At 58.7% G+C, this 135,886-nt stretch overlaps 5 protein-coding genes across 13 annotated transcripts; 1 reads left to right on the top strand and 4 right to left on the bottom strand.

Annotated features, from left to right (window-relative positions):
- Positions 1-8,916: 8,916 nt before the first annotated feature.
- Positions 8,917-19,554, top strand: STX1B (syntaxin 1B). Of its 3 annotated transcripts, none has more exons than XM_077819758.1 (9): positions 8,917-8,985; positions 10,324-10,423; positions 11,109-11,183; positions 11,323-11,396; positions 12,779-12,887; positions 14,634-14,707; positions 15,055-15,192; positions 17,606-17,716; positions 19,477-19,554. In XM_077819758.1, exons 1-9 carry the CDS (start codon positions 8,965-8,967, stop codon positions 19,552-19,554), a joined length of 780 nt encoding a protein of 259 aa, XP_077675884.1. In that variant the 5' UTR covers positions 8,917-8,964. The 3 variants fall into 3 exon arrangements, with proteins under 3 accessions (XP_077675884.1, XP_077675883.1, XP_077675882.1); XM_077819757.1 differs by having other exon boundaries at positions 8,928-8,985; positions 19,474-19,554; XM_077819756.1 differs by lacking the exon at positions 19,477-19,554 and having other exon boundaries at positions 8,928-8,985; positions 17,606-17,802.
- A 21,388-nt stretch (positions 19,555-40,942) lies between these two features.
- On the bottom strand, positions 40,943-59,101 carry HSD3B7 (hydroxy-delta-5-steroid dehydrogenase, 3 beta- and steroid delta-isomerase 7). The gene is made up of 7 exons (XM_077819755.1): positions 59,030-59,101; positions 52,931-53,096; positions 46,172-46,327; positions 45,340-45,448; positions 42,360-42,459; positions 41,754-41,916; positions 40,943-41,367 (listed from the first exon to the last, which is right to left on the bottom strand). The coding sequence occupies exons 1-7, from the start codon at positions 59,099-59,101 to the stop codon at positions 40,943-40,945; spliced, it is 1,191 nt and encodes a 396-aa protein (XP_077675881.1).
- A 2,774-nt stretch (positions 59,102-61,875) lies between these two features.
- Positions 61,876-102,211, bottom strand: SETD1A (SET domain containing 1A, histone lysine methyltransferase). Of its 4 annotated transcripts, XR_013346509.1 has the most exons (22): positions 102,119-102,211; positions 93,348-93,478; positions 89,333-89,485; positions 81,567-81,665; positions 80,751-81,021; positions 79,390-79,511; positions 77,575-77,798; positions 75,916-76,999; positions 74,731-75,597; positions 73,920-74,096; positions 73,439-73,529; positions 72,830-72,963; positions 72,457-72,562; positions 71,296-71,535; positions 69,486-70,799; positions 68,790-68,959; positions 68,428-68,538; positions 68,007-68,126; positions 67,565-67,702; positions 66,502-66,737; positions 65,317-65,384; positions 61,876-64,643 (listed from the first exon to the last, which is right to left on the bottom strand). XR_013346509.1 is itself a non-coding variant. In XM_077820505.1 (20 exons), exons 3-20 carry the CDS (start codon positions 89,468-89,470, stop codon positions 66,564-66,566), a joined length of 5,580 nt encoding a protein of 1,859 aa, XP_077676631.1. In that variant the 5' UTR covers positions 89,471-89,485; positions 93,348-93,478; positions 102,119-102,211; the 3' UTR covers positions 61,876-66,563. The 4 variants fall into 4 exon arrangements, 1 of the variants encoding a protein (XP_077676631.1); XR_013346508.1 differs by having other exon boundaries at positions 65,317-66,737; XR_013346507.1 differs by having other exon boundaries at positions 61,876-65,384.
- Positions 102,212-106,744: 4,533 nt separating this feature from the next.
- Positions 106,745-113,276, bottom strand: ORAI3 (ORAI calcium release-activated calcium modulator 3). 2 transcript variants are annotated; one of them, XM_077820504.1, is made up of 2 exons: positions 113,237-113,276; positions 106,745-108,896 (listed from the first exon to the last, which is right to left on the bottom strand). In XM_077820504.1, the coding sequence occupies exon 2, from the start codon at positions 108,888-108,890 to the stop codon at positions 108,399-108,401; it is 492 nt and encodes a 163-aa protein (XP_077676630.1). In that variant the 5' UTR covers positions 108,891-108,896; positions 113,237-113,276; the 3' UTR covers positions 106,745-108,398. The 2 variants fall into 2 exon arrangements, with proteins under 2 accessions (XP_077676630.1, XP_077676629.1); XM_077820503.1 differs by lacking the exon at positions 113,237-113,276 and adding an exon at positions 111,800-112,374.
- Positions 113,277-118,070: 4,794 nt separating this feature from the next.
- FBXL19 (F-box and leucine rich repeat protein 19) lies at positions 118,071-133,458 on the bottom strand. 3 transcript variants are annotated; one of them, XM_077820497.1, is made up of 12 exons: positions 133,405-133,458; positions 129,517-129,721; positions 127,981-128,124; positions 126,833-126,919; positions 125,966-126,166; positions 125,482-125,514; positions 124,903-125,043; positions 123,935-124,647; positions 121,863-122,026; positions 121,550-121,711; positions 121,225-121,443; positions 118,071-120,899 (listed from the first exon to the last, which is right to left on the bottom strand). In XM_077820497.1, the coding sequence occupies exons 2-12, from the start codon at positions 129,688-129,690 to the stop codon at positions 120,700-120,702; spliced, it is 2,238 nt and encodes a 745-aa protein (XP_077676623.1). In that variant the 5' UTR covers positions 129,691-129,721; positions 133,405-133,458; the 3' UTR covers positions 118,071-120,699. The 3 variants fall into 3 exon arrangements, with proteins under 3 accessions (XP_077676623.1, XP_077676625.1, XP_077676624.1); XM_077820499.1 differs by lacking the exon at positions 133,405-133,458 and adding an exon at positions 132,620-132,736; XM_077820498.1 differs by lacking the exon at positions 133,405-133,458 and having other exon boundaries at positions 129,517-129,986.
- Positions 133,459-135,886: the final 2,428 nt, after the last annotated feature.

Genomic DNA, 135,886 nt, shown 5'->3' with positions numbered 1-135,886 from the left:
CACAGGCCGTGTGTGTCTGTGTGTGTCTAACCGTAGCTCCACGTTCCTGCCCACCAGTCCCGCCCCGCCAGACAGCTGCAATGCAGGTGCCCGGGGTGGGGGGAGAGGGCAGCCGCGACGGGGCGCCTCTGTCTCTCCCCATCGGTCGCCCCAGCTCAGGGTGCCTGGCAGGGGGCAGATACTTGGCTGGGGTCTGGGCCTTTAGCGCTGGGTTTTATTGGCTCCTCTGGAAGGTTTCACTGCAAGGGGGCGGGGGGGGGGGGTACCAGCCCAGCAGACAGAGACATGCGGACACAGCCAGACAGCCAGACTCTCTCTCCCCGCAGCACACCCCCCCCCAATACACACACACAGTCTCTCTGTGAAACACACACGCTCACGCTCTCCAGCGTACACCCTCTCTCCAATACACACACCCACTCACTCGGAGACACACACCTGCACTTTCTCTCACACACACACAGACACACACAACATCTCTGTTCCCCCACACAGTCACACTCTCAGTGTCTCTGTCACACAAGCCACTGTCACACACACACACGTTCGCTCTCACACACACAATGTCAAAGATGCAGAGCCACACCCCCGCACACAAGTCTCACGGATGCTCACAATCTGTCTCATACACCCTCAGACACACAGTCACACACACACAACCGCTCCCACACAAACATAGCCTCTTTTACACATACAGACATAGCGACACACACAGAGATACACGCAAGCTCTCCTGAACACACACAGAAAGACACAGCCTCTCTCACACACACACACAGTCACATAGACACATGCTGTCTCTCTCCAACACACGCACACCCTGTCCCCTCCCGACCCTTTCAGCCCTGAGACCCCAGAGCAGTGGCTGGAGCCCCACAGTTGGTGGGGACCCGGACTCCAGCCTGGTTGCTATTACTGTCAAGGTGAAGTGCCAGGGCGTAATTTGTGCCAGGGCCCCGGCAGGTCAGAGCCCCGGCACCCCTGGGCTCGGCAGGTCAGAGCCCCGGCACCCCTGGGCTCGGCAGGTCAGAGCCCCGGCACCCTTGGGCTCGGCAGGTCACGGCCCCGGCACTTCTGGGCTCGGCAGGTCACGGCCCCGGCAGATCTGGGCTCGGCAGGTCACGGCCCTGGCAGCTTTGGGCTCGGCAGGTCAGAGCCCCGGCACCTCTGGGCTCGGCAGGTCAGAGCCCCGGCAGGTTTGGGCTCGCTGCGTCAGGTATGAATGTAAAAAAATTGCTTGTGCCCCGGCACCTCTTTCATTACAGATTAAGCATCGGCCCACATCTGGTGCCAGAGGCAGTTGGGTCCTACCAGCCCCGCAGTGTGGGGCTGGGACCCCCAGGGTAACGGAGGGACAGACTGGACAGGAGCAGGGAATGAATCTGGGTCACCCAGCACGGGGGGAGCAGGGGCTCTGGGTCCCTTCTAGGATGGGGGCAGAGAGGGGAGATTAGAAAGTTTGGAAGATCCATCCATCCATCCATCTCCATATATCCTCTCCATCCACCCATCCACATATACCTCCCCATCTATCCATCCATCCATCCATCCACATATACCCCCCCATCTATCCATCCATCCATCCATCCATCCACATATACCCCCCCATCTATCCATCCATCCATCCATCCACATATACCCCCCCATCTATCCATCCATCCATCCACATATACCCCCCCATCTATCCATCCATCCATCCATCCACATATACCCCCCATCTATCCATCCATCCGTCCATCCATCCACATATACCCCCTCTATCTATCCATCCATCCATCCATCCATCCACATATACCCCCCCATCTATCCATCCATCCATCCACATATACCCCCCCATCTATCCATCCATCCATCCATCCATCCACATATACCCCCTCTGTCTATCCATCCATCCATCTCCATATATCCCATCCATCCGTCCATCCATCCCCATATACCCCCTTTGTCTGTCTATCTGTCCATCCATCTCTGTATATCCCCCTCCATCCATCTACCCATCTATCCACCCATCCACATATACCCCCCCATCTATCCATCCATCCATCCATCCACATATACCCCCCCATCTATCCATCCATCCATCCATCCATCCATCCATCTATCCATCCACATATACCCCCCCATCTATCCATCCATCCATCCATCCACATATACCCCCTCTATCTATCCATCCATCCATCTCCATATATCCCATCCATCCGTCCATCCATCCCCATATGCCCCCTTTGTCTGTCCATCTGTCCATCCATCTCTGTATATCCCCCTCCATCCATCTACCCATCCATCCCCATATACCCTCTCCAACTATCTATCTACCAAGACAGCCAGCCCCATACACTCCCTCCATCTATCTACCAATCCTTCTATGCATCTATCCCCTTATGTCCCCTCTATATATCTACCCATCCATCCCCTTTTTCCCCTCCATCTACCTACCTATCCATCCATCCCCATATACTCCCTCCATCTACCAGCCTACCCATCCATCCTCCTACACCCCATCTATCTTTCTGTCTGTCTAGCCATCCATCCCTATAAGCGTCCTTTCTCTCTCTCTCTCTTCCCATAACCCCCCGACTCTCTGTCCCTTCCAAACACAACCCTTTGGGAAGAAAGTGGGGTCTAATGGGTTAGAGCAGGTTGGGAGCCAGGACTCCTGGGTTCTGTGCCAGCTCTGGAAGGGGAGTGGGGTCTAGTGGTCAGAGCAGGGGGGTGGAAGCCAGGACACCTGGGTTCTGCCCCGGCTCTGGGAGGGGAGTGGGGTGTAGTGGTTAGAGCAGGGAGGTGGGAGCCAGGACACCTGGGTTCTGTGCCGGCTATGGGAAGGGAGTAGGGTCTAGTAGTCAGAGCGGAGGCGGTACGGGGGAGAATCCACGGATGGGGGGGCAGCAGTCGTGGGCCGAGCAGCCATGAAGCTGTTTAAGTGGATCCATATTTGGGCAGCTGAGTCTTTTTTTAGCCCAGTGCTGTGACGCTGGTGCCCTGGGTTTTCCTCAGCCAGCGAGGGGGGGGCCGTGCTGCTAAATACGCTGCGCGCCTCTCGGGGGCCGGGAGCGAACGGGAGCCATAGCACTAATTATGATCAAGGATTACTCCGCAGGAGCAACCCAGCGCTTTGGGGGCCTGTCAGCGTCGCTCCCCCGGCACTGAGATGCAGCTGCCCCTGGGGTGGGGTGTGGCAGCTGTTTAACGGCCATGGGTGGGGGGACACCCCTGCTTATACAGCTTGACCCTATGCCCCTGCTAGAGAACCCAGGAGTCCTGGCTCCCCCTGCTCTAACCCACTAGACCCCACTCCCCTCCCAGAGTCGGGGAGAGAACCCAGGAGTCCTGGCTCCCAGCCCCTGCCCCCGCTCTAACCCACTAGACCCCACTCCCCTCCCAGAGCTGGGGAGAGAACCCAGGAGTCCTGGCTCCCAGCCCCGCCTGCTATAACCCACTAGACCCCACTCCCCCCCCCCCCCCCAGAGTCAGGGATAGAACCCAGGAGTCCTGACTCCCAGCCCCCCTGCTCTGACCCATTAGACCCCACTCCCCTCCCAGAGCTGAGGAGAGAACCCAGGAGTCCTGGCTCCCAGCCCCACCCCCCCCCACACACACACACTCTAACCCACTAGACCCCACTCCCCTCTCAGAGCTCTGGATTTCCATCACTTTCCCTACAATTTGAACATCCCCCCACAGTGCTTCTTACGTCATCCATCTCCCCCCCTGCTCCCATCCCGAACCCAGCCTAGACTTTCCCCTGGTTGCGGGGCTTGAATCCCTTGGTTCCCCCCAGGACTCCCCTCTTCCCTGCCTGTCCATGCTGCAGGCTGCCCGTGATGGAGATCCCTGCATGATGCTGCAGCAGAAAGCCGGCCCGAGAAAAGAGCTGCAGGGGAAGGGAACTGGCGACTGACAGGCTGTGCAGACAGACACCGGGAGGGCAGGAAACAGGCACAGAGAGACACACATCCACAAACACCCACAGAGACACACCAGCACAAAGACCACACCCGCCCAGCAGGGCACCCAGCGGCACCGAACAACACACACGCGCCCACACAGCCGCCAGGCTAGAGGTGCGCAGTCAAAGGTCGAGAGATGCCTTGACACAAACACACGCTGGGATACGTCAGTGGTGTGTGGCTCTGTTCCACTCACAGCCCCAAACCCGCAGGTGTGCACGAAAGCACACAACCAGGCAAACACGCCGGCCTGCAGACACACACACACACACCCCCCCAGCCACAAAACCCCAGGCACAAATACACACACACACAGCCTGTGTGTCGTATGGCCGGGCAGGCTGGTGAAAGGGTGTGGACGGCTTGTCTCTGGGGAGGGGTCAGGAGGAGAGATGGGGCGCAGGAGGGCCAGAGAACAAGGAGTGGGGAGCAGTCTAGCTACGTTTTGGGGGGGACCCCTCCTCCCTGTATGACAACAGAGGCTATAGGGAGGACACCTGAATCTTGAACGCCCCACTCCCCGCAACACAGCACCCCCTAGCGCCGCACTGGGGCAATGCGGCCAGCCCTGACTGCCAGGGGAGAGCGCCCCCTATTGAGCCCCCGCCGGGCTCCCTGCAGCACAGCGCCCCCTAGTGACGCACTGGGGCATTGGGTCAGCGCTGACGCCACTCCGGAGGCGGGTTATTTTGGGGATGACAGGTTCCTGGAAGGACAATGGGAAGGTGAGAGCCCCCCAAGAGGAGGATGGGCTGCCCTCCACCCCCTTTCCCCCCCAGCCACCGAAGCGTGTGCGTTATGTCACCGCTCCAACACACCAAGCAGTGACCTTGAAGCGAAGGAGACGCATGAGAGATGCCAGCCAGAATGCCCTCCAGGAGAGGCACACAGACACAGCCTCGGCCACAGCCCCTCCCCAACCCATCTTCACCCCTCCCTGTCTCGATCCCAGACCCCTCCCCTCCTGGAGCGCCTTTGGGACACCCCATCTCTCTCCAGCTTCGGGGGATGGGTCTTTCTCCCCCCCAGCTCTGGGGTGGGACCCCCTGGCCCATGCCGATACACTCCCTGCAGTGCTGGGGCTCTGTGCAGGGAGCATAGCCCACCCAGGGGGGATGTTTCCACACCGGCAGTCCAGACCATGTCGCCTGGGGTTAGATCAAGTTTGGAAAGCGTCTTATGTAAGTGGAGTATAGTCGTGGCATAGACAGGGCTGCACGTAGGGCTGTGGAATGGAGGAGCATGAGATAGATAGATAGATAGATAGATAGATTAGATAGATGGGTGTATGGGCAAAGATAGATAGATAGATAGATAGATGGGTGGGTGTATGGGCATAGATAGATAGATAGATAGATTAGATAGATAGATGGGGTGTAGTGGGAAGAGATGGGGGTGTATAGGGATGGATAAATAAAGGTAGAGTTGGAAGAATTTGACTTTTTAAAATTAATTTTGATGTTTATTTTTAAGCATTTTTTTCCGATTTTTGTCAATTTAAATTTTCATTGGTGCACAAAATTATGGGGTTCACGCAATTTTTTGTGTTTGTATTGATTTCAATTTTCAGAGTTGTGGGAAATTCCCTGGGGGCATGAGGCCATAATTATTTAATGGCAGGAAATGCTGAGATTCAAAAAGCGTTGTAACCATTACAACACCAATTGTCCACATCACATGTCAACGCATAAGCGTACACTTAAATCAAACTCTCCTCTCAGGCAAAATCTTCCTTACTTTGCCCAGTTGTCAGTTTCAGTTGTTATGGATGGAAATATTTTGTTTCATTGCTCTGTGTGTGTGTACGGTGAAATCGATGTTTAACAATAAAAATTAAATCCCTCAAAGCCTAGATCAGTGGTTCTCAACCTTTCCAGATGACTGTACCCCTTTCAGGAGTCTGATTTGTCTTGCGTACCCCCCCAGTTGCACCGCACTTAAAAACTACTTGCTTACAAAATCAGACATAAAAATACAAATCGTGTCACAGCACATTACTACTGACGAATTGCTGACTTTCTCCTTTTTACCATATAATTATGAAGTAAATCAACTGGAATATAAATATTGTACTCGCATTTCAGTATGTAGTATACAGAGCACTATAAACCAATCAGTGTATGAAATTTTAGTTTGGACTGACTTGGCTGGTGCTTTTCATGTAGCCTGCTGTAAAACTAGGCAAATATCTAACTGAGGTGATGTCCTCTCTGGAAGATCTGTGTGTACCCCCAGGAGTACACATACCCCAGGTTGAGAACCACTGGCCGAGGTAAAGGAGTCTGTAGCTAGCTGAGCTAAGTATCAGAGGGGTAGCCGTGTTAGTCTGTATCCACAAAAACAACGAGGAGTCACCTTAAAGACGAACAGATTTATTTGGAGTGGGTTTTTTACCCACGAAAGCTTAGGCCCCAATAAATCTGTTCATCTTTAAAGTGCCACCGGACACCTCGTGGTTTTTTTAGCTGAGATAGATCTTAGCTGCAGAGAGAGCCATATCTCAGTAGAGACAGAGAGAGAACTAGATACATAAGTACAAAACTGGTTGGAAAACCATTCCTAGAGAGGCATTATCAGTGGTTCACACTCATGCTGGAAGGGCGTAATGAGTGGGGTTCCGCAGGGATCAGTTCTGGATCCAGTTCCATAAGCGCGGGAACTAGGGGTGCGAGGGGTGCTGCAGCACTCCCGGGTTCCTGACTGCCAGCCCCGTGCCTGGGGTCCCAGCTGGCACCCCGGGTTTCGGCTGCCGTCCCCACACGCCCGGGGTCCCAGCCTCCGCTCTCGGGGGTGGAGGAGTGGGTAGGGATAAGGGGGCTGGTTTTTAGCACCCCCACTCTTAAAAATATTCCAGCGCCACTGTCCGGTTCTGTTCAATATCTTCATCAATGATCTAGATAATGACATAGAGAGGACACTTATAAAGTTTGCGGACCATACCAAGCTGGGAGGTTGCAAGCGCTTTGGAGGATAGGATTAAAATTCAAAATGCTCTGGACGAACTGGAGAAATGGTGTGAAGCCAATAGGATGGAATTCAATAAGGACAAATGCAAAGTACTCCACTTAGGAAGGAACAATCAGTTGCACACATACAGAATGGGAAATGATGGCCTAGGAAGGAGGACTGCGGACAGGGATCTGGGGGTCAGAGCAGATCACAAGCTAAGTGTGAGTCAACAGTGTCACACTGTTGCAAAAAAAAGCAAACATCCTTCTGGGCTGTATCAGCAGGAGTGTTGTCAGCAAGACACGAGGAGTAATTCTTCCGCTCTAATTAGACCTCAAGTGGAGTATCAGGTCCAGTTCTGGGTGCCACATTTCAGGAAGGATGTGAACAAATTGGAGAGAGTCCGGCGAAGAGTGGCAAAAACGACTCAAGGTCTAGAACCCATGAGCTGTGAGGGAAGATTGAAAGAACTGGGTTTGTTTAGTCTGGAGAAGAGAAGACGGAAAGGGGACATGAGAACAGTTTTCTAGTATGTAAAAGGTTGTTACACGGAGGAGGGAGAAAAATTGTTCTTAACCTCTGAGGCTAGGACGAGAAGCAATGGGCTTAATTGCAGCAAGGGCGGTTTAGGCTGGACATCAGGAAAAGCTTCCTACCTGTCAGGGTGGTTAAGCCCTGGAAGAAATTGCCCAGGGTGGTTGTGGAGTCTCCATCATTGGAGATTTTTAAGAGCAGGTTGGACAAACACCTGTCAGGGGTGGCCTAGGTAATACTTAGCCCTGCCATGAGTGCAGGGGACTGGACTAGATGACCTCTTGAGGTCCCTTCCTGTCCTACGATTCTATAGATAGATCTCCCTATCCTCCAAAACAAATATCTGTCTGTCCATCTCCATACAGACACCCCTCTATCTGTGGGATGTAATGGGTTAGAATAGATGGGGCTAGGAGTCAGGATGCCTGGGTTCTATCCCTGGCTTGGTAGGGGAGTGGGTCTAGTGGGTTAGAGCAGGAAGGGAGGGATGGGGGTCAGGGTTGCTGGGTTCTAGTCTTAGCACTGCATGACCTTGTTCCACCCCCTTTGGCACTCAGTGCCTCAGTTTCCCCAGCTGTTGCAGTAGATCTGTTCCTTCTTTAGGCCAGGCTGACTTTAGTGTTTGGTGGGGAAGGATGGATGGGGAACCCCAGTGAAATTATTTAGGGGGACCCCTCCTCTTAATCTCTTGCCTCCACATCCCGCTTCCTGCCTCCTCTGCCAAAACCAGACACAGCATCGCCCATTGTTAACTGTGGGGTGGATGCAAGACCCCAGAGCCACCCCTGTCTTTAGTGGGGAGCACTGGGTCCTATTCCCTGAAGGCTTTTGGCCTAAAGAGGGTCAAAGCCAGGTTCTCAATTTTTCCCCTCTCCCAAGATTCAGCCTCCCTGTCCAGCCAACAAACTACTCCAGGCCCAGGCTCTGTTGGCCTTTGTAGGCCTTGCAGGCCACCATGGGCAATGTGGTGTATAGGACAGCACCCCAAAGTAGGTTTGCCAACTTTGGTTGGATGAATTCCTGGAGGTTTCCTCACATGACATTATCTTTAATGAAAGATTACTCATTAAATCCTGGTGCTCCAGGCCAATCCTGGAGGGTTGGCAACCCAAATGGGGATAGATAGCTAGCTAATGGGTGTTTCAACAGAGTTGTGGGTGGGGGAGCTCATGGCTTGAATAGCACGGGGGAACTGCAGATTGGTGTCGAAGGGCATTTTATGTCCTAAATTGCAGGACAACTGCTGTGCTCCACCCCAGAAATGGCCGCATTTCAGGGCTGGGTGAGCCATCCCTACGTGGTGTTGCTGTGTGGCTGTTCCCCAGCTGTCCCACCCTAGAGGTGGCTGCATCTCAGGGCTGGGTTGTGTGATACATGCCTGCCCACCCTGGAAATTGTTCGAAGGTGGCCGCTGGGATCCGTGTGCATCTGGGGGAGACAGCGCAGGATCTAACGTCTTCTCTTCTCTCCTCTCCAGGCCAAAGACAGCGACGATGAAGAAGAGGTGGTTCATGTGGACCGGGATCATTTTATGGACGAATTCTTCGAACAGGTGAGAGATGAAAGGCTGCTCTTCATATGAGTTGGTCCCGGTTTCACTGGGAGTCTCCCGGAATCGGGCTCTGTCTGCCGGAGGCTACTGAAGCCAAACCGGGAGATTTTAGGCACTAAAAGTTCGTCGGCGCAGCGGGGCTAAGGCAGGCTCCTTGCCTGCCCTGGCCCTGCACCTCTCCCGGAAGTGTCCGACATGTCCCTGTGGCCTCTGGAAGGGGAGAGGGACTCCGCGCACTGCCCCTGCCCCGAGCGCCAACTCCACGGATCCCACTGGCCGAGAACTGCAGCCAATGGGAGCTGCGGGGGTGGTGCCTGCAGGCAGGGGCAGCTCGCGGAGTTCCCTGCCCCCCCCTCCAGGGGCAGGGCGCGGAGTCCCCTGCCATGAGCCCCCTCCTGGAGCCTTCACCCCACAGCCCCTCCTGCACCCCAACCCCCTGCCCCAGCCTGGAGCCCCCTCCAGCACCCAAACTCCCTCCCAGAGCTTGCACCCCAACTCCCTGTCCCAGGCTCAGCCCAGAGCCCCCTCCCACACTCCAAACCCTTCGGCCCCAGCCCAGAGCCCGCACCCCCTCTCACACCCCAGTCCCCTGCCCCAGCCTCGTGAAAGTGAGTGAGAGTGGGGGAGAGCGAGCGACAGAGGGAGAGGGAATGGAGGGAGCGGGACGGGGCCTCGGAGAAGGGGCAGGGCAGGGATGGGGCCTTGGGGAAGGGGGAGGCGGGGGTGGGGGGCGGAGCAAGGGTGTTTGGGTTTGTGTGACTAGGCAGTTGGCAACCCCAGTCCTACTCCTCACCCAGCTGCCATACCCCAGACCTGGCTGCATCTTAGCCCCTTAGCTCGCGACATGGGGTTTCTGTGTAACCTGAAATAACTCCTGCCAAGGCAGGTGGTTCTGAATTAGCGTGCAGCTGGCCTCATTAATATTCAGACAGGGTGATTAACAGGCAAAGGAGCTCACTAATGATGCAGTTTGTCCTTCGCACGCAGGTGGTGATGTCGTAAATTATACACCTGGCCTAGTTAATTCTGCAGCCATGGCGGGTAGGGTGCGGGGGGCAGGAGGAAGTTCATTTCCAACGCCACAGCATGGTGCTAGGGGGTGATATGGGACAAGACCCAGGGCCTTAGCCCAGCACCCCCTAGTGCTGCGCTGGGGCATTGGGGCCAGCATGGAATGCCAGGGGAGAGCGCCCCCTACCAAGCCCCCACCCCGCTCCCTGCAGCACGCTGCCCCCTACCGAGCCCCCCGCCCCGCTCCCTGCAGCACAGCGCCCCATCCTGATATGCCTGGAGACTGCGGTTCCCCCCGCATGTATCTGTCCGTCTGTCCACCCCCAGGTGGAGGAAATCCGCGGCTGCATAGAGAAGCTGTCGGAGGACGTGGAGCAGGTGAAGAAGCAGCACAGCGCCATCCTGGCTGCTCCCAACCCAGACGAGAGTGAGTTGGGGTGCCCCAGGCTGGGGGGGGGTGGTCTCTGAGCCCCATCGCCTCCCTGCTCTGCTGGGGGGAGAAGAGGACGGAACCTAGAGGAGTCCATCCACCCCTTCCTTCCTCCTTCCTTCATCTATCAACCCTTTCACCCCTTTACCTACCTACCGACCTACCGACCTATCCGCATACACCCCCCTCTGTCTGTCCAACCCTCTCCTTTCATTCATCCCTGTCCGCCCATACATCCCTCCCCCTTCCTCCTGCCATCCGTCTCTCTGTGCCTTCATCCCTCCCCACCTCCAGCTATCCATCCATCCCTCTCGCCTCCTCGTCCTCCATCTGTCCAGCCACCCATCCGTCTGTCTGTCCACCAGCCCTCTAGCCAGCCCTCCATCTGCCTACCCAACTGTCCGTCCCGCCCTCCATCTCTTCGTCACTCTGTCCCTCCATCCCTGCCTCCATCCTGTCATCCTGTGAATGCACCTACCTATCCGTAGCCACGCTTCTCTCCATTCACCCTTTATTCACCCCACTCTTCCAGGCCCCGCCCCCCGTGTGGAAGGGGGGCAGGGAGGGGACGTGCCCGCCATGGGGATCCCAGGGGGCCAGGAAGGTGGCCTCAGCCCCAGTGTGGGAGGCGGGCATGGTGGAGACTCTTCCACCTCATGCCCCTCTCTTCCCCCCCGTGCAGAGACCAAGCAGGAGCTGGAGGACCTCACGGCCGACATCAAGAAGACGGCCAACAAGGTGCGCTCCAAGTTGAAAGGTACGAGCCCGCGTGGCCATATTGGCTGGTCCCGCACCCCCTCCCCTCCAGGGCATGTCACTCCGCCCTGAGAAATAGTCCCCTTCTTCCATGCCAAGGGGTCCGCGGCTCTGACGCTGCTCCTCATGTCTCTCCGCAGCCATCGAGCAGAGCATTGAGCAGGAGGAGGGGCTGAACCGGTCCTCGGCTGACCTGCGGATCCGTAAAACACAGGTATCCCTCCGCCCCCCCGACACAGGTATCCCTCCGCCCTCCCCGACACAGGTATCCCTCCGCCCCCCCCGACACAGGTATCCCTCCGCCCCTCCGACACAGGTATCCCTCCGCCCCCCCGCCCCCGACACAGGTATCCCTCCGCCCCCCCCCGACACAGGTATCCGTCCCTCCTCGACGCCCCCAATTACAAGTATCCCTCTGCCCTCACTCCCCCAAACACAGGTATTCCTATCCCCTCCGCCTTCCTCTCCCCAGACACAGGTATCCCTCCGCCCTCACCCTCCACAACATAGGTATCCCTCCACCATCAGCCCCCCCCCACCCCGCAACCCAGGTATCCCTCCGCCATCACCCCCCTCCCCAACACAGGTATCCCTCGCCTTCTCCAAACACAGGTATCCCTCCGCCCTCACCCGCCACAACACAGGTATCCCTCCGCCCTCACCCGCCACAACACAGGTATCCCTCCGCCATCACCCCCCCCAAAACAGGTATCCCTCTGCCATCACCCCCCCCAAGACAGGTATCCCTCGCCTTCTCCAAACACAGGTATCCCTCCGCCCTCACCCGCCACAACACAGGTATCCCTCCGCCCTGACCCGCCACAACACAGGTATCCCTCGCCTTCTCCAAACACAGGTATCCCTCCGCCCTCACCCCCCCCAAAACAGATATCGCTCTCCTTCCCCAAACACAGGTATCCCTTCGCCCTCACCCTCCACAATACATGTATCCCTTCGCCATCACCCCCCCAACACAGGTATCCCTCGCCTTCCCCAAACACAGGTATCCCTTCGCCCTCACCCTCCACAACACAGGTATCCCTCCGCCATCACCCCCCCAACACAGGTATCCCTCCGCGATCACCCCCCAACACAGGTATCCCTTCGCCATCACCCCCCCAACACAGGTATCCCTCCTCCATCACCCCCGCCCAACACAGGTATCCCTCCGCCATCACCCTCCACAACACAGGTATCCCTCCGCCATCACCCCCCAACACAGGTATCCCTTCGCCATCACCCCCCCAACACAGGTATCCCTTCGCCATCACCCCCCCAACACAGGTATCCCTCCGCCATCACCCCCCAACACAGATATCCCTCCATCTTCCAGCCCCCAATATCCCTCCCTCCTGAAGCCCCAGCCTCAGCATCATCAACTTCTGGAGCCATCCTCTCTCTTCCATCCCTTCCTTCCCCACCTCTCCAGCTCTCTCCCATCACAGCTCCCCGCAACCCTCCCTCCACTAAGCCGAGGGCGGATCACTCACAAGCTCACTCAGCACCACACGCTTCCGCCACCGAAGGGAAACCAAAAAGAAATCGTCCCGCTCTGCGTCTCTCACGGTGTCTCCCTTCCCCGCCCCCTCCCCCCAGCACTCCACCCTGTCCCGTAAGTTCGTGGAGGTGATGACGGAGTACAACGCCACCCAGTCCAAATACCGGGACCGCTGCAAGGATCGGATCCAGAGGCAGCTGGAGATAAGTATGTGTGGATTCGGGGGGAGGCCGTTGCAGGGTGGGAAGCTGTGGTTGTGTGTGTGTGTAAGAGGGAGTGCGGCACTTCCCCTTGCCGGTGGGAATCAGGGCCCGAGGGGGGGTGTGTGTGTGTGTGTGTGTGTGTGCACACCCTCAAAGTGCTGAGTGACCCCAGTGCCCCAGTGCGGCGCTAGGGGGCGCTGTGCTGCTGGGAGCGGGGGATCAGCAGGGGGCGCTCTCCCCGGGCAGCCAGGGCCGGCCCCCACGCCCCAGTGCGGCGCTAGGGGGCGCTGTGCTGCAGGGAGCGGGGCCGGGGCTCAGCAGGGGGCGCTCTCCCCGGGCAGCCAGGGCCAGCCCCAATGCCCCAGTGCGGCGCTAGGGGGCGCTGTGCTGCAGGGAGCGGGGGATCAGCAGGGGGCGCTCTCCCCGGGCAGCCAGGGCCGGCCCCGATACCCCAGTGCGGCGCTAGGGGGCGCTGTGCTGCAGGGAGCGGGGGATCAGCAGGGGGCGCTCTCCCCGGGCAGCCAGGGCCGGCCCCGATACCCCAGTGCGGCGCTAGGGGGCGCTGTGCTGCAGGGAGCGGGGGATCAGCAGGGGGCGCTCTCCCCGGGCAGCCAGGGCCGGCCCCGATGCCCCAGTGCGGCGCTAGGGGGCGCTGTGCTGCAGGGAGCGGGGGGTCAGCAGGGGGCGCTCTCCCCGGGCAGCCAGGGCCGGCCCCCACGCCCCAGTGCGGCGCTAGGGGGCGCTGTGCTGCAGGGAGCGGGGGGTCAGCAGGGGGCGCTCTCCCCGGGCAGCCAGGGCCGGCCCCCACGCCCCAGTGCGGCGCTAGGGGGCGCTGTGCTGCAGGGAGCGGGGGCCGGGGCTCAGCAGGGGGCGCTCTCCCCGGGCAGCCAGGGCCGGCCCCCACGCCCCAGTGCGGCGCTAGGGGGCGCTGTGCTGCAGGGAGCGGGGGATCAGCAGGGGGCGCTCTCCCCGGGCAGCCAGGGCCGGCCCCGATGCCCCAGTGCGGCGCTAGGGGGCGCTGTGCTGCAGGGAGCGGGGGATCAGCAGGGGGCGCTCTCCCCGGGCAGTCAGGGCCGGCCCCCACGCCCCAGTGCGGCGCTAGGGGGCGCTGTGCTGCAGGGAACGGGGGCTCAGCAGGGGGCGCTCTCCCCGGGCAGCCAGGGCCGGCCCCGACGCCCCAGTGCGGCGCTAGGGGGCGCTGTGCTGCAGGGAGCGGGGGCTCAGCAGGGGGCGCTCTCCCCGGGCAGCCAGGGCCGGCCCCCACACCCCAGTGCGGCGCTAGGGGGCGCTGTGCTGCAGGGAGCGGGGGATCAGCAGGGGGCGCTCTCCCCGGGCAGCCAGGGCCAGCCCCGATGCCCCAGTGCGGCGCTAGGGGGCGCTGTGCTGCAGGGAGCGGGGGATCAGCAGGGGGCGCTCTCCCCGGGCAGCCAGGGCCAGCCCCGATGCCCCAGTGCGGCGCTAGGGGGCGCTGTGCTGCAGGGAGCGGGGGATCAGCAGGGGGCGCTCTCCCCGGGCAGCCAGGGCCAGCCCCGATGCCCCAGTGCGGTGCTAGGGGGCGCTGTGCTGCAGGGAGCAGAGCTCAGTAGAGGGCGCTGTCCCATTGTAGTCAGGACCGGCCCCGATGCCCCATGCGGCGCTAGGGGGCGCTGTGCTTCAGGGAGCGGGGGATCAGTGTGGGGGGGGGGGGATTTTGCTTCCATCAGCCCTGGAGCAATGGGCCAAGGCCACTGACCTTCTATCCCCTTCACAGCTGGCAGGACAACCACCAACGAAGAGCTCGAAGACATGCTGGAGAGCGGCAAACTGGCTATTTTCACTGATGATGTAAGTGTCAGGACTGGGATGTCACCCGAAACAGGGCTACCCGTGTTCCAGACTTGGATTGGAGACCAAGTCAGTAGCCCAGTGCAGCACTAGCGGGTGCTCCTCCCCCCCCCGGCAGTCAATGCTGAACCCAGTGCCCCAGCGCTGTGTTGGGGGCGCTGTGCCACTGGGGACAGTTGCATTTCAGCACAGGGCGAGCAATCCCCATGTAGCGTAGCAGTGTGTGCTGTTACCCTGCTGCCCCACCCCAGAGGTGGCTGCATTTCAGCAATGGGTGAGCACTAGAAGGCCCTGGGGGATGGTGGGACGCTCGTTTCTATAATCCAGACTCCCTTCTGCTTCCACAGATCAAAATGGACTCACAGATGACGAAACAGGCTCTGAATGAGATCGAGACCCGACACAATGAGATCATCAAACTGGAAACCAGTATCCGCGAGCTGCATGACATGTTTGTGGACATGGCTATGTTGGTGGAGAGCCAGGTTAGAACCTGCCGTGTTCTGGGTCTAGAGTGGGCTTCAGCCTAGAATCCGCAGCCTTCTCGATGGTGGGGCCCAGGAGCTGTGGTTAAGAACCTGCAGAGTTCTCGATCTTGGAGCCCAGGAACTATTTTCGACAGCCTACAGCCTTCTGCATCGTAGAAACTATGCACTGTGATCTAGAACCCCAAGAGTTCTAGATTGTGGAACCCATAAACAATGGTCTAGAATAGTGGTTCCCAACTTTTTCTCTGCTGTGGCACAACTTGAGCTCCAGGGGCTCTTCCCCTCCCCTCCCCCCAGCTGGCATCTGTAGGAGGGAAGGGGAGGGGCAGAGGAGCCAACCCGTTGCTCACACAGGAGGGGAAGGGGGGAAGAGAGGGATATTGAGCTCTGATTGGTTGCTCCACCCCTGGAGGAGGCAGGTCAGTGAGGCAGATGACCAATCAGAAGGCAGCTTTCCCCCCTTTGTAGTTTTTCAGAAAATTCCTTGGCACCCCTGTTCAGGCCTGACAGCACACCGTAGGGAAAACACTGGTCTAGAACCTGCAGGCCCTGGGGGATGGTGGCATGCTCGTTTCTATAATCCAGACTCCCTCTGCAGGGAGACTGCAGGGTTCTGAACCTTTGGCCCATATTATCCACAGCCTTCTGCATCATAAAACCATATACTGTAGGCTAGAACCTAGGGAGTTCTAGATTGTGGAACCCATGAGCTGTGGTCTACAACATACAGGGTTCTAGACCTTGGGACCCATGAGCTATTGTCTAAAGTCAGGGTCCTAGAACCCATGTACTCTAGAACCTGAAGAGTTCTGGATTGTGGAACCCATTAGCTGTGTTCCAGGGTTCTGAACCTTGGGGCCCATAAACTATTATCCACAGTCTTCTGCATCTTAGAACCCATGCGTTTTTCCTAGATCCAAGAGAGTTCTGGATCAATGAACCCATGTGATATGGTCTGGAATGTATAGGGTTCTATACTGTGGAACCCAGGAGATTATTACCTCAAGAGCATTCTGCATCTTAGCATTCAAGAGTTACAGTTTAGAACCTGCCGCTATCTGGAACATGGAACCCAGAAATAAATCTCCAACCAGCAGAATTCTAGATCATGGAGCCCATGAGCTATGCTCTAGAATGTACAGGGTTCTGTACCTTGAACCCATGAGATTATTGTCCAGTCGACATCTGCATCCAACAGCCTTCTGCACCTAAATGCAACAGTCTGTGCTCTGAATTATGGAATCCATGCATTATGGACCATTCTGGCATGATAAATCCGAGAATGAACTATTATCTAGAATCCACAGCCTTCTGCACCTTAGAACTTAGATGTTGCACTAGAAAACCCAGAAAGTTCTATATCATGGAACCCATGAAACATAGCCCATAATTTACAGGGGACTGTAACCTAGAACCCCTGAGATTATTACCTCAACCTGACAGCTTCATGAATCTAAGCCTCCATGATCCAGAACCTGCAATGGCAGTCTAGAACTGATAACGTTCTGGATTTCAGAGCCCATGGTTGGCTTCAGCATTTCAGGATTAGCCAAGTTCTCAGTCCTTTGAGCCACTAAAACCTCAGAGGTCTTTTGCATTACAGAACAGTGAGAGTTCTGGATCGTGAAAGACATGAGCAATGGTCGAGAACATAATGCATTCTGGAACGCAGGACACTTGACAGCCAGATGGGTTCCCCAGTCTAGAACCCAGAGAGATCTGGATGGTGATGCTTCTGAAGATACTTACAGCTGCATGTGTTCTGCCATCTAGAACCCATAGCATTCCAACACTCTGGGGCCAGGAAAAGTGCTAGAGAGTCTCCAGATGGTGGGTGCGCTATCTTACACCCTACCGTAAGGTGACGGTCCACTCTAGAACTCTTCTAGAACATCAGTGGATCGAGGGTGCACGTTCTTGGTTCCAGAATGTACAGCGTTACAAGTTCTGAAACAGACTCACCAATCTTTCAAAGGTTCTGGCACCCGGGAAGCACTAAATGGGGCTGCTTTGTAGAGTCCAGCAGGGGCTGCAAAGGTGTCCCATGGTGTGCGTTTTTAAGCTCACAACAAGATTTCCAATTCAGCCGTTGGCTTCTCTCCAAAGGGCTGCCAGCCAAGGCCCCATTGTGATGTTGTGACGGGGAACTCTTCTCCCACGAGAATCTGGACTGAGGCTCATGAAACTCATTGCACACAAGACTCAGAAAAGCTTTCAGATAAAATTCACTGCTGACTTACAGCACCTTCCTAGAGGGGAAAGGCCCAGTGTCCCATTCCCTGCCCCCTTGAGCAAGCCAATCCCATTTTGGAGCCAATGCCCCCTGCAGGGCAAAGAGCCTGGGTCCCATTCCCTGAGATGGCCAGTCTTTCTGTGCTGGTTTACCCCTCACCTGGGCTCTCTGTTTCAGGGGGAGATGATTGACCGCATTGAATATAACGTGGAGCACTCTGTTGACTACGTGGAAAGAGCTGTGTCCGACACCAAGAAAGCTGTAAAATACCAGAGCAAGGCTCGGAGGGTGAGTGCGGGGATGGGGCTGGGTGGGGGTGGAACCAACCTGCTCTGCAATGAACCCCCTTTAGCTGGGGAGAGAGGCTGAGTCCCCACAGAAACCCATACACATATCTTGTCCGTCACCACCCAAGGCAGGTCATCCCCGAGAGCCTCCTCCCACAGCAGAGAGGGAGACACCCCACCGGAGCCCCTCTAGTCAGTCTCCTCCCTTCTCCTGTCTCCCTCTCTCCATCACTCCATCCCCAAGACCTCTCCACACCACAAACTTTGTTAATTTTGTGTTTGGCAGTCTCTGTCTATCCACTCCCTTCTGTCTTGGCCCCCACTTCCCCCGGCTGTCGAAACACTGCTATCCCATCCCTGGCCTGCCCCGCACCCACAGCTCTGCCGGTGCCCCTCACTCCCGACCCACAGCCCTCTCCTGTCCCAGCCCCTTGGCAGGGCAATGAGGGATCTCTGTCAGACTGCCACCTGGCAATGTGAATAAACAGATGTGATGAGTCCAAGAGCGGGAGAGGAATGACGCTCCGGGTGAACATGAGGGTCAGGGACACCCTTTGTTTCCATCAGGAGATGGAGAGATCTAAGGAACTGAGGACCCCTGGGTTCTAGTCCTGGTTCTAAGAGGGGAGTGGAGTCTAACAGGATGGAGCCAGGGGAAATAGGAGCCCAGACTCCTGGGTTCTGTTCCTTATTCTATAGATGGATGGTGATTTAATAAATCACCTTTTTGTGCAATGGAAATAAATAAGAACAGCTGGTGTCACTCGGCCGTCGCTCCATTGGGGTCAATGGGGCCAGATCCCCAGCTGGGGTCACTCGGCCATCGCTCCATTGGGGTCAATGGGGCCAGATCCCCAGCTGGGGTCACTCGGCCGTCGCTCCATTGGGGTCAATGGGGCCAGATCCCCAGCTGGGGTCACTCGGCCGTCGCTCCATTGGGGTCAATGGGGCCAGATCCCCAGCTGGGGTCACTCGGCCGTCGCTCCATTGGGGTCAATGGGGCCAGATCCCCAGCTGGGGTCACTCGGCCGTCGCTCCATTGGGGTCAATGGGGCCAGATCCCCAGCTGGGGTCACTCGGCCGTCGCTCCATTGGGGTCAATGGGGCCAGATCCCCAGCTGGGGTCACTCGGCCGTCACTCCATTGGGGTCAATGGGGCCAGATCCCCAGCTGGGGTCACTCGGCCGTCACTCCATTGGGGTCAACAGGATCAGATCCCCAGCTGGGGTCACTCGGCCATCGCTCCATTGGGGTCAATGGGGCCAGATCCCCAGCTGGGGTCACTCGGCCGTCTCTCCATTGGGGTCAATGGGGCCAGATCCCCAGCTGGGGTCACTCGGCCGTCACTCCACTGGGGTCAATGGGGCCAGATCCCCAGCTGGGGTCACTCGGCCGTCGCTCCATTGGGGTCAATGGGGCCAGATCCCCAGCTGGGGTCACTCGGCCGTCGCTCCATTGGGGTCAATGGGGCCAGATCCCCAGCTGGGGTCACTCGGCCGTCGCTCCATTGGGGTCAATGGGGCCAGATCCCCAGCTGGGGTCACTCGGCCGTCGCTCCATTGGGGTCAACAGGATCAGATCCCCAGCTGGTGGGAATCCATGTAGCTCCTGTGATTTCCGCCAGCTGAAGATTTCACTCACCTGCTCGTTGTCTTGCTGATGCCCAGTCCAGCCATGAAAGTATTAAAATAGCCATTAACATCTCTCCTTCCTTCTCTCTCTCTCTCGCTCGCTTCCTGGATCCCTGGGGTAATGTAGAAGAAAATTATGATTATAATTTGTTGCGTGGTCCTTGGTGTAGTTCTTGCTTCCTCAATTGGGGGGACTCTGGGGTTGTAAATTAAAGCAAAAAAATATATAATAATAATAATAATAATATAATAATAATTTAAAGAAAAATTGTACATGCAATGGATATAACAGCACATGTTCCAGCTACCTATACATACATTCCTTGGGGGTCAGCAAATCTAAGTTTCTTGTTCTCTGCCATCTTTCCATCCATCTCTCCATCCCCCAGAGGCCTGGGTTCTCCCCAGATCTTCTGACATCCTTGACCACTGGTAGAAGGGCGTCGATTTGTCTCATAACCAACCTTTGGGTTCACAGTGACCCAAAGCTCCGGTTCCTCTTCACATCAGGGCTTAGCCTGGAGGGACGGTGTGGTGATCTGTCCTTTGTTAACGCTATCTTGTTTTGGGTTCTGCTGGGGATGGTGTGGCCAATAGTAGAGGGGAAAAATACCAGTAAAATACATGGGAAACTAGCATAACAGGATATTATACTGTCAATACTAGACTGTTAAGGAATGCCAGAGTGGTTACCAATCAGTTGTTATGAAAAAAAATACCAGTTTATTCTAGGAAATACGACAGTACCTGACCCTTACACTGTCAATATTAGCCCACTGAGGAAAAGAGGGGTCGTTACCCATCAGTCATTATGGAAAAAATACCAGAGAATTATGTGAAACATTAGAGCAGCAAACTATTACAATATCAGTACTAAAATATTAAGGAATATCAGAATGATTACCAGTCAGTCACTGGCCGGGGTGTGGGGGGGATGACAGACTGTTACGTAAAATACTAGAGTAACAGGAAACAGTGTTCATACTAGAGCATTGAGGAATTCAAGAGCATCCAGTTATACCTGAGGATGAATGAAGCACGATCCCAAAATACTAATAGTAACATACTAGTCCTGCATTAACATATTAACATATAGAGGAATGCTACAGCAGACTCCAATGCTACAGTATCAATGCTACGGTATCAAAACCGCTAGAGTACAAATACTGTCATTCCAAAGAATGCTGTCATACCTCAGAATACTTCAATATAGATTCATAGATATCCAGGTCAGAAGGGACCACTACGATCACCCAGTCCGACCCCCCTGCACAACGCAGGCCACAGAACCTCACCCACCACTCCTACAAAAAAACCCCTCAGATATCAGTGTTACTGCAGCCAGGTGTATGAGAGCAATGTTGCTAAAGTACCCAAGAACCCAAACTGCTTCTACTGCAGTACCCAGGAATAGTGGAGTATTTATGCTACGCGAGCAAGAATGCAGTAGTCATGAAGACTGGAGTAGCAATACAACAGTATGTAAGAGTGTTCAAACTGTCCAGATGAAGTCATCCCTCATCAGAAGATATGAGAATACTACAAAATACTCCAGTTTCTAAAGATACTCCAGTATGCTTGACTTGGGGAAGCACATGGCTATTCCAGCTCACGCCTATTTCCAATAACACATGCCAGGAATGGTTGCCACTATGTCAGGTGTTATTGAAAAAGAAATGAGCATTACTACAGAAATGCTACAAAATCAAATAATACTCCAGTATTCTAGATGGGGAGATCCTAACGTTCAGCCCCTCCTTTGCATGAGAGCAGCTATGAACAAAAAATATTATTAAGTTATTAACGATCAGGAAATGTATTACACTATGCCAGAGTAACAATCCTGGGCCATTGTAAAATATACTAGAATAATGTACACTGACAAGGCAAATGACACAGTACTTGAGGGTAATAACAGTAATACATGATCGCAAATACAACAGCCTTAGGAAGGATATTACTGTGGTGTCCTCGTGCAATGTTGGCTCCTATAACCTAAGCCCTCACAAAATACTGGAATATAAGTACCAAACAGTACACCCTTATAAAACACTAGAATAATATTCTAAAGTAATAACAGGTCCCAAATACTAAACTCTTGTAAAATTCTAGAGTAATAATGGCACCCCAAAATGCTAACGCCATATAAGATACTAGAAAAATAAGGGCTCCCAAATACTACAACCTTATTATAATTCTGCAGCACTATAGAGTAATAATGGCTACCCAAATATTACACTCTTATAATACATTCAGGTAATATATAAATACTGGACATACAGGTTTCTGGGGAGGAAAATCCCACCGTATTTTAGACTAATAGTGGTGCCCAAATACGACACCTTTATAAAATTGCTTGGATACTATACGTAATGACTGGTAATTATTAGTAATAAATGCTAAATTGTATGTCTATGGAAAAATATCACGGTATTCTAGAGTAATGGGCTACACATTTATTTAAAAATACCAGAGTTATATAGAGTAATGTGGAATATGCAACATTATGCCTAAGAAAAGAAAAAATACAGTATTCTGGAGTGAGAGTAAGTGGCCAAGTAAATACGTCCTTGATAAATATATTAAAGGAATATGGAGTAAAAATGGATATCCAAATAGCATCTCTTTGAGAAAAATACTACGGTAGTCTTCAGTAACAATTGGCCTGCCAAGATCTACACCACTGTAAACATCTCAAATATTATACCCTCATTTTAAAAGAATCATAGAATAGGGCAATGGGGGTCCGGGCAGGTTTCAGGGGGGCCGCCAAGCAGACTTGCTGGGGCCCAGGGCAGAAAGCCGAATTCCCACTGCATGGGGCTGAAGCAGAAGCCTGAGCAACTTAGCTTCAGAGTGCCCCTTGTGGCATGGGGCCCTGGGCAACTGCCCTGCTTGCTACCCCCTAATGCCGGTCCTGGCTTTTATATGCAGAAAACCAGTTATTGTGGAACAGGTGAGACATGGAGTTTTTATAGCATGTTTGTGGGGCCTCAGAAAAAAAAAGGTTGACAACCCCTGGAATAGAATATAGTAACAATGAAACCCAAATACTACATTCATATAAAAATATTGCACCAGGGTATATTAGTAATAGCTCTGCGGGTAATACAATTATAGTACAGAATAATAAGGACCGTTCAAATATGCCCCTGAAACAATATTGCAGAAACCTAAAGTAATATTGGATAGCCAAGCAATACAGAGCTAAAAAATACTACAGTATTCCAGAGTAATGGTAGCTCTCCTAATACAACATTCTTATAAAAATGCTAAATCGCTATAAATTAATAATGGATGCCTAAATACTTTACCTTTCTATGTTATATTCGGAAAAATTACTACAGTATACTACGGTAATACCGACCCTCCAAATATTACACCCTTATAAAAGATACTGCAGTACTCTAGAATGTTACTGTTTTCCAAAGAATGCACCCTTAAGGAAAATACCGAGGCAATATAGAGTCATAGTGAATGCTGAAATATTGTTTCTCTGGAGAAAATAATACAATATTATAAAGCAATCATGGCTCCCCAAATACTATACCTTTTATAAAATGCTAGAGTAATAACAGATGTCCAAATACTGCACAGTTCTAGAAATGTAAAACTAATCTCGAGTAATGCTGGCTATATTTGATTGCTGCAGTAATCTAAAGCAATACTGGTCCCCAAATATTATAGCTCTGCAAAATACTGTGGTAGTCTTGAGTAATAATGATTATCCAAATATGGCACTCTTATAAAGACCCTGGAGTATATAGTGTAATAGTGGCACTTAAATATAGTCTTGTAAAAAGTACGATAGTAATCTAGAGTAATAATGGTTCTCAAACGCACTCTTGTAAGAATACTAGAGTAATTTTGAGTCATAATGGCTCCCTGAAAAAAACACTTATAAAAATATTTCAATGATATAAAGTACTCATGACTCCAAAACACACTTTTGTAAGAATACTAGAATAATCTAGAGTAACCATGGCTTGCAAATACAGTTTGGAAACAATTCTCACTCTAGATTATGCGAGCATTTGTATACACTAAACTTCTATAAATAGTGATCTAATTAACAGTGGCTCCTGAATACACTTCTAGACTAATTTAGAGTAATAATATCTTCCAAACACACTTTGGAAACAAATATTACTCTAGATTATTCTTGTTTTCTTTAAAAAAATACTTCTCTAAGAATAGTAACCGAGAACAATAATGGCTCCCAAATACATGTTTATAATAATACTATAGTAAGTTAAAGTAATAGTGTCTCCCTATCAGACCCTCAGAAAATCATGGAGTAATGTGGAGTAATAACCAGTCCCAAATACACCCTTGTAAAATACTAAAGAAGTTGGAGTATTTATGGCTCCCAAGTATGCCATGATAAAAATACTGGAATAATAATGTATCTCCAACGGCTAGTCCTCCCAAATTACACTGCAGCATTCTGGAGTAATAGCCCCAAACGCTGCCATGTCACTATGGTATTGGAGCTCATTACTCTAGTACAGTGGAGTATTCCTACAAGTATCTGGGGCAATTATTCTGGGATGCTGTAAGGAGAGTGGGTTTTTTTGTGGTGGGTAAGGTTATCCCAGAGCAATATCAGCCACACCTGGGTATTAACAGTCTCCAAGACACCCTACGGCGGAACTATCTTGTGGCCAAACGCTACTGAGAGCTTTGGCCTCAGGAGGGAATAGGCATAGAGGAAGGGACTAGATTGCTACAAACCACGTGGTGGGACTGTGGCTGGTCCCTCATCCCAGATGGAGGGGTGATCACCCGTCAGGCTATGAGGAGACACCCCATCAGGACCCATCTAGCCCGTACCCAAGTGGGGCACAATCATCCCTGACCATCTGCTGCCCCGGAATCCTGCTTTCCAATGTCCCAGCAATGGGGCGACATAATTCTGTCCCTGTACCTCGTCCTTACCCACTAGGTCGTCTTCCTGACTACTGTGTCACACTGTTGCGTTTTATAACATACGTGGGTGCACACACGCACACACACACACATATATATAGTGTGTGTGTGTGTATTTCTATTTCCTTACATATGTGTGTGTATTCACACACATGCTATACACAACACATTTCTGCATGCTGCATATTGTATACATTAACGTATGTGTATCTACCTATATGTATATGCGTAGGTGTGTATTTACTTATTTGTGATTTTGTGTGTCCATGTGTGTGTGTATATTTGTGATTGTGTGTGTGTGTGTATATACACTTACACAATATATATATATATATATAATTCTAGTTATGCTATATAAAACTATATCCTGTGACTAGGCAGATAGATTGAGATACAGACGGGTGTATACTACATATCTGTGTTTGAGTCTCCAGCTCAGTGGCTATAGACACAGCTGTCGGTGCAGCCGTAGCTAAATGCTGGTCACGGAGAGTCAATCTGCTGTATTTGAGGTGGGTCCCACCGGCCCGCTCTCTGACTGGGAGTGGGGGCATCCTGTCTAGATCAGGGAGAAGAGTGAGGAACATTGTTGTGTGCAGAGCAGACACAAACACACCAGATATACTATACAAGCAGGGTGGGCCCGGAATGGGGCCAGGTCCCAGCTGGTGTCATTCAGCTTTGCTTCACTGAAGGCAAAGAAGATGGTACTTTTCTACCAGCTGGGGATCTGGCCCAGTGGGTGTGAGAATATATTGGAGGCAATATGTATGTATATGTACCGGGATAGGTAGGTAGATAGATAGATATGCATATGTGTATATTTGTATCTTAAATATCCTACAGATGTGTGTATATATATATATATGTGTGTGTGTATATAAACAAATATTAAATATACTATAGATGTCTGTATATGTGTATGTATTAGATATATTATAGATGTGTGTATATAAACACGAATATTAAATATGGTATATTGAATTAAACCTCTATAATATATTTAATATTTCTAGTGTGTGTGTGTGTATATAAAGATACACACATATACAGCATATTTACTGCTTATGCGTGTATGAGTATAGATAGACAGACACATCTATAGTATATTTCCTATATATCTGTATGCCTGAGTCAATATATTTATATTTAAGATAAATACACACATCTATCGGGTATTTAATATTTATGTGTATATTCATATATATAAAGATACATAAAGGCACATCTACGGCATATTTATTATGTGTGTGTAGATAGTATATTTCTTATGTATCTGTATGAGTGCAGATATATTTCTATATAAATATAAGTACACATATATAATACATGTACAATATGTATATTTACCATACATATATCTATATCGCATATATATATAATATATATCTCATATATAGCTATATGTGTAAATATTTAGATTTATATACACACACACATACATATGTATAGGAAATATACCATACGCGTCTATATCTATCTTTATATAAAAATATATGCATAATATCTTTACTATGTGTATAATATTTATATATATATATGTTGTATATAAATAAATACACACATACATATATAGTACATTTACTATAGATGTTTATCTACCTTTATATATGCACCCACACACATATATAAATATATAAAATATCCTCCGTGTGTATCTTTATGTATAAGTATATAGCTACATTCCCATATACATAGTAGCTATACTATATATGTGTGTAACTATGTATACACACATATATCACAAATATACTATATACCTATGTATTCATACACACACAGTGTGTCAAAATGTACTAGACACACACACACACACACTCACATACAGAGCCAGAATCCCCGCTGGTACAAACGATGATCGTTCCATGGATTTAGAACCACTAACCATTTCTATCAGCTGCGGCTTGGCCCCAGGATCTAGCCGTTATATGTCGTATGTGATCTGTGTGTGCGCTCACAATCCCTGTACCCACCTACACAATCTCCATTCCTCCGTGTCTGCATTCCCAGCCCCACCCTTCCAGAAAAAAAAAAAAAAAAAGGAACAAACCAAACTTAGATTTTTTGATCTTTTTTAAACAAAACACAAAAGCGAACAAAAAAAAAAAAAGCCGTTAAAAAAAGACTAAACAAACAAAACAAATGCGGGAGAAAAATTCCTACCGAGTTGTCGATGTCCCTCGACTTCCCTTTTTTGGGTATTGAGCTGTGTATTGTTTCAGTGTGGGCTGTTTTCCTGTAATCTGTGGTGTGTTTGCTAAGAAACAAACAAACAAATAACATCTTCATTTTTTCTTACCTTCCTCCCTTTCCTGTTTCCACTTCCGTTCTCTTCCTCTGGCCCTCTTCGGTCTGTGTGGCACTAAAAACATTTTTAAAAAGACAAATGAACGGGAAAAAAAAACAAAAAACACTCACATTTTCCCCCCTTTTGCTGCTTGGAAACGTGTAAAAGAACAGCCAAAATAAATTAGTTTTCCAATCACCGCATGATCTGGGATCCTGTCTGGATTTATCGCTCCTCTATTTCCCCCACCCCCCCCACCCCCATTATTTGCTCCGCTTTGGATTGAGAGAGTTTTCCCCTCCTTCTCACTGAACCTGAGAGGAACCAATGTTTTGTTCCAGATGGGAGCTGTGAGATGGTTTTGGCCAGATAAATAGCAACACATCACACGCCTACACACGCACAAAGTGAACTGAGGATGTACGATAGTGAGTGGTGGTGCAAATGCACCCGCCCACCCATAGAGTGAACCGATTCGGGGGGGGGGTGTGTGTGCAAAACACAAGTGCATTCTCGCACACACAAGGCCTGATTTCCTCCAGCAGGAGGCAGCATTTCACACATACACACAGAGACACATAGACCCACCCCTTCATGGCCACTTTGATGCAAACCCCAACAAATAAAATCACCTCCCACGGCTGAGAAGGTGGGGAGCTGCTACCATTCCTCATAGACAGGGTATCTCCTGGGCAGATGTAATTCCACCTACTGAGTGAAGAACATATCACCCCTCTTCTCTACCCCCCAGCTCAGGCAGGCACCCTGGGAGCGCCCCAAAAACTAGCATCCTTCCCTCTGAGGATGCAGGGTGGAGGATTCCACTCCACAAAGCCCCATAACCTTCCCCCGTAGGTCAGGTTTTCCAAACCTCTTCTCGTTTTTGTTGCTCTCCTCTGGACTCTCTGCAATTTGTCCACGTCTGGCCTAAAGTCACAGGACTCCAGCTGAGGCCTGAGCAGAGCGGGACAATCACCGTCCGTGTCTTACCTACGACACGCCAGTTCATACACCCCAGAATGACATTCGTCATTAGCCTTTTTTCAGAACTACATCACATGGCTGATTCAGCTCCAATTTGTGACCCACTGTCACCCCCAGAGCCCTGCCAGCCATCTGACCCCCTACCCACCTTAGTCCCCATTTGGTAGCTGTGCGTTCAATTTTTTCCTTCCTAAGTGAAGTATGTTGAACGTGTCTGTATTGAACATCCTGGTGTTGGCTTCAGACCAATTCTCCAACCCGTCAAGGGCGTTTTGAGTTCGAATCCTGTCCTCCAAAGGGCTTGCCACCCCGCCCAGCTCGGGTCATCTGCAATTTGAATAGCGCACTCTCCTCTCCATTAGCCAAGTCATTCGCGAAAATGTCAGATGGGCTAATACCGGACCCAGGACTGACCCCTGCAGGAGACGCCCGCCTGACCCTGTCACCTCATCCGTGTGAGGCACGCCCATGAACGCCACCAGATCAATGTGCGGCCCTGGATTTAACAAAGCAGCCAGCGCAGGGTGACTGTGGTGGCCCTGTTAGGCCCTGATCATCAACGCAATGTAGGCTCCTAACTTCCTTGAAGTCCGTGGAAATGAGCTGAATGAAATACAGTCGAGGATCCGGATTTTATAAACGCACAACAGGCTTTGCTTTTGTGCCTGCAGGTGCCGATTCAGCCAAGCAGCTGGTCAGAGCACGAACGGGATGGATTTGCTGGCATCGCCTCTCCGGTCCTATGCGCCCAAATCCATCCCTGCTCACTGCGGCACGTAAACCTGCCTTTGAGATGCCGATCTGCCGACTAGTGGGAAGAGTCGATGGGCTTTTGAGTGTCTTGTCCGATCCCTGCCCGGAGCCTAAAACCCTGTGGCTAGCTCACGTGTCTTCCAGCAAGGCGGCCAATCGAGAGCTGATGTTTCGGGCCAATCCACCGCTTCCTTTCAGAGCGTCTCTGCCTTTGGATCAGACTCAATGTGCCCTTGGCTGCTTCGTGGAAATCTGGGCCACCCGTCGATCCCGTCGGGGTTCATGGACGGCTTGCTTAGGCGAAGGACTTAACGAGAACAATAAGTGGCTTCAGATTTAAGCACGCGCATAAAGTTAAAGGCGTTCACGGCCCCCGTCAGTTTCAGCCAGCGCGTCAGTTTCGGCAGGATCCCAGGCCCCATCCTGTTAACAGGGTCACCTCCCCCCCCGACTCCTCTCCTTCCTTTCCTCTGGGTCTATTTTGCCATCCGTTCCTTCCATCCCTTCTGCTGTGTGTAAATATTAACTGAGGAGCACGACGGGTCATTTCCTTTTGCCTGCTGAGTTGCTTTTTCCCCTCTGAATGCGCTTTTCCCCCCACCCCCAGCCTGGTCGCGGAGCATTCGAGTGTCACTTCTGGGCATTTGCTTCTGAGTTTTTAATCTATTTGTTTTAAGTCTTTCTTTCTTTTCTTTTCTTTTTTTCATTGGAAAGCAAATGAATTGTCCGATTCTTCCGGTTTTCAATGTCTGTCCTAATGTGCATCATTAAAGCCAGCGGCTAATTGCTCAACCTTGTCCCACTCAAGCAGGCGATCTAGTCTGTCCCTTGCATAGCACAAGCCAGAGAATTTCATCTGGCAACCCCTGAACTTCACCCAGTGATTTACATTTGTCTGAAGCACATTGTCTAGAAAGTAAATGATTTAAGACAACCCAGATCTTTTAACTCCAGGCTTTGCTTTGCTAACATAGACTCACCAGCCAGGCTTTTCAGAGAGTTTGATTATGTATATGCAGAATGCAGACATTTCATTTCATTAGACATTAAAGGCCCGAAGAGATCATCCAGTCTGATACAACCCAGAGAATTTTCCCCCACCCCACTCTGCCCGTGATTCCTGCATTACCTTGAGTTTGAGCAAGAGGGTAGCCCGTGGAGACACAGCCAATGTCAAGCTACACGGTGCCAAGCTATGGAGAATCTGTTGCATCTTTCATGTTGTTGACACTGAATCTTGAAAGCCCATGAGATCAGCTTTAAAATATACCAAATCTTAGGTTATCGGCCTTCCATTTTGTTAACACTGCATTTTGGAGCTTTTCTCTACAACCCTATTGACTAAAAACTTGGTTTTTAAAAAACAGTTTGACAGCTGAGATTCCCCCGTCATCACAGGACACTGGGGCTTTAGAGTGAGTGCCAGCTGTCGAGAGAGTTGCAACGAAAATCTCCAGAGTTGGCCACGCTGCCGTGAAAAAATTTGTCCCTTGTTTCTGGCCTGAATTTGTCTGGTTTCACCTCTCAGCCACTGGGGCTCCTTCTGGAGATAATGCACAATCAAATCTAGCACAATTTGTGGCTTAAAAATATCAAGTTGAACTTCCCTGTCCCCTATAAAAAGATGAAGATTCACCGGCAAGGGTTAGACTTCAGAATTTACCAAATCGGGAGAAGATCACAGCTATCCCTCCTTAAAATTAATGGTCAGATTCATCCCAATACAACTCTTCCACCAGCACAATAGATTAGGATTTAGTCCCATAGGACCAAACAATTTGTCTCAGTAAGAATAAATATTTTGGGGCTAAAATATTGGGGTGAAATAACACTAAAGCGAAAAAACAGTCAGTCTTCATCTCATTCATTGTGCCCATCAGCAAAGTGATCAAAGATTAGAATTTGATAGGAGCACACAGTTTGTCTCAGCAAGCATGAATATTTATCAGGTGAAATCCATGCTCAGAAAAAACCCAGGAAAGAGCCACAAGATATTTTCATCTCCTGCGGAAGGTTTAGGACTTAATCCCTGGCTTGACTGGAATTGTAATATTTTTTCTCTGCAAAACTTTTGTCTCACGGGTTTGAAAAAAGATGCTTGCATGTTTTAATGAAAAAAAAAACCTAAAACATAAAAAAAAGAACAAAAAAAAAACCCCCCCCACCAAACCTGGTTTGAGATTGTGGCGTGTACCCTTTATTCTTCTGCCTTGCGCTCTGCTCTCCTCTGGAACGAGAGAAAAAAACAAAGCAAAAACAATGAATGAATGAAAAAAATTTAAAGTCTGTGTGGGTTCAAAAAAACCAAAAAAAAAGGACTCAAAAAGCACCTGTCGTCTGTTGTCTGTTTTCCTTTGGTTCTCATGGTTTCTGGTGGTGCCTTTCGGTTGTGTCAGCTCTCCACAACTTTCTCTCTCGCCCGCTGCGCCTTTCTGTCTGACACACTGCAATCTCTGAACAATCTCCTTATGGGCGCTTGCCAACTTTCTAGCTGGTGCTCGTCGGTTCTTGGCAACTGTCCGGCTCTCTCCAATTCTCCAGTGCCTCTTCCTGTCCTCAGCTCGCTCCTGTCCCCTCTTCCTCTCCAGCTGTCCCTTCCAGGCCCTCATCCCCATCTTGGCCCACCCTGCGCCTCCATTCGGGCCGAGCGTGCGGACCCCCCGTCGGCCCGATTTCACACCTGCCTTGGCCGGGCATCACGAGATGGAATCAGGGCCGGTCTTTCGCCACCGTTCCCTTTATAGGTTTTCATAGAGGTGGGGGTATTGACTGGGGAGGGGGGGGGTCACACACAGGACTCATGGGGTGGGGGGGGAGTCAGACCCCCTGATCCCAGCTAAAGCCAAGAAAAGGGTTCTTGAGCTGAAAAGTGTTGACAACCCCCCCCCCCCATATAGCAACCATCAACAGTGTAACAAATGGTCCCCCACCCGAAAGAGAAGAGTGAGGGGGGATTTGAGAGCTGCTTTCAACTACCCGAAAGGGGGTTCCCAAGAGGATGGAGCTCGGCTGTTCTCAGTGGTAGCAGATGACAGAACAAGGAGCAACGATCTCAAGTTGCCGTGGGGGAGGTTTAGGTTGGATATTAGGAAAAACTTTTTCACTAGCAGGGTGGGGAAGCACTGGAATGCGTTACCTAGGGAGGTGGTGGAATCTCCTTCCTTAGAAGTTTTTAAGGTCTCCAAGAGGGGAGTGGGGTGGGACAGAGGGGGGCTGGGAGTCCGGACTCCTGGGATCTCTCCCCAGCTCTGGGAGATGTAATTCTTTTGTGTGTGTCTGGTGCTTTGAGATCCTCGAATGACAGAGGGGGCCCCCCTCCATCGGTCTATCCCCCTATGTGTGCTGTTGCTTTGCTGTGAGGCATTCACACGCCACCCCCCACCCCGGGGGGAGGACCTTCCTTCTGAGCCGCCTGTCTGTCTAGCTAACACTGGGGACGAGGGCAAATCTCTGGGCAGCAGCCACCGCCCCACTCCATCGCGGGCAGGAAAGAGGGCCCCGGGAATAAACAGGGCAGTGCGTCTCAAGGTGGAGATAGCCACAAACACGCAAGGCCCCGATCCCCTCCAGCAGGGGGCGCTCTCTCCCCTGGCCATCAGGCCTGGCCCCAGGGCTTGGGGGCGCTGTGCCGCAGGGGGCAGGGCAGGGGGCTCAGCAGGGGGCGCTCTCCCCTGGCCGTCAGGGCTGGTCTCGGGGCTAGGGGGCGCTGTGCCGCAGGGGGCAGGGCAGGGGGCTCAGCAGGGGGCGCTCTCCCCTGGCCGTCAGGGCTGGTCTCGGGGGCGCTGTGCTGCAGGGGGCAGGGCAGGGGGCTCAGCGGGGGGCGCTCTCCCCTGGCCGTCAGGGCTGGTCTCGGGGCTAGGGGGCGCTGTGCCGCAGGGGGCAGGGCAGGGGGCTCAGCAGGGGGCGCTCTCCCCTGGCCGTCAGGGCTGGTCTCGGGGGCGCTGTGCCGCAGGGGGCAGGGCAGGGGGCTCAGCAGGGGGTGCTCTCCCCTGGCCGTCAGGGCTGGTCTCGGGGCTAGGGGGCGCTGTGCTGCAGGGGGCAGGGCAGGGGGCTCAGCGGGGGGCTCTCCCCTGGGCGTCACGGCTGGTCTCGGGGCTAGGGGGCGCTGTGCCGCAGGGGGGCAGGGCAGGGGGCTCAGCGGGGGGCGCTCTCCCCTGGCCGTCAGGGCTGGTCTCGGGGCTAGGGGGCGCTGTGCTGCAGGGGGCAGGGCAGGGGGCTCAGCGGGGGGCGCTCTCCCCTGGCCGTCAGGGCTGGTCTTGGGGCTAGGGGGCGCTGTGCTGCAGGGGGCAGGGCAGGGGGCTCAGCGGGGGGCGCTCTCCCCTGGGCGTCAGGGCTGGTCTCGGGGGCGCTGTGCCGCAGGGGGCAGGGCAGGGGGCTCAGCAGGGGGCGCTCTCCCCTGGCCGTCAGGGCTGGTCTCGGGGCTAGGGGGCGCTGTGCCGCAGGGGGGCAGGGCAGGGGGCTCAGCGGGGGGCTCTCCCCTGGCCGTCAGGGCTGGTCTCGGGGCTAGGGGGCGCTGTGCCGCAGGGGGCAGGGCAGGGGGCTCAGCGGGGGGGCGCTCTCCCCTGGGCGTCAGGGCTGGTCTCGGGGCTAGGGGGCGCTGTGCCGCAGGGGGCAGGGCAGGGGGCTCAGCGGGGGGCGCTCTCCCCTGGGCGTCAGGGCTGGTCTCGGGGCTAGGGGGCGCTGTGCTGCAGGGGGCAGGGCAGGGGGGGGCGCTGTCCCCTGGCCGTCAGGGCTGGTCTCGGGGCTAGGGGGCCCTGTGCCGCAGGGGGCAGGGCAGGGGGCTCAGCCGGGGGGCTCTCCCCTGGGCGTCAGGGCTGGTCTCGGGGCTAGGGGGCGCTGTGCCGCAGGGGGCAGGGCAGGGGGCTCAGCGGGGGGCGCTCTCCCCTGGCCGTCAGGGCTGGTCTCAGGGGCGCTGTGCCGCAGGGGGCAGGGCAGGGGGCTCAGCGGGGGGCGCTCTCCCCTGGCCGTCAGGGCTGGTCTCGGGGCTAGGGGGCTCTGCGCCGCAGGGGGCAGGGCAGGGGGCTCAGCCGGGGCGCTCTCCCCTGGCCGTCAGGGCTGGTCTCGGGGCTAGGGGGCGCTGTGCCGCAGGGGGCAGGGCAGGGGGCTCAGCGGGGGGCGCTCTCCCCTGGCCGTCAGGGCTGGTCTCGGGGCTAGGGGGCTCTGCGCCGCAGGGGGCAGGGCAGGGGGCTCAGCCGGGGCGCTCTCCCCTGGCCGTCAGGGCTGGTCTCGGGGCTAGGGGGCGCTGTGCCGCAGGGGGCAGGGCAGGGGGCTCAGCCGGGGGGCTCTCCCCTGGCCGTCAGGGCTGGTCTCGGGGCTAGGGGGCTCTGCGCCGGAGGAGGCTTCACAGTTTGCATCCAGCGGATGGACAGGGCCCACACAACTGACACTGTTCGCAGCCAAGCAGCCGAGTGGCCTGTCTCTAAGCCGATTGGCGGCTCATCGCACAGGGCTGGGTAAGCCCCGCTCGTTACAGGCCAATCTCGTTAGGACAATCCCCTTGGGGTCAGAGTGACATATGCTGAGCCGGGGAGCACATCTGGCAGGGGCTGCATTAGCCTGTTTCTGCCTGGGAAATCCTGTTGTCTCCCAGAGCAGCCTGGTCCCCCCCTCCCCGAGCACCCCCCCTCCCCGCTCCATGCCACAGCCTGAGCCCCTAACGTTCATCCCCGCCTTGCTCCCCTGCCGGCAGCACTTGCCCATTGTGCAGACACAGCTGCCTCTGGGGTGGAGTAACCAGAACAGCCCAGACTGCTGGGGAGAGCGCCCCCTACCGATCTCTGCCCGCTCCCTGCAGCACAGCGCCCCCTAGCGCCGCACTGGGGCATCGGGGCCGGCCCTGGCTGCCCGGGGAGAGCGCCCCCTGCTGAGCCCCGGCCCCGCTCCCTGCAGCACAGCGCCCCCTAGCGCCGCACTGGGGCGTGGGGGCCGGCCCTGGCTGCCCGGGGAGAGCGCCCCCTGCTGAGCCCCGGCCCCGCTCCCTGCAGCACAGCGCCCCCTAGCGCCGCACTGGGGCGTGGGGGCCGGCCCTGGCTGCCCGGGGAGAGCGCCCCCTGCTGATCTCTGCCCGCTCCCTGCAGCACAGCGCCCCCTAGCGCCGCACTGGGGCATCGGGGCCGGCCCTGGCTGCCCGGGGAGAGCGCCCCCTGCTGATCTCTGCCCGCTCCCTGCAGCACAGCGCCCCCTAGCGCCGCACTGGGGCATCGGGGCCGGCCCTGGCTGCCCGGGGAGAGCGCCCCCTGCTGATCCCCCCGCCCCCTGCAGCACAGCGCCCCCTAGCGCCGCACTGGGGCGTGGGGGCCGGCCCTGGCTGCCCGGGGAGAGTGCCCCCTGCTGATCCCCCGCTCCCTGCAGCACAGCGCCCCCTAGCGCCACACTGGGGCGTGGGGGCCGGCCCTGGCTGCCCGGGGAGAGCGCCCCCTGCTGATCCCCCGCTCCCTGTAGCACAGCGCCCCCTAGCGCCGCACTGGGGCATTGGGGCCGGCCCTGGCTGCCCGGGGAGAGCGCCCCCTGCTGATCCCCCGCTCCCTGCAGCACAGCGCCCCCTAGCGCCGCACTGGGGCGTGGGGGCCGGCCCTGGCTGCCCGGGGAGAGCGCCCCCTGCTGAGCCCCGGCCCCGCTCCCTGCAGCACAGCGCCCCCTAGCGCCGCACTGGGGCATCGGGGCTGGCCCTGGCTGCCCGGGGAGAGCGCCCCCTGCTGAGCCCCGGCCCCGCTCCCTGCAGCACAGCCCAAAGCCCCGGTCTCTACCCCCAAAGCTCTACTGGTGCCCCGACTCGCAGCCCCCTGCTCTCCCGGCCCTGGGCTCCCCCCCATCTCTTCCACAGCTCAGCCCAGCGAGCCCCTCCCAGCCGGGGCAGGAAACGGGGGACCAGCTGTTCCTAGCTCGTGTGAACCCAGCCCAAGCAGCGACGCCCCCCCCAGCCCCCCGCCCTGTCCCTCGGGGGTCAAATGATGCCGCAATTTCATTCTTCCCTCCATGAGCTAGGTCCGCTCGGCCAAAGTGGCCAGCTGCTCCCGTCCGGGCCCACCCCACTGGCTGCAGCTTCCCCCGGAGAGACACAGCTTCGGAGGCTGGTCAGGCCCCCCGCCCACCTCGCCCCTGGCTGAGCAGCCGGTCGGTGAGCCGGTTTGCCCAAAGAGAGGTCATCCCCCCCACCCAATCCACCAGCCCGAAGCAGTGCTCGCCATCCGGCCAGGCCTAACGCGGGCGGGGAATGAACGCACAGCCTGCCCCCCCTGCCCCCCCCCGCAGCCACAGCGTCTGGGCTGCGACTTGCCCGGGGCCATCGTCCCTTGTCAGTGGGGAAACTGAGGCACGAGCACACCCAAGGCCCTTCTGCGCCTAACGCTCTTCAAAGCCAAGGGGCGTTAGACACCTGCCGTTGAGGGTCTAACCCTAAGGGATCCAGGGCATCAACCCCAGGTCTTCGCACCACCCTGCCATCCGTCTCCTCTGCACTGATGGACGCCTGCCCCCCCTACCCCCGAATACAGGATGGAGAAGTGCATTGTGGGAGTTTTCCTCCCCGACCAGCCCTCTACCTCGGTGGACTGGGGGCTCCCACAGCGACCGCGGCACTCACAGGAAACCCTGCTGTGTGGGATCAGATGCTGGGGCATCGGGGCCAGCCCAGACCACCGGGGGAGAGCGCCCCCGCCTGAGCCCCCCGCCCCGCTCCCTGCAGCACAGCGCCCCCTAGTGCCGCAGTGGGGCCAGCCCTGAGCTGGGGAGGTGCCCGGAGGGCAGGGCGAGGAGCGCCCCGTACCTCTCTGAGCTAAGCAGCACTGCATGAATACAGGCGTAGCCCTGCACCCCCGCCCCCCCCAGGCTCAGCCAGTTCCACCCCCACCACCCCACCCCCCAACACTGCCTCCCGACCGGTCACGCCCAAGCCCTTGGAAAGCGGGGCCTGCAGATGGGTGAACGTCTGCCATGGGGCCCTGGCCACCGCGAGAGGGTGGAGGGGCACCACCGCCGAGCTGGGCCGCTGGAGACCCGGCAGATGCTCGCTTGCGGGCCCCCCCCCCCGCCGCCCCCCTCCCGCATCCCTTGGTTGACTGGTGTGAAGGCCAGAGGGGGCCAAGAGGCGTCCAGGTGGGCTCCGAGCTCCTCTGTTCGACCCGCCGGGCGGGTCCCGCCCGCCCGGTTGAGCCCATCCCACGGGAGACAGATAGGGCGTGCGAGCCGGAGGGACTGAGGGGGGGGCCCCCCCCGGGCCCTGCAAGGGCAGTGGGGGGTGCTGCGCGGGTGGGACGATCCGCGCCCCTTACCACGGAGGAAGGCAAAAGGAAACAGCCCCCGGGGACCCCGGGAGACGTATTCCCTCCTGCCCCGAATCTGGCAGCCAGGCCCGCCCGCCCGGCCACGGGTTCGCTGCCCCTCCCCAGAGCCTTGGAGCCGGCGGTCGTGGCGGTGACTCTCCTCCCCCCGACGGTCGGCGCGGGCGTCCAGGTCCCAAACGGCCCGGCCTGGGCGAGACGCCGCTGGGGGGGGACAGAGACCCCCGGAGCCGCGGGCAGCTGCTGAGAAGCCCCAGTAGGTTCAGCCAGCTCTGGAAGCGGCTGTGGAGCAAAGACCCGGTTGAGGGCAGAAATTCACCCCGCCTCGCGTCAGGCCGGTCCCCTGCTCGGCGCTGCCCCCCGGGGGGGGGTGCCCAATGGCATGGGAGCCGCGGGCCCCTTGTAACGCCGATCCGCTTCCGCCTGGGGACCCCGGATCCGGGCAGGGAAACTTCAGGGCCCACCCAGCCTGTCCCTAGCCAGCGCAGGATTACACCCGATAGGCCCACGATGGGCTAAAGCTTGAGAGTCAGGACTCCTGGGTTCAGTCCCCAGCTCTGGGAGGGGACCGGGGTCTAGCAGTTAGAGCCAGGGGGTTGCAAACCAGGACTCCTGGGTTCAGTCCCCAGTTCTGGGAGGGGAGTGGGGTCTAGCGGTTAGAGCAGTGGGGGCTGGGAGCCAGGACTCCTGGGTTCAGTCCCCAGCTCTGGGAGGGGAGTGGGGTCTAGTGGTTAGAGCAGTGGGGGCTGGGAGCCAGGACTCCTGGGTTCAGTCCCCAGCTCTGGGAGGGGACTGGAGTCTAGCAGTTAGAGCCAGGGGGTTGCAAACCAGGACTCCTGGGTTCAGTCCCCAGTTCTGGGAGGGGACCGGGGTCTAGCAGAGCCAGGGGGTTGCAAACCAGGACTCCTGGGTTCAGTCCCCAGTTCTGGGAGGGGAGTGGGGTCTAGCGGTTAGAGCAGTGGGGGCTGGGAGCCAGGACTTCTGGGTTCAGTCCCCAGCTCTGGGAGGGGAGTGGGGTGAGGCAGGGTAGAACTCAGGGGCACAAGAGGGTGCCTGATCTCGCTCATACGCCCTCTTGGGCAGGGACAAGCTCTCACTGCTTGTCATTGTTGGGGATGGGGATGGGATGGGGGGCCCCACGCTGGCTTCCCCTCCTGCCACCCAGGGTGGTGCCCCAATCCAGATGTTCCTGCCAGGAGGCTGGCAGATGTTCTCCCTCCCCATTCCCATCTCAGCCCTGTCCCGGAATGTGGTTAATCCCCTTCTTTCAATATTTAAACCACCCCGGGCCTAGGAGATTCTCTCACTGCGGGGACACAGCGGGCCCTGTACAGAGCCCGGGTGAGCCCCACAAATCCCTGCACCAGGAAATGAGCCCAGCCCACCCCCTAGACCCCACTCCCCTCCCAGAGCTGGGGATAGAACCCAGGAGTCCTGGCTCCCAGCCCCCCCCCCCCAAACCCACCAGCCCCCACTCCTCTTCCAGAGCAGGGGAGAGAACCCAAGAGTCCTGGCTCCCAGCCCCCCTGCTCTAACCCACTAGATCCCAGCCCCTCCCAGAGCTAGGGAGAGAACTCAGGAGTCCTGGCTGCCCCCACCCCCGTGGTGTGTATTTACATGTGGCACCTAAGGTTACTGTGACCTTTACTGCACCGAGGACACTCAGGTCTCTGCCTATGGAAGGCGGCTGTGGGATTTCCACAGCCCCAGCCTTCGCCCCCGCCCAGGGATGCAGTGGTATGTAGGTCCTGACCTCCCCATTACTCACATAGCTGCATATCGCAGCAGGGTGGAATGAGAGACGAAACAGAAAGCAGGGAATCAGAGCCCCAGGCAGCTCCTCAGGTCCAGCAGCAATGCCAGGCAGATCGGGCATAGAACCCAGGAGTCCTGGCTCCCACCCCCTGCCGCTCTGACCTCCCAGACCCCACTCCCCTCCCAGGGCCAGGATAGAACCCAGGAGTCCTGGCTCCCACCCCCTGCCGCTCTGACCTCCCGGACCCCACTCCCCTCCCAGGGCCAGGATAGAACCCAGGAGTCCTGGCTCCCACCCCCTGCCGCTCTGACCTCCCAGACCCCACTCCCCTCCCAGGGCCAGGATAGAACCCAGGAGTCCTGGCTCCCACCCCCTGCCGCTCTGACCTCCCGGACCCCACTCCCCTCCCAGGGCCAGGATAGAACCCAGGAGTCCTGGCTCCCACCCCCTGCCGCTCTGACCTCCCGGACCCCACTCCCCTCCCAGGGCCAGGATAGAACCCAGGAGTCCTGGCTCCCACCCCCTGCCGCTCTGACCTCCCGGACCCCACTCCCCTCCCAGGGCCAGGATAGAACCCAGGAGTCCTGGCTCCCACCCCCTGCCGCTCTGACCTCCCGGACCCCACTCCCCTCCCAGGGCCAGGATAGAACCCAGGAGTCCTGGCTCCCACCCCCTGCCGCTCTGACCTCCCGGACCCCACTCCCCTCCCAGGGCCAGGATAGAACCCAGGAGTCCTGGCTCCCTGCCCACCAGGCTCTCTCAGCACAGGGGGATTATGGGTGGAAGAACAGAGGCAGTTCTCAGGGAGGCCGGCGCCTGTTTAAGCTCTGAGTTATAGCTCAGGCTGCCAGCGTCAAGTGCTCGCTTAATTCACTGCTCTGGACAGCAGTGGGGATACAGGGCAAAACTGAGGGTCAGCAATAGAGGGGGCGGGAGCCCAGGGCTGGGCTGGCAGGGGGCTGCGGGTCGGGAGCGAGGGGCCCCGGCAGAGCTGGCAGGGAGCCCAGGGCTGGGCTAGCAGGGGGGAGCGGAAGCCGGAAGAAATATGGACTAAAGTCAAAGATTTGCAAACAAACCCGGCGACCTTCGGCCGTGCCCACACTGTGCCGGTCGGGGGAGGCAGGCCGAAGGTCGCCTTCACGTTGCAGAGGGCCAGGGGTGAGCAAGCGTGGGGTCTGGCAGCCGGAGTGCAGCGTGGCGGCTGGGGATAATTAGAGCCAGGCTCGTTTAGCTGCCACAGGGGACGGGGAGGGATTGGCCGTGGCCCGGTCACTGCACCACAGCCAGGACCAGAGCCTGGCTCTCAAGGGGAAAGGCCCCGTGTCCCATTCCCCACCCCCTGAGCCAGCCCGCCCCCTGCCCTGGGGCCAGATGGGAGCCAGCGCCCCCTAGAGGGGAAAGGCCCCGTGTCCCATTCCCCACCCCCTGAGCCAGCCCGGCCCCTGCCCTGGGGCCAGATGGGAGCCAGCGCCCCCTAGAGGGGAAAGGCCCCGTGTCTCCTTCCCCACCCCCTGAACCAGCCAGTCCCCTTCCGACCCCACAAAAATAATCTTTTATCCATTATCAAGTGATCCTTTAACAGTTTAATTAACACATAAGTTACCAGACTTTGCTTGGTGCGTCTGCGTGTAATGGGCTGTAGGCTTTAGGCCTCTTATTAGAATTAGTCATAATAAAATATTATTAATTATTATTATTAACTACTGAGGAAATTAATGCTTGGACTAGAGGTATTAATGCGGGGAAGGAAAGCCTGGAGCTGGAGTCCCATGGGGCACGGACTCCAATCCAAGAGGTATAATACCCAGGTTGGTCTCCATGGAGCATGGAGTCCAGTCCGGCAGATAATACATAGGTGGGAAGGAAAGCCCAGAGCTGGATCTCCATGGAGAATGGAGTCCAGGACCCAGATTTCTTGAGTACGATCCGGGTCCAGCTGTTTGACCCTCCTCTGCGATGACATGGGGCTTGGGGGGGGGGGGACTCCAGGTCCAGAGCCCTTTACAGTAGAGCCGGTTCCTCGCCCAAAGTGCACTGGGGATCTGGACCAAAGCACTAGGATGGTAAAAAAATCCAGATTTGGCTCCATTTGCAAACAGAGTGGGCTGGTCTGCAGTCATGCACTAGGGGGGGGAAGCAGAAGCTGGACTCCGGGAGTCCAGATCCGAAGTCCAGATCCCAAGTTGCAACTGGATCCCAAGTCCCCTGTGTCCTGGGATGAGACAAGACCTGGACTGGTAAATTCCTCGGCACGGAGGGGCACAGGCTGGACGCAAAACCCAGATCCGGAATCCATCTCCATGGAGCCAGACTCACTGAAAGGATGTAGGCAGGATCAGAGCAAAACCCGATGCGGGCGTCCCCTGCTCAGACACCCATGGGCTGAATCAAAAGCTGGATCCGGATTAATACATCCCCTGCCCTGACACCCGCAGAAGTAAAACCCAGATCTGGATTTCCTGCTCCCCTGGCACTGACCCTGGTGGGTTGGAACAACACCTGGATCTGGATCCCTTTCTCCGGAGCTGGATTCATTGCAAAGATACGTGCAGGCTGGAATCAAGACCCGGCTGCCCGCTCCACCGCTCCGCTCTGGCTCCCACCCGCCCTACTTCCCCGCCTCTCTCTGGGCGTCGACCTCCTGGATCCAGGCCACAGTGCGGGCTCGGCTCTCCTCCCAGGTGTAGAGGGGCTGGTAGCCGAAGTGGCGCTGGGCCTTGTCCGTCTGCACCGTGAAGGTGGTGCTGGCCACGGCCAGGGTGTACGGGTTGAGCAGGGGGGCGTAGGAGAAGAAGGGCCGGAGAAGCCGCCGGATGAGGTTGTTGGCCAAGGCCAGGCAGCGCAGGAGCCAGAAGGGCACGACGGGCTGGGAGCCCACGAGGCGGAAGCCGCAGGAGGCCAGGATCTCCATGTTAAAGTCCTCGTAGCTCTTGTAGGGGGAGGCGTCGTAGCAGAAGTAGACCTGGCCCCCGATGGCCGCCGGGGCGTCCTGCATCTGCCGCGCCACCAGCACGTGCATCCAGGCCACGTTGCCTGCAGGGGAGACAAGGGGGGTGGGGGGTGTCAAATGCCCAGCCCTGATCCGCCCCAGGAGGAGACAGTGGGGCTCTCACATCCCCCCCTCCCAAAGATACATCTCCCCGTGGTCGGCCAGGAATTCAATCCTGCCTGTGGGCTGCAGCCACTAGATGGCGACATCGCTCAGACACGCACACACACGAGCCCAATCCCCTCCAGCAGGGGGCTGTGGGTCAGGCGTGAGGGGCACTGGCAGAGCTGGGGGGGGGGGAGGGATCTGGGCTAGCAGGGGGCTGCGGGTTGGGAGTGAGGGGCACTGGCAGAGCTGGGGGGGGGGGGGAGGGATCTGGGCTAGCCGGGGGCTGTGGGTCAGGCGTGAGGGGCACCACGCTGTCACTCACCCACGTAGACCCGGCCGTGCTCGGTGCTGACGGGAATGGCCCGGAGCAGCCTTCGTCCCGTCTGCAGCCCTTTCTCGTAGAATTCCTTCATTAGTGGGTGTTTCTCCCCATAGATCCCCGTGGGGCGCAGGGCGCAGGTCACCAGCCATCGACCACCCCCCAGCTGTGGGCAGACATGGGGGTGAGCACCCGGATGCCTGGGTTCCCAGTCCCTAACCCGGACGCCTGGGTCCCATCCCCTCACTCCCCAGAGGCTGGGTGCTCTGTGTGATGCCCTCCCGGACGCCTGGGTCCCATTCCCCATCCCAATCTCTTTCCCCCCCCCACCCCCCGATGGCTGCAGAGTCCTTAGTGGGCTAGTCCTGGATGTCCGGGTTCCATTTCTTTTCCCAGACACCTGAGTCCCATTTACTCCCTCCCTGGTGCTGGGGGGCTCCCTAGAGGTGCTGACCATTCCTTGACTCGGACACCTGGGTCCCATTTCCTTCCTCCTGTGGGGTTACGGGACAGAGGATGCAGAGGTCCATGGCGAGGGGGGTCTAACGTAGATGCGTAGGTCTCATTCCCCATCCCAGGGGCTGTGCCAGGGGGTTGGGGGCTACTTACAGGCATCCCATTGGCCTCAATGACCATGCGCTCGGCCCGCGCCTTGCTCAGAGGGTACGGCTGCTCGTGCAGGGCATCATAGGCCGAGTCCTCATTCCCCCTGCAACGGGCAAGACACAGACACTCAGGGGCAGTGCCGCTTCCTTCCTGCCCGTCCCCTTTCCAGGATCCCACGGCCCCCACCATCCCTCTGCTCTGAGCTCTGGCAGTCCCCGCACCCCTCCTCTTAAGCCCTTCCCCCTCTGCTGGGATCCCACTACCCCCACCATCACCTTGCTCTGAGCTCTGGCAGTCCCCGCCCCCCTCCCCTTAAGCCCTTCCCAGTCTGCTATGATCCCACCACCTGTCTTGCTCTGGACCATGGTGTGATGAAGTGGGACTGTTCTTAATGTTTCCTCTGAATACTGTAGGGGTGCCTCAGTTTCCCCTAGGCATTTCTTAAGTCTCTAGGTGGTGGGATAAGAGGATGTAATTGTTGCAGAGCAAAGGGCCACTGTACATAAATGGCCGACACTCTGTCTCCTGGCAACTGATGGCCTGGGCCCTTCCCCCCTGCAAGGTGAGAGCTAAAGGGTTGGAGACCAAAGGAATCAGGTGACGTCCTGGCCCGGGAAAGGGACAAAGCCCAGAGGAGTAGGGGCTGGAGGGTGAGTTAGTTGGGGGCTGGCTGGGGACGTGGAGTGAGGTGCAGACATGGTTGTCTGGCTCACTGCCCCCCAAAATGGACCCGGCTGAGGGGTCCTGTTCTCTTCACCTACAAGCTCTGTGTTAGACCATGTTCCTGTTGTCTAATAAACCTCTGTGTTACTGGCTGGCTGAGAGTCCCGTCTGACTGCGGAGTTGGGGGGCAGGACCCTCTGGCTTCCCCAGGACCCCGCCGGGGCGGACTGGCTGTGGGAAGCGCCCGGAGGGGCAGAGGAGGCTGAATGCTCCAAGGTCAGACCCAGGAAGGTGGAAGCCGGGTGAGCTGTGTGTCCTGCAGACAGGCTGCTCCCCGAGAGGAGACTTCCCCCGAGTCCTGCCTGGCTGCGTAGGGGGCAGCTCCAGAGCATCGCCCGGGGACCCCGTGACACATGGCCACCTGCCCAGCCTCTCCCCCTCCGCTATTCCCCACCACCCCACCCTGGAACCTCCCCAGCCGGCTCCAAGCAATGGAGGGACATTGAAACAACCCCCAGCCAGCGCTGGGTGGAAGCTGCTGTCCCCAGCCACCCACAGCTGGAGGGGCCGCGCTGGAACCGTGTGCAGCAAAAAACAGACAGAGCACAGCTGCTTGCCTCCTGAAAAGCTTCAGGATATGAGAACAGGACCCAGGCATCCGGGATGGCAGACAGGCGTAGCCCAGGGCGGGGAGAGACAAAGATGGGGAACGGGACCCAGGCACCTGGGAAGGGCGTCACGGCTCAACGTGCCCAGTGCCTGCAGTGTGTTTGTTTCATGTGGCGGTTGCCATGGGGCTGGGGTGGGACCCCTGAGGGAAGCCCTGGGTGGGGCTGGAAACAGCTGAGCCGGGGTGGGAGCCAGAGACCGCAGGCAGGGCGGGGCGGGGAGTCATGGAACCACAGAGTCACAGAACCGGAGGGGACCTCGAGAGATCCCATCCCCTGCACTCACGGCAGGACGAAGTATGATCTAGACCCGTGGTTCCCAAACTGGGGGGGTCATGAACCCTTGGAGGGTTTGTGAAATGCATCTCAGAAAAAATTCGGGAATGAGGGACAGAGCCATCCCTAGGGACCCCGGGCGTGGGGGCTGGCAGCCCACGACCACGACTTGCTGGCAAAACAACTTGAAGCTTTGCTATAGCCGGGTGTTTGTTTTCCTGGACTGCTCAGGACCCGAAGGCTTGGGGGAGGAACTCTTTAATTGCGTTGGCTTCTTAAATACCTTCCTGCTATTTCAGGTCTGATACTCCCTGATAAAACACGGAGGAGGCTTAATCGAAGAGATAGAAGCTACAGCCGTGAAGTCTTGGAAGAGCATTGCCGTTTTCATAATGTAATACAATTAATAATGTAACGATACGTAATAATGTAATACTAAATGGTGTGCAGTGAGGGTACCAAATCATTTCGAAGAACTCCACATCTGTAATTTATGCTCAGGCAAGGGAGAAAATCCCTGGAAATGTTCATTTTTCAGAGGGGGTTCGCGAGAGCTGATATTTTCGTGAAAGGGATTCGTGGGTTGTTTAAATTTGGGAACCACGGATCTAGACCATCCCTGACAGGGGTTTGTCCAACCGGCTCTTAAAAATCCGCAGTGATGGAGACTCCACCACTTCCCTGGGCAAGTTATTCCAGGCCTTAGCCACCCTGACAGTTACAAAGTTTTTCCTAATGTCCAACCTAAACCGCCCTTGCTGCAATTAAGCCCATTGCATCTTGTCCTATCCTCAGAGGTTAAGAACAATTTTTCTCCCTCCTCCTCGTAACAACCTTTTACAGACTTGAAAACTGTTCTCACGTCCCCTCTCCGTCTTCTCTTCTCCACACTAAACAAACCCAGTTCTTTCAATCTTCCCTCACAGCTCATGGCTTCTAGACCTTGAATCGTTTTTGTTGCTCTTCTCTGGACTCTCTCCAATTTGTCCACATCCTTCCTGAAATGTGGCGTCCAGAACCAGACCCGATACTCCAGCTAAGACCGTATCCGCGCGGAGTAGAGCGGAAGAATTACTGCTCGTGTCTTGCTGACAACACTCCTGCTGATACAGCCCAGAAGGATATTTGCTTTTTTTGCTACAACGTGACACTTCGAATTCATATTTAGCTTGTGATCCGCTCTGACCCCCAGATCCCTGTCCTCAGTCCTCCTTCCTAGGCCGTCATTTCCCATTCTGTGTGTGTGCAACTGGTTGTTCCTTCCTAAGGATGAGGGCCTTTAACCCCTAGGACGCCTGGGTTCTGTCCCTGGCTCTAGGAGGGGACTAGGGTCTAGTGGTTAGAGCGGGGGGGCTGGGAGCCAGGAGCCTAGGTACCTGTAGAAGGGATCCCCCTTGGTGTTGGGGCCCACAACCTCCATGCTGCTGGTGTAGATCAGATACTGGGTCCCATGCTCAATGCAGGCATCAATCACATTCTTGGTCCCTGGAGGTGGGGGTTGGGGGAAAGGAAAACATGAGGTTAATCAGGTATCTGAGCACCCCTAACTCTGCCTGGCATGAGAGCCTTCTCCTCCACAACCCAGCCCCTGCACCAGGTCCCGGAGCAGCCAGAGGGGTGGGGGCTGGGAGCCAGGACTCCACGGTACCTCAGTTTCCCTTCTGCACCTAAATTCTCCAGCTCGGGAATCATTCTCTGTTCCTCTGAAGAGGCGGATCAGGCTGCTGGGGCCGGGACCTTGGGCAGGGCTCGTGCGGGGGCTAGTGGGCCCCCCCGGATTCACTGGCCCACCCAGTAACGCTATTTGTGTTTGGTAAAGAGCTCGCAGAGGCGTCACCTGCTCTTCCCTCTTTAGTCACTGGGCTGCATGGGAGGGATTTTCCGAAGCTCAGGGTTTTCCGTGGAAACCTGGAGGCAAGACAGACGGCCCGAGCCAAGAGCAGCGGAGATCACTCCAAGGAGCGGGAAAGGAGAGGAGACGTTCAGGATTGCAGTCCCAGGCTCAGCCTCAAGGGGGTGCTGGCTGTTGGGGGTGGGGGTGGGGTGTTCCCGGCTACTCCAGAGCCAGCAGGGGGCGCTATCGAGCGCGAGGCAAGAAGGCTGGCTGCCAGGGGAGAGCACCCCCGCCGCGCTCCCCGCAGCAAAGCGCCCCCCCTCACCCCCACCCCCACCCCCAGCGACGTGAGCTGCCCCAGCCCCTTCCCATACCGTGAACGTTCACCTCTGTGATCTTCTCGGGCGGGACCCTGCCCCACACGTCCACCAAGCTGGCTGCGTGGATCACCACGTCCGCCCCCTTCACGGCAGCCCCAACGTCCGTGGGGCTACTGATGTCCCCCCGGATCAGGTTCACCTTCACCTTCTCTGAAACAGAGAGACAGAGCCCCGGTGAGATGGCTTGAAATGGGGCAGGGGGCTGGGAGCCCGGACTCCTGGGTTCTCTCCCTAGCTCTGGGAGGGGAGTGGGGTCTGGTGGTTAGAGCAGGGGAGCTGGGAGCCCGGACTCCTGGGTTCTCTCCCCAGCTCTGGGAGGGGAGTGGGGTCTGGTGGTTAGAGCAGGGGGGCTGGGAGGCCGGACTCCTGGGTTCTCTCCCTCGCTCTAGGAACAGAGTGGGGTCACTTCTTTTACTGGTGTCTTGACAGTCACCGATCCTCTTTCCTGCCAGCTGGGCCGGGTGTCATCCAGGATTCCTGGCTCCCATCCAGTGCCAGCCCCCCTCCGCATTCCTGTCCGGCCACCACCTGACCCCTTCGTGTCTCTCCATCCCTGCCTTCCAGCTGTTTCCTCGGCCTTCGGGGGAAGGAGACGTTCCTCCGGCCTTGAAACACATTTTCCGATATGAGCCACCAGAGAGAAACAGACAATGGGACATCCTCCCGCAGAGAGAGGATCACGCAAGCACGGGAGATTTGGGAAATGGGAAACAGGACAGGGCGCCTTTCGCCTCTAGGGGGCGCCGGCCCTGATCCAGCCCCAGGGTGGGGACTGGCTGGCGCCGGGGGGAGTGGGGTGGGATTTGAGGCCCAGATGAAAGGTGATTTCTCAACTCAATTTTCTCAGAAAAAACTTGATTCCCTGTTTAATTGGCTCCAGTCAGGAATCCAGTGGAAACTCTCCAGGCATTTAGAAACGGAGCCGTGATTAATTTATCTTATGGAGCAAAGCAAGTTTGAAAGCCAGTTTCTTCCAATGGAAGTTTCCTAACACATAGCTCTGCCGGTGCCCCTCGCTCCCAACCCACAGCCCCCTGCCAGCCCAGCCCTGCCCCCCAGCTCTGCCGGTGCCCCTCACTCCCGACCCGCAGCCCCCTGCCAGCCCAGCCCTGGGCTCCCCCCCCAGCCCTGCCGGTGCCCCTCGCTCCCGACCCACAGCCCCCTGCCAGCCCAGCCCTGCCCTCACCCCTCACTCCCAACCCGCAGCCCCCTGCCAGCCCAGCCCTGCCCTCACCCCTCACTCCCAACCCGCAGCCCCCTGCCAGCCCACCCCCAAGCCCTGCCGGTGCCCCTCGCTCCCGACCCGCAGCCCCCTGCCAGCCCAGCCCTGCCCCCCCAGCTCTGCCGGTGCCCCTCACACCCGACCCGCACCCTCCTGCCAGCCCAGCCCTGATCTGCACCCCTCTTTCTGCTGGCTCTCCCATTTCACCTCTCTCTCTTTGGGCAGGGGCTGGCGGGAGCAGGATTCCGGTTAAAGGCCTGCCTGGGTTATGCTGGGGTGTTGCCAAGGTGAACGAGTCCAGAGCCTGGCCCAAGACCATAAATATCAGGGCCCAGCCAGCTCAGGATCGAATCAATTCTGTTCCTGCCTCCAGCTCACTGACAGCTTCTGGTCCTGCCTGGGAGCAGCTCTCCGCTGCCTCCAGGGGGTCAGGCGCGAGGCAAACGCTGACCACACAGTGTGGGTGCTGCTGGAAACCAAATAGACGCTCCATCCGCCTGCTCTAACCCCCAGACCCCACTCCCCTCCTACAGCTGGGAGAGAACCCAGGAGTCCTGGCTCCAGCCACCCCCCCCACTCTAACCACTAGCCCACACTCCCCTCCCAGAGCTGGGATAGAACCCAGGAGTCCTGGCTCCAGCCACGCCCCCCCACTCTAACCACTAGCCCACACTCCCCTCCCAGAGCTGGGATAGAACTCAGGAGTCCTGGCTCCTGGCTCCAGCCACCACCCCCCCACTCTAACCACTAGCCCACACTCCCCTCCCAGAGCTGGGATAGAACTCAGGAGTCCTGGCTCCAGCCACCCCCCCCCCACTCTAACCACTAGCCCACACTCCCCTCCCAGAGCTGGGATAGAACCCAGGAGTCCTGGCTCCCAGCCCCTCCCTGTTCTAACCACCAGACCCCACTCCCCTTCCAGGGCCAGGTACAGAACCCAGGCATCCTAGGGACTAGTGATGAGCACTCTGGAGCTGGGAGTCCCTCCACCCCCACCCAACACGCACACACACTATGTGACTTAGCACACACAAAACACAGACACAAATGCTATTGTTCCGGGTTGACCCACAGAGGCAACAGCTGGAGATACAGCCCTCCCCCACGCAGCTGTCTGATCCCCCCCCCCACACACACACACTCACTCTGAGATCACCACCTGCATGCCGAGCCCTCAGACAGGAACCAGCAAAACATGTTACTTCCTTCAGTGTCCGTGCGTGTCTGTGTGTACTTCCCCCGGCTGGAGGGAATCGGGGCCAGGTGGGTTGGAGACAAAGTGGGAATGGTCTATACTATTTTTAGGACCTCCCCCATGTGTGCCTCAGTTTCCCTCTGTACTTTGCTTGGCTGCCTGGGGTGGGGGAACAAAAGGGTTAACGCTGGTCATGGAACAGCATAGGAGACGGGGTGGGGAGGGGTCGGACACCGGGCTGTCTCGGACACAGTAAGGGACGGGTTGAAAATGACCCAGATCAACAGGGATCCGCAGAGACAAGCTCAGCTCCCAGGATGCTCAACTGCGGGAAGCTCAGGCCGGGTGGCGGGGATGAACTCAGCCTGGCCCTGCCTGGAGAATGAGGCCCGAGCTGGGACCAGCAGAGGATAAAGCAGGGGGGTGCTCCTGGAGGAAGCTGGGCACTCACTCCCGGCTCTGGGCGAAGCTAAGGGGGGCCAGGGCCGGAGGCCAAGTGAGCAACAAACCTGGCGCTGCTTGGAAAAGGTGGCTGGATGTCCCTGCCAATGCTCGCTGGGTGCCGTGGGTCCTGCAGTGTGGACATGCCTGTACACCCAGGGGTCTGGACTCGCCAGGCAAGGCTAGAGGAGCAAAGCAGGGGGGGCTGGAGCCCAGACACTCCGTCTCAGAGGCAGGGAGGCTGCAGGGCCGCCCCTGAAGGAAGAGAGGGACCCCTCGGGGGTCCATCCCAGGTACGGGGGTCCCTCCAAGAGACTGTTTAAAACCTGGGGCGTAGCACCGGTCCTGTGGCTCCAGGACAGGTGGTGGCAGAGGTGGGATCCACAATCCACCAGGAGCATTTGCCGAGAAGTGACTTGTGGGCAGTAACAACAAAGTCAAAGGAAACAGCAGGAGAATGGTGCCTAAGCCCCGCTCTCGCTCGGACAGGGAGAGAGGGGTGAGCACTGGCAGATCCTGGATCTGGAGAAGGGGAGGGGCAAGAGGACCCACAGAGGGGTAACTGGGGAAAGGCCCTGGGGTGCCCATTCCGCAGGGAGCCAAGATACCAAATTGTTGCCTCAATTTACAGGGGTTGTGGGGGGGTATGGATGCCGACCTCATGGCCGGCAAGAAGTCCTGCACTTTGAACCTGATCAGCCCCGCGGCCCGGCCCCTCCCTCGCACCCCCTCCTCGGTCCCAGAGCGAGAGTGGTGGGTGGCCGGGGAAGTTCCCAAAGGCCCCATTGCTGCTGTCTGAATTCACACCTTATCAGGGTGTTCAGAGGACTCAGGGTGTGACACCCCCCTGCCCCCCCAGCAGGAGAATATCTCCACAAGTGGGGGCCGGGTGCAGGGCTCACGCCGCTGGAGGATTCATTTAATCCGGCCGGGTTGGAGCGACTCTCGGAGATCCGCCCCCACGAGGGCAGAACGTGGCTGGACAGGAAGCTGGGGGAGCTGCTGAGCGTAGGCCGGCGGGCAGACAAATTTGCAGAGAGTAAGCTGAAGGGGAGTGGGCCAGGTCGGGGGCTCCCACGCGGGCAGACCTCCTGCAAGGGATCTCAGGGGGAGGTGCAACGTTTATAGGGAAAGAGGGCACAGGTGTCCGATGAAATCAGGTTTGCCCGGAACGGAGGCGATCACTCATCCGCCGCCCAGCCAGGGAAGGCAAACTCTGGGATTGATCTCTGGGGGGAAAGCCATCACCCAGCCAGACCCCTTGGGGGCAGGGAGGATCCCACCGCAAGCACCATCTCCTGCTGGAGTCTCCTGGGTCTCAGACTCCTGTGGTCCCCAGTGGGGTCAATGGGGAGACCGCTACTGGGTGGAGAGATTCTAGGATGAAGGGAAACCTGGCATGATAATGGCATAGCGAACTTATAAGTTTGCGGACGATACCAAGCTGGGAGGTTGCAAGTGCTCTGGAGGATAGGTTGAAAATTCAAAATGATCTGGACGAACTGGAGAAATGGTCTGAAGTCAATAGGATGAAATTCAACAAGGACAAATGCAAAGGACTCCACTTAGGAAGGAACAATCAGATGCACACACAGAATGGGAAATGACTGCTAGGAAGGAGGACTGCGGACAGGGATCTGGGGGTCAGAGTGGATCACAAGCTAAGTGTGAGTCAACAGTGTCACGCTGTTGCAAAAAAAAAAAAAAGGGGGGGGGGGGGGAAGGACATCCTTCTGGGCTGTATCAGCAGGAGTGTTGTCAGCAAGACACGAGGAGTAATCCTTCCGCTCTAATTAGGCCTCAAGTGGAGTATCGGGTCCAGTTCTGGGTGCCACATTTCAGGAAGGATGTGGACAAATTGGAGAGAGTCCGGTAAAGAGCAACAAAAATGATTCAAGGTCTAGAACCCATGAGCTGTGAGGGAAGATTGAAAGAACTGGGTTTGTTTAGTCTGGAGAAGAGAAGACTGAGAGGGGACATGAGAACAGTTTTCAAGTCTGTAAAATGTCGTTACAAGGAGGAGGGAGAAATATTGGTCTTCTTAACCTCTGAGGATAGGACAAGACGCAATGGGCTTAATTGCAGCAAGGTGGGTTTAGGTTGGACATCAGGAAAAACTTCCTACCTGTCCGGGTGGTTAAGCCCTGGAAGAAATTGCCCAGGGCGGTTGTGGAATCTCCATCATTAGGGATTTTTAAGAGCCGGTTGGACAAACACCTGTCAGGGACGGTCTAGATTATACTCAGCCCTGCCGTGAGTGCAGGGGACGGGACTGGACGACCTCTCGAGGTCCCTTCCAGTCCTGGGATTCTGTTCCAACCCCCTCCAACGCTGCAGGGCCGTGGGACCCGGGCTAAGGGCCCAGGTGCGGAGCTATTTGGCTCAGATCCCTGGACAGACACAGGACGGCTCGGGCAGGGGGTGGGTAGTGGGGGCTCCCCAGCTTGGATGCCCTCCTCGGGAAGGACAGCGTCACTTCGAGCCACAAGTCAGGCCCTGGAGCTGTGCCAGCTGAAAGTTCAAACCAGGGCTCAGAGCAGAGACGTCATCGAAAGTGCAAACAGCTGAAATGGCAGGGAGCGGACGGTCCCTCCCCAGGCTTTGCCACTAACACAGAGGAAAGGCCCTTGAGCCCCAGGACGCCCATCAGCAACCGTGGCCAGTGAGCGGGACCGAGCCCCAGCCAGCTCTGCACGCGAGACATGAGTCACACGGGCATGCCTGCAGCTCGCAGCCGGGACCCAGGGAGCAAGCTCCCGGCCTGCCCGCCCTGGCCGGGAGAAGCCGAGCCCGGTGGGATCGGAGCCCATGGCGGGAGACGCGGGCAGGCTCACCCTGGCCGGGTCGCGGGAGAAGCCCCAGGGAAGGGGAAAGCAGCCGAGAGGTGGCGGCCGGCCACAGAGACACCTGCTCAGAGTGTGACACGGCCCCGGGGGGTTCCCTTAACCAACAGAGCCCAAATCACAGCCCCCCGGGGGGCAGGGGGGGGAAGAGGACCCTGCCCTGGGCGGGAGGGCAACGGGGCCCTTGCATGCACACAGCCCTGGAGGGGACCTGCCAATGTGGGGGAGCGCCCTGCACCCCTGGCCAGCAGAGCCCCAGGGATAGGGCTCAGTTAAGACCCAACTTTGCAGGGGGACAAACCTACACTGCCCCTTCCCCCAGATACTCAGGGGGTCCTTCCCTCCCTCCCCCACAGCTTAGGGGGATGGGCACCCCAAGCCAGCTGAGCCATGGGGGAAGGTGAGTCCCCTGCTCCCCTCACCCCCTGGCAGATGAGGGGAGGGGGTCATGGCAGGACCCAGCCCACTTTCACACCCAAAGGTTTCAGGGTGGCAGATGGGTGCTGGGTTGGGGGGGGCATGAAAACTTCCCCCTCCCCCCATACACCCAGTTAGCATCATCTAACGGAGCAGCCCTACCGGGGGGAGGGGAAAACTGCTCCGCACGGAGCGTCAGCCCCTGAGTTTGGTGGTTAAGAAACGAAGCTGGAAGGATCTGAAAGTGGCTGGCAGATAATGTGGGCGGCTTTGAACTCCCCCCGGGACACGGGTTAACACGCCCCTGCTTGGTTTGGCCTCCAAGGGGGAGGGGAGGGATGAAGTGGGAATTTCCTATAATATTTTCCAGAATCCCACTCTGCCTCAGTTTCCCTCTGTTCTTTTCACAGCTGTCCCGGGAGGGCGGCGGGGATGGTTTGGAGACCTACAGCTCAGTCTAGGAGGTGGGGAGGCCACGGGGCCAACCCTGAAGGAAGGGGGCGGGGTCCCTTGGGGGTCTGGCCTACTGGTGGGGTTCCCCCAAGGGACTGTTTCAACCCTGGGGTACAGCCCCATGCAGCCCTGCCCCCTGCTGGAGGGAATTGCGGGGGGAGGGTGCACACCCCGCGCCTCACCTGTCCCCAGCTGCCCCAGGGCCGGATCCAGCTGCAGATCGAAGACACGGACCTCGGCCACGTTGGGCGACCGCTCCACGAGCATCCGCACCAGATGGGAGCCCAGAAACCCGCAGCCGCCCGTCACCAGATAGACCTGGCGGGCCCGGTGCCACTCCATCAGGCCCTGCGGGGAGAAGGGAGACAGGACGGGGGTTAGGCAAGGGGGGTGGAGATGGCAGGCCAGGGGGAGCTCAGGCCGGGGGGCAGGCGGGGAGTTCGCATACCAATCCTTTCTCTCTGCCCTGGATGCCTCCTTCCCATCCCCTTCACTCCCTGGGAAATACGGGGCCCCTCGAGATCAACTCTCAGCACTGTGGTCCCGGACTCCTGGGTCCCAGCCTGCCACCATCAAGAGACCCTCCCGTCCCCAAATGGCATGGCTCAGATGTCCCAGACTTAATGACCCCTCTGTGGCAGCTGCCGACTCCCAGGGCTATAATTTACGGCTTTGCTACCCCGGATGCCTGGGTTCCCGCCTCAGGGTTGCGGCTTGTGGGAACCATAAGCAGACTGGAGAGCAATTTCCTCTCTGAAATAGCGAAAGACAAAAGGAAGCCTGTGTGTTTATGAGCCCTTGTCAATAGCCAGGAAGCAAAGCTGCTCTTGAATTTACAACAGCCCAAACCATTTTCCACATCACAACGAACAACAGGGGAGGACAAGCGGCGGCTGGGCTGGCTCTGGGGTGGGGAACCAAGGGAACAGCCGTACAGGGACGCCGAGATGCAGCCACTTCTGGGGCGGGGCAGCTGGGGAACAGCCGCACATAAATAGGTGGGAGAGATAGCTTAGTGGTTTGAGCATTGGCCTACCAAACCCAGGGTTGTGAGTTCAATCCTTGAGGGGGCCATTTAGGGATCTGGGGCAAAAAAAAATTGGGGATTGGGCCTGCTTTGAGCAGGGGGTTGGACCAGATGATCTTTTGAGGTTCCTTCCAACTCTGATAGTCTATGAGTCCAAACACCGCACGGGGGACGGCTCACCTGGCCCTGAGATGCAGCCACCTCGGGGCGGGGGCAGCTGAGGAATGGCCGCCCAACCCCTTTCCCAGCCTCCTCTGCGTCTCAGAGGGAACATTTCTTGCCGTAAGCAGCTGGGCTATTTTAAAGAGCGGTCTGGCGGTGACCTTAGCATGTCCTGTCGCTTTTCAAAGAACTTCCTTTTCTGGCTCTTTCTGGTTCACTGTGGTTGGAAGCCGTGTGCTGTAAGGACCGGGGGGGCTCGGTAGGGGGCACTCTCCCCTGGCAGCCAGGGCCAGCACCGATGCCCCAATGCGGCGCTAGGGGGCGCTGTGCTGCAGGGAGCAGGACAGGGCTCAGCAGGGGGCGCTCTCCCCGGGCAGCAAAAGCTAGATCCAATGCCCCAGTGTGACGCTAGGGGGCGCTGTGCTGCGGGGATCAGGGCAAAGGCTCAGTAGGGGGGCGCTCTCCCCTGGCAGCTAGGGCTGGCCCCGCTGTGGTGTCTCTCAGCTGCATGCATTACAGTTGAGTTTTTCTATTGCATTAGCACCTTCACCCTACAAAACGTTGGGGCCCCATAGTGCCGGGTGCTGCCCAGACCCACAGCGGGAGCCAGCCCCTGACCCGCAGGGCTCACAGTCTAACTGGACAAAAGCAAGAATGCTCTGCCCCTTTTACAGCTGGGGAAGCTGAGGCTCAGAGAGACCCAGGACTTGCGCAAGGTCCCACAGGGAGTCTAAGGCAGAGCCAGAGATAGAACCCAGGCGTCCTGGCTCTCAGCCCTGCTCCTGCTGTAACCACTAAACCCCGCTCCCCTCCCAGAGGCAGGAATAGAACCTAGGAATATGGATCACCCAGCCCAGCACCCTAAGCACGGCTCAGTTCCGGTCTCGATTTCCCAGCAACAGGAAGGCCAGTAAATGCGGGAAACCTGCTTAGGAGAGGGAAATGACAGGGATCACTTGGTGCTTCCCTGACGCAGGACAAATTATCCACCCCCAACCCCCCCAGCAGCCCAGCCAGCCAGGGTCTGCACTCAGGCAGTGACTAGATGCTGCACGCCAGCCAACCCCATCCCCCCCCTCCGAGGGCAGAACCCAGGAGTGCTGGCTCCCAGCCTGCCTGCTCTAACCACTAGATCCCACTCCCCTCCCAGAGCCCGGAGAGAACCCAGGAGTCCTAGCTCCCAGGCCCCCCTGCTCTAACCACTTGACCCCACTCCCCTCCCAGAGCCAGGAGAGAACCCGGGAGTCCTAGCTCCCAGCCCCCCGCTGCTCTAACCCAACATGGTGGGAAGGGAGCGCACCCGTGCTCTGCCCCTTGGCAGCAGGGCACGCAGCCAGCTGAGTTGTTGGGAGCCAGCCATTTAATCCAGCGTCTGTAAATAATTGCCTGGGGATGTCCCCAGATCACCGCACACCGGCTCAGACTTCAAGCGGTTGACAGGGAAGAGATTCCCCCCCCCCCGCCCCCCGGCACTGCAAAAGTCATTGCAAGCCCCCGGCTTATGTGGGGAAAAGGGGGCCGGCCCTGGCACAGCTGGGGGAAGGGGGGGCCACACAGGTCAGGAGGAAGGGGCACTGGCAGAGCTGAGAGCGGACGGGGGTGGAATCTGTCTCAGATCGGCCCAGGCCAGTGCGTCTTGTCTTCTGGAGACAGAAGAGGTTAGATCCATCTCGTTTATCAACCATCTCATGGGCCCGGCCTGGCCGGACCATCCCCACGGCACACCCGCAGAAAGCCGGGGCTGCACCGCTCCGGGTCGTGCCGATGCCCCGCAGACAAGGGGGGAGGGATAGCTCAATGGTTTGAGCATGGGCCTGCTAAACCCAGGGTTGGGAGTTCAGTCCTTGAGGGGGCCATTTAGGGATCTGGGGCAAAAATTGGGGACTGGTCCTGCTTTGAGCAAGGGGTTGGACTAGATGACCTCCTGAGGTCCCTTCCAACCCTGATAGTCTATGGCGGGCCAGGTGTTCACGGTTACCCGGCTGCCTTCCGGCAGGGAGCGAGACACTTTCCCGCCCGCTTCAGAAGCCTTGGCTCATTACCCAGGGCAAGGCGGCTGGACGCGGGGACATGAAGAACAGACAGAGCCCGTCCTGAGAGCCCTCCGGTCTTGGAAAAATCACAGGTGAACAGCACCTGAGCTCAGCACCCTGCAGGACAGCAACCCCTAGCGCCGCCCTGGGGCATTGGGGCCAGCCCTGACCGCCAGGGGAGAGCGCCCCCTACTGAGCCCTCTGCCGTGCCCCCTAGCGCCGCCCTGGGGCATTGGGGCCAGCCCTGACCACCAGGGCTCTCATCCTGGTTCATTCCCAGTCCACAGTAGCTGTGTTCCCATGTTGGCGCCTCCCGGCGCCCCCCTCCCCGCTTCCAGAGGCGAGTGGCCAAGGTGAAGCAGAGATAAGATGCGTGGGCGAGTACGGCCATGAGATTAGAACCAGCTCTGCCCTTGACCGGCTGCCATCATGTAAAGCCGTCACCCCGGCCCTCCCAGAGCTGGGGATGGAAGAGTCCTGACTCCCAGCCCCCTCTGTTCTAACCCACCAGCCCCCACTCCCCTCCCAGAGCTGGCGATGGAACCCAGGAGTCCTGGCTCCCAGCCCCCGCTGTTCTAACCCACCAGCCCCCACTCCCCTCCCAGAGCTGAGGATGGAACCCAGGAGTCCTGGCTCCCAGCCCCCGCTGTTCTAACCCACCAGCCCCCACTCCCCTCCCAGAGCTGGGGATGGAACCCAGGAGTCCTGGCTCCCAGCCCCCGCTGTTCTAACCCACCAGAACCCACCCCTCTCCCAGAGCTGGGGACAGAACCAGGAGTCCTGGCTCCCAGACCTCCCCCACACAGAACTCTGGGCCCATCTGGCCACTCCCAGAAGGTGCCCTGCACCGATTAGGGCCATGCGGAGCTGCCTGACCCCGGCTGAGAGATGCCCCGACGCATGGGTGTGACCCGGTCTCATGTAAACGAGACCAGCCGGACGAGCAGGTGCTATTATTTCAGAGCATAAGAGTCCAGCCAGGGTGGAAACGCGGCCCTAGTTCTTAGAGCAGATCGCAGCCCCCAGCCAGGAGAGGCGTTAACCCCAGGCCCAGAACAGGGACCAGAGACCGGGCTAGATGGGCCCCTGGCTGGCAGGGCGGGGGCAGGATGCCAGGCTGAACGGGGCTGCAGGCTCCGACAGGGAAGCACCTGTTCTCATGCAAGCAGGAAGGGCCGCGAAGGGGTTAACCGAGCAGAGATGGAAATGGAAAATTTCTCAGACGCTGAATTTGCTCCAGCTTCTACGCATCAGAGCAACTGGTGTGTGTCCCCCCCCCCCCCGCACAGGGAGTCCTAGATCCCTTCCCCCGCCAACTTCAACCCACCAGACCCCACTCCCCTCCCAGAGTTGGGGAGAGAACCCAGGAGTCCTGACTCCCAGACCCCACTCCCCTCCCAGAGCTGGGGAGAGAACCCAGGAGTCCTGGCTCCCAGCCCCCGCTGTTCTAACCCACCAGCCCCCACTCCCCTCCCAGAGCTGGGGATGGAACCCAGGAGTCCTGGCTCCCAGCCCCCGCTGTTCTAACCCACCAGAACCCACCCCTCTCCCAGAGCTGGGGACAGAACCAGGAGTCCTGGCTCCCAGACCTCCCCCACACAGAACTCTGGGCCCATCTGGCCACTCCCAGAAGGTGCCCTGCACCGATTAGGGCCATGCGGAGCTGCCTGACCCCGGCTGAGAGATGCCCCGACGCATGGGTGTGACCCGGTCTCATGTAAACGAGACCAGCCGGACGAGCAGGTGCTATTACTTCAGAGCATAAGAGTCCAGCCAGGGTGGAAACGCGGCCCTAGTTCTTAGAGCAGATCGCAGCCCCCAGCCAGGAGAGGCGTTAACCCCAGGCCCAGAACAGGGACCAGAGACCGGGCTAGATGGGCCCCTGGCTGGCAGGGCGGGGGCAGGATGCCAGGCTGGACGGGGCTGCAGGCTCCGACAGGGAAGCACCTGTTCTCATGCAAGCAGGAAGGGCCGCGAAGGGGTTAACCGAGCAGAGATGGAAATGGAAAATTTCTCAGATGCTGAATTTGCTCCAGCTTCTACGCATCAGAGCAACTGGTGTGTGTCCCCCCCCTCTCCGCACAGGGAGTCCTAGATCCCTTCCCCCGCCAACTTCAACCCACCAGACCCCACTCCCCTCCCAGAGCTGGGGAGAGAACCCAGGAGTCCTGGCTCCCAGACCCCACTCTCCTCCCAGAGTTGGGGAGAGAACCCAGGAGTCCTGACTCCCAGACCCCACTCTCCTCCCAGAGCTGGGGAAAGAACCCAGGAGTCCTGGCTCCCAGACCCCCCTGCTCTAACCCACCAGACCCCACTCCCCTCCCAGAGCCGGGGAGAGAAGCCAGGAGTCCTGGCTCCCAGCCCCTCCCCCCGCTCTAACCCAGCAGACCCCACTCCCCTCCCAGAGCTGGGAAGAGAACCCAGGAGTCCTGACTCCCAGACCCCACTCTCCTCCCAGAGCTGGGGAAAGAACCCAGGAGTCCTGGCTCCCAGCCCCTCCCCCCGCTCTAACCCAGCAGACCCCACTCCCCTCCCAGAGCTGGGAAGAGAACCCAGGAGTCCTGACTCCCAGACCCCACTCCCCTCCCAGAGCTGGGGAAAGAACCCAGGAGTCCTGGCTCCCAGCCCCTCCCCCCGCTCTACCCCACCAGACCCCACTCCCCTCCCAGAGCTGGGGAGAGAAGCCAGGAGTCCTGGCTCCCAGCCCCTCCCCCCGCTCTAACCCAGCAGACCCCACTCCCCTCCCAGAGCTGGGAAGAGAACCCAGGAGTCCTGACTCCCAGACCCCACTCTCCTCCCAGAGCTGGGGAAAGAACCCAGGAGTCCTGGCTCCCAGACCCCCCTGCTCTAACTCACCAGACCCCACTCCCCTCCCAGAGCTGGGAAGAGAACCCAGGAGTCCTGGCTCCCAGACCTCCCCACCCAGAACCCAACATAGAACCCAGGAGTCCTGGAAGCGCCCAGCCAGGTGCGCAGCTCCCAGCCCAGCACCCCCAGGGCCACGCAGGCCGGCAGTGGCGCGGGAGGGGGCGGATCGGGCCCGGCGGGGGGCGCGGTACCTGCTCGGCCCTGGGCTCCCAGGACTCCGGGGTTCCCGGCTGCCCTCCGCTGTGTCCTCCGTGCAGTGCCATCCTCCGGCTCTGAGCCCCTCCATGGTGCTGCCTTTGTACGCACTGACAGCTCCGCCCCGCCCTCCGCCTGCGGGTCCTAGTGCCCGCCCAGCCGCCGCCGGACTCCTGGGTCCTCTCCCCAGCGGTGGGAAGGGAGTGGGGGCTAGTGGGTTAGACCAGGGGGTGGGGCTGGGAGCCAGGACTCCTGGGTTCTCTCCCCAGCTCCGGGAAGGGAGTGGGGTCTAATAGGTAGAGCGAGGGGGCTGCAGGGAGCCAGGACTCCTGGGTTCTCTCCCCAGCTCCGGGAAGGGAGTGGGGTCTAATGGGTAGAGCGAGGGGGCTGCAGGGAGCCAGGACTCCTGGGTTCTCTCCCCAGCTCCGGGAAGGGAGTGGGGTCTAATGGGTAGAGCGAGGGGGCTGCAGGGAGCCAGGACTCCTGGGTTCTCTCCCCAGCTCCGGGAAGGGAGTGGGGGCTAGTGGGTTAAACCAGGGGGTGGGGCTGGGAGCCAGGACTCCTGGGTTCTCTCCCCAGCTCCGGGAAGGGAGTGGGGTCTAATGGGTAGAGCGAGGGGGCTGGAGGGAGCCAGGACTCCTGGGTTCTCTCCCCAGCTCCGGGAAGGGAGTGGGGGCTAGTGGGTTAAACCAGGGGGTGGGGCTGGGAGCCAGGACTCCTGGGTTCTCTCCCCAGCTCCAGGAAGGGAGTGGGGTCTAATGGGTAGAGCGAGGCAGCGTGAGGGAGCCAGGACTCCTGGGTTCTATCCCCACCTAGGGGAGGGAGGTGGGGTGGGGGCAAGGAGTCAGGACTCCTGGGTTCTATTCCCCTTTCTCCCTGGAGTCTGTAGGTGCTGGCGGGGCGGCCCCAGCGCTCGAAGCGATTTCAGTCGGGGGGGGTGGGGGGGCAGCAAGAACCTAGAACCTACTCCCCCCTCGTCACCGCGTTGGGCTGGATCCGAGCCGACACCCCCGAGTGGGGCAGGGCCCCCGTGTCCCCCCCTGCCCCATCTTTCTATTCTCTGGCCCCCATCCTTGGCCTGTGGGACCCCAGTGGCGTGGGGAGCGTGGCCGGAGGGGGGGGGGGAATACCCCGTGCAGGGGCAACTGGATCCATTCAAGTTCCAGGCTGGGATCCCCTGTCTCACCCCCCCCCCCCAAACCACTACCTGTTTCGGCCCCGTGACTGACAGGCCCTTTTTCCGCTACAACAGAACCACTTCCCTATTCCCAGCACCTCACCGGATCTGGGGCGGGGAGGGAGCCCCCCCCTTCTTCCCCCACCTGGCCGGGGCGGGGGGGGGGGGTGCTCTTGGAAATGCACCGAGCGCCCCTTGTGGCCAACGGGCAGCAGCCCAGTTGCGGCACTTGCTGGATTTAAAATAAAATCGCAGCAGGTGTGGGAGCAGCGTGGGGTTAAGAGTAGGGAGGGGAGGAAGAACCCAGGAGTCCTGGCTCCCGGCCCCCCGCTCTAACCCACTAGACCCCACTCCCCTGCCGGACCTGGGGAATAGGACCCAGGAGTCCTGGCTCCCAGGCCCCCAGCTCTAACCCGCTAGACCCCACTCCCCTCCCAGAGTTTGGGAATAGGACCCAGGAGTCCTGGCTCCCAGCCCCACCCCACCCCGCTCCAACCACTACACCCCACTCCCCTCCCAGTCCACGGAAAAGGCAGCTATCCATTGGTGGCTGCAGCCATGCCAGCAGGAATTCACCCCCCCCCCAGCTCCAGCCACATGGGGGGGCACAGGGCAGATCCAGGTGGATTCTTACCTTGCCGGCCTGCGCCGCTCGCCAGGAGGAGGTGACGCAAGGAGACCGTAACCGGACCCCGGGGTTCCTCTTTCACCCAGCGAGACACTTTCGCTTCTAAACAGCTGGGCTCGCCAGCCAGCCCCGCCGTGTCTGCCACCAGCAGGGCGGGGATCCGTGATGAGCTCTTGTGCCGGATCAGAGCCCGCGACCCCCCCCTCGAGGGGGGGGGGTCTATTCCGCACCCTCCCCCCCAGCCAGCTGGTCCCCCACCCTTAGGCCAACACCTCCTAGAGGGGAAAAGCCCCATGTCCCATTCCCGCCCCCCTGAGCAAGCTACTCTCCTGGCCAGGGGTTGGAGCAGGGCCGGGCCCCCCCAGAGCAGGAGTGGCCAACCTGTGGCTCCGGAGCCCCGTGCGGCTCTTCAGAAGTTAACATGCGGCTCCTTGTCTAGGCACCGACTCCCGGGCTGGAGCGACAGGCACCAGCTTTTCAGTGCGCCAGGGGGTGCTCACGGCTCAAGCCCTGGCTCTGCCACAGGCCCTGCCCCCACTCCACCCCTTCCCGCCCCCTCCCCTGAGCCTGCAGTGCCCTCGCTCCTCCCCCCAGCCGCCCAGAGCCTCCTGCACACCACAAAACAGCTAATCGGGGGGGGGGGCGGGGCGGGAGAGGAGACAGCGCTGATCAGCAGGGCAGCGGCGGGGGGGGCGGCAGGAGACGCGGGGGGCAGGAGCTGATGGGGGGGCTGCTGGCGTATTACTGGGGCTCTTTGGCACTGTACATGGGTAAATTCTGGCCCCAGCTCAGGCTGGCCACCTCTGCCCTAGAGGGTAAAGGCCCCATGTCCTATTCCCCACCCCTGGGCCAGCCAGTCCTGGGTCGAGATTGGAAAACCAGCCAATCACACACACACTCTCTCTCGCTCTCTCACAGATGAGCGGGGAGAAGGGGGAGAGAGAGAGAGAGAGAGAGAGAGAGAGACACACACGAAAACGTAAGACGCACAACCAGGATCAGAAAAAATATAAATAACCCCCGATTGGGTACCTGTATTTTTTTTTTTTTTAAACAATAAAAGTTTAATGACATTTATAAAAATGTGCTCTCGGGCACCAAGTATTGAATCCACAACTTATTAACATATGTACAGTAGGGAACCGAGGAGAGCAAATTAAAGAGAGAGCGCACGGAGTGAAATCGCTCACATTGTGGTGAAGAAGGGGCAGGGGAACGTGTCTGTGTTTTCTTCACTCTCTGAGCCGAACACGGTCGTTCAGCTCCCCCCGCTGGCGAGATCTTTGACAACACACACAGAGAAAGGGGGGGGGACTTTTGGGGGGGTGTTTTTTGACCTACCCTAGAGCTCTGGGAGTCGGTTCTGAGTGGGTTTTGTCTAATACAGATGTATGGGGTGATCTTTTCTCCCATCTGAGTTTCTGATCTCGGCTCAGAAGTTAATGCTGGACAGAGATCATTGGAAACTGCTTTGCATCCATGTCTAGTTCTGGATATTCTCTATGTCCCGACCTGGAGGAAGATTCCTTCTTTGGGGGTTATTTCCAAGAAAGCGACGACTCAGCTGGGACGGGAGAAGAGAGATCCCAAAGCACCCCATACCCAAAAGATCCAAACCCTCAAAGGCAGAAGGGAGGAAATCTCAAGACGACAGATGCCTGTTTCAGAGACCTACTTAATGTGATTGCTGAACGCAAGGTTGGCTGAGTTCCAGTAGAAACGGACGAGGACTTTGACAGGTTGGGATGCAGACAAGACACAGGTCTGGTTGACTCTTAAATCGAAGTCCGTCAGATGGTCTGGCATCGCTTTCCATTCATGGGGAATGTCTGGGGAGTTAAGAGGGGAAGAGTTCGTGGCTTTGGAGTTAAATCAAGAGGAGGTGTTGACAAAAAAAGAAAAAAGAAAAACGAAATACATCAGCTGCTGGGGTCAGATGGCAGGGCGATTCATGCCGGTTCGGGGCAGCTATCAGGACAGATATTCCCCACAGTAGATGGGGTTTGAAATTGATTTTCTCCCTCCAGGATGAGCAAAAGGTGAAGCTGTGATTTTTCAAAAGCCTATCCTCGTTGGCGGGTCTGCGCCTTTCCAACCAGGGCGATTTAGAAACCCGACTCCCATTTATCATTGAAGCTCAATCTCGTCTTTGGAAAGACGCAGGGCTCGCTGAGATCCAACGAGACACAGGAGCTGTGGCCCATATACACTGAAGGCAACAGAGTTAGACGTCTATATACAATCGAGAATCTGGACCTGTCTCTAAATCCTGTGGGTCTCTAAGTGACCAAGGTAGCTTTGAAAAGTTTCAGAGACTAGCCTAAAAGCCTTGACGAATATACATATTCCAGAGCAAGGGCCTGAAATCTTGCTTTCTGAGCTGACAGGAGGTCCCCATTTTCCCCACACACGTGTGGAGCCAGACTGGCAAAAACATTTACTCCGACACCAAAAGCTAGAAGTGAGCCCAGAGATTAAAATCAGTGTTGAGAAAATGAGGCAAGTTACAAACCATTGCAGACAGAAACGGTTAAAAAAAATCAAACAAGGAGCTGGTGGGTTTAAATATTGGTAAACCAGCTTCAAATTGGGGGAGTTCTGAGTTGTTAGGCACATGTTAAATGCCGCATATCACGGCCCTACAGAGATTGCTTTCTGGCTTAGAGCCCGCTCGGAAGAGGGGACACATGAGTGTAAGGTTTTAAAAACAGGCCTTTTCTTCTCTTCTCCTCCGCGCCCAAGAGGGAAAATTGATGTCCAAGATGATCTCATTGGGAGGAAAAGTTAGGCACTGTATTAAAGTTGAATTAAAAAATACACAGAGGAAACTGCCAGTTTCAGTGGGTTTAGAGGTTCGAGTCTATAGCCCATGGCTGATGTATTTCTACCTAGCGAGTTGCAGGGGGAACGGCAGGTTTCAACGTCTTCATTGTGCACAGGGTGGAGTTTGGACAAGACACATGCTCAGTTATGATTCAGCGAGAAATAAATTTGTCACAAATGTCACTCTACAGGAAGGGGCAGATTCTGCTCCAGGAGTAAATCCAGAGTGAATCTGCTGATGCCAAGTGTGAATCTGCAATCAATGCCACTGATTCCAACAAAAGTTTGTTACACCAGAGGAAATCTGGAGTAACTTTAATGGAGACTCTCCAGGTTCAGACTGGTGTGACTGGGATCAGAATTTGGCCATAGCCCTGCAGAACTCAGTGGAGTCACTCTGGATTTACCTCAAGATTCTCCCACTGCCCATCTCAGATGAACCGTTACCCAGTTCAATTTCATTTGCTAAAAACTCTCCAAGGGACAGGGACAGCAGCTGCCAGAAAGACCAGTGTGTTTTCCCAGCATGGCCATGTGATGGTAGAAACAAAGCAGTTTCCAATCAAAGCCAGGAAGGTTTCCAACAGCCAAGGTTCAGCGGTTCGATCTCATGAGATGTTGAGGCCTTCGGACTGCCACCAGGAGAAAGATTTGTGCTCAAGACAAAAAGCTTTCGAAGCAGACTTGAGGAAAGAACAGCCTTGATTCTTCAGACACTGCCATTTCAGGGGTGCCCACACTGACACCTGAAAGGGGCCTGACTTTCAGGAAATGCTGACTATCTTCCCCCTGGAAGCCAGATATTTGCGTGGGATCTCGAGCTAGCCACCCCAAAAATCACTAGCCAGTTTGGAAAAGTGGACACTTGGCTGGCAAAGGAGAACAGTGCTAAGGTTTACAATTTGGCTGTCGATCTCAGCTCTGGCTTTACACCTTGGAGTCCCGTATAGGAAGGGCAAATGTATTGGCGTCTAGATCGGCCCTGTGGATGAGAGAAGAGAATTTGCGGATGGATACATGGATAATCTGAACCTTGGAAAGGTGAATGCAAAACTTAACGAGAAGAGAATCTGGGGAAGGAACTGTAGGTATGGATAATCCAAACCTCGAAAAGGCAGATGCAACAACAAACAAGATTTGGTGATTTACGCTTTAGGACAGAACAGCCCAAAGCTCAGAAACAGGGACAGGAATTTAACTGCTTTCCCAAACCAAATCCCATCAAAACACAGAGTGGAAGGCAAATCAACATCTCATAGATTGGACCCTGGACAGTCCAGCCACCTTGACAAATCTACTGGGGGGAAGCATTCATCTTTTGAAAACAGAGCCATAATCCCAACCAGCGTCGGGTTGAGACGCGCGAACGACACCACAAAAGTTGGGGCAAGATTGGCTTGTGGATATGGAGCCAGATTTCCTGTTTTCCCGTCTTTCAGAACCGACTCCCATAAAAAAAGCAACTCAAACTATATTTTCTCCAGTGCCCATCCATAAAGGGCTTTCTGCTTTCACCCCAGGGATAATAAAGCAAACTTTCCCTCGAAGGAAATTAAATTGGGGCGAGGGGAAAAAGAGAGCTGTTATTTACAACCATTTTTTTTCTTTTTTAGTAGGAAGAGGGAAAAAAAATAATAAAAAGAATATTTACATACCAATAACTTTTGTGTGTTTCTACAAGAAACAGCCAGTCCATCTGGAATATATACACAACTTTCTTCTCCTAAAGAAAAATTAACAGGGGGTCTTGATTCTGGTCTCGGCTTACGCTGGAGATACGCTCTGCCCGAGCGACACTGGGGTGAGCGAGAGGAGAATCCAGCCCCTTTATTATTATCTATTTGTGTTTTTATTTTTTTTAATATGTCGGGGGGGAGGGGCACACACTGATTGGCAGCAGGATACGGAGATGAAGTGATTTGATTGGTTCTGTTATATTTGAGAGGGGACTGGGTATTGTTTTGTTTTGTCCAGAGGGAAAGATTTCTCCCCCTTTAGAGGGGAAAGAAATATCAGGACATTAATGCTAAAGGGGTGCGGGACTTTGCGAGGCACTGCAATCAAAGGGTGAAGGCTGTGATCATTGTGAAGTGAATCAGGAGTGGCACCTGTTATAAAATTGATGAGAGGGGGAACAGAACAGTAAAAACCCGACCATGCTAAACAGATCCTCCCCCTCTGTAGAGGGCGCTCGGGAGCTACCTGGTGCGGGTGGGGGACTGGGTGGGAAGAGCAGCAGGGACAAACAGATGGGGGGGACAGGAAGAGTCTGCTTCAGGCTCTAATGCTTTGGATTCCGACCCCTTGGATGATTAGATACACAGCTGGCGCTTTCAGCTGCTTGCGTACTGACCATGGCAAGACCACGGCATTTCCCACCATGCTCGGCTCCCTTCCCCTGACAACTGGGTGGCGACAGGTGTCCATCAAGCAGGAGGACAGGGGAGAAGGGAGGGGTCCTGCAGGTAAGGACCCGAATTCCTCTTCAGAGGCAGGGAATATAAATGCAACGCAAAACTCCCAACTGCGTTGGAAAGAGGGCAGCTCCGCTCCCAGCACACACTCTGCTCTGCTGCCCCCAAAGCATCCTGGGGATTTGGGTCAAGCGCCCCTGGTCCTAAGCAGATCTGCATGCTGGGAGTCGTGGGCGGGGAAGGAACGAGTCTTGCCTGGGAAAAGCTGCTTCCAACTCAGCTCCTGCCAAAATGCTGTCAACATTGGCTCTGGAGCCAATCTGCAGGGTGGTCGGGGATCACTAAAGGCAACCTGAATCCGGACCTGGCTTCCCCAGGGGGAGGGTGGATCCCGGCAGAGAACCGACTGGCCGCGGGCCCCATTACCAAGCCACGTGGAGCTCATAAGGCGCCGGAGGACGGGGCAGGGAACACAATAAATACGGCTCTCAGTTCAGGGTGCCGCGGCAGTTCTCGGTGCCGCACAGGCAGGGAATCTTGTTCTCCTCGATGGGGAACTTGTAGTCGTAGGTGATCTCCTCGTTGACGCTGATGGGCTGCTTGGAATAGATGACGATCTTCTTCTGAGCCTCTATGGTGATCACTTTGGCGTAGCAGTTGGGCTGAGGGATACAGGGAGTGGGGTGAGCTACAGCCATGTTATCCACACCCGCCCCAGCTGGGAGGGCCCTCCCGAGGGGATATGGAGAGTCCACCCCAGCGCCCTTGAGCCCTGCTCTCATCGGTACACAGGCTACGGAGGGCAGGGACCCAGGAGATTGGGGATCAATCCTGCTCTGCCACTGACTCCCTGTGTGAACGCAGAGTCGCTGCATCTCTCCGGGCCTTGGCTTCCCCAGCTGTAAAGCGGCACCATATAAGCAGGGTGGCCCAGACTGACAGACCAAGCTTGGAGACAAGCGAGGGGACGGAGGGGCGGACAGAGAACTGGGAGGGAGGGACGGGTGGAAGCAGACAGAGTCTGGATGGGTGGATGATCAAATCCAGGAACAGAGGGAGCCCGGCCCAGCGGCTCCGACCCCTACCCAGGGCTCTGTGTACAGACTCTCATGAAGCCACCAGATCCCGGCCTGGGTGGAGAGGGAGGGGATGAGGAACAACCTGGAGCACAGATGCCCTCACACCGACTCGACAGGCACTGAGGCCCCTCCCTGAGCCCACAGGCACCCGCAGGGTGAGAAGCCAGCAGCCTGGTCCCCCCTCCCTGAGTCCACGTGTGCCCCCACTCAGGGCAAGAAGCCCAGCAGCTCGGCCCCACTCTTGAACCCACAGGCGCCCGCCTCAGGGAATGAAGCCTGCAGCTCTGTCCCCTTTCCTTGAGCCCACAGATGCTCCCCCAGCATGAGAAGCCAGCAGCCCTGTCCCCACTCCCTGAGCCCACGGGTGCCCCCCCAGCCCGGGTGAGAAGCCAGCAGCCCCGTCCCCTCACCGTGCAGCAGTGGTTGATGAAGCGGGCCAGGTTGCCGCACTTGGTGGCATCGATGATGGTGTCGTGGTCGACGCGGAACAGGTAGCTGCTGCCGATGCCCTCCTGCACGTAGCGCTTCTCCCGCATGTCGGCCACCACCTGCAGCCAGGGGGATAGCGGTGAAGACACCGAGAGCCTGGGCCATGCACTGCCCACAGCCTGCCACTGAGCCCTGCGGGAACAGCTGCACACCGACGGCTCGCCTGGCGCCGCACTGCAGCCAGCTCTGGGGAGGGGCAGCTGGAGAAGAGCCTCACTGCACACGGATGGCTCACCCGGTGCCGAGATGCAGCCACCTGTGGGTAGGGCAACTGGGGGACAGACCCTTGTCAATTTCACACCCCCCCCCCACACATACACACACAGAGCCTGGCACCGATAGGACTCCCACCCCCGGACTCACCTGCCGGATGTTCTGTCCCACATACTCAATCACCATCTCATCGGCAGCGATCGGCTCCATGGCGAACAGGCCCCACTCGTGGATACGGCTCCGGCCAAACCGCAGCTTCTTCTTACGGAACTGGAGTGAGGGTTACGGTACTGGTGTGACTGGGACACACTGGTCTTAGGGGCAGTCATGTCCCTGCACCGAACTGCTGCCCCACACCCTGCTGCACAGCACCCCTAGAGCCGCAGTGGGCAAGGGGGCCAGGACTGACCGCCAGGGGAGAGCGCCCCCTGCTGAGCCCTCCACCCCCCTCCCTGCAGCACAGGGCCCCCTAGTGCATTGGGGTCAGTGCCTCCCAAGACATCTTCTGCAGCCAGGGAAGCCGGTCCTGCCCCACATGCCCCACCGAGGATCCGCAGCGCTGAGCACGTACCTTGAGCTGATTGAGCTTCAGCAAGTCGCTGTCCAGGATGGCGGAGGAGCCGATGGCGCTGAGCAGGCGCCGCTGCTCCGACCTCCGCTCCGACAGGATGCGGTTGGTGCCCTGGGAGACGGCGGGAGAGGGGGTTAGAGCATCTGTCCCCGCAAAAGGGATCACACCACCGACGCCCCCACCAGGCGATCGGGGATGATTCAGCCCTGGGTGGGGACAAGCGAGATGGGCCCGACTGGGGCGTCTCCATTTCTGCCAGGGGAACAGGCAGTCAGGGACAATCCTGCCCCAAATGGAGATGGGCCCCCCAGGGCGTCTCCATCTCTGCCAGGGGCTCAGGCTGCCGGGCACGCTCCTGATACCTGGGTGTCCATCACCTCCAGCTCCTGTGCCGTCACAGGACACACGTCGAGATATTTGTCCTTCTCCTTTTTGCTGATGGGGTAGTAGCCTTCGCTGCGGGCACAGCCAGTCTGGTGCTCCCGCAGGTCCGACGACTTCCGCTTCCGCTTGGGGTTGGCAATGTTGGTGAGTGGGGGCAGAGGTTAAGGAAAAGGCCGGCTGGGAGAGACCAACATGCCCAGACTCCTCATCCCCTCCACGGGACAGGATCCATGGGCTGTTCAGCCTCTCTCGGGCTGGCAGCATCAGGCTGTGCCAACAGGGGCAGACAGGGATGCCAACCGCTCAGGCCACAGGGTACAGATCCCACAATCTCATGTTCTCTAGGACACCAGGCATTCAGCTGACTGCTAAACCTCTGGGGCCTTATGGGAGCCAGCGCCCCCAGAGGGGAAAGGTCCCGTGTCCCATTTCTCACTCCCTGAGCCAGCAGGTCCCTCACCCTGGGGCCAGATTGGAGCCAGCTCCCCCTAGAGGGGAACCCCCCCCCCCCCCCGCTCCCCGTCACCTTCCCCACCTCCAGCCCCGTGCTGAACGGGATGGGAGCCAGCACCCCCTAGAGGGGAAAGGTCCCGTGTCCCATTGCCAGCCCCCCTCCACCCCACCTGGGATGGGATGGGAGCCAGCGCCCCCCAGAGGCTCCACAGTAAGGATATTGGTGTGGTGCACCCAGTGGGTGTCGTTGAGCCAGTCGGTGCTGTTGTCCTCCTGCAGCAGGTGCTCGTAGGTGAGTTTCAGGTAGTGCATGTCCTCCACGTCCAGTCCCGAGTTCCAGATGTCGTAGAGGATGGTCATCTGCTCGAACTCGCTGCGGGTCTCGAAGGAGGGAAGGGGCTGAGGCCAGGGCTTGTGCGAGTGGGAGCGCAGCGTCCGCCGGCGCGTCTCGCCAGCGTCAGCGTCCTCGCTCTCCTCCTCCTCCTCTTCGCTCTCCGAGGGGCAGGGCTCCGAGGCCGGGGAGTCCGGTGCCGCCTCTTTGTCTCGGTGTCGCTTCCTCCTGGCCCGCTCCTCCCCAGCCAGTGCCAGGAGGGCGCCCACCTCGGGCTCAGCCTTGGCCTCGCCGGCCTCCGCCACCACCTCCTCCGGCGCCTCCAGCACCTCCCCGCCGTGCCCTCCGAAGAGATCCACCCGCAGCAGCTCAGCTGGGCCCGGGGCCTCCTCCTCGGCCTTGGCTGCTCTCCGGGGAGCTGGCGGCGCCGCTCTCACAGCCATGGCGTAGTTGTGCTCCAGGAGGATGCTGCTGTCTCGGGGTGCAGGCAGGGCGCGGGGGGGCGACTGCTCCTCCGCCTCATCGGACGTCTCCGTGCCCTCTGAATCCTCAGCCTCCTCTTTGGCGCAGCCAATGGGCATCTTCAGGGCGATGTCTGCCAGCACGGCCAGGTCCACGCCGCCCGCCTCGGGCTGGTTGGCCAGCTCCAGGAGGGACGAGGCGCCCAGCTGCTCCCGAAGCCGCAGCCGCTCGGCCTCCCCGCTGGCCAGGGGCCGGGGGGGCTCTGAGGAGCGGGAACGGGAGCGACGGCGGCTGCCGGCAGGTGGCTCCTCGGCCCAGCACTTCACCAGCGAGGCGTGGTCGGCCGGCAGGTTGCTGATGGTTCTTTGGCTGGCTTTGGGGGGCTCCCGCTTACGCCCCCCACTGAAGGGAGGCTTGGGGGCAGGGGGCGGCGTGGCAGGGCGGGGGGTGTCCTGCGCTAAGGGCACTTGGGGCATTGGCGAGGCGGGTTCCACAGGCACTACTGGGGGAGACGCTAGCTCCTCGGCAGGGGGCGGGGGAGGAAGGGGAAGCGGGGGCGGGGCTGCTTCGGCCACCTTCTCTGCCCCCGCCTTGGCCACCTCCTCCTCGCCAGGGGCTGAGAAGGAGACTGTTTTCCGGCGCTTCTTGGGGGGTGGCAGGAGGGGGATGGGTGAGGAGGGGCGGGGAGTCAGCTCAGCCTCACGCTCCTCCGGGGGGGCGGCTTTCTGCTCCGCTGCGGGCTCTGTGAGGAGGGAGATCACGGGGGTTAGAGACCCCCCCACCACACACCGAGATGGAACCCAGGGCCCCTCACTGCCTCCTGGCCTGGCCCGTCCTGCAGCCCACTTCAGTGCCTCCCACCACAGGCCTCAGCCGGAAGAGCCTTTGTCAGCTCAACCCTTTCCCGACATGGCCCCCATCCTGCCGTCCGTGGGCCCCGACACATGGCATGATATCCCTGATCTCCAACAACGTACTCTCACCCTCCGCTCCTGCCAGACGGGGCATCTCCATCTCTGCCAGGGAGCAGATGGCTGGGGACGACCCTGCCCCGGGTGGGCATGGGCGAGATGGGCCCAAATGGGGCATCTCCATCTCTACCAAGGTCGGGGAAAACCCTGCCCTGGGTGGAGGCAGGTGAGATGGGCCCGGATGGGGTCTCTCCATCTCTGCCGGGAAGCAGACGGTTGGGAACGATCCTGTCCTTCCTGAGGGGATGGATGTAATTGGTTATGTACCTAGCATGGCCTCTTTGACCTTCTCCAGTTCCGTGCCCGCCAAGGACGCAGCTTTGCTCTCCTTCCCTGCTGGCTCCACGGGGCAGCTGTCCATGGTGGACTCGTCCATGGTGTTCTCCGCTTCGTCCGAGGAGGAGGAGGAGGAGGACGAGCTACTCTCAGAGTCCGAAGCGCTGTCGCTGTCTTCGTCTGATTCCTCGTAGAGGGAGTATATAGAGGAGTCCTCGCTCTCTGCTGCTTCTAGGCAAAGCAAAGGGCAGCTCAGTCTCCACTGTATAGCGATCTATTGCCGCGATGCAGCCACCTCTGGGGAGGAGCAGCTGGGAACAGCCGCACAGTGACTGCACAGGGATGGCTCTCCCCGTGCTGAGATGCAGCCACCTCTGGGGCAGAACAGCTGGGAACAGCTGCACAGTGACTGCACAGGGATGGCTTTCCCCGTGCTGAGATGCAGCCACCTCTGGGGCGGGGCAGCTGGGAACAGCCGCACAGTGACTGCACAGGGATGGCTCTCCCCGTGCTGAGATGCAGCCACCTCTGGGGCGGGGCAGCTGGGAACAGCCGCACAGTGACTGCACAGGGATGGCTCTCCCCGTGCCACGATGCAGCCACCTCTGGGGCGGGGCAGCTGGGAACAGCCGCACAGTGACTGCACAGGGATGGCTCTCCCCGTGCTGAGATGCAGCCACCTCTGGGGCGGGGCAGCTGGGAACAGCCGCACAGTAACTCTGCACAGGGATGCGCGGCAGCTGAGGAACAGTGCTACCACATGGGGGCGGCTCGCCCAGTGCTGGGGGGCAGCTGGGTAACAGCCCCACACAAACATTCAATCTTTCGGGGGGAAGCGATGGAGAGTTCTGCGTTGGGCTGGATGCACAGGGGGGATGGAGGGAGCCAGAGCGCAGCAAGCGGATCTGGCCAGCACACCGGGGTTCGTGCTCCGACCCTTGCTGAAGAGGATCCAGAACTTTTGATCACCATCAAACGTCAGAGGCCTGGTCTCTGCCTCACCTGAAAGACGGATCTTTATGTGCTGTTAACAGTGGGCACTGGGGCCAGCACTGACTGCCAGGGCTGAGCGCCCCCTGCTGAGCCCTGCCTCGCCCCCTGCAGCGCAGCGCCCCCTAGTGCCAACAATGGGAAACATCCCAGTTCTTTTACCTTCTGAGTCCTCTTCCTTGTCGCTGTGTGCTGCATCCTCCTCTTCCTCCTCCTGCCGCTGCTCTTCCTCCTCCTCCTCTTCATCCGGCTCGTCGTCTTCCTCCTCCTTGAAAGGATAAAATAGTGCACATGGAGAGAGCTCTTGGGGTTCTGGAAAGGCTGGGAGAATCTTTTACCTTTGGGGGCTCCCTGACCCCCAGGCAAACCACCCTCAACTTACCTGGGAGATGGAGTCTTCAAATGGGGAGGGGAAACTGAGGCAGACAGACGGGGAAGGGATTACATGCAGAGAAGATGGGCCCGGACAGGGGGTCTCCACCTGTGTCGGGGAACAGACTGCTGGAGATGGGCTAGAAGTGGTGGCTACTCTCACCTTCTCCGAGGATGACTCTTCAGAGGTCTCTTCCCCTTCGCTGTCCAGGCAGAAGAGCTTCCGGCGCTTGCCCGGCACCTTGATCCACTCTTCATCCCGCTTGGATCCCTTTGGTACTTGAGCAGCCTCCTTGTCTGTGAGGGGCAAGGGCAGGGAACATTTACAGGGAGAAGGACTCAGGAGTTCTGCTGGCTGCCAGCCCGCCAGACAGCCCGCCCCCCCCCCGCCCGGCCCCCTTCTCCAATCCACTAGAGCCCACTGCCCTCCCAGAGCTGGGGAAAGTTCCCAGGAGTCCTGGCTCCAAGCCAACTACTCTAACCCACCAGACCCACTCTCCTCCCAGGGCCAGGGACAGAATCCAGGAGTCCTGGCTCCCAGCCCCCACTATTTTAACCCACTAGAACCAGCTCCCCTCCCAGTGCTGGGGATAGAACCCAGCTGTCCTGGCTCAAAGCCCCCCCCACTCTAACCCACAAGACCCCACTGCCGTCCCAAAGGTAGGGGGAGAATCGAGGCTCCCCGCTCTCACCCACTAAACTGCCACCCCCCTCCCAGGGCCGGGGATAGAACTCCCAGTCCCACTGACACCGCTCATAAGAGACTGCTCACCATCCTCCTCCTCCTCCTCTGCGGGAGTGGAAGGCCGGGGTCGCGTCTCTTCACTGCTCTCCGAGATCTCAGAAGGCTCTTTCCTTTTCACCTGCAAAGAGCACAGTGGCTGCCAGGGACAGGAGCAGCTTGCGGAGTTGACAGGCTAAGAGCAGGCGCCCCCTTGAGGGGAAAGGCCCCATGCCCATCCCACCCCCGTCACCCCATCAGCCAGCCAGTCCCACGCCCTGGGACCAGATGAGAGCCAGCATCCCCCAAAGGGGAAAGGCCCCATGTCCATTCCCTGCCCCCCCATCAGCCAGCCAGTTCCACGCCCTGGGACCAGATGAGAGCCAGCATCCCCCAAAGGGGAAAGGCCCCATGTCCATTCCCTGCCCCCCCATCAGCCAGCCAGTCCCACGCCCTGGGACCAGATGAGAGCCAGCGTCCCCCAAAGGGGAAAGGCCCCATGTCCATTCCCAGGCAGCTGAGGTACATTTACCTTGAAGGACGGGAGCCTGAGTGCCCCACGGAGGCCGGTTCCGAAGCTGAAGCCCTCGAGGCTGACGGTGCCGCCGCTCTTGGCCCAGTCGACCAAGGACAGCAGGGCCGGATCTTTGAGTTTGGTTTTCTCCTTCTCCTCCTCCTTGGCCTGTTGCTTGGCTGCGTTTTGGAAGGGCTGAAGCCAGGACACCCTATTATAACTCTGCCAAGAGCCACGTGACAAGGCCCCATGCCGGGGGGGCTGAGTTCTGCCTTGGGAACGGCACGGGGTGCAGAAGTGCACATTGAACCCAGCCCCCCTGCTCTAACCCACTAGACCCCACTCCCCTCCCAGAGCTGGGAATTGAACCCAGGAGTCCTCACTCCCAGGCCCAGCCCCCATTCAAACCCACCAGACCCTCTGCCCTCCCAAGGGTGGAACAGAATCCAGGCACATCCTGACTTCCAGCCCCCACTCTGAAAATGGAACCCACCCCCCTTTTCGACAAGGCCTGAGTCAGGAACAGTGCCAACCAGTGGCTTGACACAGTGAGGGGTGGGGGCACGCCCTCAGCGTCTGGAAATGGGGAAGCGGGAGGGAGATAAAAGGGCTGGAGGGGCTCATGGCTGTGGGGTTGGAGAGGCACACTCCTGCACCACCCAGTAGGCTGGTGGTAGGGTGCGGGGGAGCGGTCAGTGCTCTGATTTCCAGGGGGTTGGTGGAGAGATACCAGGGCTGGAGGTTGGGGGTGCCCACTGCTCCAACTCACAACGGGCTGGAGGCTGGGGAGGCCCCACAGCTCCAATAGTGGGGGGCTCCTGGCTCTCACCTTGGCTTTCTGCTCCTTGCGCTCCCACCACTTGTCGAAGGTGCTGAAGGCCACATTCTCCACCATCTTGCGGTTGAGGTCACGCTGCATGATGCTCTTCATCTCCTGCGTTAGGGTGGCCAGGACGCTGTCCACAGTGGAGGCATGTGGGTCGCAGGGCGCCTCCTCCTGGTAGCCCCACGTCGCTGCCCGGTAGTCCAGCAGTCGCTGCGGTTGTGACGGGGGTGGCGGAGGCGGGGGCTGCTCCGAGCCGGGCGGTGGCTCCTCGGTGCTGGCCGGCTGCTGCAGGAAAAGCTGGTCTCTCGCGAAGTGGCGGCTGTCCTGGTCCAGCAGGTAGTGCCCATAGAGTGGGTGGCTGGCAAACGCTGCCTCCTGATGGTAGGGGAAGGGCTCTTCGAACTGCCCCTTGCCCTGTCGCAGCTGGTGCAGCCGGCTCAGCATCTGGGTCTGCATCTGGAAGGACATGGGCATCCCGCCCCACTGGTTGCCCAGCCGGTTCATCAGCTCCAGGGAGTTAACGAAGTCATAGATGTGGGGGGGAGCAGCCGCCCCGGGTCCTGTGCCCGCTGTGCCTGCCTGCGCCCCGTAGTCCGGGAGGCCCGGCGCCTGCAGGTGGTGGGGTGGTGGGGCCTGGGGGTAGTCGGCCTCGCCCGTCAGGTGGGGCAGGGAGACTGACATGAGGGGCTGCAGTGGGTAGGTAGGGGGCGGCTCCGGCGGGTGGGCGAAGGCCGAGACACCCAGCGGGAGGTGGCCGAGGCCCGCAGGCAGCACCGGGAAGTGTGGATCGGCCGGCGCCGACCCCGTGGGCTCCTCCTCTGCCTCCTCCTCCGAGATCTCCATGTCCTCGCCCGATGACTGCTGGGAGGCCTGGGGAAGGAGGCGGGGTTATGACACGCCCCCCCTGTTCCAGCAACAGGCCCTGTCCTACCCAGACACCCGCTGCCCCCTCCCGCAGCACTCCCACCCCCACCCCACGCTCCAATCCCACCCCTCTCCTCCCTCTGCAAACCCACATCATCCCCAAAAGTCCTGGCTCCCAGCCCCCCTGCTCTAACCCACTAGATCCCACTCCCCTCCCACAATTGCTGATAGAACCCAGGAGTCCTGACTCCCAGCGCCCCCCTTCCCCCGCCCTCTAATGCACTAGACCCCAACCCCTCCCAGACCCCAGAAGCAGCATCTCACCCTGTCCTGCCCGTTGGCCTTAGGCGACTCTACCCCGGCGTCCGGAGCTGGTACCACATCCTCAAAGCTGACAGGCAGAGGTGGGGGCGGGGTGCAGGGCCCATGCGGTTCTGCCCCCTTTGCCCCCGCCTTGCCCCCTTCCTCCTCGTCTTCCTCAGTGTCTGAATTAAGGAAGGAGAACTTGGACCTCTGCTCCTTCAGCAGCATCTCAATGCGCGAATCCAGGCTGCTGTGGTGGGCAAATGGGACGCTCTCATTGGTGGTCTCTGGTGCCGGGGAGCCCAAACGGGCCGGCGAGGCCTGGGGGGCCGGCGACTGGGCCTGATCTTCAGCGCTGGCAGCCGCAGGGCTGGGCTCTTCCTTGCTTTCCTGAGCCAGAAATTCCGTGGGGGGCAGGGAGTTGGCAGCAAAGGTCTCAGCCGTGGGCAGCAGCCGGTAATCCTGATCACAGGGGTGTGGCTCCGGGGGTAGCGGGAAGGGCTCCAGGGGGGCCGGGTAGGGAGGGTAGATGGCACTAGGGGCTGCGAAGGACTCCCCTTGCTGGCCAAAACTGTGGCTGTTCTGGAAGAGGGTCCCATCCGGCGTGGCTGGAGCCACGGGGTAAGAAGCTGCCGTGGTGGAAGCGGAGGAGGAAGAGGAAGAAGAAGAGGAGGAGGAGGAGGAGGAGGAAGAGGAAGAAGAAGAGGAGGAGGAGGAAGAGGAAGAAGAAGCAGGGGTGGGATCGTCTCGCTGGGGGCGCTCCCGGTGCCGGGACTGATAAGTGGAGTCCTCTCTTTGGTGGGAGCGGTGGGCGGAGGAAGAGGAGGAGTGGTGGGAGGAGGAGCGTCCCTCGGAGGAGTGACGGCGCTGGTAGCGACCGCCTGCCCCCTCGTACTGCTGGTTGTAGGGCGAGTAGTGGGGGTCATTGGGGCGGTAGTGCGAGGAGGAGGCGGTGGCGGCAGCTGTGGAGGAGGAGGAGGAGGAGGCGGCGGCGGCGGCAGAGTAGTGTCGGCGGGAATACGACTCCGGGTAGCTGTTCTCATGCCTGCGGGACTTGTAGGAGGTCGGCTCCGGGTGATAGCTGGAGTAGCTGGGCGTGCCTTGCCTAGGAGATGGGGGAGGAAAGACACAGGCAGTGAAATCCGGGCACTGCAGGAACAGCTGTTAGACCCACCGCTGCTCACACCGAGCTGCAGCCACTGCTGGGTAGGGGCAGCTGGACCACAGCCACACACAACGCCGGCTCATCCAGCACTGAGATACCGAGGCCAGCCCTGAGTGCCAAAGGAGAGCGGCCCCTACTGAGGCCCTGCCCCCTAGCACAGCGCCCCCTAGCACCGCACTGACTGCCAGGGGAGAGCGCACCCTGCTGACTCCCTTCCCTGCAACACAGCGCCCCCTAGTGCCACGCAGGGGCCAGCACTGACTGCCGGGGGGAGCGGCCCCTATTGAGCCCCTGCCCTGCTCCCTGCAGCACAGTGCCCCCTAGTGCCACACTGGGGCATTGGGGCCTGGAACTGACTGCCGGGGAAAGCACCCACCACTGAGCCCCTGCCCCACTCCCAGCAGCACCCTCTCAGTCTCCCATCCAGGCTCAGCTCCAGCCCAGCTGCTTGGAGTGAGCGTCAATGGAGCAGGGAAGCTGAGCATTAGGTCCAGCAGAGAGTGCAGAGCAGGTACCTGCTGGAGTAGGCCGAGTCTTGGGAATACGGCGTTCCTCCTCGGGGGGTGTGCGGGGTCCCCTGGGACGACTGGGGGGTAAACTGACCATAGAACGAGGGGGTGTCCTGGCGAGCACTGGAGTATGGGGTGTCCTGAGAGCAAGGGGTCCCATTGCCGGGCGTCGAACCCACAGTGCTGGCTGAGTAGGAGGAGTCGGTGGACTGGCGCCGTCGGGACTCTGACTACAGGAGGAAGGAAAAGAAGTTTAAAGACATCTGGGGCTGGGCAGCTGGGAACCGCCACACAGCGACACCGCATGGGGATGGCTCCCCGGCTCTGAGATGCAGCCACCTCTGGGGCGGGGCAGCTGGGGACTGCCACACAGCGACACCGCATGGGATGGCTCCCCGACTCTGAGATGCAGCCACCTCTGGGGCAGGGCAGCTGGGGACCGCCACACAGCGACACCGCATGGGGATGGCTCGCCCGGCTCTGAGATGCAGCCACCTCTGGGGCGGGGCAGGTGGAGAACAGCCACACACAGCACTGCACAGGGGTGGCTCGCCAGGCTCTGAGATGCAGCCACCTCTGTGGCGGGGCAGCTGGGAACCGCCACACAGCGACACCGCATGGGGATGGCTCGCCCGGCTCTGAGATGCAGCCACCTCTGGGGCGGGGCAGCTGGGGACCGCCACACAGCGACACCGCATGGGGATGGCTCGCCCGGCTCTGAGATGCAGCCACCTCTGGGGCGGGGCAGCTGGGGACCGCCACACAGCGACACCGCATGGGGATGACTCGCCCGGCTCTGAGATGCAGCCACCTCTGGGGCGGGGCAGCTGGAGAACAGCCACACACAGCACTGCACAGGGGTGGCTCGCCAGGCTCTGAGATGCAGCCACCTCTGGGGCGGGGCAGCTGGGAACCGCCACACAGCGACACCGCATGGGGATGGCTCGCCCGGCTCTGAGATGCAACCACCTCTGGGGCGGGGCAGCTGGGAACCGCCACACAGCGACACCGCATGGGGATGGCTCGCCCGGCTCTGAGATGCAGCCACCTCTGGGGCGGGGCAGCTGGGAACCGCCACACAGCGACACCGCATGGGGATGGCTTGCCCGGCTCTGAGATGCAGCCACCTCTGGGGCGGGGCAGCTGGAGAACAGCCACACACAGCACTGCACAGGGGTGGCTCGCCAGGCTCTGAGATGCAGCCACCTCTGGGGCGGGGCAGCTGGGGACCGCCACACAGCGACACCGCATGGGGATGGCTCGCCCGGCTCTGAGATGCAGCCACCTCTGGGGCGGGGCAGCTGGGGACCGCCACACAGCGACACCGCATGGGGATGGCTCGCCCGGCTCTGAGATGCAGCCACCTCTGGGGCGGGGCAGCTGGGAACCGCCACACGGCGACACCGCATGGGGATGGCTTGCCCGGCTCTGAGATGCAGCCACCTCTGGGGCAGGGCAGCTGGGGAACAGCCACACACAGCACTGCACAGGGGTGGATCGCCAGGCACTCAGATGCAGGCACCCCTGGACAGGAGCACCTGAAGGACAGCTGCACAGCAGCGCCACATGGGGATGGCTCACCTGGCAGTGAGATGCAGCCAGCTCTGGGGCGATGCAGCAGGATAATGGCTACACACAACGCTGCACAGGGATGGCTTGCCTGGAGCTGAGATGCAGCCACCTCTTGGGCAGCTGGAGAACAGTTTGTAGCTCTGACAAGTCAGGCTACTTATTCCCAATCCTAAACATGGCCATCGGTGCCTGAATTTGAGACGTGGAGTAAGAGCCTGGCTCCCAGCCCACCCCGCCAGCCTCCTGTACCGTCTCAGCCTGGGTCACAGGCGCTGGGAATTTCTCGCTCAGAGATTTGCCCCCGGTGGGAACAGTCTGAGGGGTGTAGGAGCCATTGACGATCAGCTCATAGTACTTCATCCGCTGCTGTCCTGTAGGGGCAGGGAGAGAGCACATTTGAGAGAAAAGGTCAGGCTTGGTAATTCTAGTCGGTGATTCACGATGCAGCTGCTCCTGGGGCAGAGCACAACAGCGACACCGAATACCACTAAATGGCACCCACCCCATTTTTCCAGTTTGCTGACAGAACGGCTCAGCTAAGCGGCGATCGCAGCATATCCGGGAGGTGGAAAGACAGAGTGGGACTCTTAGGGGAACAGGAAGCCAGCCAGATACAGAGTCCTGGCACATCTGGGGTCCTTATGGAATGGGGATGGCACAAGGATGAGTGAAAGGCGGCAGCAACCGGCCATTCTTCGTCCCAGCAGCTTCCCCCAGAAGGAAGCTGGGGCTTAAGCTGGGTCACCCTGCTGGCCGTCTGATCTCGGCTGCCCCTACGGCTGCCCCCTTGATCAATCCCTGGGGCACAGTTTAGTTTCCTGAAGACTGAGCTGCTTCAGTCTAAAGTCTCTGGGCTCCGTATAGGGGTGTACGGGCACAAACCACCAGCCTGGGTCATACAGGAGGCCAGATTAGATGATCCATTGGTCCCTTCTGGCCTGAAACGATGACACGCAACGGGTGCAAGGGTCCGATTTGGGATTTCCCTCTGTTATCACATAAAGAGGAGCCAGCTACCACAGGATCCCAGCAGAGAAAACCAGTCCCAATGGGGAAATGCCAGGGGTCGGAAACGAGAAGCACTCTCTGACCCCAATGGGGAGGTATTTAAAATACAAGACACCTCCTGCGGAGGACGCTTCCCAGGTGACTGGAGGGTGACAAGATCTGCTCTAGCTGACAGGAGCTGTGGGCCTGGGTTATCCAGGAGGTCAGACCAGACGCAGGCTCTGAATGCCTGCAGGAACCAGATGCACTCCTGCATTCCGAACAGAGCCTAAGGGTCCCCTGCCCCTCACCCCTTCTGCGAGCGTACCCACCCCTGCCACGTGGCGGGTCTTTGACCGGAGAGTTTCAGCCACTTTCCTTAGAAAGTTGTTGGCATCCTGTTGCCAGTTAAGGGCCTAGATCCCCAGCTGGGGGACTGAGGGAAGAGCACCCCCTACTGAGCCCCCAACACTGCTACATTGTCTTCATTCCCATTGGCTTTTAAGGAGCGACAGTGATTTGCACCAGCTGGGGAACTGAGCCACAGGGAAAGGAATGAACCACAATGGGGAGCATGGGGCCCAAGGAGAGGGGAGGGAAGGGCTCCAAGGTGAGGTTGGTACCTTTGATGTCCAGCTGGGCGTGGATGATGTTGCCCATGACCGAGGTGTTATGCAGGTTCTTGACAGTCTCCTTGGCTCCACGGGTGCTGGTGAAAAGCACCTTGGCCAGGCCCAGGTGCTTGCGGTTCTTAGGGTTGTAGAGAATCTCGATCTCCTCGATCTCCCCATACTTCTTGCACATCTCGGCCAGGAAGGGCTCCTTGATGTTGTCATTCAGCCGGGCGAAGGTCACCTCCTTCAGCGGGATCTGCCCAATGTAGAACTCGTCCAGCTGCCACCGGGGAGAGGGGAAAGATCAGCACCCACACACTGACCCCCATCGGCCTCCAGGCAGGGGGAATGTGCCCCTTCCCACCTAGGGGGCACCAGCTGTGATCCAGCACCAGGGCAGAGGGACTGACTGGCTGGCTCAAGTGGTGGGGAATGGGACACAGGGCCTTTTCCCCTCTAGGAGACGCTGGTTCCCATCCGGCTCCAGTGTTGGGGACTGGCTGGCTCAGGGGTAGGGAATGGGACACAGGGCCTTTCCCCTCTAGGGGGCACTGGCTCCAACGCAGGCCCATGTGGGGAGAATCCCACCTACCCCTCTTCACTACACAGCAGCCCCCAGTGGCCAAAAGGCTCTGGAAGTTGGCTAGATCCCAGCACACATCCAGATGGGAATGGCCTAGCTGAAGGATTAGCAGCTCACTGAGAGCCGCTGCAGTAGGGTCCCTGGGGCTGGCTCAGGGAGCGGCAGAGGGGAGCTTGCTGTCATGCTAGGGAGCTGGGATGCTCCAGGGAGAGCTGAGACCAGGCAAACCCCGCCCTGCTTACCTTGAACTTGGGAACAGGGAGCGACAGGTCTCTGTGCTTGGACCATATCCTGCGTGGCCGGGGGTCTCGTACGTCACCCACAGGAGTATATCCTGAATCCTGGCGGGGGGGGGACAAGACAGCATTCATGTTTGAACAAGAGCATACAGTAATCACCCCTAGCTCTTAAGTCACACATTCTCATAAATCTCAGAACACTTTACAAAGGAAGTCAGGCTCACTGGCTCCATTTTACAGAAGGGGAAACTGAATCACAGTGGGAGACAGTGACTTGCCCAGGGTTACCCAACAAGCCAGTGGCAGTAACTCAGGTCTCCAGAATCCCAGCCCAATGCTCTACTCACTAGGCCATGCTACCATAACATCCAATCTTCATTTTAAAATGCCAGGAATGGAGAATCTACCAATTTACCAACTGGTAAATTTTTCCAACAGTGCATTTCCCTCACTTACACCTGATTTCCAGTCTGACTGTGTCTGGCTTCCACTTCCAGCCACTGGATTGTGTTACACCTTCGTTTGCTGGATTGCAGGGCCCATTATCAAATGTTTGTTCCCAAAGGAGATACTTACAGCAAGGTTCGCGGTGATTAGATTTTTATCTGTAAACGTTGTTTTCGCTGTACGCACACAAACTGACAAAAAATATTTCCTTCAATAATAATTGAAATTTACATCTAGGCAAAGTAAGAAAAATGCTGCTTGAGAGTTTTTTTTTGACATGGGATGCTGACAATGTGTGTTTGAATGGTTATAAACCTTGAACTTTTTGAATGTCAGTGTCTGTGGTCATTAAATAATTATTGTTCCATCCCCCCATAACTTTACCTGCAACTGTGAAAATCTAAATTGATAAAAATCGAAAGAGCTGCTTTAAAAGAAACATGGATATTATCCATCATAATTATACAAGAAGAAAAACTGAATTCTGCTAAGCCTACTTACAGATTGTTACCCCTTCCCTTTCCCCATGTGGTGGATTTCTCTGCATTTGTTTTAACATGGTTTTATTTTCGTATAGCACTCTTCTCACACTATAGAAGGTCAGCTGTGTTCTCGATTGGCATCCTGCGATCTCTAGGGGCTAATATTTGTTTCACAGAGACAAAATCAGAGCCCAAATCTAGAGAAGTCAAGTTCTCAGCTCCAGCACGCAGGGTTCATTCTCTTATGAAGGGCTCTGGGGAAGGTGATAGGTCAGCTTAATCAAGGGTTTTTATCTGAGGTTAGCTATGGTTATTGTTATTCCTACTGGCTGTCATGAGCAACTTGAACTAGTCAATTTCAGAAGTGGTTTCACAGAGGAACTGGAATCAGATTGCTAGGTTATGTGATTTCCAACTGTGCTATGTATATTCATAGATTCCAGAAGAGATCATTGTGATCATCTAGTCTGACCTCCTTTGTAACACAGGCCATAGAACTTCTCCCAAACAATTCCTAGAGCAGATCTTTTAGAAAAGCTATCCAACCTTGATTTTAAAATGGTCATTGATGGGGAATCCACCACGACCCCTGCTGAATTGTTCCAATGGTTAATTACTCTCACTGTTAAAAATGTACACTTTATAAACAAGTTTCTCTCCCCTCCCTGCTGCTCTGGGAAAGACCCCAACAAAACAACAGCAGGGGAAAAGGACCCTCAAGAAAGGGAGTGAAACTGACCAGACATAAAGCAATCAAACGAAGGCTGGGAAGGGGTAGGAGTGCTCTCTCTAAACATATATAATCTATAGGGGAGATACTGTTCTTTACATATGGGATCTCAGCAGTCAGATACCACACGTATATAATCTATTCTCTACTCCAATCTGTTATATTATATAAATACACACAGTCCGGGGATAGATTGTATCTAAAGATAGGCTCTGATTGCTCAGATTATATATTGTACAATCTATTCCCATCCCACGATTATATGTATTATCATATACCCTGTACATAATATATATGTGGGGGGGATTTGACTGAGGGTGCTTTTAGATATACAGTGTTTCTTTAGGCAGAGATTTTGATGCAATGCACGGTTAGCCTGTGGAATTCACTGCTTTGGGGCCAAGAGCTAAGCAAAATTCTAAGGAGGCCAGGACTTTTCTGAGGATAATGAGAAGATCCATGGTTGTAGCGGTAAATATCAAAGAGACAGGAGTTTTGCATGGGATATAAACCCTCGTGCAAGAGGGTGCAAGCTCTGATGGGGGCTAGAAAGAAATTTGCCCAAAGGGGCAGGTTATTCCAGAATTGTCCCCTTCCTCTGAAGCAGTTGGTGCTGGCTACTGTCGGAGAAGGAATAGAAACCTAGATGGACTGTTCGTCTGATCTGAGGTGGCAGGACACCAGGCTAAATGGGCACATAGGTCTGATCTGAGTAAGTGGGATACCAACCTACGTGGGCCCACAGGTTTGATCTGGGGCAGCAGGGATGGGGGCAGGTGATCTAGATGGGCCCATGTGTCTGATCCAGGGCAAGAGGGATACTAAGTTAGACTGGCCCATAGGTTTGATCCAGGGTGGAAGGGAGGAGGTGTGATATCAGACTAGATGGGCCCATGAGCCTAATCCAGGGCGGCATGGCAAGGGCAGGATACCAAGCTAAATGGGCCCAGAGGTCTGATCTGGGCGGGGCAGGGATGGGGAGCAAAATATCAGGCTAGATGGACCCATGGGTCCAATCTGTGGTGGCAATTATGTTTCTAATTACGCATTTTGTTTGAAACCTGTAGCAAAGTCTTATCTCTTTGGACATTGGTAACCACCTAGGGATAAAGGGTTGCCATAGGCGGGGAAAAGAAAATCTTAAGAATAAACTGCACAAGACCGCTGAGTTTCAGCTGTGGGGGGACAGGCATATTGGAACAGACAGACTCGATCAGATCCATGGGTCCATCTAGCCTGGTTTCCTGCCCCTTCTGTGTCACCCTGGATCAGACCCATGGGCCCATCTAGATCAGCATCCTGCCCACTCCCTGTCTCTCTGGATCACATCTAGCCTGGGATCCTGTCTCTCACAAGCTTTAGAGAAAAGGATCTGGGAGACTGGCAGTGGGTTCTGCTCAATTCTGCTGCTGCACAGAGATCTGTGCGATGGGTTTTTAAGTCATGCCACTTGCCATTTATATAAATCTAAATAAAAAAACCTTGTGAGATAGAATTATGGGGTAACCTGCTGATAGGTCTATATTGTGGTAGGACCTAAAAGCCAGAATCATGGCCCAGGACCCCACTGTACTAGGTGCTGAAAAAAAACAGAACAAAAAGATGCTCCCTGCCCCAGAGAGCTTATGATCTAAGTATAAGACAAGAGACAACAGGTGAAGACAGAAAGACAAGCAGATGGGGGAGTACACTGAGCCAGGGTGGTGAGCCCAGCACACCTTTTTGTCAGCATCACGACAACGGAGAATTTTGAGGAGGGATTTTAAGGACAACGGGGTAGCTTTGCAGCTGTTCGTGCGCAGCTCCTCACAGACAGCAGGGGTAGCCCGGGAGAAAGCACAAAAGTGCCTGTTTAAAAACATCACAAGTGAGCAGCAGCGGCCATAGGCAGACATCTCAAAAGAAAATGAGACAGGACAGATTGGGTGGGGACCAGCCGTGGAAGGGAAGACAAGCAGCTTAACTGTGATGCAATGGAGAAGGGGGAGCTAGTGTAGGGATGCAAAGTGAGGGGTGACACAGGTAAAGCGATGGGCTTGAAGAACTATCTTTGCAGCAGCATTCTGAATGCATATGAGCAAGGCAAGACCGCATTTGTCAAGGCCAGAGAAGAGGACACTGCAACGATCCAGACGAGATGATGAGAGCCTAGGGATTGTGTTTCTTCCTCACCTGAGGCAAGCAGAAATTGGCATGTGCCTGATATATCAGGGTTTATATAGCCTAAGAAAATGTGTCAGAGATCCACACAGTCTGGTCTATGTCCCAGCCTGTGACTAATCCCTTGGGAGTGACCCTTTTACAGGGCCAAACCCCACACGTTCACAAAGTTCCATGGTGGCAGGCCCATGTTCTCCATGAGTGGGCCTTTGGCATCAACAATCCCATGCTCTCTTCATGGCTCCCTGCAGCAAATCCAGGCTGTGGGAGGCTGGTACTGGGCCCTCAGGGTGGATAAAAATCAATGTTTTTTTTAAAAAATAAAATAAAAAAAAATCGAATTTATTTGATCTAAATCGGATTGTTTTGCTAAAATGCTTTTTGAGGAAAAAAACCTATCTAAAGATAGTTTTAATTAAGATGCATTATAGATCAAAGAGATCTCATCACGGAATAGGGATTAAAAATTCTAATTCTATAGTATGAGACAATATATTCATGTAATGTTTAAGAAAAGTTTTGCAAATGAGTTCCAATAGTTCATGGATTAGGGAACCAATCTTATGGGGTTCCAGGGGCTTCTGTATAGATTATTTAGGTTAATCTCTCTATCGACCCAATGGGACTCAGTGCTCAGTCTATAAGATACCATCAGAGATGCTTAGTTTTGCAGTTCTCAAACTGAGGATTTGTGTCTCCAGAGATAACATGCTTGTTAACAGCAAAAATTATTTTAAATATATATTTATTTATTTAGAGGTGAGAAATAACAGACCTCAATCTTATTGTCCCTCTGCAAATTTGTGTACAGAGTCAATCCCTTACCTCTCTCTAAAAGTGCAAACTTTCAAAAAGTTCAATGAATAGAAGATTTCTGGGGGGCAGAATAGATCAGGACAAGGAGAAGAAGTCTGGAGATAAATGTGAGAAAGGAGGGACAGGCAGCAGAAACAAAAGTGAAACTCTTTGAGCAGCATATTCCAGAAGTCTTGAGGTCTTTCTGAGTGTAGCCTTCATTGATTTGAGATCTACCATATCATTCTCTCACTAGAAGGAAAAACCTATAATGGCAGCAGGCCGTAAGAGAGACCCAAGTTTGGGAATATTTTAATGAAGTTTCTCTACCTGTGGGTAAGACAGGCATGCATACAAAATGCAAACAGTGCAACAAAGGCATAGTTGCCCGAATGAAACAACATCATGAGAAGTGTTCCTTCTCAGGAGGAAGCTGCGTTGAAGATGATAAAAGGAACATGCAGCATCTTGAGGTTGGTAACAACCAACAAGAATGCACTTTTATGTAGAAATCCATGATTAAATCGAGTCTTCCTGACTAGTGATTTAAATCATGATTTAAATCAAATCCACCCTGGGGTCCCTCCAGGGTGCAAGGCTCCCAGTCAGTATTTGCAGCGACACAGACAGCCTTTTCAAAACCAAGTAATTTACTAGTCACCTGGCTACAGCATCTGATAGTCCTGAGGTTAGCAAACAGAGGCAGAAGTTAAGCCCTAGTCCATTCTAGCCAAGTCAGTGCCACAAGCCAGCCCAGCAGTGAGAGATTCTCACTGTCACTTTGTCCATCCAGATGATAGCAGCTGGGGCTAGGAACACAGGGGCTAGCAGGGGCTAGGAACTGCAGAAAGGCAGGCCTGGCAAGAGGACTGCCTCGTTTGGATGCCAATGATGGACTTAGGGCGGCATGAGCCCAGACAGGGCAGAGCACTGACTTCCTTGGTACTCTACAGAGCCCAGGTGTGATGGAAGAGTTAATTTGGGACTTTGGGTAACCCTGATCTTGCCAGAGGACTACCCCACCGCAATGTGGAAGGCATCGGAAGCTAAGCGGATCAGCTGGAGACTAGGAGGGAAACTGAGGAAGAGCCACTGCCATGCCAAGCCAGAAGGGGGCACCAGCCATGGAAAAATGTGAGATTTTACTTTTTAAAATCTTTCAATTAAACATCCTTTTCTGTGTAACATTGGATAGTCACACACAAATCTGAGGCAGGTTTGAATGCAAAGCGAGTGAGAGGATGGTACAGCACCTAGTGCCAGGGGCATGATGCTGATCCAGGAGTGGGGCTACGTAGTGCTAATGCCAAACAAAACGTTTATTGGCTCAACATTTTCCTAATCTGCCAGGTCTCTGTCTAGAGTCACCTGTTGTCACCTGTCTCGTACTTAGTTTGGCAGCTCTATGAGGGAGGGACTGTTATGTCTGCCCAATGCCTAGCACGATGGGGTCTTGGGCCAGGACTGGGCTCCTAGGCACTACCATAATATACCTAATAAATAACAGACAGCCCCTGGCACAACGGCCACCTGGTCCATGACTGGGCTCCTAAAGGTTACAGTGACATAAACAACAGGAGTGTCACCCACTTCGTAGCTTCTGTCAGCCAAGCACAATGCCCACTTTAGGGGCTCCTGGCATCCCTAGATCCCGGCCCCCACCGAGATCCCTGGATATTCCCCTTTCATCCCCCATATTTCAGGGACTCCCTGCAACCCCCCACCACCAGGGCTGTGTTCTCTCCCCCGCCCCCATCTTCCCATGCCAGGGGCCAGGTATGTCCCCAATACCCAAGAGGCTCTTTGTATCCCATGTCCCCACATTCCTCTGATGTCAGGGGTTCTGTGTCCCACATTCCTCTCTTCCCCTTACCACGACTGTCTCTCCCCCATCCCCACCAATAGCAGTGGCTCTGTGCCCACCCCCCATGCCTCCTGTGCCATATACCAGGGGTTGTGCATGGCCCTCCATGTCCCAAAGGGCCAGGTGACAAAGACCAGGCCCACAGGGAAAACCACCATGGCCTGCAGCTCAATAAGAGGGTGCGAAACCGAGTGTGACGCTAGGGAGAGGAGAGCTGGGAGACACACTCTCTAAATAGGGCTGGGAGCATAGAAAGAGGTCCTGGGAAACGGGACAGTATGGATTGGCAAGAAGATAGCCCAGTTATTGAGGGCCCCCAGGGACAGCGTGGGTGCCACTTCACATGAGGGTGCAGCAATCATTGCTAATGGGGGAGGCTGAAGGGAGTGAGCAGAGGCCTGGGAGCCGACTGACTGGTAAATGAAAACAGAGCCTCTGAGAGGAAGGGCAAGGCTGGGTTTGAGAGTGCTTGAATCGCTGGTTTATACCCCAAAAGGAGGTGGACTTTGGGGAGCGCTGGGAGCCGGAGAATGACAAACGGAAGGGGAAACTGAAGCACGGTAGAGCAACACCATGTGGAATTTAACAGACATTATGGGAGCACTTTTCCTGCCGAGATCTGCAATAGGTTTTTACAACTCATCACCCACCCTTGGTGTTTTATTGGCTTCAACGGGCGTCCCTGGTGCAGGGCAGCAAGGTACATCAGAAACACACGCGCGTTCAGGTTGAGGAAATGGAGGAACAGGACTTGATATGCATAGCACCACCTACCACCCCGTGGTTTACAACTTAGCCACAATATGACATGACAGCAGGTGAGAACACTTTGTGGTTCAGCAGCCCTTTTCACAAGTAGACCCAGTGTGCTTTATCCAGAGCAATTAGTGACCCTCACAAACCCACCCACCAAGCTTTCACCCTATTTTACACATGAAGAAACTGAGGCACAGAGCACAGGGAGGGACGTGCCCTAAGTTACACAATGAGACAGAAGCAGGGAAATAGAGCCCAGGAGTCCTGACCCCTAGCCTTAACTTGCTCTAACTCATTAGACCCCACTCCCCTCCCAGAGCTGGGGATAGAACCCACGAGTCCTGGCTCCCAGCCTCCACTGCTCTGATGTATAAGCCCACAGTAAGAGGTGAGCAAGCGCTGTCCACGGTGGGCCAGCACCAGATACTGCCCCAGGCAGAAGGGGAGGGAAGAAGGCTACCTTTTCTTTGTTGGCAAGCCCCCAGCCTCCCAAATCACGCAGTGAATCCCCACTGCCACCCATGCCTGGACTCACGGGAGCACTGAAGTGGACTCCATCGTAGCGGTAGACTTTCTGCGGGGCCCGCCGCAGCGCCGGGTCAATGACGAGCTTGTAGCTTCTCCACTGGAAGTTGGGGGCTTTCTGGATGTCACCCCCACTTTCCTGATCCATTATGACTCATTTAAACTGAGAGGGAGATAGAAAGGAGAAAAACCACTATCAGCCATGTAGTACAGACACACACACACAGTACCCCCTGCTGGCCACCTCTGGGATTGCTCTGCCACGCTGCTCGCATCTCCCGCAATCCCAGAAGCCTCCAGGTCCAGAGAGGAAAGCGCCTCTCTATCCACTCCACCAGACACACCCCCACAAACACACAACCAGGAGGGCCCCTCGATCCCAGCAAGCTGGAGACCAACTAGGCTATCGAGACAAGATTTGCCAGGGTTACTGGGGAAGCCTGGAAGAATTTCAGAGCGTTCCAGGCCAAAAAGTCCCATTAGATCATCTAGTCTGACCTCTTGAATAGCATGGATCAGTCAGTTTCACCCAGGTCCCCCTGTGCTGAGCCCGCTGACTTGGGTTAGACCAAGTCCTCGGGAGGCTAAACTATAGCCCTTCTACCCAACTACAAGTGCTGGGTCCAGATCAGGTGGGAAAACAACTGGCCCCTCTCGGGTTCAGGTCGGACCAGCTCTCCTCCTGTCCACAGGGTTGACGCGAAGGAGACTGCATGCCCTGTTCCTGCTGGCTGCCCGCCACCTCGCTGCACTGTGCACACTGCAGAGTGTGTGTCCTGAGGAACCCCAAGCTAGCAGAAGCAGGGCACGCAGGTTCAGCGGGAAGGGCTGGCATAGGCGGGAAAACAACTCAATCCTCATGGGCTTGGATCCGGTTTGAGTCAGGCTTAAACTTTAGGTCTGTGCAGATTCTAGACTCAGCCATTGTGAAAACAGGAAAGGCTGAGGGGGTAATAATGCTGGGCTAAATGGGCCCTTGAGTCTGATCTGAGATGGCAGGGAGGGGGCAGGATACTGGGCTAGATGGGCCCAGGGGTCTGATCTGGGGTGGTCAGAAAGGGGAAGGATACCAGGCTAGATGGGCCCCTGCGTCTGATTTAGGGTGGCAGGGATGGGGGTGGGACACTGAGTCCTCTAAAACGGCAGGGAATTGATTAGGTGAGTCATGCACAGATGATCTCATCAGGTGATCCATACCCTGTGCTGCAGATGGAGGCAACCCCCCCACCCCAAGGTCCCTGCAGGTCTGACCCGGGGGAAATTCCTTCCAGACCATGAATCTGGTGAGCCAGACCCACCAGCCATGCAGTTAACCACGGCGAGCTGAGTTAAGCAGCAGGTTCATAATTACTGTCAATCGGTGTTTGAACAGCATCAAAGCCAAGCGTGGGGGGAAATTCTTTAGGGTGGGAAAAGAACTAGAAGCAACAAGGAAATTCAGGAAAATTTAGGTCAAGCCTTAGGAAATATTTCCCATGAGAGAAGAGTCTAATAAGTGATGTTCTCATCTCTGTCACGGGAAAGGACAGGAGCCTCCTCACTTTGGAGACCAGAAATTAAGAGCCCTGGATAATAATCTGTGGGGGACGATTCCACCCCGGGTGAGGAGGGCCCGGATGGGGTAACTCCATCTCTGCTGGGGGAACAGCCAGTGGGGGACGAGCAAGATGGACCAGTTCTCATCAGTCTAGGCTTTTCCTAGTCTCTGGCTTCAAGGCTAGCACGGGATAGCAAACAGTCTCTAACTTCCCCTCCCTGGCCCAGGTGACATCAGCTCGCTTGCAGGAGCCCGGGGAATCTGGTCCCTTTCCTCTACCTGTAAACTGGGACTCTTGTGGATAGATCCAATTACAGCAACTGCCTGCCTTGGAACTGGTGGGTGGGTTACAAACATGCCTATTAGTCCCTTAAATTTCACCACAAAGAGTTTGCCTATACAGACATCGCCTGGCACTGAGATGCAGTTGCCTCTGTGGACAGGTAGCTAGGTAACAGCTGCACAGTGATGCCTCACCTACTGTTGAGACGCAGCCACCTCTGGGTCAGGGCAGCTGGGGAACACAGAGATCTCTAGCCCAGCATTGAGAAACTCAGCTACCCCAGCCCAGAGGTGGCTGTCGCTGCCGTACAGCAATGCCCCACAAGGATGGTTCGGTTGGCACAGAGATGCAGCCACCTCTGGGGTGGAGCAACTGGATAACAGCTGCACAGTGGCGCTGTATTGGGATGGCTTGCCTGGTGCTCAGATGGAGCCATCTCTGGGGCGGGGCAATTGGATAACAACCACACCACATAGAAATCACTTGTCTGGCACTGCATTTCAGCCATCTCTGGGATAGGGCAGCAGGGTAACAGTGCATAATTTAGGACAGAAAGTGTAGAAAAATCCCATGTCCTCATGAAATTGCAAGAGGACTGTCAGGAGGGCAAAATGTAATTAGACACGTAGGAATGTGCCCAGGAAAGTTGTGACACACAGAGCTACACCTACACATGTACCCACAAACACTGCACGCTTTGAAGCCAAACTGGCAGTGGGGCAGACGATACCAAGTGGGATGGGGAGGACAGAGTCCTTTCAGATCTATGTGTTCATCTCAACACACTGGACACCAAGACAGAGTTAATGAGTTATACACGTGCTGAGGGGAGCGGTAGAAGTTCAAAGGAACTAGATCACCCTGCTTTTTCCATCCACAATCAGCCCTGCCCTTATAGCAGCTGTAAAGAGTCAGATACAAATGTATACGTCAGATCTGGAGACTGAGTGCGCACTGTGGGTATAATCTGGGCACTGGCAAGGTAAACCAACCCAATCCCCACAGAGCTTAATGGGGATCTGTTTAGAGATCTGGGTTGTTACCAGCACTCCAAGGCTAGAGTGGGGACCATAGAAAGAGCAGAGCTTCTGTTTCAATGTGTGTAGCTAGTGGTGCGCCCTGATTTTCATCCTGAATCCCTCAACTCCCTGTTCCACAACCCCCCTAAAGATCAGAATTTTCTGTCCATTTCCTGCCTCTTAGGAATTGTGCACGAAAACAGCTCAGCTGTTCTTCATGATACTCCCCCACCCATGTTTATGTATATTAAATATGCCTGGCACTATAATGTCACATCTGTGAGAGCAACCAACTGAGGATTTCCTGGAAGGCTGGGGGTGGGGCAGGACCCCCTTGGGGAATTTTCCAGAGTTCCCGTGGAGCCATCAATACCACCAGGAAAGCCCACATTAGTTTTATCAAGCGATGCAACCCAGCGTAGCAGATCTGAGCTTCACTTACAGAAACTTTATCATGTATATTGAGATAGCATGTGGAGAGCCCCATCCAGGACTGGAGGGTCTCTGCCACTGGGCTGGGTGCTGCACAGACCCCACCCCTCAATGAAGATCATGGACTCCCATCGCATAGGTGCCATGCAGACATACAGGGAGAGACAGCTCACAGCCTAAACAGAAAAGGCCAGAACAGAGAGGGGAGGCTATTGTTGTGCTGGGTGCCTCACAGACCCCCACCTTGATCAAGGTCTGGGTTCCCCCAGCGTTCTGGAAGCCGCACAGATGTCCCCACCCCGATCCCATGGGGCACCGCTACATGAATGCAGATGTGCAAACCAGTCCAGCACTGCAAGATGCCTTCGTAAACAGTGCCTTGTTTGAATACCATCCTACACAGGATATGCTAGGCGTGATCAGACAGGGCAACACCCACTCCTGCCCCTTGGGAAGGAAGGTGTCTGTGCATCCCCAGGGCAGCGGGAGGGAGAGCACAGGTACAGAACCCTGATTCCTGCCAGCAGGGGGCAACATTACCCATACATACACGCACAAACCCTCAATTCTCTCCAGCAGGAGACAGAGCCACACACCCACAGAGCTTCAATTCCTCCAGCAGGGGGCAGTATCACCCACCCACCCTGATTCCCTCAAGCCGGGAGCACTAGAATTCCCCTGACCCCACCAGTGTGCCTCAACCCAGCCCTGAAAATCGAATCCAGATCGGTAGGAGATAGGTATGAAATCGTACCTGTTATGGATGATTTGTTTTGTGCTCTTGATAGCAAGGAAAGCAGACGTGTGTCTGTAAATGCGGCAGGCTTCTTTCCAATGCAATGGGGCAGATGTTTAGTCCATAACGCAGAGTGGGGCCTCGAAGAACTGGGAGGGAAGCAAAAAAAATGGGGGTTAAGCCTCAGAGGAATAAAGAGGAAAGGGGGTAAGGGGGGGCTTATGCTGTGTATTACAGAGGTTGCATCCAGAACATACAAACAGTGGTGCCCTACCGTGTGAGAGGGCAACTGTACTGGAGTCAGGACTCCTGGGTTCTATCCCCAGATCTGGAAGGGGAGTGAGATCCAGTGGGTTAGGCAGGGAGGGCTGGAAGGCAGGACTCCTGGGTTCAATTCCAAGCTCCTGTATGATATTAGAGTTTCCAATCAACTTATCTACCAGCAAAAAAAAATTTTAAAAATCAAGAGATTCAAAAAACAAAAATGAAACCAGGTTAAAAGTTATTTCACGATCTGGCATCTGAGACCTGATCTAACCCTCTCAAGCCAGATGCTGAGAAGGGCAGGCTGATAAATAAGATAAGATAGCACTACAGTGATGGGCTGCAGCATGAAACTCTAAATCAGGCCTCTGGTATTAGAGAGCGCGCCAGAGTCCAGCTCTGAATTTTGTAAAGCAGCCGTTTCCGAAGAGAAGGGAGTTACTATCTAAGCCTGGAAGCTGTAATGCAGGACCAAAGGGTGGTTACAACAGGGTCCCCTTTGATAACAACAGCTCGCTCTTCTACAGCCCCTTCCATCCAAAAATCTAACCTAGCCAGCCCCATTATCATCTCCACTTTAGGTGTGAGAAAACTGAGGCACAAAGTGGCAAAGAGGCAAAGCTATGCAGCAGATCAGTGGCAGAGCCAAAAAAGAATCCAGGATTCCTAACTCCCGGCCTCACCCCCTACCATCATTATAGAGCACACCCACTTCCAGAGCCGGAAACAGAACTGAGGAGTCCAGACTCCGAGCCCCCCTGCTCTAACTGACCAGACCCCACTCCCCTCCTAGTACCAGGACAGAACCCAGGAGCTCTGACTCCCAGCCCCCCACCCACCACCACTATAGTGACTGCAGCCTCTCCCTACAGGACACCAGATCTCAGGTCGGGGCATGCCCTATGGCAGGAGCCAAAGCAGGTGAAACTGTGCCACTCTAACTCTGCTACCACCACCAAGGGGTTAAGTGAAGTCAGCCTACAGCAGGTACCCAGTAAGAGGGCAGGGGGAGACTGGGACATGCCATCTGAGCCCCCAGGGAGCTGGCGGGCAGCGGGCAGTGCCCAGGGCTCACACCCCAGACTGGCACCAAAGCCAAGAAATGAAGGGGACAGAGTCCACTCCCGCTTTTACCTTGATGCCCCCTGCGAGCTCCAGGGATGCCACCTGGTATAATGCTCCCCTCCAAGCCCCCACCCTCACAGCCCTGCCCGGATCCCTAAACCCAGGGCCCACACATCACCCTTGCCCTGCGCCCCACCCCGTCTGCTCGGCAGCTCCCCCCCACTGGCATAGGCCCTTCCCCAACCCAACACAACCGAGAGCACCCTCACCCCACAGCCTTTTCCTACTTCAGTGTGCCCACCTCCCGGCCAACATCTGCAATAGGCCTTCCCTCAGATCTGCCCCCTTGGGTCCCCATGCCCCCAGGGCCTCTCCCCCCCACAATCCCCGTCCTCCAACCTCCCCCTTGCCAGGGGCTTCCCACATCTTAGTGCTTCCCTTAGATTCCACTCCCCACCCCTCTGATCCTCTTGCCCCCCAGACCTCTCAGGGGCCACAGCTCCCCATCCCCTTCCAATTCTCTCCTCACCTCCCCCACCCCAAGATCTCTACCACTCAGGACCCCCCGGGGCCTCCCCCCCACTTCATCTCCCCCTTATTCCCCATCCGAACTTACCCCTGCAACACTCCCAAAACCCACCTCTCAACTCCCCCTCAAATCCCCCATTTTCCACACACTCCCATGCCCCACCCCCGCAACACAAATCAACTTCCTCCCTCACAGGCCTCCCAGCTCCCCCTCCCCTCAGGTGACCCCGGTATCCCCCCCTTCAAGACCTCAGCTTCCTCCCCACTTTTAAGCCCCTCCCCTCAGCTTCTCCCTCCCCCCATTCCCCAGGTTCCAACTCAGAGCCCTCCCTCTCCAGAGGGTGCCGACCAGACCCCCCCCCCCGACCTCAGCTCCCCCCTCCGCCGCACTCCGAGAGTGCCTCTTCTCCCAGCCTCCCTCCCCACCCGACCAGCCCCACCCGACCCCCACTCCTAGAGTGCCTCTTTTCCCAGCCTCCCTCCCCATCCGACTAGCCCCCCCGACCTCAGCTCCCCTCCCCCCACTCCTAGAGTGCCTCTTCTCCCAGCCTCCCTCCCCATCCGACCAGCCCCCCCCACCTCAGCTCCCCCCTCCCCCCACTCCTAGAGTGCCTCTTCCCCCAGCCTCCCTCCCCATCCGACCAGCCCCCCCGACCTCAGCTCCCCTCCTCCCACTCCTAGAGAGCCTCGTCTCCCAGCCTCCCTCCCCATCTGACCAGCCCCCCCACCTCAGCTCCCCCCTCCCCCCACTCCTAGAGTGCCTCTTCTCCCAGCCTCCCTCCCCCTCCGACCAGCCCCCCCGACCTCAGCTCCCCTCCCCCCACTCCTAGAGCACCTCTTCTCCCAGCCTCCCTCCCATCCGACCAGCCCCCCCGACCTCAGCTCCCCCCTCCCCCCACTCCTCGAGCGCCTCTTCTCCCAGCCTCCCTCCCCATCCGACCAGCCCCCCCACCTCAGCTCCCCTCCCCCGACTCCTAGAGTGCCTCTTCTCCCAGCCTCCCTCCCATCCGACCAGCCCCCCCGACCTCAGCTCCCCCCTCCTCCCACTCCTCGAGTGCCTCTTCTCCCAGCCTCCCTCCCCATCCGACCAGCCCCCCACCTCAGCTCCCCCCTCCCCCCACTCCTAGAGTGCCTCTTCTCCCAGCCTCCCTCCCACCCGACCAGCCCCCCCGACCTCAGCTCCCCTCCCCCCACTCCTAGAGTGCCTCTTCTCCCAGCCTCCCTCCCCCTCCGACCAGCCCCCCCGACCTCAGCTCCCCCCTCCCCCCACTCCTAGAGTGCCTCTTCTCCCAGCCTCCCTCCCCATCCGACCAGCCCCCCCACCTCAGCTCCCCCTCCCCCCACTCCTAGAGTGCCTCTTCTCCCAGCCTCCCTCCCCACCCGACCAGCCCCCCCGACCTCAGCTCCCCTCCCCCCACTCCTAGAGTGCCTCTTCTCCCAGCCTCCCTCCCCACCCGACCAGCCTCCCCGACCTCAGCTCCCCTCCCCCCACTCCTAGAGTGCCTCTTCTCCCAGCCTCCCTCCCCATCCGACCAGCCCCCCCACCTCAGCTCCCCCCTCCCCCCACTCCTAGAGTGCCTCTTCTCCCAGCCTCCCTCCCCACCCGACCAGCCCCCCCCACCTCAGCTCCCCTCCCCCCACTCCTAGAGTGCCTCTTCTCCCAGCCTCCCTCCCCCTCCGACCAGCCCCCCCCACCTCAGCTCCCCCCTCCCCCCACTCCTAGAGTGCCTCTTCTCCCAGCCTCCCTCCCCACCCGACCAGCCCCCCTGACCTCAGCTCCCCTCCCCCCACTCCTAGAGAGCCTCTTCTCCCAACCTCCCTCCCCCTCCGACCAGCCCCCCCGACCTCAGCTCCCCCCTCCCCCCACTCCTAGAGTGCCTCTTCTCCCAGCCTCCCTCCCCATCCGACCAGCCCCCCCCACCTCAGCTCCCCCCTCCCCCCACTCCTAGAGCGCCTCGTCTCCCAGCCTCCCTCCCATCCGACCAGCCCCCCCGACCTCAGCTCCCCTCCCCCCACTCCTAGAGTGCCTCTTCTCCCAGCCTCCCTCCCCCTCCGACCAGCCCCCCCACATCAGCTCCCCCTCCCCCCACTCCTAGAGTGCCTCGTCTCCCAGCCTCCCTCCCCCTCCGACCAGCCCCCCCACATCAGCTCCCCCTCCCCCCACTCCTAGAGTGCCTCTTCTCCCAGCCTCCCTCCCCCTCCGACCAGCCCCCCCACATCAGCTCCCCCTCCCCCCACTCCTAGAGTGCCTCGTCTCCCAGCCTCCCTCCCCCTCCGACCAGCCCCCCCACATCAGCTCCCCCTCCCCCCACTCCTAGAGTGCCTCTTCTCCCAGCCTCCCTCCCCACCCGACCAGCCCCCCCCGACCTCAGCTCCCCTCCCCCCACTCCTAGAGTGCCTCGTCTCCCAGCCTCCCTCCCCCTCCGACCAGCCCCCCCGACCTCAGATCCCCCCTCCCCCCACTCCTAGAGTGCCTCTTCTCCCAGCCTCCCTCCCCCTCCGACCAGCCCCCCCCACCTCAGCTCCCCTCCCCCCACTCCTAGAGTGCCTCTTCTCCCAGCCTCCCTCCCCCTCCGACCAGCCCCCCCACCTCAGCTCCCCCCTCCCCCCACTCCTAGAGAGCCTCTTCTCCCAGCCTCCCTCCCCCTCCGACCAGCCCCCCCACCTCAGCTCCCCCCTCCCCCCACTCCTAGAGTGCCTCTTCTCCCAGCCTCCCTCCCCCTCCGACCAGCCCCCCCGACCTCAGATCCCCCCTCCCCCCACTCCTAGAGTGCCTCTTCTCCCAGCCTCCCTCCCCATCCGACCAGCCCCCCCACCTCAGCTCCCCTCCCCCCACTCCTAGAGTGCCTCTTCTCCCAGCCTCCCTCCCCCTCCGACCAGCCCCCCCACCTCAGCTCCCCACTCCCCCCACTCCTAGAGTGCCTCTTCTCCCAGCCTCCCTCCCCATCCGACCAGCCCCCCCCACCTCAGCTCCCCCCTCCCCCCACTCCTAGAGTGCCTCTTCTCCCAGCCTCCCTCCCCCTCCGACCAGCCCCCCCACCTCAGCTCCCCCCTCCCCCCACTCCTAGAGCGCCTCTTCTCCCAGCCTCCCTCCCCACCCGACCAGCCCCCCGACCTCAGCTCCCCTCCCCCCACTCCTAGAGTGCCTCTTCTCCCAGCCTCCCTCCCCATCCGACCAGCCCCCCCCACCTCAGCTCCCCCCTCCCCCCACTCCTAGAGTGCCTCTTCTCCCAGCCTCCCTCCCCCTCCGACCAGCCCCCCCGACCTCAGCTCCCCCCTCCCCCACTCCTAGAGAGCCTCTTCTCCCAGCCTCCCTCCCCTCCGACCAGCCCCCCCCACCTCAGCTCCCCCTCCCCCCACTCCTAGAGTGCCTCTTCTCCCAGCCTCCCTCCCCATCCGACCAGCCCCCCCCACCTCAGCTCCCCCCTCCCCCCACTCCTAGAGTGCCTCTTCTCCCAGCCTCCCTCCCCCTCCGACCAGCCCCCCCCACCTCAGCTCCCCTCCCCCCACTCCTAGAGTGCCTCTTCTCCCAGCCTCCCTCCCCCTCCGACCAGCCCCCCCACCTCAGCTCCCCCTCCCCCCACTCCTAGAGTGCCTCTTCTCCCAGCCTCCCTCCCCCTCCGACCAGCCCCCCCACATCAGCTCCCCCTCCCCCCACTCCTAGAGAGCCTCTTCTCCCAGTCTCCCTCCCCCTCCGACCAGCCCCCCCGACCTCAGCTCCCCTCCCCCCACTCCTAGAGTGCCTCTTCTCCCAGCCTCCCTCCCCATCCGACCAGCCCCCCCGACCTCAGCTCCCCTCCCCCCACTCCTAGAGTGCCTCTTCCCCCAGCCTCCCTCCCCCTCCGACCAGCCCCCCCGACCTCAGCTCCCCCCTCCCCCCACTCCTCGAGTGCCTCTTCTCCCAGCCTCCCTCCCCATCCGACCAGCCCCCCCACCTCAGCTCCCCTCCCCCCACTCCTAGAGTGCCTCTTCTCCCAGCCTCCCTCCCCCTCCGACCAGCCCCCCCACATCAGCTCCCCCTCCCCCCACTCCTAGAGAGCCTCTTCTCCCAGCCTCCCTCCCCCTCCGACCAGCCCCACCACCTCAGCTCCCCCCTCCCCCCACTCCTAGAGTGCCTCTTCTCCCAGCCTCCCTCCCCATCCGACCAGCCCCCCACCTCAGCTCCCCTCCCCCCACTCCTAGAGTGCCTCTTCTCCCAGCCTCCCTCCCCATCCGACCAGCCCCCCCGACCTCAGCTCCCCTCCCCCCACTCCTAGAGTGCCTCTTCTCCCAGCCTCCCTCCCCCTCCGACCAGCCCCCCCACATCAGCTCCCCCTCCCCCCACTCCTAGAGTGCCTCTTCTCCCAGCCTCCCTCCCCCTCCGACCAGCCCCCCCACCTCAGCTCCCCCCTCCCCCCACTCCTAGAGTGCCTCTTCTCCCAGCCTCCCTCCCCATCCGACCAGCCCCCCCACCTCAGCTCCCCTCCCCCCACTCCTAGAGAGCCTCTTCTCCCAGCCTCCCTCCCCACCCGACCAGCCCCCCCACCTCAGCTCCCCCCTCCCCCCACTCCTAGAGAGCCTCTTCTCCCAGCCTCCCTCCCCATCCGACCAGCCCCCCCGACCTCAGCTCCCCTCCCCCCACTCCTAGAGTGCCTCTTCTCCCAGCCTCCCTCCCCACCCGACCAGCCCCCCTGACCTCAGCTCCCCTCCCCCCACTCCTAGAGCGCCTCTTCTCCCAGCCTCCCTCCCCATCCGACCAGCCCCCCCACCTCAGCTCCCCCTCCCCCCACTCCTAGAGAGCCTCTTCTCCCAGCCTCCCTCCCCATCCGACCAGCCCCCCCGACCTCAGCTCCCCTCCCCCCACTCCTAGAGTGCCTCTTCTCCCAGCCTCCCTCCCCACCCGACCAGCCCCCCTGACCTCAGCTCCCCTCCCCCCACTCCTAGAGTGCCTCTTCTCCCAGCCTCCCTCCCCACCCGACCAGCCCCCCTGACCTCAGCTCCCCTCCCCCCACTCCTAGAGCGCCTCTTCTCCCAGCCTCCCTCCCCATCCGACCAGCCCCCCCGACCTCAGCTCCCCCCTCCCCCCACTCCTCGAGCGCCTCTTCTCCCAGCCTCCCTCCCCATCCGACCAGCCCCCCCGACCTCAGCTCCCCTCCCCCCACTCCTAGAGTGCCTCTTCTCCCAGCCTCCCTCCCCATCCGACCAGCCCCCCCACCTCAGCTCCCCCCTCCCCCCACTCCTCGAGTGCCTCTTCTCCCAGCCTCCCTCCCCATCCGACCAGCCCCCCCACCTCAGCTCCCCCCTCCCCCCACTCCTAGAGAGCCTCTTCTCCCAGCCTCCCTCCCCATCCGACCAGCCCCCCCGACCTCAGCTCCCCTCCCCCCACTCCTAGAGTGCCTCTTCTCCCAGCCTCCCTCCCCACCCGACCAGCCCCCCTGACCTCAGCTCCCCTCCCCCCACTCCTAGAGCGCCTCTTCTCCCAGCCTCCCTCCCCCTCCGACCAGCCCCCCACCTCAGCTCCCCCCTCCCCCCACTCCTCGAGCGCCTCTTCTCCCAGCCTCCCTCCCCATCCGACCAGCCCCCCCGACCTCAGCTCCCCTCCCCCCACTCCTAGAGTGCCTCTTCTCCCAGCCTCCCTCCCCATCCGACCAGCCCCCCCACCTCAGCTCCCCCCTCCCCCCACTCCTCGAGTGCCTCTTCTCCCAGCCTCCCTCCCCATCCGACCAGCCCCCCCACCTCAGCTCCCCTCCCCCCACTCCTAGAGCGCCTCATCTCCCAGCCTCCCTCCCCCTCCGACCAGCCCCCCCACATCAGCTCCCCCTCCCCCCACTCCTAGAGTGCCTCTTCTCCCAGCCTCCCTCCCCCTCCGACCAGCCCCCCCGACCTCAGCTCCCCCCTCCCCCACTCCTAGAGAGCCTCTTCTCCCAGCCTCCCTCCCCCTCCGACCCGCCCCCCCAACTCAGCTCCCCCTCCCCCCACTCCTAGAGTGCCTCTTCTCCCAGCCTCCCTCCCCATCCGACCAGCCCCCCCACCTCAGCTCCCCTCCCCCCACTCCTAGAGCGCCTCTTCTCCCAGCCTCCCTCCCCCTCCGACCAGCCCCCCCACCTCAGCTCCCCCCTCCCCCCACTCCTAGAGAGCCTCTTCTCCCAGCCTCCCTCCCCATCCGACCAGCCCCCACGACCTCAGCTCCCCTCCCCCCACTCCTAGAGCGCCTCGTCTCCCAGCCTCCCTCCCCCTCCGACCAGCCCCCCACCTCAGCTCCCCCCTCCCCCCACTCCTAGAGTGCCTCTTCTCCCAGCCTCCCTCCCCCTCCGACCAGCCCCCCCACATCAGCTCCCCTCCCCCCACTCCTAGAGAGCCTCTTCTCCCAGCCTCCCTCCCCCTCCGACCAGCCCCCCCACATCAGCTCCCCTCCCCCCACTCCTAGAGTGCCTCTTCTCCCAGCCTCCCTCCCCATCCGACCAGCCCCCCCACCTCAGCTCCCCCTCCCCCCACTCCTAGAGCGCCTCTTCTCCCAGCCTCCCTCCCCATCCGACCAGCCCCCCCACCTCAGCTCCCCCCTCCCCCCACTCCTAGAGCGCCTCTTCTCCCAGCCTCCCTCCCCATCCGACCAGCCCCCCCGACCTCAGCTCCCCCCTCCCCCACTCCTAGAGAGCCTCTTCTCCCAGCCTCCCTCCCCCTCCGACCAGCCCCCCCGACCTCAGCTCCCCCCTCCCCCCACTCCTAGAGCGCCTCTTCTCCCAGCCTCCCTCCCCCTCCGACCAGCCCCCCCGACCTCAGCTCCCCCCTCCCCCACACCAGCCTCCTCCCCCACAGCTGCCCCCACCTCCCCCCGGGAGCCTCCCCCCCCGCTGTAACCGTCCCCTCGCGCGCCGCTCCTCACCCGCCGCCCGGCCCCGCCCCCTGGGCCCCCCCCGGCCTCCCGCGCGCGCGTCCCCCGCCGCCGCTCTCACCTCGCTGCTCCCGGCCCGTCCCCCCCCGCGCGCGCGGCCTCCTCGCTCGGCGACCAGGGGGGGCCCGCTACTGCCGCCGCCGCCGCCGCAGACAGGGAGAGGGGGCGGGGCCAACGGCCGACGTCCCGTCGGCTCGCGCGAGAGTTCCCGCTGGCTCGCGCTGCCCCCCTCCTGTCTCCGGCTCTCTGTGTTCGCGTCCGCGCTTTCGACGCAGGAAATTAGAGCGACTCGCCTCCGCTCCGGGTGGGGCCCGGCTGGAAGGCCGTCCTCCTCTCTCTCTCTTTCGTTGTGCTGGGGGACAATTTTTTTTTTCTTTTTCATCCCCAGCTCGGGAAAGATGACGAATCCGCGGAAGGGAAACAGCAGCTAGCCCCCCAGAAGAGAAGGAGGCGCATTTTCGCCACGGAATAGCATAAATTTAAATATATTTACATAATGAATTGCAACGTAGCGGAGAGGTAAAAGGAAGAACGTGAGTCGCCGTGATGCACCGCGCTATTTTTTGAAGAGGATAATTGGAGATATAGGGATTGAATCAGCTTTGGTGGAATCGCGGCTAGGTCCTAGGGGGAATATAAAACTTCAGAACTTTCGTCATGGGATGGAATAAATTTAAATAATGTTAAATAATCAATTACTACATTAGTAACGGGTAAAACCATGACCTTTGATGCGTCATATTATTTTTAAAGCGGGGGAGAGACTTGAATGTTTAGAGAACGAATCCGGTCTCGCGAAATCACAGCTAGGGGAGGAGAGTGTTATTTGCCTCCAGCACTTTCGCCATGGCCATGGATTGTATTTAAATGAATCAAAATATTTGATTACACCAGCATAGACAAGACAACAGGAGGTAGATGATCCCTGTCCCACCCCTTCTCGGCTCAAACTACTTTTTTAAAGGGGAGAATGGGAGAGGCAGGGATCGAATCTACTTTGGGAACATCATAACTTGTTCCTTGGAAGGAATGAGGGATTTTTCAAACTCTGCACTTTCGCCATCGGAAGGAATACATTTAAATATATTTTAATAATTTAGTGCACAATTGTAGGAAAGCCAATAAGAGGAATGAGACACACCCCCCCGTATATCATATTTTATATTGGGGAAATAGGAGACTGAGAAATACAATTTTGCCAAAGGAGATACTATCTAGTACCAAGGAAGGGAGGGGAAACCTACTCGTTCATTTGTACACAGCAGTTTCGTCATATGATTGAATACAGTTGATTAATTTTACAATATTGTTTACACTGTAATAACGGAGCCAATAGGACGAAAATGACCCCATCCTCCAAAAACAATCACCAAATTATTTGTGTGGAAAGTAATGGGAAGTTCAAGTATTTAATCTGCTTTGGCAAAATGCCAGCTGGTTCCATAGACGGGAGGGATACAGTTATTCTTACCTTCCACTTTCACTCTGAAATAGAAGAAATTTAAATACATTAAAGTAACGAATTACAATGCTAGAGGAGAATGAGAGGGAGGCAAATGAGTCCATGGATTAGATAATATTATTTAAAAGGGAGTAATTGGATATCACAGGATTGAATCTGCATTAGCGAAATCACAGCTAGTTCCAGTGGCTGGGGGAATCCTAAGGGATTGATTCGTCTACCGCACTTTTGCCACAGCGTGCAACAAATTACAATACATTAAAATAAATAATTTTAAAGAGTCACGAGTAGGAGAGGAATCAGCTCCTGGATTAACATAATATAATTATTTAATTTTAAGGGTTATGCCGAACCTGCTAAAGCCAACTACAGCTGGAGCCAAGTAATGATGAGAGGAAGAAGGAAAAAAACTACTTTCTCATCTGCTGCCAGCACTTTCGTTACAGGGTAGAAAAATCATTAAATAAATTATTTAAGGTTTCAGAGTAAATTAATTAAGTTACACAACTTCGGAGAGCAGAAATTCAACCGCTACGTCACTAACTTTTTTTAAGCCCCTGGATAAATTGTGTGGAATCTAGATAGCTAATCAATTGCCTGATACTCCCACCCACCCTTCCCAGGAAGACAATAAAAAGCCAGTGACTCGCCTTCAGCACTTTCTTCATTGTCAATTAATTGAAATAAATCTAAGTCATTAATAAAACCATCCAAAATCTCATAAGAAGCCAAATAAAATGCCAATTCATCAAGGCTGATAATTGTCATCTACTTGATAGAGGAGATGGGTGAGTCTGTTGAATCTGCTCGTGCCCTTCCATAGGCTCAATTACAACCTCTTGAGACCTATCTTGTGTCCTCTGGGACGTATTTTGCATCCTCTGACCTATCTTTTGATAGTCGGAAGCACTTTCAAAACGATTAATTACCACCGATTCTCCCTATTTCTTTAATCAGCCCCACCCATTCACATTTAGAGGAGGAGGCCGCATTTAATTACAAATGGTTCAAAATATTTCCATATGTAGTTTTCACAAGTGTTGAATCTACTGACCTCAATGCACACCCCTGCTGTGTCGTTGCCACAAGGGGTCAACATAGTGTTGAGTGCAAGGAGATGCATTAGGTGCCCCCAGCTAATCTCCTCCTCAATTTACACGTTACCCCAGTCCCCTTTGACGCCCGCTAGCATTGAAAGGCAGCAAGCTACATTCTGGGTCCTGCTCATCTTTATTTAGGGGGTGGGGTAATAAACCCCTTGTACCCAAGATCTGCCACCAATATTAACATTGCACGAGGACAATACGCAGATAGCCCCCACAGATACCCCCGCCCCAGCAGATTCCACCACGTGTATAAATGAGACTTGTTGCCGCATAAAAGTGGATGGAGCATAGATGGAGAAGGCCGTGCCCCCTTATTAACCCTCCTAACCAGCCGCTGACCCTGGTACAGCTATAAAGGCCCCTTAATGGTCTTTGTCCTTTCCTAACCTCCCTATTTAACTCAAGCACCTGCCAACCATTGGTGGGAAAAGTTTGTTATGTGAAATACCCAACATGGTTTCAATTTAAGGCTGTGACAGACCTGATCCACATCTCCGGGGACTCCTAGGAGACTCCCAGCCAACCGAGGTAGGCAAAGTACAGTTTGTTCCAAGACTAAAGTGACATGAATTACAAAACTCCTTCAGGGCTTGTGTATGTAGAGGAAAGAAGAAAAAAAAATACACAAACATAGGGTGACCAGATAGCAAATGTGAAAAATCGGGACGGGGGTGGCGGGTAATAGGTGCCTATATAAGAAAAAGCCCCAAATATCAGGACTGTCCCTATAAAATCGGGACATCTGGTGACCCTATGCTAACACATTGTGATGGTCGTTCTTGTGGTTAAGATACCAGACAGGCTCTGGATGGCTGGGTTCTATGCCCATCTCAGCCGCAGCCTCCCTCTGGGACTTTGGGCCAATCACTGAATCTCTCTGGGCCTCAGTTTCCCCATCTATGAAGTGAGAAGAATGATCCTGCCCTTGTCTATTTTGAACGCGAGCTCGCTGGGACAAGGATCCTGATCTCAGTCAGGGCCTGCAGGAAACAGGGAGTGAGAAGAACGAGATGAAGTAGAAATAACTAATAGCAACCCGGCATTTGATTTCCCTTGTTGCAGGTCACCTCTACAATCCTCTGGTGTAATTGACTCATTTCTCTCACCAGAGGGCAGCAGTTACCCAGATATTTCAGACCTAGCTTAAAACTAGCTCCCTACCTACCAACTGTTCTGTCCTTTGGGGTTACCTCTGTCCTGGAGACAGTTGGTTCCCAGTCAGAGGGTAGGATGGGAGTTGGCACCCCTAGAAGGGAAAGGCCCCCCATGCCCATTCCTCACCCTGGGGCCAGATGGGAGCTGGGACCCCCTACAAGGAAAAGGGCCCGTGTCCCATTCCCCAGCTAAAGTTTCACACTGAACAGCTGTTAATTCATTTTCTCCACCCCTGACGAGCCCAGACCTGAGTTCAGCCCTGGGGGTTTCGGTTCATGGCGTCCCTAAAACCAGGCACACACCCTAAGCCTGCCCTTCCCTGAGTCTCACCGACACCCCGTTGCTGGGAGAGGCCGGGCCTGGAGTAGCGAGGAGCTCCCCACACAGCCAGAGCTCCTGCCCTGCTCCTCACAGCACCCCCTGCTGGGTGAGGCAGGGATGGCAACATCTGCTCCACCTCTGGCCCTCCCATCCCAGACTCTGAGGCAGCCTGGCCCTCTGGGCTCCCTTTCCCAGGCCCTCGTCTCGCTCTGGCCCTGGGCCCAGCTTGCCCCTCCCTCTCTGGCGAGCAGTGTAAATATTTCAAGGCTGGGTAAATGTTTATTCTGGATCAGGGCCATCAACAGAGTCTGTCCCAACTCAGGGCTCAGCCTGTCTTCGAGTGGGGGAGATGCAGGTGCCCCCTGCTCTAACGCAATAACCCCCATGCCCCTGCCAGAACTGGGGAGCGAACCCAGGAGTCCTGGCTCCCAACTCCCCACTTCTAACCCACCAGACCCCACCCCTGTCCCATAGCCGGGGAGAGAACCCAGGAGTCCTGGCTCTCAGCCCCTCTGGTGGAGGGAGCTGGGGCCATGCATGTGGGTCCAGCTGTTAGGCAGAAACTGCTTTGCCTCCAGAGAACCACCTGTGTCTACAATCGCTCCAGGGCTGCCCATGCAAATAAGTGTCCCCAGCCAGGCCCTTTGCCAAAGACAATCGTTTATTTACAAACTGACAAAAAATGACAGGCGCAAAAATACCAGAAAATCCACCAGCAGAGCCCAGGGGGCTGGAGCCAGCCACCATCCCCGGCGCGGGATCGAACTGTCGGCATCAGAGGGAACAGGCACCCCCCGGCTCTGACCCCCAGACCCCACTCCCCTCCCAGTACCAGGCTGCTGGGGATGATAAGGCACCGCAGTATGGCTGTGAATTGCTCTGCATATATTAATTTCTCAGTATCTCTTGCACATGGTTCTGTCCTTCCGGCTAAGACACGCATTTCTGCTCGCCGCCCCGCAGGGCGGAGTACACAGTATTGTGGGCCCTACACAAAGCACTGGCAGTTTGTTTCCATTAAGCTACTTGCCCGCTCATTGGCTGGATCTGTGACAACATATTATAGGCCCTACCAAAACAAAAACAAAAAGGAAAAAAAAACCAAACCCCCACTGACTGGCTGTTTCAGTTAAGCAGCTGGCTGGAACTGCACCACCACATTATTACAGGTCCTGCCAAAAACACTGATTCGGCAAAGCAAGATATGCTCCCCTCCCATCCGCAGACAACACCACATATCGTAGGTCCTACAAAAATATAGTCTGTTTTGCTCTGCTAAAGTACCTGCTCCCGGCTGATAGAAACGAAGCACAAGACACATTATAGGTCCTACAGAGCTGGCTTTTGTTTTGGTTTAGCAATGGGTGTTGCCTTCTGCTGGCTCCTTTAGGGACAGGGTATGGACCGTATTATCAGAGGGCCTACATTAATGGTAGCTACCGTTTTGTTCTCTGCAGTGGGGCACTTGGCCGTAGCTAGAGAGCAAAAGTCGCGAGATCAGCTAATGAGTCACTAATTCTACTTAATGACGAGTGGGGAAAAGGACACAGGCTCCAACCCAGCTGGGACTGGCTGGCTCAGGGGGACACGGGGCCTTCCCCCTCCAGGACAGGGCTGGGGGGTCGGCTGGCCCCCAGCCCAGGTGCCTCTGGGACAAGCGCCCCACTCCCATAGCCACCGAAGGCTGGAGAGGCCGTCGTTGCGGAGATCCCGCACTAGGGGGCAGCGCGGAGGCAACGTGGTTGAGAATAACACCCCGGCATCTACCCCCAGCTCTGGGCCCGCTGTACCTGACGGGTGGGCGAGCCCCAAATCTGTGCGTATGCCCCACTGCAGACCCCAGCTTGGTCCTATCAGTGGCTATACATTCCCCCGATCGGTACCGGCGTGCCCCACACAGCACCCCCCTCCCCACCACCGCGAGCCCATTACCACAGCCCCAGCAGGGGAAGCACAGGAAGGAGAGGGGACAGGGAGCGGTTCGCCCAGCTGGCATCTCCTGGGCAGTGCCCGGTCGGGCCGGAGAAACCAGCCCCACTTCCCCCACGATTGGGGCGGCGTGGTACGGAAAAGCCAGCCCAAAAGCAGCAGAGGAAGGAGGAGAAGACGGCGGAGAACGACCCCAGCTGTGGATCATCCCCCAGCCAGCCGCCGTCTCTCCTGCCCGGCTCACGCAGCCTCCGCTCGGGGAAGGCGGGGGGAGCCGCGAATGTCTTCCGGCCATCCCCGGGGCAGCAGCCCGCTCCAGGCACCCCCTGCGGTCGGGAGTGGGGGCGGGGGGCGCCCCGGATCCGGCCTCACACAGTTTGCACCCCGGTCGCCTCCCCGTCCAGCTGGTACTTAATCTTGCTGAGCTCCTCCAACTCCTGCTGGTGCCGGTCGGTCTTGTGGCTCACCAGCGAGCGGTAGAAGTGGAGGGCGAACACCACGAACACCACCCCCACCGGCACCATGATGACGGTGGAGGCCACGGCGGCGTCCCAGCCGCCGCGGCCCACGGGCATGAACTTGACCCAGCAGATGAGCACCACCTCGGTGAGGAAGAGGAAGATGCCCAGGGCGGTGGAGAAGCCCCAGGCCAGCTCGATGTAGCGGTGCATACGCTCGTGGGGCGACTCGTTGACCGAGTTGAGGTTGTGGATGTTGCTGACGGCCTCGATGTTGGGCAGGATGCAGGTGCTGACCATGAGGGCGAAGAGGTGGACGGCCACCAGCACCGTCGTGCAGGCGCTGAAGGCAATCAGCAGCCCCCGCGGGTAGTCGTACTTCTCCAGCTGCACCTCCACCATCGCCACCTGCAGGGGGCGCCGGAGACACCGTCAGCCCTCGCGGGAGCCAGCCAGCCAGCCCGCCCCCCCGCCCGGCCCTGGGCCCGGGTCAGAGCCCGTGCCCCCTGGAGGGGACAGGCCCCAGGCCCCATTCCCCACCCCCTGCCCCGGGACGGGATCACAGCCAGCTCCCCCTGGAGGGGACAGGCCCCAGGCCCCATTCCCCACCCCCTGCCCCGGGACGGGATCACAGCCAGCTCCCCCTGGAGGGGACAGGCCCCAGGCCCCATTCCCCACCCCCTGCCCCGGGACGGGATCACAGCCAGCTCCCCCTGGAGGGGACAGGCCCCAGGCCCCATTCCCCACCCCCTGCCCCGGGACGGGATCACAGCCAGCTCCCCCTGGAGGGGACAGGCCCCAGGCCCCATTCCCCACCCCCTGCCCCGGGACGGGATCACAGCCAGCTCCCCCTGGAGGGGACAGGCCCCAGGCCCCATTCCCCACCCCCTGCCCCGGGACGGGATCACAGCCAGCTCCCCCTGGAGGGGACAGGCCCCAGGCCCCATTCCCCACCCCCTGCCCCGGGACGGGATCACAGCCAGCTCCCCCTGGAGGGGACAGGCCCCAGGCCCCATTCCCCACCCCCTGCCCCGGGACGGGATCACAGCCAGCTCCCCCTGGAGGGGACAGGCCCCAGGCCCCATTCCCCACCCCCTGCCCCGGGACGGGATCACAGCCAGCTCCCCCTGGAGGGGACAGGCCCCAGGCCCCATTCCCCACCCCCTGCCCCGGGACGGGATCACAGCCAGCTCCCCCTGGAGGGGACAGGCCCCAGGCCCCATTCCCCACCCCCTGCCCCGGGACGGGATCACAGCCAGCTCCCCCTGGAGGGGACAGGCCCCAGGCCCCATTCCCCACCCCCTGCCCCGGGACGGGATCACAGCCAGCTCCCCCTGGAGGGGAAAGGCCCCAGGCCCCATTCCCCACCCCCTGCCCCGGGACGGGATCACAGCCAGCTCCCCCTGGAGGGGACAGGCCCCAGGCCCCCTCCCCCACTCCTTGAACACATCACAGCTGGAACCAAATTCCAGCAGGGCTCCTTTCCCAGCTGCTCTGGGGTGCAGGGCGGGCTCAGCAAACACCAAATATTTCCCAGGCTCCGACAGCTCAGTCACTGTGTTTAATGCCGTCTCGGGCAGGGGGAATGGAGGCAGAAGGGCAGCATAATAAAGTTTGCGTTCAAGGGGTGCAAGGGGTGGGCTCGGCGCAGTGCTGCGGAGCGTGGGGGGGAGGGGTTGGCAGGGGGCATGAAGTGGGTCTCGGAGCCCGGCCCAGCCCATGGGCACTGGGCGAAGCAGGGACGGAGGGAAGGGGGGTGGGTCACATTCATGGGCAGCACCAGTGGGAGACACTGCCAGGGATTAAGTCCGGGGGGGGGCAGTGGGCAAGGTGGGGGAGAGATCTGCCACCCTGGGCCCTTCAGTCCAGCCCCCAAAAGGGAGAGGGCAGCTTCCAGAGGGGGCAGTTAACCCTCACAGTGCCATTGCGGTCACCACTCCAGATTGACCCAACCCCCCCCTCGGGCAAGAGGGGAGTAAATAGGACGCCAGACTACGGACCGGGGAGCCAGGACTCCTGGGTTCTATCCCCGACTCTGGGAGAAGGGTTGTGTGGGCAGCGCTGCCCCCTACTGGAGGGGATCCGGCCCCTTTGTGTTTCCCAGACCGGGCGCAGGCTGGGAATCGGAGGTCAGGCCTCCCCAATCGAATTAACACAGCCACCGGCCAACAAACCGACAAGGCCACCCAGGGGGCTGGATAAGAGCTGGTGCCCCCTAGAGGGGAGAGGCTCCATGCCCCATTCCCAGGCTGCAGCGGTAGATTCCAGATTCCTCCCCCCGAAGCCTAATCAGTGGCTGCGGTTCCTGGGGACGGGGCTGGATGGAAGCAAAATTATCTTCACAGAGAGACAGGAGGGCCTTGAAGGGGAAAGATCAGGGATCCAGGGCTGGGCTGGCAGGGGGCTGCGGGTCGGGAGTGAGGGGCACCGGCAGGGCTCAGGGGGGGGGACGGGCAGGGCAGGGCTGGGCTGGCAGGGGGCTGCGGGTCGGGAGTGAGGGGCCCCGGCAGAGCTGGGGGGGGGGGACAGCTGTCTCATCTTGTTGCCAGGTCTGTGAGGGTGTCTCATCCCCACCGCCCTGGGGTCAATTAACCACAATTAACACGCGGCCCCGTGGCCTGGCCGGGAGGGGAAGGAAAGGAGGTTGCCAGGCTAGCTGGAGGGGGAGGGGCAGATCTGGGCCTGGGTGACAGTCCTCCTGGCTCCCAGCCCCCGGCTCTAGCCTCCCGTGACCCCCCAAATACAGCTACAGCTCGCCAGGATGCCTGGGTTCTATCCCCAGCTCTGGGAGGGGAGTGGGGTCCAGTGGGTTAGAGCAGGGGGGGCTGGGAGCCAGGACTCCTGGGTTCCATCCCCAGCTCTGGGAGGGGAGCGGGGTCCAGTGGGTTAGAGCAGGGGGGGTTGGGAGCTAGGACTCCTGGGTTCTATCCCCAGCTCTGGGAGGGGAGTGGGGTCCAGTGGGTTAGAGCAGGGGGGGCTGGGAGCCAGGACTCCTGGGTTCCATCCCCAGCTCTGGGAGGGGAGCGGGGCCCAGTGGGTTAGAGCAGGGGGGGTTGGGAGCTAGGACTCCTGGGTTCTATCCCCAGCTCTGGGAGGGGAGTGGGGTCCAGTGTGTTAGAGCAGGGGGGGTTGGGAGCCAGGACTCCTGGGTTCTATCCCCAGCTCTGGGAGGGGAGCGGGGTCCAGTGGGTTACAGCAGGGGGGGTTGGGAGCCAGGACTCCTGGGTTCTATCCCCAGCTCTGGGAGGGGAGCGGGGTCCAGTGGGTTACAGCAGCAGGGGTTGGGAGCCAGGACGCCTGGGTTCGCTCACCATGGCGAAGCCGGAGAGCAGGGCCGAGGTGCGGCTCGAGGCCTTGAGCTTGGCCCGGCTGAGGTAGAGCCGGCGCCAGTTGAGGGCATGCAGCGAGTGCTGGTTGGCCCCCATCAGCTCCAGGTAACTGTGGCGGACGAACTCCCGGTAGGTGGGAGAGACCCCCAGCGTGTCCGCCGCCTCGGGGTTCAAGGGCTCCCGCTCCCCCTCGCCTCCCAGCTCCCCCTCGCCCTCGGCGCCCCCGCCGGCCTTCATCGGACCTGGGTGGCGAGGCCTCAGATCCCCCACTCGGTGGGGAGGGGAGACCAGGGAGCACCCAGGCAAGAGGGGGGCGGGGTGGGAAAGACAGGAAGGGGGGGGGACAGGCAGACTGTGGGGGAGGTCACAGATTGCTGAGGGGAAAAGGCAGGGGAAACTTGAGGGAAGTATGGGGCGGGGGGAGACCTCAGGCAGGGGAGGGGAAAGGGGGGCACCGGGATGCCCTGGTCAAGGAAGGGGGAACCAGTGGGGGGATGGGACTGCAGAGACTTCCATGGGCAGGGATCACCAGGGGAGGGGATCCACGGAGAAGGGGATGGAGGGGGTGCGGGGGGCTGTCTGGGGGGGAAGGAGCCGGAGGGGAAGTTCGGGGTGGGGGGGAGGGCAAAGGAGGAGAAGGGGCGAGGGTGGGGAGCTGAATCAGGAAGTGAGTGGGGAGGGGGAGGGAAAGTGGCTGGGGGAAGTGCCGGGGGCGGGGGCGCTGTCCCGGGACGGGGGGGAGCAAAGGAAAGAGCCCGGGGGGGAGGGTGGTCCCTGCAGGAAGGGGCTGGGGGAGCCGGGATCGGGGGGGGTCCCTGTCCTAGGAGGTCCAAGCGGGGAGTGCCCGGGGTGGGGGGGGGGGCTAGCCCGGGGGGGGCAGCAAAGGGAAGAGCCCGGGGGGTACCTGCAGGAAGGGGCTGGGGGAGCCGGGATCGGGGGGGGGGGTCCCTGTCCTAGGAGGTCCAAGCGGGGAGTGCCCGGGCTGGGGGGGGGCAGCAAAGGGAAGAGCCCGGGGGATACCTGCAGGAAGGGGCTGGGGGAGCCGGGATCGGGGGCGGGGGGTCCCTGTCCTAGGAGGTCCAAGCGGGGAGTGCCCGGGGTGGGGGGGGCTAGCCCGGGGGGGGCAGCAAAGGGAAGAGCCCGGGGGGTACCTGCAGGAAGGGGCTGGGGGAGCCGGGATCGGGGGGGGGGTCCCTGTCCTAGGAGGTCCAAGCGGGGAGTGCCCGGGCTAGGGGGGGCAGCAAAGGGAAGAGCCCGGGGGGTACCTGCAGGAAGGGGCTGGGGGAGCCGGGATCGGGGGCGGGGGGTCCCTGTCCTAGGAGGTCCAAGCGGGGAGTGCCCGGGGGAGGGGGGCGCTATCCCGGAAGGCGGGGAGTAGAGGGAAGGGCCCGGGGGGTTCCGGGGAAGCGGGGCTAGAACCTGGGGCGCTCGCAGCCGATGCCCGGGTGCGCGGCTCCGGCAGCCGCGGCGGGGGAGGGGAAGGGAAGGGAAGGGCCGGGCCGGGCTGGGCGGGACCAGCCGGACTCAGCTGTCCCGGGCGGAGTTTTTAAAGGGGAAGCGGCCGCTGGAGGGGGGAGGGGCGGGAGAGACGCGGGGCTTCCGCTGGGGACACCCCGCCCCGCGCCGAGCACCCCGGGGCGCAGCGCGCTGCCTGGGCTGGGGGGGTCTCGGGCGCGCCGCTCCCGCCCCCGCCCCACGAGCGCCCCCCGCAGGCCGCACCCGAGTGCGGCCAAGGGTCCGACAGAGAGAAAGAGGGGCTGCCTGGGGTGAAGAGTTATCGATGGGGTGGGTGGGTAGGTGGGGGGCAGATGAGAGGTGGGCAGGTATGAAGCGGGGGGTGGATGGATGGGGAGATGGGAGGTTGATGGGTATGTACGGGGGGGTGGATGGATGGGTGGGGAGATGGGAGGAGGTGAGTAGATAAAGAGGCGGGTGGGTATGCATGGGGGTGGATGGATAGATGGGTGGGGAGATGGGAGGTAGGTGGGTAGATAAGGAGGTTGGTGGGTATGTAGGGGGTGGATGGATGGATAGATGGGTGGGTAGATAAGGAGGTTGGTGGGTATGTACGGGGGATAGATGGATGGGGATATGGGAGGTTGGTGGGTAGTTAAGGAGGTTGGTGGGTGTGTACGGGGGTGGATGGATGGATAGATGGGTGGGGAGATGGGAGGGTAGATAAGGAGGTTGGTGGGTATGTAGGGGCATGGATGGATGGGTGGGGAGATGGGAGGTTGGTGGGTAGTTAAGGAGGTTGGTGGGTGTGTAGGGGGGTGGATGGATGGATAGATGGGTGGGGAGATGGGAGGGGGTGAGTAGATAAGAAGGCGGGTGGGTATGTACGGGGGTGGATGGATGGATAGATGGGTGGGGAGATGGGAGGGTAGATAAGGAGGTTGGTGGGTATGTACGGGGGATGGATGGGTGGGGATATGGGAGGTTGGTGGGTAGTTAAGGAGGTTGGTGGGTGTGTACGGGGGTGGATGGATGGATAGATGGGTGGGTAGATAAGGAGGTTGGTGGGTATGTAGGGGGTGGATGGATGGATAGATGGGTGGGTAGATAAGGAGGTTGGTGGGTATGTACGGGGGATAGATGGATGGGGATATGGGAGGTTGGTGGGTAGTTAAGGAGGTTGGTGGGTGTGTACGGGGGTGGATGGATGGATAGATGGGTGGGGAGATGGGAGGGTAGATAAGGAGGTTGGTGGGTATGTAGGGGCATGGATGGATGGATGGATGGGTGGGGAGATGGGAGGTTGGTGGGTAGTTAAGGAGGTTGGTGGGTGTGTAGGGGGGTGGATGGATGGATGGATAGATGGGTGGGGAGATGGGAGGGGGTGAGTAGATAAGAAGGCGGGTGGGTATGTACGGGGGTGGATGGATGGATAGATGGGTGGGGAGATGGGAGGGTAGATAAGGAGGTTGGTGGGTATGTACGGGGGTGGATGGATGGATGGGGAGGGTACATAAGGAGAGAGGTGGGTATGTACAATGCGGCATGGATGGATAGATGGGTGGGGAGATAGGAGGTTGGTGGGTACATGAGGAGGCTGGTGGGTATGTCCAGGGTGTGGATGGACGGGTGGGGAGATGGGAGCGGGGTGGGTACAGAAGGAGACAGGTGGGTATGTACAAGGGGGGGGATGGATGGATAGATGGGGTGGGGGGGTAGAATAGAGTTGGGGGTATATGAGGAGCTGGCTATGGATATTTACGTGGATGGAGGAAGGGAGAACTGGGCAGACATGATGAGATGGATGGATGAGGAGAGACACACCGCTGCTCAGAGTATCGACTGGAGCTCCTGGGATGTAACCGTCCTGCGGCTGGTGCCGGGACATGGGGTTCTGGTACCGGGGAGGCAGAGGGCTGGGCCCAGCCTTGAGAGTCTGAGGTTTAATAATGAAAGTTGAGCCTCCTGGGAAACTTGCATCCCAACCGTCTTCCATCCCCAACTCTGGAAGGGGAGGGGGGGGTCTAGTGGGTGAGAGTATGGGGGGGCTGGGAGCCAGGACTCCTGGGTTCCAAGTGAGACTCTGCCAAAGTAATTTGCACATCAACCCGTGTCAGGCCATTTACCCATCTATAAAATGGGCATCTCAAATAGATTTAAGGGAAATTGTGTTTATTAATATTCCTTGCAGTCTATGAGGGGCTTCTCCAGCTCAAACCCACCTAGTCCAGTTTCAGGGAAGCCTTGGCTGATCAGGGCAAAGTTTCTATTCCTTCAGGGAAGAGTGCAAATTGTTCTCTAGGCTCAAGCCAATTTCCCAGCCAAGGTCAGGGAAAGTCCACAGGGCTCAGAGGCTCTTTAAGGATTTCAGAGGTGGAAGGGTAGAGGAACCATGAGGCCATGTCCTTTCATCTCCTACATAGCCAGCCCAGAGAAGTTCACTCAGTGATTTCTGCCGAGAGCTCAGAGCTTGTAGGGTGACAGGCCGGCCTTGCCTTCGACACCCAAGTCAACAACAAGAGGTCACAATGCTCTGGAACTGTAGATGTATGTATGGGGGTGGCCAGATATGGGGATGGGTGGGGGGTAGACTGATAGGTAGCTATATACAGGGTTGAGTAGATGGGTAGATAGATAAATAGGTATGGGGATGTGAATAGATAGATACTAGGGCTGTCAAGGAATTAAAAATATTAATCCCAATTAAACATGCAATTAGTTGTCTTGTTAAACAACAGTAGAATACCATTTAATATTTTTGGATGTTTTCTACATTTTCAAATATTAATGTCAATGACAACACAGAATACAAAGTCGACAGTGCTCACTTTATATTTATTTTTATTACAAATATTTGCCCTGTAAAAACCAAAAGAAATAGTATTTTTCAATTCACCTCCTACAAGTACTGTGATGCAAACTCTATCATGGAAGTTGAACTTACAAATGTAGACTTGTGTACAAAAATATTTAAAACACAAACATTCAAAAATAAAACAGTGTAAAACTTTAGAGCCTACAAGTCCACTCAGTCCTACTTCTTGTTCAGCCAGTCACTCAGACAAACAAGGTTGGTTACATCTACAGGAGATAATGTTGCCCTCTTCTTATTTACATCACCTGAAAGTGAGAACAGGTGTTCTCATGGCAGTATTGTAGCCGGTGTCACAAGATATTTACGTGCCAGATGCGCTAACGATTCATGTGTCCCTTCATGCTTCAACCACCGTTCCGGAGGACGTGTCCGTGCTGACGACGGCGGGTTCGGCTTGATAACGATCCAAAGCATGTTCGACGCACGTTCATTTTCATCATCTGACTCCCACAGAAGGTTGATTTTTGTTTATGATGGTTCGGGTTCCATAGTTTCCGCATTAGCGTGTTGCTCTTAACGCTTCTGAAAGCATGCTCCGCACCTCGTCCCTCTCTGATTTTGGAAGGCACTTCCGATTCTTAAGCCTTGGGTCGAGTGCTGTAGCAATCTTTAGAAATCTCACACTGGCACCTTCTTTGCGTTCTGTCAAATCTGCTGCGAAAGCGTTCTTAAAATGAGCAGCATGTGCTGGGTCATCGTCCGAGACTGCTATAACATGAAATATACGGCAGAATGCGGGTAAAACAGAGCTGGAGACATTGAACTCCTTGGGGGAGAGCTGTATCACAAATGTAATTAATGCGTTATTTTTTTAATGAGCATCATCAGCATGGAAGCATGCCCTCCGGAATGGTGGCCGAAGCATGAAGGGACATACGAACGTTTAGTGTATCTGTAAATTTTGTAAACATTGTAAATAAGAAGGCGGCAGCATTATCTCCCGTCAATGGAAACTAACTTGTTTGTCTGAGCGATTGGCTGACCAGGACGTAGGACTGAGGGGACTTGTAGGCTCTAAAGTTCTACGTTGTTTTGTTTTTGAGTGCAGTTATGTAACAAAAAATATTTCTTAGTTGCACTTTCACGATAAAGAGATTGCCTTACAGTACATGTACAAAGTGAATTGAAAAATACTATTTCTTTTATCACTTCTACAGTGCAAATATTTGTAATAAATAATAAAGTAAGCCCTGTACACTTTGAATTCTGTACGGTCACCGCAATTAATATATTTAAAAATGTAGAAAAAAATCAAAAAATATTTAATAAATTTCAATGGGTATTCTATTGTTTAACAGTGCGATTAAACCTGCAATTAATTGCAATTCATTTTTTTGAGTTAATTGCGATTAATCAACAGCCCTAATAGATACATACGGGGTGGGAGGGGATAGAGGGTATCTCTAGGGATGGTTGGGTACATATCTAAAGGGTTGGATGGGTGGGTATCTAAAGGAAAGGATGGATAGACGGACGGATAGATCTATGCAAGGCTGGATGGGCATGTCCAGGGAGGGATGGACAGACACAGGAATGGATGGGTATCTTTGGGGTGGGGTGGATGGATGGGTATTGAAGGGGATGTCTGTTAGATTAAAGAGACGGACTATAATTACGAAGGGCCTGGCAAAATATGTTCTCATAACAAGTTGGACTTTATCTAGCGGGGCTGTGACCCCTCGGGGCAGGGACTAGCTCTGTGCAGTGGGGGCCCCGCAATGCCCAACCCAAGAGCGTCCCCGATCCTGGCTGGGGTCCGTGCAGCACCTGTCCCCACTCTAGCCTGCGAGTGCCCCCCCGCCACCCAAGAACCAAGCTAAACCAGAAAAGCAGAAAACAAAAAACCTGAAATATTTAAAAAAAAAAAACAAAACAATATTTTTTCCAGCAACGTAAAGAAAAAAAAACCATAAAAAATTAAAATAAAATAATAAAAAAAACAACCGTTTTATTTTGCATTTTTTGGGGAAGAAAATGGAAGGGGGGAGAAATATAAACAGGCTTAAGACCAAAACCACAATTTCTTTTTTTGATTTTTTTTTTTTGTATGGCAAACAGTAGAGCACAACGCAGAACCCCTGAAGTCAGGATCGGAGTCGTGTTCGTCCGGTCCGCCCTCGCTCTGAGCGGCTGGCGGGGCTCAGAGAGGGGCGCGCTCACGGAGTGGCTGGCCCGCAGGAGAACTGGGGAGGGGGGTGGGGGGGGAGGAGAGACTGGTTACTTCTGAAGCCCAGGGAGGGTGGGGGGAAAAGGGAAAACTTTGGTCCTTGGCTGGGGTTGGAGTCAGGCTAGAGGGAAGTTGGGGGCGGGGCAGGGCGGGGCCCTGGAAACGCGCGAGAAGGCTGTCGCCATCTAGTCGCTGCAGCTCACACGGCGGACGCAATTCCCAGCACAGCGAGGGGGAGAGACTCCTCTTTAGGGTGGGCCCCCCGCCGCCCCGCGGAAGGTGGAGCTGGGTGTTCGGCTCCCGGGGGAAATGGGTGGGAGGGGATCCGTGGGCGCCCGGGTTACCCTAGGAGGAAGGTGGGTGCGAATCAGGGCCGGGCCGGGGATATGTTTGCGTCTCCGGGTAGGGGACGGCTCGCGCCCTGGGGAGGTCTGTCTCGCTTCGGAGGGAATCTCTCCGGCTGTAGGATGTCTGTCTGCGGGATCGCCGTGTGTCCGTCTGTCTGGGGGATCCCTCCGTGGGATCGCCCCGTCCATCCCTGTGACCCATCTGTCCGACTGACCTTCCCAATACCCCCCACTCTGTCGTCCCCCCCGCCGCCCCCATAGCAGCAGTGGTTAGCCCAACGTGCCTGGCGGGATTTTCTCTCTAATATTTCAACTTTCTTTGCTTTAAACCTGAGGTATTCTCCACAAAAACATCCGCTTACATCTACCGCAGAGCCAGGCTGGAAGCGGGGACTCCCCCCCGGCTCCTGGGGAGGGAGGAAGGGTTATCCAAGCCCCAGCCCCACCAGGAGGAAAGGCCGGGAAGTGGCCCGACACCTGGGTCCGCATGGAGTGGGTGATGCTCAAAGGAACAGGAAGAACTGGACAGGAACGGGGAGTTACTGATGGGGCGGGAGGGAGCTATATGGGAACACCACCCCCCAGATTCCTCTTAACCCTTTACAGCCAGAGTCCCAACTGATGGGGGGGGGGGGTGCCCGAAAACAGACCCAACCTTGAGGGTCCCCCATCAGGCCCCACAGACATCCCCGTCAGGCTGAGGGATCCCCCGCCACCAGACCTACGCTGCCCCCCAGCACTGCCAGATCGCCCCCCCACTGGAAGGGCAAAGTCAAAAAGACCCTGCTGGGGGGCAGGGGGGATTACGCCCCAGGAGATTGGGGGGACGACCCCCCCCCCCGACATTTCCTTGGCCTTTAAACACTGAACAGAAACAAAAACGTGGGAAGGGAGGGAAATACCTTTTCCTTTGTGTCTTTCGCCTCCGACGGCAGAATCTATAGCTACGATTCAAGTAACGCGTTAGCCGGTGGGGGGGGGGGGAAGGTTTCAAGTATCAAAAGAAAGGGTGGCCTGCCGCCCCCCAACAGCCGCCCCACAGAGAGGATGCCACCGCCCCCCTCCCCCAGCTGCCAAAATCCGGGAGGGCATCCCCCCCACTGCCAGCCCGCCCCACCACATCCCTCAAACCAAAGTGGAGCTGATCACGTGCACCCCGTATTGGGGGGGGAGGGGGTGATTGGCCAGACACCCCTCTCCTTGGGGCACGGAGGAAACGGACCAGGGTGCCCCCAACCCCTTCCCCGATCCACAGGTAGAACCGCTGCCCTGCCGAGCGAAGCCCCACCCCTTCCCCCCCATGGGAGGAGCCAGGGGGAAGCGTAACCGTTTTGAAAAAGGAGGTCTAAGTTTCGGGGGGGGGGGGAATCCGAGCCCCCCTCAGCTGAAAAGGGGGAGGGGCAATAGGAGGGCCCTCCCCAAACCAGGAGGAAATCCAGACGTTGCCCCCGCAAGTGGTTATTTAAAGCTGGCGGATCTGGGGGGGAGGAGAGGCGGGCATCGGGCATGGGTGGGGCTCCCCTGCCCCCCCCCCAGGGAGTGTGAGAGTGTGTGGGGGTGGGGATAAACCATCAGTGCTAGAGCCCCCCACAGAGGGGGTGTGGGGGGGGGCAGATGCAGTAGCCACATACTTGGCAACTAACACAACCAATTCCAAAGGCAGCACGCTGAGGAGCTGGGGGGGGGATTGAGATACTTTTTTTTTTTTTTTTAAAAGGGGTGAGGGGATGTGACCACCGGTACCAGTACACCCCTCCCCCCCCGCCTCCCGTCCTGGCTTCCATCCCCCCCCGGGGACATGTACCAACTCCAATCAGCCCCCACCCGCCACCTTATCAAGCAGAGAGAGGACTGAACGGCGCCCCTCCAGATACCCCCAAATGGGATCCCCTCCCAAATCAGCAGTGGGGGGAGGGAATGGGTTTCCCCCTTGCTCCCCCCAGCCCTGGAAGGCCCCCGGCCCCCCCAGGATTCAGTGCATGGCTTTAGTAAAAGGTCTCTCTTCAAGTCTCTGGCGCAGCCTGGCCCCGCCCGGCTATTAGCTGTCCTTGAGCAGCAATTTCTCCTCGGGGCAGCGGAAGGGTGGCCCGGCGGGCGGCGGGGCCGGGGGCCCCGAGTCCTCGCAGAAGCGGGCGCAGCCCTCGGGGGTGACGTGGCGGCAGGAGCGCAGATCGACGCGGGAGAGGCGCGGGCAGCGTCGGAAGAGAGGCAGACACTGGTCCGTCAGGCGGTTACACCCTGCGCGGCAGAGGGGCGGGCAGTGAGACGGTGGGGGGGGAGCTTTTCCCCTCTAGGGGGCGCCGGCTCCCTTCTGGTCGCAGGGCAGGAGACTGGCTGGCTCAGGGGGGCGGGGAGTGAGACACGGGGCCTCTCCCCTTGAGGGGGTGCTGGATCCAATTCAATCCATAATAGTAGGTGTGTCTGTCAGGCAGGGCTGGGCTAGCAGGGGGCTGCGGGTTGGGAGAGAGGGGCACCGGCGGAGCTGTGGGGGGGCAGGGCTGGGCTAGCAGGGGCTGCGGGTCGGGGGAGAGGGGCACCGGCGGCGCTGGGGGCAGGGGCTCACCGGAGAGGTTGATCTCGGCGAGGCTGTCGCGGAGGGGGGAGTTAGCAGCGGTCAGCAGGTTGACAGACTGGTCACCCACGTGGTTGCAGTGGCTCAGGTCCAGCTTGGCGAGCTGGGGCGTGTGGCGGACGACGAGGCGCAACGAGGCGTCCGTGATGTCCAGCCCCGACAGACGCAGCTCGGAGACGTTCTGCAGCCGGCCCCGGCTCTCGGTCTGACCTGTGGGAGCAGGGACAGGTCGGCTCCCTGCAGCACAGCGCCCCCTGGTACTGCATTGGAGAACAGCGCCCCCGCGGAGCCCCTACGGCACCCCCCTAGCACCCACCTGGCTTGCTGTCTGTAGGGGGCAGCAGCAGCTCACGGAGGTGCGAGTCCTTGACGTCCTCGATCCAGCGCAGGTCGAGCAGCCGCAGCGAGGGGAAGCTGGCGGTGCTCAGCGCTGAGACGGAGCACCACGAGCAGCCCGTCAGGACCAGCTCCCGCAGGCCTGCAGGGGGCAGCAGAGAGACGCCAAGTCAGGGAGAGAACCCAGGCGTCCCGACTCCCATTTCCCCAGGCTCTAACCCACCAGGCCCCATGCCCCTCCCAGAGCTAGGAAAAGAACCCAGGAGTCCTGGCTCCCAGCAGCCCCCCCCTACCCTGTAGCCGGTTGATAAGCCACATGAGCTGCTTCTTGGAGATGTTGGTCCAGCTGAGGTCGAGGCTGCCCGGCTGCCGGCGAATGATGCCGCTCAGCATAGACGGGGTGATCGATTTCCGGCGGCTCAGGTCGATGCGGGTCCACAGGCGCTTATCACAGCACCTGGGGGAGGCGGGGGTGGAGAAAATTAGACAGCACCACTACTACAGTCAGTACGGTAGCCGTCCCAGCACCCCACCTCTGCCCTAAAACAATCAACACGGTAAAAGTTCCCGCCGCCACCCCGTCTAACACAGCTTCCACCCAGAGCACTCACACAATTGATACGGTAACAGCACCAGCCGCCGCCTCGTCTAATACAATCAATACGGTAACAGCACCAGCCGCCGCCTCGTCTAACACAATCAATACGGTAACGGCACCCGCCAGCCACCGCCACCTCTGAATACGGTAAAATTGTATTAATTCAGTAACAGAAATAGCACCAGCCGTTGCCTCTTCTAATACAATCAATAAGGTAATAGCACCAGCCACCGCCGCTCTGCTAATACAATCAATATGGTAAAGATACCGGCTTCTTCCCAATATGCTGGTATATAAGGCCCTACTTGATTTGCGATACTGCCGACCCCACATCATTCGGCTTCCACCTAATTCTGCCCGCCCGGAGCCCTGGCTGTAGGCCCCCCGGGGGCTCCCTCTCTCGGCTCCCCACGTTAACGACTAGACTGTAGGTGCAGCAAGGTGTTGGATCAACCACCACCACCACCAATCAGCCAGCATCCCAGAATACTTGTTCCAGCAAACATCTCTGAAATGCGCGGCTCTTCTCCGGCTTCTCCAATTCCTGCCGCTTTGCCGGGACTGGCCACGTCTCGGCCGCAAGCATTTGACAAGCATCCCAGGACTCAAGCAGGGCCCCACTTATACAGTCAATACGGTGAAGGCACCAGGCCTCACCGTCTCTAATACAATCAATACGGTAAAGGCACTGGTTTCCCAGCCAGTATGCTAATACGGTCAATACGGTACAGTAACCCGGCCCCGCCCTTCTTCCCGGGCAGCAAAGCGCGACCCGGCAGCTCCCCCACGTGGCCACACAGACCATTGCACCCTCTGCAGCCTGCAGCGCCCCATGGGACCCACAGCCCCCCCCCCCCCCCAGCACCTACTGCCCCACATCTCACCCATGGGATCCCCTCTTCCCACCCCATGGGACCCGCAGCCCCCCGACCCCCCAGGGACCCACAGCCCCCCCCCCCCATCACCTACTGCCCCACATCTCACCCATGGGACCCGCAGCCCTGCCTCCACCCTCCAGGGACCCACTGTCTCCTGGCACCTACTTGACCCCCTCCTCTCACTCCATGGGACTCACAGCCCCTCCCCCGGCACCTACCACCTCACCTCTCGCCCATGGGACCCGTAGCCCCATCCCTGCCGTCCAGGGACCCACAGCCCCCAGAGACCTACCACTCCACACCTTGCCCATGGGACCCCTTCCTCCCGCCCCATTGGACCCACAGCCCCCCAACCTGCCCTCCAAGGACCTGCTGCCGCACGGGACTTCTACACCCTGTGCCCAGGGACCCCCACAGCCCCACACTCCTCCCCCTGCCCCCAGTGACACTCTCCTTCCCCACTCATCCCCCACAGGCCGCAAACCCAGCCGTTGTTTCAGGCCCTGACAGCCCCACGGCAAGACTCCAGTCAGGCCTCAGGAAACCGACCTGCAGAGTGACAAAGTGACCCCTCTAACTCAGCGCCCCCTAGTGCTGCCCTCGGGCATCAAGGCCAGCCCTGGCTACCAGGGGAGAGCGCCCCCTGCTATGCCCCCCACACACGCCCCACCACAACACAGCGCCCCTTACTGGCGGACTTGGGACCTGCATCTTGCCCAACGCCCCCTAGTGGTGCATGCGGTTCCTACAGCTTGCCAGCCTCCACCCTGCAACCCCAGGGCCCCCTAGTGGCACACTGTGGTACTTCAAGACCCTTCACAGCGCCCCTTGATGGCACCCAGGGGGGAATGCAGGTCCTCAGCGCCCCCTAGCGCCCGCCCGCCCTTACCATCGGCTCCAGGTCCGACACACCCGCATGCAGACGCAGAGCTCGCGGTAGCTGAGGTGCTGGAAGACGGCCAGCCAGACGTCACGCTGCATGACGTGGTCCGAGCCGCTGTCCAGGGGCAGCGAGTCCGGCTCGGGGCTGTCGGGGGGCGGGCGCACCACGTGCCGCTCCAACTGCAGCAGGGGCTTGGGGGGCGAGGGCACCAGGGGCCACTGGAGGAACTGAGTCCGGGTCACCATGTGCAGGCCCGTCTGCCCGGCCGGCCGGCCTCCCTTGCGGCCCCCGGGCTGCTGCTTGGCTCGCTCGCTCCCCCTGCTGGCGGCCCGGTGGTGGTTCTCCTTCTCCTGACAGTTCGCCCGCGGCCCCTTGGGCTGCTTGCCATTGCGGGCCGCCTCCGAGCCCCCGTTGCGGCCTTCCTCCTCCTCCTCGTCCTCCTCCTCGTCCTCCTCACTGGCGCTGAAGCCGAGAGCGGCCAGGCGCTGGGCCCGGGAGGCGGGTGAGGCGGCCCGGCTGGAGGCCCCCCCGCCGCTGGAGCCCTCCGAGCCCCGCGAGTCCGTGTCCGAGTCCGAGTCGGAGCTGGAGCTGGAGCTGCTGCTGTTCTTGACGCGCTCCAACATCTGGCACATCTGCTTGAAGCGCTCCAGCTTCTCCCGCTGGTGAGACTTGTCCGACTGCGCAGAAGGCTCCAGAGGTCCCTGAGGTGCCTTGGTTTTCTAGGGGGGACGGAAAGGGGGTTATGGAAAATGGGCCCTGCCCCGCCAGGGGGCACCGGCTCGGATCCGGCCCCAGGGCAGGGGTGGGGAATGGACATGGGGCCTTTCCCCTCTCGGGAGCACCGGCTCCTGTCCGACACCAGGGCAGGGGACTGGCTGGCGCAGTGGGGTGGGGAATGGGACTCGGGGACTCTCCCCGCCAGGGGGCACCGGCCCCGATCCAGCCGCTGTGGGGGGGCTCCGGTCTGCTCTCACCTCCAGGTCGCTGGGGCCGATCTGGCTCAGGTGGATGGTCGAGTGGGAGATGGACCCTTTCACCTCCAAGTCGCCGCTCCCCACGCGGCCCCAGCTCGGTAGCGGCTGCAGCTTGTTCCCATCCGACGGCTGCTCGGAGGCCTGCAGGGTCACCGAGCGGGGCAGGTCTCAGCGGGGAAGCCAGCAGCAGCAGGTCGCGGCCACCAGGCTGTGCCCCATGGGGGAGGCCCACGGGACACCCCCAGCACCGGGCAGCCCCCAGTCCCCCCCCGATCCCAACGAGCGCCCAATGAGCCCGCCACTGACTAGCCCCGACCAGGCGACGCCAGGGCTAATCGGCAGATATGTAAATATCAGGGGGAGAAAAAGGGAATCCTGGCCCCAGGGCCGGGGAAGGGACCCAGGGCCTTCCCCCTCTAGGGGGCGCTGGGTCTGATCCAGCCCCAGGCCGGGGGACTGGCTGGCTCAGTGAGGGGAGGAGAGCCGAGGAATGGGATCCGGGGCCTTTCCCCTCTGGGGGGGCAGGTCTCCCCTCTTCCCGGCACGGAACTGGGCAGCTGGAAGATCAGAGCCACTCACCTTCTTCAAGTGTTTTTCCCGCCCGCCTTTCAACTGCAAAAGATAGTCAGACAAAGACACAGTTAAACAGAACCCGGACACCTGGGTTCTACCCTGGCTCTGGGAGGGGAGTGGGGTCTAGTGGTTAGAGCAGGGGGGCTGGGAGCCAGGACTCCTGGGTTCTATCCCGGCTCTGGGAGGGGAGTGGGGTCTAGCGGTTGTGGGGTGGGGGCAGCTGCAGCTGGGACTCCTGGGTTCTATCCCCAGCTCTGGGAGAGGAGTGGGGTCTAGTAATTAGAGCAGGAAACATCTGGAGCCAGGACTCCTGGGTTCTATCCCAGCTCTGGGAGGGGAGTTGTGTCTGGTGGGTTAGAGCAGGGGAGGCTGACAGCCAGGATTCCTGGGCTCTGTCCCGGCTCTGGGAGGGAAGTGGGGTCTAGTGGTTAGAGCGGGGGGGGGTGCACTCCTGGGTTCTATCCCTGGTTCTGAGAGGGGGGTCTCTGACCTTCTTCTTGGGCCCCGTGTCGGGGGGCGGCAGCTCCTTCTCCTTCTTGCGCTTGTGGGCGCTGGCGGGGGGCTCCTCCGCAGGGGGCGGGGCCGGCAACAGCTTCTTCTTGTGCTGGGCCACCTCGTCCGTCAGCTTCCACCGTACCCCGTCCTCGCCGTTGTCCGCCCGGCGCTTCCCTGTCCCGTCGCCACCCGAGTCCTGGGGGCGAAAACAGGTGGGTGCCCCTCCCCCAGCACGGCCCCTCCCCCCACATGCCCCACCTCACCCCCAGGAGCCCTGTCCCTCTGCGCTCCCCAGCGTGAACAGCCCCACCTTGTGGGCAGCCCCCCAGACAGTCCCTGCCCCACACCACAGCTACCCCCAGATCCCTGTCCCTACCCCCTTCCTCCCCTCCCACAAAACTGCCCTTCCAGGTGTCCTGCCCCACCCATCCCATCCAGACACCCCGTGACCCCTCCCCCCCAGGTCATCTCAAGTTCCCCCCGCGCAGGAAGGATCCTATATTGGGGTCGGGAGCCCCGCATATTCCAACCTAACCCCCCTCAACCTCCAGTGCCCCCCCACCTCACTGACACTCAGAGCAGATGGCCCTTTGCTGTGGAAGCAACGCCACCTGGTGGTCAAACAGCAACAGTGGCCTGGGACCCCCCCCCAGAGGGGAAAGGCCCCGGGTCCAATTCCCAGCTGCGGAAGCCAGACAGCCCCCTTTGCTGGGGCTGATCCAGCGCCCCCTAGAGGGGAAAGGCCCCATCTCCAGCCCCCCGCCCTGAGGCGCATCCAGCGCCCCCTAGAGGGGAAAGGCCCCGGGGACCCATCTCCAGGCCCTGAGCCAGCTAAACCCCCGGGGGCCAGGTGGCTACGTACCTTGTTGGATTTCCCTTCTCGTTTGCATTTGGGGCACTCCCAGCAGTTGGGAATCTCATTGTTAATCACAGCTTCCGCCGTCCCCATCTGGGTAGATGGACAAACAGACATTCAGCCAGCCATCCCGGCCTCGACCCAGCCCCATCGCCATTGAGGGGGGTTACAGACGCCCTCCCCCACCACGTCAACAGCAGGGAGGGTTCTCCCCACTTCCACGTCGGGGAAACTGAGGCACAGAGCCACGCAGTGACTTGTCCAGGAGTCTGGGGCAGAACTGGGCACAGAAGCCAGGAGTCTTGGCTCCAAGCGCCCCCCGCTCTAACCCCTAGACCCCACTCCCCTGCCAGAGCTGGGAAGAGAACCCAGGAGTCCAGGCTCCCAGCCCCCGCTGCTCTCACCACTAGGCTAGTGGTTCTCAACCTGGGGTAGGTGTACCCCTGGGGGTACGGAGAGGTCTCCCAGGGGTACATCAACTCATTTAGGTCTTTACCTAGTTTTACAAGAGGCTACATAAAAAGCACTTGTTTATTCTGCTCTTTATGCTACACACTGAAATGCCAGTACAATATTTATATTCCAGTTGATTTACTTCCTAATTACAAAGGGAAAAAGGAGAAAGTCAGCAATTTGTCAGTTCCAGTGCGCTGTGACACGCGTGGTATCTTTATGTCCGATTGTGTACGTCAGTCGTTTTTAAGTGAGGTGAAACTTGGGGGTAGGGAAGACATATCAGATTCCTGAAAGGGATACAGTCACCAGGAAAGGTTGAGAGCCACTGATCTAGACCCCACTTTCCTCTCAGACCCGGGGATAGAACCCAGGAGTCCTGGTTGCCACCAGACCCCACTCCCCTCCCAGAGCCAGGTATAGAACCCAGGAGTCCTGGCTCCCAGCCCGCCCCCCCCCCCCGCTCTAACCACTAGGCCCCACTCCCCTCCCAGAGCCAGGCACAGAACCCAGGAGTCCTGGCTCCCATCCCCCCCTGCTCTAACCATTAGGCCCCACTCCCCTCCCAGAGATGGCACAGAACACAGGAGTCCTGGCTCCCAGCCCCTTCCACGGGTGAGGCTGGCCCGGGTGGGGAGCGCTGGGCTGGGCCCCATGGGGGGAACAGGCCAGGTTCACCCCTTCCTGGGCGCGGCACTCACCTTGAGGCAGGCGGGATGGACGATCTCGTTGCAGATGGAGCACTCCATGAGCGACAGGTTGAATTTCTCCTCCTCCCCCTCCACCGTGTCCTCCTTCCCGGCCTCGCCACAGAGCAGGCACACAGCCGTGTGAGGCAGGACTGGCTGCGGGCGGCAAGGAGAGGCGCCGGGGCCAGCTGAGCTGCCGGCCCTGCCACCAGGGGGCCCCCGAGAGAGAGATCAGGGGATCCCCTGCCCTGCGTGGAGATACGGCCCCCTCTGGGGCGGGCCACGGAGGCTGGTTATTCTGGGACCCCCTGGCACTGTGATGCGGCCACCTCTGGGGCAGGCCGCGGAGGCTGGTGATCCAGGGACCCCTGGCACTGTGATGCGGCCACCTCTGGGGCGGGCCGTGGAGGCTGGTGATCCGGGGACCCCTGGCACTGTGATGCAGCACCCTCTGGCGCAGGCCACGGAGGCTGGTGATCCGAGGACCCCTGGCACTGTGATGCAGCACCCTCTGGGGCGGGCCGCGGAGGCTGGTGATCCGAGGACCCCCTGGCACTGTGATGCAGCCCCTGCTGGGGCGGGCCGCAGAGGCTGGTTATTCTGGGACCCCCTGGCACCGTGATGCAGCCACCCCTGGGGTAGGCTGCAGAGGTTGGTTATTCTGGGACCCCCTGGCACTGTGATGCAGCCCCTGCTGGGGAGGGCCGCGGAGGCTGATGATCCGGGGACCCCTGGCACTGTGATGCGGCCCCCTCTGGGGCGGGCCGTGGAGGCTGGTTATTCTGGGACCCCCTGGCACCGTGATGCAGCCACCCCGGGGTAGGCTGCAGAGGTTGGTTATTCTGGGACCCCCTGGCACTGTGATGCAGCCCCTGCTGGGGAGGGCCGCGGAGGCTGATGATCCGGGGACCCCTGGCACTGTGATGCGGCCCCCTCTGGGGCGGGCCGTGGAGGCTGGTTATTCTGGGACCCCCTGGCACCGTGATGCAGCCACCCCGGGGTAGGCTGCAGAGGCTGGTTATTCTGGGACCCCCTGGCACCGTGATGCAGCCACCCCTGGGGTAGGCTGCAGAGGCTGGTTATTCTGGGACCCCCTGGCACTGTGATGCAGCCCCTGCTGGGGAGGGCCGCGGAGGCTGATGATCCGGGGACCCCTGGCACTGTGATGCGGCCCCCTCTGGGGCGGGCTGCAGAGGCTGGTTATTCTGGGACCCCCTGGCACTGTGATGCGGCCCCCTCTAGGGCGGGCTGCAGAGGCTGGTTATTCTGGGACCCCCTGGCACTGTGATGCGGCCCCCTCTGGGGCGGGCTGCAGAGGCTGGTTATTCTGGGACCCCCTGGCACTGTGATGCGGCCCCCTCTGGGGCGGGCTGCAGAGGCTGGTTATTCTGGGACGCCCTGGCACTGTGATGCGGCCCCCTCTGGGGCGGGCCGCGGAGGCTGGTTATTCTGGGACCCCCTGGCACTGTGATGCGGCCCCCTCTGGGGCAGCCACGGAGGCTGGTGATCCAGGGGCCCCTGGCCTGCCCCGCTGCGCCCCCAGCTCACCGCTGTGCATTGCCTCATCAGGCAGGACTGCTTCATGCGCCCCGGGCCCCCAAACTTCTTCATGTCCTTGCAGAAGTGGCACTCGCCGCACTCCGTCCGCTGGCAGGCTTTGCACTTACGGCAGCGCGTCCGGCGCCGGCGAGATCCAGCCCCCGCCCCTTTGCTGGACGACATTGGCTACCTCCCGCTTCAGCTACTCTGCAGGCTGCGGGGCAAGGAGACGCCGGGAGTTAGAGGGGAGCTTTGGGGGGGAGCCGCGGGGACCTCAGAACTCCCCTAAAGCAGAGCCAATCACCCCCTAACTGAGCACCCAGGGAGGGGAAACTGAGGAACAAAGCCGTGCACAATGTCCCACAGTAAGTGATGGAGTAGAATCCAGGAGTCCTGGCCCCCAGACCCGCTGCTCTAGCCACTAGACCCCACTCCCCTCCCAGAGCTAGGGAGGGAACCCAGGAGTCCTGGTCCCCAGCCCCGCAGCTCTAGCCACTAGACCCCACTCCCCTCCCAGAGCTGTGATTGAACCCAGGAGTCCTGAAGCTAGCCATGCTGTCCAGGATGACAGCCCCACCGGAGGAGCGAGGGGATGGGACAGCAGCCGCCCCAGAGGAGCCAGAGGATGGAACCCAGGCGTCCGGCTCAGCTCAGGCCAGGGGGCTGTGGAACGTGACTCACCTTGGATATGCAAAGCTGGGGCCACCGGGACCCCTCACCCACAGCTGGCATCAGATCTCCCCTCCCAGGGACCAGGCTGAGGAACCAAGAGGGCATGGCCAGCCACAGGACTCCTGGGTTCTCTCCCCAGCTCTTGGACGGGAGTGCGGGCTAGTGGTTAGAGTAGAGGGGGCTGGGAGCCAGGACTCCTGGGTTCTATCCCCAGCTTTGGGAGGGGAGTGGGGTCTCGCCCCTCCTAATCTAACCACTAGACCCTACTCCACTCCCATAACATCCCAGTCTGTGAAAGGTGAAAGGCTTGGAGCTCACAGTGTCTCCCCTGGCCAAACAACTCTACAGTTAAATGCTCCAGCCTGAATCCCTAAGATGCAGCTGCCTCTGGGGTGTGGCAGCTGGGGAAAAGCCGCACAGCAACACTACAGGATCCGTCTGTCACCCAGGCTCAGACCAACAGGCCCACCTAACCCAGTCTCCCGTCCCCCCAGCACTGGATCTGACAGTCACACCTTTAATCGGCCTGTATTTGACACCCAAACATAGCATCAGGGAGTTCCACAGGTCACCACAACAAGCCAGGGCCCCTACCCAATACCCCCTATACATTCGGCGAAGGCCTGGCCCTCGCATGCACACAACGCAAGGCTGTGCCTGCCGGAGTCTGCAGAGAGCCTGAGACAAGAGCTCTGAGGAGAAATGGGTGTCGACTCTGAAACCTACTGACAACAGATGAGGCACCAGCATTATTAACTGTTCCACTGCTGTCCCAGACCAAAGACAATTTCAGGGAGGTCTTGTGAGGGGCACATGCACATTAGGGTTGTGCCACAAAGGGACCGAGGTCAGGGCCCCCATCGCGCCAGGCACTGCGCAGACCCCGACCGAGATCAGGGCCCCCCTTCCATGCCGGGTGCTGCACAGACCCACGGTGAGAAACACGCCCTGCCCCCAGCAGCCCACAATCTAACCTGACATGGGGAGGGGGGATAATCCTGCCTTGATCACAGATGGGGAAACTGAGACCCAGAAAAATTCAGGAACTTGCCCGGGAACACAGAGGGGGTCTCGGCAGAGCCAGGACAGAATCCAGGAGTCCTGGCTCCCAGCTCCCCCCCCCCGCCCATCTCTAACCCATTAGATCCTTCCCCGCTCCCAGAGACAGGGAGAGAACCCAGGAGTCCGGGCTCCCAGCCCTCCTGCCCTAACCACTGGCCCCCTGCTGGAAAGCAGCTACTGAAATCAAGAGCTCCTGGGCAGAGAGACGAGAACCGGATACCCCAGCTACTACACACCCCTCGGCCTCCCACAGGCCTGTCAAGAACCCCCCAGGCCCCACAACTCCTCCCCCCACTGTCAGCTTCCCTCCACAGCCCCAACCCCGCCCCCCCTTCTGCTGTGATCAGCAACGAAAATATCATAAGGGAATCGGTATCAGTGGAGCAGTGGTGGGGGGAGCCCAGGGCTGCGCTGGCAGGGGGCTGCGGGTCGGGAGTGAGGGGCACCAGCAGAGCCAGGGGGGCAGGGCTGGGAGGGACAGGGGGGGCAGGCAGGGGGCAGGGGGTCGGGGCTGAGGGGCACTGGCAGGGCTGGGGGGGGGCTGGGAGAGCTGGGGGGCAGGCAGGGGGTTGGGGCTGGGGGGCACTGGCAGGGCTGGGGGGGCTGGGAGAGCTGGAGGGGCAGGCAGGGGGCTGGGGGGCAGTAGCAGCGCTGGGGGGCTGGAGGCGGCTGCGGCTCGGGGGGGCTGCGAGAGCTGGGGGTCGGGGCTGGGGAGCAGGGCTGCGGGGGCTAGGAGAGCTAGGGGGCAGACAGGGGGCTGGGGGTTGGGACTGGGGGTCGGGGCTAGGGGGCAGTGGCAGCGCTGGGGGGACTGCGGGTCGGGGAGGCTGGGAGAGCAGGCAGGGGGCTGGGGGTCGGGGCTGGGGGGCACTGGCAGCGCAGGGGGGGCTGCGGGTCGGGAGAGCTGGGGGGGGCAGGCAGGGGGCTGGGCTGGGGGGGCAGGCAGGGGGCTGGGGGTTGGGACTGGGGGGCACTGGGAGAGCAGGCAGGGGGCTGCGGGTCGGGAGAGCTGGGGGGGGCAGGCAGGGGGCTGGGCTGGGGGGACAGGCAGGGGGCTGGGGGTTGGGACTGGGGGGCACTGGGAGAGCAGGCAGGGGGCTGCGGCTCGGGAGAGCTGGGGGGGGCAGGCAGGGGGCTGGGCTGGGGGGGCAGGCAGGGGGCTGGGGGTTGGGACTGGGGGGCACTGGGAGAGCAGGCAGGGGGCTGCGGCTCGGGAGAGCTGGGGGGGCAGGCAGGGGGCTGGGGGTCGGGGCTGGGGGGCACTGGCAGCGCTGGGGGGACTGCGGGTCGGGAGAGCTGGGGGGCAGGCAGGGGGCTGGGCTGGGGGGCAGGCAGGGGGCTGGGGGGGCCACCGGCAGAGTCTGCCCCCCCCACCTACCTGGCCCGGCATGCTGCGGCCGGGCCCGCCCCTGGCGCGGCGCCGGGGGTGGGGGCGGGGGTCGGGGCCGCCCCCCAGGCCCCGGGCCGGGGCGAGACACGAGCCCGGTTCCGCCGGACACAGCCCAGGGCTCCGCCGGCTATTGCGTCCCCGGGAAACCGCGCGGGGAAACTTTGGTTCCGGGGTCGCCCCCCCCCCGGCCGGCCGGCCGCCCCCCGGTATCGCCCAGCGACGCCCCCCCCCCGCTCTAGCAGCCAGCGCCCCGATCTGCCCCCCCCAGAAAAAAACCCGCAACCCGCAGGAGGGGGGGGCGAATAAACCCCGCAGCAACAAAGGGGACGGGCGGAGGGGGGGAGCGGGCTCCCCCTGCCCCCTCGTGCTTGGCCATCTCGGGGGGGGTCGCCCCGAAACGGCCCCAGCCCCCCCCCCGCTCCGGCTCCCCCCGCCCCCCGCGAGTCGGGCTCCGCTGCCGGCCGGGCCTGGCGGGGGGGCAGCTCCCGGAGCCCCCCTGCCGCCCCCCCCATCGCTGCACCGCGCAGCCCCCGGGGGCGCCCCCCCGAAAGCCGGCCGGGCCCGGGGGGGGGGCGGCGGCGGCGGGGTGGGGGGCCGGGCCTGGGGGAAAGCGGCGCGATCTCCGCGGAGGCAAAAGAAACTTACCCGGAATCCCGGCTGGCCTGGCCCCTTCGCAGGCACCGACCCACCCATCCCTGGGGTGGCTCTGCGCTGGGGGGGGGTCCCCCCAGATCCCCAGCAAAGGAGGAGCGGGGGGGGGGGGAGACACTTACCTGCTGGGTAGCCATGGGGCTGCGTGGGATCCGGCGTGGGTCACAGGCTCTTCCATGGGGGGGGTGGGGGGGGGAGAAACTGCAACCAACCCAGACTTTTGTTTCCTTCGTCCCTACGGCGTGGGGGTGGGAGGCTGGGGGGGGGGGCGGCTCGGAGGCGGCCTCTGAGGAGCAATGTGGGGTACCCCCCCCCCGCAGGCGCGCTCGCCTCAACCTGACCCCCCCCTTCCCGCAGCCGGACAACCCCCCCCCCTTTACCCTTCACCGCTTTCTTGTCCTTGGAGGAGGAAGGGGAGCCGATTGCACGAGCACCCCTCTCCCCCGACCCTGTCTCCTTCCCCCTAGGGGGGCACCCCCAAGTCCTCAGCACCTCCTGGGCTTTTTTTGGGGCGGGGGGAAAGGGATCTGAGCTGCCCAACCCCTCCCCAGGAGGGACCAGGTCCCCGCCCTCCTCCTTCTAACCCCCCCCCAATAGGAATCAGGGAGTCTCCCCCCTTTCCAACCCACCCCAACTACGGCTCAGCTCCCCCCTCTTTCCGAGCCGCCCCCCAATAAGAATCAGGGACCCCTCTTTGCAACCACCCCCCCAATAGGGAGCAGGTCCCCTGCTCTTTCCAAGCCCCCCTCCCCGACTTAGGGAGCAGACCCCTACTTTGCAGAGCCCCCCCAATAGGGCTCAGACCCGCCCCTGCTGCTCAAGCTGCTGCCCCCCACCAATAAGGGGGTTCGCCTCCCTTTTTTAGGGGGGCCTTTTCCCCTTCCTAGCCTGCCTCCTCCCACTCGGGGCAGTCTCTGGGCTCCCCCCAATAGAAGAGGGGGAGCTCAGCCCCCTCTCCACCCCCCTAATTTAGGGATCTAGCCGGGGGGAGGGGTCCTGCGCTGCTCCAAGCCCCCCACACACATATGGGGGCGGGGCCTAAGCTGCCTTCCTCGTTTCCCCCTCCCCCCACTCGGGCTGGCTCGTGCGGGGGGGGAGGGGCTGCCCCAGCGCCCCCTAAAATTGCAGAGAGGGGGAGGGGTGCAGCTCCTGGGACGGGGGGGGCTGGGCCCCAAGGCTGCTGCTCTTCTGCTGCGGCTGCTGCTGCCCCCTCCTGTAGCCTGGCTCATCCCCCTCCCCTCTCTCCCCTCCCCCTCTCAACCCCGCAAACACACAAAACCCATCATGGCGGCCCGGAGCCAGCCCAGGCCCGCGCACCGCCTCATGGGAGACGTAGTTTTCCCGCCTCCAGGCCGCGTTCGCTTTGAAGAGAGGACGTGCGTGTTTGGACTACAAGTGTCATGGCGGCGCGGGGAGGCCGGACTTGCGCCACGCCTCATGGGAGATGTAGTTCCCCAACCCCTCCTCTGAGGCACGTTCATATCTGTGGGGAAGGGGCCAATGTTTGGACTACAAGTGTCATGGCGGCGCAGGGAGGCTGGGCTCTCGCGCTGCCTCCTGGGAGATGTAGTTTCCTTTACTACCCCCCGAGCCCTGGTGTTTTCCAATGCGGGAAAGGGGTGTTTGGACCAAAAATGTCATGGCAGCGTGGGGGGTGTGGTCCTCGCGCTGCCTCATGGGAGATATATTTCCCCACCCCACTGAACCCATTTATGTCCAGGGGGAGGGCATGTTTGGACTCCAAGTGTCATGGCGGCACACAGCAACGGCTCATGGGAAATGTAGTTTCTCAGCTGCCCAAGTCCCTTTCATTTCTAAGAGAAAGGGGACATGTTTGGACTTCAAGTGCCATGGAGGCGTTAGGAGGGGGATGCGCAATGTCTCCTGGGAAATGTAGTTTTACACCCACACCTGAAAAGAATCCCCTTTGTTCTTCTAGGGAAGTGGGAGATGTTTCAGCTACAACTGTCATTGCAGTGCAGCCAGGCTCATGCCTGACACGGCCTCATGGGAAATGTGGTCCTCACGCCTGGACTACAACTAACATGGCGGAGCTTCCCGCGCACGGCCTCATGGGATTTGTAGTCTTCCCCCGTCCCCTATGATAACTGGCAAGCAAAGAGGCGAAAACTGGACTACAACCACCATAGAGGCTCAGGGTTGAGAGGGGAAAATTCCATGCAAGACCTCATGGCAGTCGTAGCATTTGCCATTGAGTTAAAGCTGGAGTGGAGGAGGAAAGGGCCTCACGGGAAATGTAGTCCAGTTCCCCTTCCCCAGCCCCCATTCATCTCAAAGAGCATTCACTCCCAGCCCCTGACATCCACCTTTACCCTACTCCTCTCCTAGAGCTGAGAATAGAACCCAGGAATCCTGGATCCCACGCCCCCCCCCCCCCGCAACCCACTAGATTCCACCTCTGCCTGGTGTTGGCATCAAGACAAAATTCCGTCACCCTCATTGACGACAGCGGGACTAGCCAGGGACTAACATCACTCCGCATTTTCTGCGGCGTTACCACCCCAGGCGCTCAGAAATCATGACCAAAGCCTCCAAAATTCGCCAGCTCAGTGTGGCAAATCACGAGATTTCATAAATCAGATA

Source organism: Eretmochelys imbricata, chromosome 6, assembly GCF_965152235.1.
Source record: "Eretmochelys imbricata isolate rEreImb1 chromosome 6, rEreImb1.hap1, whole genome shotgun sequence".
Classification (NCBI taxonomy): Eukaryota; Metazoa; Chordata; order Testudines; family Cheloniidae; genus Eretmochelys; species Eretmochelys imbricata.
The sequence above is the reverse complement of the archived record's forward strand: the minus strand, read 5'-3'. Positions and strand labels throughout refer to the sequence as shown.

Excerpts from the sequence above, each read along its gene's own strand:
- ORAI3 (XM_077820503.1), bottom strand. The coding sequence starts at position 112,054 with ATGAAGGCCGGCGGGGGCGCCGAGGGCGAGGGGGAGCTGGGAGGCGAG. Across the intron at positions 108,897-111,799 it reads TGCTCTCCGGCTTCGCCATG|GTGGCGATGGTGGAGGTGCA; the intron begins GTGAGCGAACCC and ends CGCCCCCTGCAG.
- SETD1A (XM_077820505.1), bottom strand. The coding sequence starts at position 89,470 with ATGGATCAGGAAAGTGGGGGTGACATCCAGAAAGCCCCCAACTTCCAG. Across the intron at positions 68,539-68,789 it reads TGGAGGTGATGGACACCCAG|GGCACCAACCGCATCCTGTC; the intron begins GTATCAGGAGCG and ends GCCGTCTCCCAG. Across the intron at positions 66,738-67,564 it reads TCATCAACCACTGCTGCACG|CCCAACTGCTACGCCAAAGT; the intron begins GTGAGGGGACGG and ends TGTATCCCTCAG.
- HSD3B7 (XM_077819755.1), bottom strand. The coding sequence starts at position 59,101 with ATGGCACTGCACGGAGGACACAGCGGAGGGCAGCCGGGAACCCCGGAG. Across the intron at positions 46,328-52,930 it reads CCTGGGGCAGCTGGGGACAG|AGAAGGTGAAGGTGAACCTG; the intron begins GTGAGGCGCGGG and ends TCTCTGTTTCAG. Across the intron at positions 41,368-41,753 it reads GCACGGCCGGGTCTACGTGG|GCAACGTGGCCTGGATGCAC; the intron begins GTGAGTGACAGC and ends TCTCCCCTGCAG.
- STX1B (XM_077819757.1), top strand. The coding sequence starts at position 8,965 with ATGGACGAATTCTTCGAACAG. Across the intron at positions 12,888-14,633 it reads CCAGAGGCAGCTGGAGATAA|CTGGCAGGACAACCACCAAC; the intron begins GTATGTGTGGAT and ends TCCCCTTCACAG. Across the intron at positions 15,193-17,605 it reads CTATGTTGGTGGAGAGCCAG|GGGGAGATGATTGACCGCAT; the intron begins GTTAGAACCTGC and ends TCTCTGTTTCAG.
- FBXL19 (XM_077820497.1), bottom strand. The coding sequence starts at position 129,690 with ATGTCGTCCAGCAAAGGGGCGGGGGCTGGATCTCGCCGGCGCCGGACG. Across the intron at positions 125,515-125,965 it reads ACACGGGGCCCAAGAAGAAG|TTGAAAGGCGGGCGGGAAAA; the intron begins GTCAGAGACCCC and ends TATCTTTTGCAG. Across the intron at positions 124,648-124,902 it reads TCGGCCCCAGCGACCTGGAG|AAAACCAAGGCACCTCAGGG; the intron begins GTGAGAGCAGAC and ends CGTCCCCCCTAG.